This window comes from Vicia villosa, linkage group LG2 (genome assembly GCF_029867415.1).
Source record: "Vicia villosa cultivar HV-30 ecotype Madison, WI linkage group LG2, Vvil1.0, whole genome shotgun sequence".
Lineage (NCBI taxonomy): Eukaryota > Viridiplantae > Streptophyta > Magnoliopsida > Fabales > Fabaceae > Vicia > Vicia villosa.
The window spans coordinates 229,791,444-229,935,622 of record NC_081181.1 but is presented as its reverse complement, the minus strand read 5'-3'; the positions used below and the strand labels follow the sequence as shown (position 1 = coordinate 229,935,622).

General features: G+C 33.5%; 11 protein-coding genes, 2 non-coding genes and 1 pseudogene across 14 annotated transcripts; 7 read left to right on the top strand and 7 right to left on the bottom strand.

Annotated features, from left to right (window-relative positions):
* Window positions 1-6: 6 nt before the first annotated feature.
* Window positions 7-1,930, bottom strand: LOC131651558 (protein CHUP1, chloroplastic-like). Its single transcript, XM_058921215.1, has 3 exons — window positions 1,825-1,930; window positions 1,698-1,735; window positions 7-1,436 (listed from the first exon to the last, which is right to left on the bottom strand). Exons 1-3 carry the CDS (start codon window positions 1,928-1,930, stop codon window positions 108-110), a joined length of 1,473 nt encoding a protein of 490 aa, XP_058777198.1. The 3' UTR covers window positions 7-107.
* Window positions 1,931-16,465: 14,535 nt separating this feature from the next.
* Window positions 16,466-17,757, bottom strand: LOC131651557 (uncharacterized). The gene is made up of 3 exons (XM_058921214.1): window positions 17,425-17,757; window positions 16,713-17,346; window positions 16,466-16,470 (listed from the first exon to the last, which is right to left on the bottom strand). The coding sequence occupies exons 1-3, from the start codon at window positions 17,755-17,757 to the stop codon at window positions 16,466-16,468; spliced, it is 972 nt and encodes a 323-aa protein (XP_058777197.1).
* Window positions 17,758-22,717: 4,960 nt separating this feature from the next.
* On the bottom strand, window positions 22,718-23,407 carry LOC131651556 (uncharacterized). The gene is made up of 2 exons (XM_058921213.1): window positions 23,075-23,407; window positions 22,718-22,996 (listed from the first exon to the last, which is right to left on the bottom strand). The coding sequence occupies exons 1-2, from the start codon at window positions 23,405-23,407 to the stop codon at window positions 22,718-22,720; spliced, it is 612 nt and encodes a 203-aa protein (XP_058777196.1).
* Window positions 23,408-36,234: 12,827 nt separating this feature from the next.
* LOC131648443 (protein CHUP1, chloroplastic-like) lies at window positions 36,235-38,283 on the bottom strand. The gene is made up of 3 exons (XM_058918200.1): window positions 38,161-38,283; window positions 37,849-38,019; window positions 36,235-37,769 (listed from the first exon to the last, which is right to left on the bottom strand). The coding sequence occupies exons 2-3, from the start codon at window positions 37,955-37,957 to the stop codon at window positions 36,343-36,345; spliced, it is 1,536 nt and encodes a 511-aa protein (XP_058774183.1). The 5' UTR covers window positions 37,958-38,019; window positions 38,161-38,283; the 3' UTR covers window positions 36,235-36,342.
* A 10,308-nt stretch (window positions 38,284-48,591) lies between these two features.
* LOC131654176 (uncharacterized) lies at window positions 48,592-61,647 on the top strand. 2 transcript variants are annotated; one of them, XM_058924599.1, is made up of 15 exons: window positions 48,592-49,334; window positions 49,571-49,626; window positions 50,317-50,375; window positions 50,475-50,549; window positions 50,712-50,792; window positions 51,007-51,114; window positions 51,208-51,270; window positions 51,619-51,699; window positions 52,236-52,301; window positions 52,754-52,909; window positions 58,799-58,888; window positions 59,088-59,120; window positions 60,394-60,476; window positions 60,663-60,735; window positions 61,365-61,647. In XM_058924599.1, the coding sequence occupies exons 1-15, from the start codon at window positions 48,724-48,726 to the stop codon at window positions 61,530-61,532; spliced, it is 1,803 nt and encodes a 600-aa protein (XP_058780582.1). In that variant the 5' UTR covers window positions 48,592-48,723; the 3' UTR covers window positions 61,533-61,647. The 2 variants fall into 2 exon arrangements, with proteins under 2 accessions (XP_058780582.1, XP_058780581.1); XM_058924598.1 differs by having other exon boundaries at window positions 59,088-59,126.
* LOC131654177 (ATP-dependent 6-phosphofructokinase 7-like) lies at window positions 61,521-64,659 on the bottom strand. The gene is made up of 12 exons (XM_058924600.1): window positions 64,524-64,659; window positions 64,342-64,388; window positions 64,134-64,173; window positions 63,965-64,027; window positions 63,747-63,884; window positions 63,445-63,657; window positions 63,192-63,260; window positions 62,976-63,105; window positions 62,573-62,841; window positions 62,444-62,492; window positions 62,200-62,354; window positions 61,521-61,906 (listed from the first exon to the last, which is right to left on the bottom strand). Exons 1-12 carry the CDS (start codon window positions 64,605-64,607, stop codon window positions 61,781-61,783), a joined length of 1,383 nt encoding a protein of 460 aa, XP_058780583.1. The 5' UTR covers window positions 64,608-64,659; the 3' UTR covers window positions 61,521-61,780.
* Window positions 64,660-76,182: 11,523 nt separating this feature from the next.
* On the top strand, window positions 76,183-76,686 carry LOC131651555 (uncharacterized). The gene has a single exon (XM_058921212.1). It carries the CDS (start codon window positions 76,183-76,185, stop codon window positions 76,684-76,686), a length of 504 nt encoding a protein of 167 aa, XP_058777195.1.
* A 148-nt stretch (window positions 76,687-76,834) lies between these two features.
* LOC131651554 (E3 ubiquitin protein ligase RIE1-like) lies at window positions 76,835-81,183 on the top strand (annotated as a pseudogene).
* A 2,725-nt stretch (window positions 81,184-83,908) lies between these two features.
* On the top strand, window positions 83,909-84,050 carry LOC131654511 (small nucleolar RNA snoR135). Its single transcript, XR_009299536.1, has one exon. It is a non-coding gene; the product is annotated as a small nucleolar RNA snoR135 (small nucleolar RNA).
* A 293-nt stretch (window positions 84,051-84,343) lies between these two features.
* LOC131654483 (small nucleolar RNA snoR77) lies at window positions 84,344-84,468 on the top strand. Its single transcript, XR_009299512.1, has one exon. It is a non-coding gene; the product is annotated as a small nucleolar RNA snoR77 (small nucleolar RNA).
* A 13,784-nt stretch (window positions 84,469-98,252) lies between these two features.
* On the bottom strand, window positions 98,253-99,825 carry LOC131648442 (protein IQ-domain 26-like). The gene is made up of 3 exons (XM_058918199.1): window positions 99,364-99,825; window positions 98,988-99,194; window positions 98,253-98,889 (listed from the first exon to the last, which is right to left on the bottom strand). Exons 1-3 carry the CDS (start codon window positions 99,730-99,732, stop codon window positions 98,344-98,346), a joined length of 1,122 nt encoding a protein of 373 aa, XP_058774182.1. The 5' UTR covers window positions 99,733-99,825; the 3' UTR covers window positions 98,253-98,343.
* Window positions 99,826-103,163: 3,338 nt separating this feature from the next.
* On the bottom strand, window positions 103,164-105,419 carry LOC131648441 (protein FAR1-RELATED SEQUENCE 5-like). The gene has a single exon (XM_058918198.1). The coding sequence runs from the start codon at window positions 105,417-105,419 to the stop codon at window positions 103,164-103,166; it is 2,256 nt and encodes a 751-aa protein (XP_058774181.1).
* Window positions 105,420-106,603: 1,184 nt separating this feature from the next.
* LOC131654175 (uncharacterized) lies at window positions 106,604-115,199 on the top strand. Its single transcript, XM_058924597.1, has 7 exons — window positions 106,604-106,789; window positions 113,937-114,073; window positions 114,177-114,368; window positions 114,455-114,565; window positions 114,665-114,746; window positions 114,839-114,934; window positions 115,020-115,199. The coding sequence occupies exons 2-7, from the start codon at window positions 113,961-113,963 to the stop codon at window positions 115,122-115,124; spliced, it is 699 nt and encodes a 232-aa protein (XP_058780580.1). The 5' UTR covers window positions 106,604-106,789; window positions 113,937-113,960; the 3' UTR covers window positions 115,125-115,199.
* Window positions 115,200-118,977: 3,778 nt separating this feature from the next.
* Window positions 118,978-119,433, top strand: LOC131651553 (uncharacterized mitochondrial protein AtMg00810-like). The gene has a single exon (XM_058921211.1). The coding sequence runs from the start codon at window positions 118,978-118,980 to the stop codon at window positions 119,431-119,433; it is 456 nt and encodes a 151-aa protein (XP_058777194.1).
* The last annotated feature ends 24,746 nt before the right edge of the window (window positions 119,434-144,179 follow it).

Sequence of the window (144,179 nt, the reverse complement as noted above, 5' to 3'; positions counted from 1 at the left end):
TATAAATAATTGATGAACGCTTGCGAATGATAGAAAACACATTCTGTAATCCAACATAAGTTTAGAAAAGGTAAAATCCTTGCATATTGACCATAAGCTAAAACAAACTAACTATATGATGTTGATCTTCCTCGTCTTTGATGTTTATCATTCGCACTAAAATCTTTTAGAGCTTCTGCATATTTCTCCAAATCAGATTTCTTTATGCCTAAAAAATCGGATAAGGAACCTTCTCCGTCAAAACTCGAATATCTCCTTGATGTAATCAGCTTTTGAGAATCGCTATCTTCTTGATATCTGGATGAAACTTGACTATGATGATGATGTCTATCCTTTCCCAATATCAATCTTCTAAGCTTGCAGAAAAACTTGTTCTGCCTTGAGGCGATAGTTCTAGAAGCCGGTGAATTATCAACCGAAGAAAAATGATCATAGTCTCCAGAGTCGGTAATAGAAGAAGATTGCGAGGAGGACCATTGCTTTAAATCAAAGTCCACAGTACTCCCTAGTCCATTAGTATCAGCATATTCAGGTTTTAGTTGCTTGGATTTCTTCTCAGATGTAGGGCTCAAGCTTTTACTCGGGTCCTTCGCAATTGTTTTAATGTGTGGAGGCTGTTGATTCTGCAGCTCCTGTCGCATACAAACATTTATCCACCGTGTGTACACTAATTCTTCAATATTTGAATGTCGATCAGATTGTAGTTGCTCAATTTGCTTCATCAAGTCGTCATTTTCTTTTCTAAGACGCTCGTTTTCTTGAATCGCATCATTAGCAAGGATCTGTGTAGAATCGAATCTTCTAGTTAAGTCAGAATTCTCTATCTGCAATCTTGAATTAGATTTCCTCAACTCTTCTACTTCAGACTCAAGCACCTCTAACTTGGCTACTCTTTGTTGAAGACTAACAATCTGCTCTTTACTCTGCTCAGCTTCGCGCCTAATTTCCTTATTGAGCAGCTCGGTTTTTTCTTTTGCTGCGTCAAGCTCGGCCAGCACGTTTGCATAATCAGCAACATGTTCCCTTAATCCCCGATTCTCAGACTGTAAATTTTTAGCCATCTGATTGAACATCTCTACCTGCATATTACTTATCTTCAATCTATTTTCGAGCTCCATCAAAACCGTTTCTTGCTCTTTAAGACCATAGTACTCAAGCAGCTGAACCTCGAGATTTTGTTCCTTGTCTTGAAGCAATCTAACCATGTTCTTGAGTTGATGTATCTCTTGCTCATACTCATCCTTATCAGGACATGCATATGCTCTAGAAGATCCTACTTTTAACCTCGGCAGCGCCTCTTCTTCGAACTCCACCTCCTTAATGATCTCATCAAATTCAGCTAGAAGGAACTCAACTCTATCACCATTTTGTTTAGTGCTAGTCAGAAAATCAATAGGAGAATTTCCATTCCTCGACTCGTTGGTTTGTGTTTCTTCCTGATATATAGAAAATTCAATAGCCCTATTTTAGTTTCATTGTATGAAAAAAATCATCTTAGAAGTACAAATTCAATGGCCCAATTCTAAACTCCTCTCCATCTGATATACTCTCCTTATCACAGAATCTACACGTCTCCTCTCCATGTAAAAACTACCTAAGTCTATTTTGCACCGTCTTTTTTACTATAATTCTTGAATTTTGAAATACAAACCAAACAATTATCATAAAAAATGAAATGTATGGAAATAAAGTACTACCTCCTCATCAACAATGGTGGAAGTAGTGCATTCAGGACCTGAGAAGAGAAATACACCATTACATTAAACAAAACAATAACATGAATAGTTAGAATCACCATGCATGAAATTGAAAAGAAAAAAAGACCTTCATTAATTCTAAGGCGTGAGCAGAGAAATCCAGCAAAAGTAAAACCAAAAGCCAAACCAATGTTCACCAAAATAGGCTTCACATGCTTCTTCCTTTTCATCATGATGATCAAAATTATTTTGTTCATCACTACTATCAAGTTCAAAACAGTATATGTATATGTAATTCATCAAAAAAAGTGAATTCAAATTAATTAGGAAACAAATAAAAATGAGTAAGGAAAATATATAACCGAAATGACAAAAATGTATTTGATTCTCTTATTAAAATGAATTTAGGAAATTAAGAATTAAATATATAAATTAATTACTATTTCTTTTTGTATCATTAATGGAATAATATATGTAATTAATAATTAATTGAAATCAATTTAAAAATTAGGATTTTGATTAAATTATTAAATTTATTTTGAAACTGTTTTAAAAGTATTTAATTGGATATGATAAACAAATTCTATGCGTAGTTTATTGAGTTGTTTAATAGATAGAATCAAATTAAAATACTTATAATTTAAAAAATATTTTTGAAATTATTTATAAAAATATATATTCAGTTGGTGAAATGAATTTATTATAGGTGATTCAACTTTTTTTCTATAAATAATTTATATTTTTAATGGATATGTACCGATAATATAAAATAATTTTATACTATCATCTAATAAGAAACCATCAATTTGTCATGTTATTAATTTTTTTTTTAAATAAAAGAGTGATATAATTAGATACATAGTTGTGATTGGTTGAGAATAGTGCATCATCCCTTTTTTCATAAAAGTTATTATAATAAATAAAACGTCAAATTACCATTTTAATCTTTTTAATATAATTCATTTGAAAAATCAATATCTCATTATATTTTTTAAATATTTTTGTTTTCTTTTTAATTTTTGGTAAAAAGAAAGTGCTAATGTTAAGTTAATAAATTTCACATCATTAAAATTAAAATAAAAAATTATATTATATTTGTACCAAAAACAAAACAAAAAATATAATGCAAAAAGTGAAACAAATCAATATTTAAAATTAAAATTATGGAAATAAATCGGTAGTTACGCAAACAAAATTATGTGAATAGCAAACCCGCATGTTCATTCCGTCTAGGCACACTTCGAAAAGCTCGTAAAATTACAAAATGGAATGGAACAAATTTAATTAAGAGCGTGAGACTAAAACCTTGACTCATCTCGAAAAAATGATGACAGGGTGTAGGACGGGTCTCTGGGCATTTCACTTTTAAAGTTTAAAAATTATAAATTTTATGCTAATATTTGTGTCCGCAAAAGCTTGCGACAAATGGGATGGAGCGGAGCAGATATACTAAAGGGTGCAAGTCTAAAATATTGACACATCCTAAAAAAATATGGGCAAAACATACATGTTCAACCAGAACCGATCTACCATCCCAATGCATTCTAAATCTTCAATATTTGCATCTTTTAAGTTTCTTTTCCACACCCATTATTTAAATCCTAGCTCCCTAACACATGCTTCAACTTCAACTTCTTTCTTTCTTTTTTTTTAAACAGTTTATGCTGTTTCACTTTAAGTTATTATTCTGATTTGTTTGAAAAGACATTTTGTTCTAGGGCATGGATTCTAAAAAAAGCTTGTAATTGTTAGAATAGTAATGCAAATGTGAGTATGTAGAGAAATAATCTCATTTTGAATAGGAATGTGGTGGCTTGAATATTTATAAGTGGGAAAACCCACTCACCTATCACTTTAAGATTTTAGGTGAGTGATGTATCTCTCACAAAAGTGTCTAGTCATACACTATGTATCTGTGCCCCCTAGTGAAAAACCCTCCCCAACAACGAAAAGCCCGGGAAGTGTTGTCCCACTGCAAGGAGTCAACGGTGATACAAGTGTGAGAGGAGCATTGTGGACTCACACTTGAGGGGAAGTGTTAGAATAATAATGGAGAAAGCGGTGTCCCGTTGCAAGGAGTCAATGGCAATACAAATGTGAGAGACAACATTGTGGACTTAGAAAACGGCCCCAACAGGAATAATCCTAAACAAGAGATATGGTGGACTTATGTGTGATGATATGATGGTGAATATTGTACGACACTTTAAATTTGACTTCCTTCATTTTGTTGCTCAAATATAGGTTTCTATGTCAATTCAAAATAGAATTTTACAAATGAACTAGTAGGAAACCCGTGCTATCGCACGGGTCTGGCGGGACTTCACATTACATGTACCTAATTATGACTTAAAAAGTTCCTTTATATATATCAAACATATATATTTAACCAAAATGCAACTCAAACTTAGTCATGTTAATCCCAAAAACTTAATAGTTAACAACAAAAGTGCTAATAATACATCTAAACTTTTAGCTCTTTAAATAAAACAATAAAACATATAGATGGTACAATCTTCAAGTGCTATATTCTTAAATTATCAGAACCAAACAGTAGCAAAGCCTGCATCATATACCTGCATAGTAAAATGCATAAAATAAGATTTATATTTATCAAAACTTTGGAAAATAAATAAATAAAGTGTGTAACATATATAGATACAAAGAATGAGTAACATTAATATATATATTTATAACTTATAATCATTTATCAAATTTTAATTCATGTGTTAGGAATATCAAACATAATATAACTTATTATGTCGTTCATAAATATTCACGTAATTTCAATTATATATTAATAAGATGTACCAACTTCATATTTATAATAAATCGTACAATTATTTTTATAACTTCAATTTTATAAAAAAGTAACAAAAGAAATAGTTAAAAGATAGACATTAAAATGATCAATCAATAACTGGTATCTCATAGATACGTTCACATCTACCCGTCAATTATTTTTATAACTTCAATTTTATAAAACAGTAACAAAAGAAATAGTTAAAATATAGACATTAAAATGATATGTCAATAACTGTATCTCGTAGATACTTTCACATCTACCCGTCAATTCAGATGAGTTAAGAACCCAGTTGAATCCAAATGAGTTAATTCTAAAATAATTTAAACCTATTTAAAATATTAGCCCACTTTCCCAAATATAAAAGATATGACAGCTCCCGTTAAATGCTTAAAAGTTTCTACATTTAATGCATATTATTATAATATAAAAAATATGAGTTATAAGTTTAAAAATATATAATTTTAATTAAGAAATTAAACATAGTTAGAGAATAAAATTTATCAAACATATTTGAGATATTAGCTCATTTTTTCAAACCTACAATATATGACAGCTCCCGTCAAAATGATCTCTCAATAACTGTATCTTATAGATACTTTCATATCTACCCGTCAATTCAGATGAGTTAAGAAACCCCAGTTGAATCCAAATGAGTTAATTCTAAAAAAATTTAAACATGTTTAAGATATTAGCCCATTTTTCCAAATATAAAATGTATGACAGCTCCCGTCAAATGCTTAAAAGTTTCTACATTAACATATTATTATAATATAAAAAATATAATGTATAAGTTTAAAAAAAATATAATTTTAATTAAGAAATTAAACATAGTTAGAGAATAAAATTTATTAAACCTATTTGAGATATTATCTCATTTTTTCAAACCTAAAATGTATGACATCTCCCGTCAAATGCTTAAAAATTTCTATGTTTAATGTATTATTATAATAATTAAAATTAATTATCACAATTAATATATTTTATTTGTACATTTTTATAAAGAGCCAAAACTTATTTTTGATGTGGTGATAAAACTTTATATTATGTGTACTAATTAAATAAAATAATAATATATAATTGTAGAAATGTAAAAAGAATGACAATTTTCTATTTTTCATAATAAATTTATATATGTTTCTATCATAATTATCTCATGTTCTTTTATCATATACAAATATTTATAACACTTTTTAGTATAAATGATAATTCTATCATAGAAAAAACTAACATTTTTTAATAAATTGAAATTTTAATATAATTTATTATATTTTAATAGTAGTTTTAATTATAGTTAATGTATTACTAAATTTTAAAAAGAAAAACTTAAATAAAACTTTAGTAAATGACTAAAATATTTATTTTAGTAATAAAGTCTATATACAAACATCATAAACAGATTGATTTACATAAAAAAAATTAAATTAATCATGATTGGAATTTTGCAATATTTTTTGTTGGATAATATTCTTTCTAATTAAATGTAAATTTACTATCAACATCTTTTACGATTAAACACAATAATTGGAAGATTTTAAAATTAAATTAATGTATTATTTAATTGTAAGATTTTAATTAGTAAACACAATATTTGAAAATATAAAAAATATTAAATACAATAGTTATGAAAGTGGACATATTAGACGTGATATCGTTTCATTCTTTTTTATTTATTTATTTATTTTAGAGATATCTTTCCATTAATTACAATAATTCAAATTTTATAATCAAACTTGATTTTCCATATTTTTAAGGAATCTATTTATTTTTACGCAAACTTTTCGATATACCATTCATCATCATATTCATAAATTCATAACCAAAACTAAAAAAACTTAGTTCAAAATAAAAACAATCCTCAAACAAAAAGAAAAAAAAATAGAATAATAATAATAATAATAATAATAATTTGCTTATGTTTTTATTAGAGTAATAATAATAATAATCTAACACGGTGAAAATGGAATTGAAATATAATAATTACTAATAGAGAGTAATAACTATTACATTATATAAATATAAAGGAAGAATCATTACAAACTTCTCAGTATAGAAATAATAATTTATTAATGACAAACTTAATTGAAACGGTTTTTTTAGAGTATCCTGGGAATTTCAACTTTTCTTCTTAAAAAGAAGAAGCGTGTATCACTCAACTTTCCCAATTCTATTTTAAAAATTTAAAACATGATAAATATCATCCAACTTTTCAAATTCAATTTTAAAATGTATTTTTAATAGAAATATTTTAGGTATATTTACAAAAGAACAAAATAAATTAATCAAAAATTGACTTTATAAGATTATTTTTTAGAAGAGCTTGATTCCCAACCATTTCATGATTTTATGCTTAAATGAAAGTCACCACTTGAAGCAAAATAGTCACTAAAAGTTATGTTATAATCTGGACTGGTAAGGTGTGAGACCCAAATGGTCATAAACGACAATAGTCATAAACAACAAAAAATTCTAGGAACTTATAGAAGAAAACCAAGCCGCCATTTTTGGTCCAAGTAATAATTGAAAATAGATGAAATAAAAAATAAAAAATAAAAAACTTTCTCTCTGCAAACCAAATACGATGCTCAACCTCTCTAAGAAATATTCATCTTTTCACATTCCCTCTCAATTCGGTTCTTCCATGGCTATCGCATGAACAACAAAAGAAAACAACAACCAAATACCCAAACACGCAAACAGATAATACCCAAGCCCCAATCGGAATGCTCAACCCCAATCTCATTACATTTTATGAGGTTACATTAATCAATTACATAATATTAGCAAGAAAAACAAAATTCAATCATACAAAAAAGGCCAGCAAGCATAAACAGAAACAAAGAGTTCTCAAAGCCCAGGTAAAGATTTTATGCTTCGTTCATTCTTCTTCTTCCTTGCCTTCATACTCTATGCATGTTTCTTCTGTTGCAAATTTAGTGTGTGACTGGATCTTGTTTGGTTGTGTCGTTGCTCTGTGTATTGTAGTTTTGCAGTTTGAGGTGCAGTGCGTTGCCGGTTGCTTCCATGTTGGCTTGAGTTTGTTTGTAGGTTCTGTACTGCTGGTTGTTTATAAGGTTATGCGTAACCTTGCTCCTTTCAATTTTCGTCAGATTGCATTTGGTGGTGATGTTGGAACAATTTTTTGCCTGTGAAGTAAATATATAGTCATATATATAGTCATAATAATGGTGTGAATATTAGGGCTTATGGAAAACTGGTGGAATTTAATGGAGATAGGAAGTTGTGTGAATTTGAAAAGTGTTGTTTGGAATAGGGAAGGGCAGGAGTAATTTTGGTTAGTGGAGGGCTTTGTGTTTTCAAAATCGTAAAATTCATCGTTTCAAATTATGGAATAATTCATGCATTTAATAGACCTATTAGGGTTTTGTAATCTGTATAAATAAATAAATAATTAATAACGTGTAGATTTGAATTTGAAGAAAAAAATAACCAATTACGAAAAATTAAAAATCAACAAAAAAAAATTAGAGACTGCCACATCAGCAGCAATAAATGCCAAATCAATATTATTGTGTTATTTTGACAAAAGACTTTTATACCCGTGGAATAAGAAAAGTTTCAGTACATTTATCAAAGGGCTTTTATTGGAATTTCCAAGTACTATTACTTTTATAGATTAATAATAGATTTCCATATTGCTTTAAAACGGTGTTTTAGAATTGGATTTCCATGTCGTAATTAATACTCTTGAACATTATGTATGTTGAATTTATGAGAAGAGAGTTTAAAGTTAAGGATCTTGGGAAAGTTTGATAAATCGGTCTTGTTTTAACATCTAAAATCTTCCAATTAAATGCCAATTTAATTTGATTTGACTTGTAGTTTTTGTAATATATAAATACTCTCTAAGTAATTTGCATGATTGGTATGACATATTTCATTCTTGCATATTGTGTATTGATTGGTTAAGGAAATCAAAAATTGAAAAATAAAATAAAATTGAAAGATGGGAAGTAAAGAAAAACTGCATCTGCTAAGTTGGATAACCCTTATCAAATTATTCAGTTCAACTATGGTTTATTTACAATGCCGAAAAAATGAGAAAAAAGTTAAAAATATGCATACGTGTGTATAATAAATAAAGAATGATTAAGCTAAATAAGTTGGGTACACCCTAAAGAGGTCGTCCTTCTTAATAGTTAATTTTGTCCTGTGTAATGAATAATCTATAATTAATAAAATACCTCATCACTCCAAGCTTACCTCTATGTTACGACATATGTTCTTAAGAAGCCTTAAACAAGTCATTTTAAGTGTTTGAAAGGAGAAGAAAATCATGTATAAAGATTTATAGTCAAATCCATAATGGAATTGGTGTTTTAAGGGAGACTCTAGACATTATTCTCACAAGACCCTTAGGACCTGATGAGGGCCTGACGAATTGATTTTTAGGGAATCAAATTGTAGATTTTCATATGAGTACATGTATTTTTACTTTCATGAACCCTTCCCTGAAAATTTTGGCTTTGTTAAAATTCTTTCAATGCAAGCCAAATTGTTTGAGGACAAGAAATGGTTTAAGTATAGGGGAATTTGATCAACATTGTTTTTATCATTTTTAATTAGATCATTTTTATTGTTTTCTAAAGTTTGTCAGCTCGGTTTGCTCCGAACTTTCTCCATTTTGTCTATGTTTCAGGCACCTTAAGTATAAGGAACCGATTATTGATGACCATGGAAAAAAACCACTAAAGTGGCGAAATACATAGGAAATTAAGGTCAGACCTTAAGAATGTGTTACAACCGCAATTTTCTCCTGAATAGGGTTTCTTATTTGGGACTAGCAAGAATTGTGACATACTCATAATTATGGGTTATAGCGGTAATTTCCCTGGATGCAAGAAAACTTTTGGAGTTCTTCCATTTTCTTTCGCGATAGCTTGGTTTTTCTAGGCGTTTGGCTTCATGTTTAAGTCAATTTAGTGTCAATAGTGCCCTAGAAGCCTATATAAACGTGTTATAGCAATGAATAAATCACCAAGCATTATCTTAATTACTTTAGTTTTACACAAAATCTTGTTTACTGCATTTTATATTTTGTACGAATTTCCCAATTTAGTGTCAATTAGTGCCCTAGAGGCCTATATAAACGTGTTGTAGCAATGAATAAATCACCAAGCATTATCTTACTTTATTTTTACACAAAATCTTGTTTACTGCATTTTATATTCTGTACGAATTTCCCAAGTTTTGTTGTGATGTAAAAGTCTCATTTAAGTGTTTGTAACTCTGAGAATTTACTGTATTACAAGTTTTGATTTCGTTGTTTTACTTTATTGTGTGTATCCTTTTAATCATTGCTATTTGTTCATTCAATTAAATCATGTCCGAATAATATTCTAAGGACTTAGGGTCTCGACGACCGTCTTGTGACAGATCTCATGTAGATTTCCCATTATTTCGTTACAAATATATTTATAAAAACTTGTTTTAGTATCCTTGATTTTTCTGTACAAGTCTTTATGAAAATAAAGGGAAAATAGATATCATTCACATGCTGAAAAGGTGTGACTTGGAATCCGAATGAGAAATATCTGACAACCGAGTTGAGGTGACAAAAGTGTCTTGAACTCAGTTGTGAATGTCTTATTTTCTTAGATGTATTTAAAATTGATTCTAAACAAATATTAAGTGGGTAGAATATTTGGTTAGAATAGAACAACATGCCGACAAAGGTGGATGTCGTCCTCAGTTTTCTATATTTCTCAACTTGAATTCATTTTTGTGATAATGAATTAGAACCTACATGAATATGTTAGAAACACAAATTGTTTGACTATAAATCTTGCTTTTTAAAGTTTATGTTTTTAAAACAAAAACAACATTCCAAAACAAAATCATCGATCATCATAGCTAAACAAAAAATTAACAAAACCCGGTTGTCAACAAGTGTTCTTTAGGAACGATACTCTTATTTTATTATTTGATATAGTCTTACACTTGCGGCGTGTCATTTCCAGGGGTGGCAATCGGGTATACTCGCTCCGTTTAGACCCACCTCGCAAAAACATGCAAAAAAACGGTGTGACGAAGCAGGCATAGTTGAGAGGGGTCGGATTAGGCCTGTGAGCGTTGCACACTTTAAGCCTAAAAAATTGTAAAATTTCATGTTAATGTTCGGGCTTGCAAAAATTCAAAAAATGGGCGGAGTGGACTACTATCCATAGTTTTAAAAACCAGACCGAACCGGCCGGTCGGACCGGTCAAACCGGGAACCGGCCAGGTAACCGGTCTGGTTCAATAGCTGGATCGGGAATGTCATTGAACCGGTGTGAACCGGTCAAAACCGGTGTAAACCGGGAAAACCGGCGGTTTTTGTGAACCGGTGGTCTAAATGCATTTTTCAATTTTTTTATTTTTTTTTATTTTTTTTATTTTATAAAATTAAAACAATGTTATTTTGACTATTATAATTAAAAATATAAATAAATAAATAAAATAAAAAAAATGGTTGTAGATGCGGTTGATTTTGTTACAAATAATTTTGATATTAAAAAAGAGATTCCAACATTGAAATAATTTTTCTCTTATTAAAATTAAATTTAGGAATTATTTTGTTATAAATTATTCAATTAAATTATGTTGCAATTAAATTTTTGTTTATATTTTATAATTACTAGATATATGGCCCGTGCGTTGCACGGATTTAATTAAAATATGTCTTTAATGTAACACCCCACACATATTTGTCTAGAATAATATGCATAAAGTATCATAAATGGTTCATAAGACAACAAATACATAAAGTTTTGCAGCAGAAAGTAGAAGTGTACGAATACAAAAGCCGAATGTATCATGGCCAAAATACAAGTACATCATGTAAGCACATATCCAAAATACATAAACTAGCAAGCACGATAAGAACTAGAAGAAGAATATCCAAGCATCGCCAAGAGATCTAATCCATCTTTCCCTTACCGCGATCTTGCCTCGAACCACCTGAAAAATAAATAATTGGAATGGGATGAGATTACTAAATCTCAGTGAGTCCGCCTATCCTATTAGTCCACTCGGATCTAAAGGGAACATACAAAAAAAATACACGAATCCACCATGGATTCGGGGTTACTCTCACTTCCGGTACAAGCACGGAGTAAACAAGCGACTCGTCCACCATTGGACTTGTCTCAAGCAAATACACATTGTATAGCAACCAAGTATGCAAAACCCGCATCCATAACGGGGAATCCAGAAGTACGTTAATACCACTAGACTAAGTTACTAACACACCCTCGGTGGGTTCACCCACGCCTATATGTCGAGAGACTTACACAAGCACCCTGCAAGAATGGTTAAACGGGTTCGCACAAGCCTACGTGGCTGCGAGGTGACCTTGCCTAAGAGGCGACACCGTCCCATTAACCATATGTACGCACGTGGTGTTAACAGCAAGTGTAACACGCCGTCTCGACGCATGAGCCCATCCGGGTAGGAACCTAATGATGTAGCCTACATGGCATCATTAGAGATGGTTTACCTGTTATGCGTAGGCTTACTTAGCCGCATAACGCCATCATACCGAGCACGCGAGTGTGTATACAGCAAGTGAGTAAAACGCCTCCAGGCCCTCACAAGCACACTGCAACGGTAGTTCAGGTATGTGCCTCTGGATCCAAGATCAGGGCAGTCCCACAGACAACTCAAGGACCCGTGGTCCGAATCGTAACTTAGTACCTGGTCTACTTCGATTCAGCACACGTACATAAACAAGCACTAAAGCATACAAGCACACAAACCCGATTGTTTAACCGAAACAATGGGCATTAATAGAATGATCATAATTCATCATAATATAGCATTCTTATTTCAGCATAACATGGTAGTCAGAAATAATGAACTAATTCAGTCTAATTATACGCAAGTTGCATAGCATCAGTGTCGCACTTTAACTGAAGGTATGTCAGATACACCGGAAAATAATATTCCAACACCGATACTAATTTTCCTAGATAGTACACTCAATTAGCTTTCTAACGGTATATGGTACGCGTCGAACGGACGCACGAAACGGGAGATATGAATTTCCCAAGATTGCTGAATTTTTACCCTGCGCCCAGGGTAATCGGTTACTGGTCCCAGAGTAACCGATTACTGGCTTCAAAAATGCCCATCCACGCCAAATTACACAGGGTAATCGGTTACCCAGGTCCCAGTAACCGATTACTCTGATGCAGAATCAATTTTCTGCGTTTTAGGAACTCTAAACCAGTCCCAAACAACCTGTAGATGATCCCCTACACTTGTATAACAGTCCAAACGAATTTGCATCACATAATTGCAAATAGAAACATTAGCATACAAAGAATAGGGCAAAACAACAGATTTAGCATCATTGATTAACACTTCACTCATAATCCCTAAACCCCAATTGAACCCTTACATGCAAAACTCCCAAGGTCACTAACTATGGACTCACCTTAGGAGTGAAGGAGATGATGAAAACAGAGCTGAAACAAGATGAAGATGATGATGGAAGCAAGGTTTTGGGACAGAATCTGCTGCATGCAAGTGAGCTTGGACCAAGTGTTGGAACTTTCTCCTCTTCCTCCCCCTTTCCACGTTTTGTCTCTTCTTCCTCTACTAAACAAAATTCTGGTTTTTGGAAAGAAGAGAATGATCAACCAAACATGTCCCAAGTTATATTTAAGGGTGAAAATACTATTATGCCCCTCCTATTGCCACTAATAGGTTTAGTTAACACCATAAACCAATTAGTAGAAATATATATCATATTCATCCATCTTATTTCATACTAATCATATTAGCAAATATAAAGATTGAATAAATATAATATCGGGTATTACATTCTCCCCCCCTTAAATAGAATTCGTCCTCGAATTCAAAGGAAACTTACCAAAACAAGTGAGGATAGGATTCCCGCATCTCTGACTCAAGTTCCCAAGTAGCCTCCTCAGGACGCGTCCCATCCCACATCACCTTCACGATAGGTATCTCCTTACTCCGGAGGGACTTGCTAGCACGCTCCAAGATACAGCAAGGTTGAGGATCATAGGAAAGATCTGGTTCTACCTCAACAGAATCCGAAAGGATAGGATGGAAAGTGTCGGGCACGAACTTCCGGAGCTGAGATACGTGGAATACGTCATGCAGCCCGGATAGTGAAGGTGGTAATGCCAACTGATAAGCCACTTCACCTACCCGACTCATAATCTGATACGGTCCCACATATCTCGGACTGAGTTTACGCGTTTTGAACGGTCCTCCCAACCTTAATCTTGGAGTGACCTTCAAATACACATGATCACCCACTTCAAATTCCAAAGGTCTTCTCCGCTTGTCCGCATAATTCTTTTGTCGGTCTTGGGCTTTCTTGAGATTATCTCGGATCATCTTAACTTTCTTGGTGGTTTCTTGTATAATTTCCGGTCCAAGAATACTCTTCTCTCCTACCTCGGCCCAACACAAGGGTGATCGACATTTTCTCCCGTATAGAGCTTCATAGGGAGCCATACCCAAACTAGCATGGTAACTGTTATTGTATGCGAACTCTATCAATGGCAAATGATCTTTCCAACTCCCACCTTCTTCTAGAATGCAAGCTCTCAACATATCCTCTATCGTCTGGATCGTCCTCTCCGTCTGCCCATCGGATTGAGGATGGTTTGACGTACTCATATCCAATCTAGTCCCTAATTCCTTATGAAACATCTTCCAAAATCTTGAAGTGAATTTTGGATCACGATCAGACACTATACTGGACGGAACGCCATGCAACCGTACAATCTCTGCTATGAAAAGCCTTGCGAGATGAATCACCTTGTGAGTGGTCTTTACAGGCAAAAAGTGAGCAGACTTAGTCAACCTGTCCACTATTACCCATATCGAATCATGTCCGCCTCGAGTACGAGGTAATCCCACAATGAAATCCATAGAGATAGAGTCCCATTTCCACGTCGGTACCTCCAGTGGTTGTAACATTCCTCCTGGTTTCTGATGCTCAATCTTAACCTGTTGACAAATGGGACATTGTGCTACATACTCTGCGATCTCCTTCTTCATCCCTGGCCACCAAAAGTCTTTCCTCAAGTCTTGATACATTTTGGTCGACCCAGGATGAATAGAAAATCTACTCTTGTGTGCTTCATCCAGAATCAAACGCTTCAATTCAGAATCATTAGGTACACACATCCGTTGCTTAAACAAGATTACTCCATCAGGTGCTCTCACAAAATTAGGCATGCCTTCGCTCGCTTGCAATTGCTTATCATACCCTTGGAATATCCGAATTCTTTCTCGTAGCTCATTCTGAATGCTCAAATTACTGATCAACACACCATTGGGTGTCCATTCAAACTGAAGATTTAGATTGCGAAACCTTTCCAATAAGTCATGTTCTAACATCATCAACTCTGCAACTCGAAATTCCTTCCTACTTAACGCATCTGCAACTTTGTTAGCTTTTCCTGGATGATACTTCAATTCAAAGTCATAATCCTTGAGGTACTCCATCCATCTCCTTTGTCGCATATTCAACTCCTTCTGGTCGAAAAGATATCTCAAGCTTTTATGATCACTGAACATCTCAAAGTGAACGCCATATAGGTAATGTCGCCACACCTTGAGTGCAAAAACTATTGCGGCAAGCTCGAGATCATGGGTCGGGTAATTCTCTTCATGAGATCTCAACTGTCGAGAGGCATAAGCTACCACCTGGCCATCTTGCATCAATACTCCACCTAAACCCTTCTTAGAAGCGTCACAGAACACCTCATAGGATCGGTTTGGATCCGGAATCACTAACACGGGTGCAGTAGTCAACTTCTTCTTAAGTTTCTGGAAACTCTGCTCACACTCGGAGTCCCATTCAAAAGCAACCTCCTTACGCGTAAGCTTTGTCAAGGGTAGGGCTAACTTAGCAAACCCCATGATAAACCTCCGGTAATAACCAGCCAAGCCTAAAAAGCTTCTGACCTCAGTCACGCTTTTTGGCCTCTCCCAATTTACCACCGCTTCTACTTTAGAAGGATCCACTGCCACGCCTCCTCCAGAGATGACGTGACCAAGAAAACTCACTTCAGATAGCCAGAATTCACACTTACTGAACTTGGCATACAATTGTTTCTCTCGAAGAGTAGATAACACAATCCGCAAATGCTCCTCATGATCCTCGGGAGTACGAGAATACACAAGAATGTCATCAATGAAGATTACTACAAACTGGTCCAGATATGGTTGAAAGATTCGATTCATGTAATCCATGAAAACAGCCGGAGCATTAGTCACACCGAATGGCATAACCAAAAACTCGTAGTGACCATATCGTGTCCTGAATGCAGTCTTAGGCACATCAGAGCTCTTCACTCGGATTTGATGGTACCCTGACCTAAGATCAATCTTCGAGAATACACTGGCTCCTTTCAACTGATCTAGGAGGTCATCAATCCGTGGTAAAGGATATTTGTTCTTTATGGTGACTTTGTTCAGCTGACGATAATCGATGCACAGGCGCATACTTCCGTCTTTCTTTTTCACTAAAAGAACAGGGGCTCCCCATGGAGAAACACTGGGTTGAATAAAATGCTTAGCAAGAAGCTCTTCCAATTGACGTTTCAGTTCTCTGAGTTCAATAGGAGACATCCTATAAGGAGTGATGGAAACTGGGGCTGTCCCAGGAACAAGATCGATTGAGAATTCCGCTTCTCTTTCTGGAGGAAGAGAAGTGATATCCTCAGGGAATACATCAGGAAATTCGCACACCACCGGAATCTCCGACAATTCAATCCTCACAGAAGGCTCCTTGGAAAGAACTAAAAGAAAGGATCTTTCTTGAGAAAAGAGATAATTAACCGTGCTGATTGTACCTTCTATTAACTTGGTAATTGCATCATCGGAAGAAATCTCTTCAGCAGGAATGAATATGGCCTTCTCTTTGCAACCAATGTACACTGAGTTAAGAGACAACCAATCCATCCCTAGGATAACATCAAGCTTCTTGAGGGGTAAACAAATTAAATCAATCGGGAAGTCACGACCATTAAAAGACACCGAACAATCTTTACAAATCAGTCGAGCTTCCACAGTATCATCCGTTGCCGAAGAAATAATCATGGGAGTGGGTAATGGAGTAACTTCCAAACCAAGTCGATAAACACACTCGGTAGAGACAAAAGAATGAGTGGCTCCACAATCAACTAAAACACATAAAGGTTGATTGTTAACATAGCACGTACCCGCAATAAGATTGTTGTTTCCCTTTGCCTTCCTTGAATCCAAAGTGTAAACACGACCTGCAGTCTTTCCTGGAGCTCCCTTCTTTGGGCAATTCCTCATCACGTGACCTTGCTCGCCACACTCAAAACATCTGACAGGATAAACTTCACAATTTCCAGTGTGCTTCCTCCTACACTTATCACAAAAGGGTGGTCGGGGGAAACGGTCACCGTGGCTTTGCTTCATCTTTGGTGGAGGATTACGGGGCCTCAAGTTTTGAGTAGATCTCCCTTGCTCTCTGAAATTAGCCCTGTTCTGGTTCCTCTCTTCCTGAACCCTCTTCAAACTGTTTTCAGCAACATAGCATTGTCTTAGACATTCAGCATAAGTGGTGAACTCTCTTTGGGAAACGCTATGGGCAATGTCGGCCCTCAAACCCATCATGAACTGATCGATCTTCCATAATTCATCTGGAGCATAAACAGCCTGTCTGGAGTAGTCTGCCAAGTCCTCGAACTTCTCTGCATATTCTGAAACAGACATGTCACCTTGTTTGAAGTTCTGAAATTCTCGCTCCTTCTGAGTTCTCACACTATTAGGAAAATACTTCTCCAAGAATGCAACCTTGAAGTGTTGCCAATCCTTAGGAATCTCCTGTGTGGTGAAATAAGTGGATGCAGTGTTCCACCACCTAAGAGCTGGTCCCTTCATTTTCTGAGTAGCAAAGATCACCTTCTCTTCTTCAGTACACTGAATAGCTTGAAACACCCTCTCCATACCAGCTAACCAATCATGAGCCAAGAGTGAGTCAAGTCCACCAACGAACTCCGGAGGATCCATCCTGAAGAAGGCACGAAAATCTGGTCCAGCTGCAGCTTGAGGTACGGGAGCTTGAGTAGGAGGTTGTTGTCCTTGCATGCCTTGCATCATTTGAGCCATCATCTGGTTCTGCTGCATCATCTGCTGCATCATCTGTTGCCAAGGCACGCCTGCACCTCCGGCTGATTGCTCGGGCTCCACATTCCTTGTTCTGGGCCTTCCGGGGCCTCTGCGTTGCTCAGCCATCTCCCTGTCTGTCCTACGCATGGAATCAAGTTGATCAGGCTTAATACCATAAATAAGACATAAGGAATCTTACTGATTATACACATATGAGGCAGAATTGTACTGCATTATGATGTGTCTTAGCAAAGTCGAGGATCGACCTGCTCTGATACCAACTGTAACACCCCACACATATTTGTCTAGAATAATATGCATAAAGTATCATAAATGGTTCATAAGACAACAAATACATAAAGTTTTGCAGCAGAAAGTAGAAGTGTACGAATACAAAAGCCGAATGTATCATGGCCAAAATACAAGTACATCATGTAAGCACATATCCAAAATACATAAACTAGCAAGCACGATAAGAACTAGAAGAATATCCAAGCATCGCCAAGAGATCTAATCCATCTTTCCCTTACCGCGATCTTGCCTCGAACCACCTGAAAAATAAATAATTGGAATGGGATGAGATTACTAAATCTCAGTGAGTCCGCCTATCCTATTAGTCCACTCGGATCTAAAGGGAACATACAAAAAAAATACACGAATCCACCATGGATTCGGGGTTACTCTCACTTCCGGTACAAGCACGGAGTAAACAAGCGACTCGTCCACCATTGGACTTGTCTCAAGCAAATACACATTGTATAGCAACCAAGTATGCAAAACCCGCATCCATAACGGGGAATCCAGAAGTACGTTAATACCACTAGACTAAGTTACTAACACACCCTCGGTGGGTTCACCCACGCCTATATGTCGAGAGACTTACACAAGCACCCTGCAAGAATGGTTAAACGGGTTCGCACAAGCCTACGTGGCTGCGAGGTGACCTTGCCTAAGAGGCGACACCGTCCCATTAACCATATGTACGCACGTGGTGTTAACAGCAAGTGTAACACGCCGTCTCGACGCATGAGCCCATCCGGGTAGGAACCTAATGATGTAGCCTACATGGCATCATTAGAGATGGTTTACCTGTTATGCGTAGGCTTACTTAGCCGCATAACGCCATCATACCGAGCACGCGAGTGTGTATACAGCAAGTGAGTAAAACGCCTCCAGGCCCTCACAAGCACACTGCAACGGTAGTTCAGGTATGTGCCTCTGGATCCAAGATCAGGGCAGTCCCACAGACAACTCAAGGACCCGTGGTCCGAATCGTAACTTAGTACCTGGTCTACTTCGATTCAGCACACGTACATAAACAAGCACTAAAGCATACAAGCACACAAACCCGATTGTTTAACCGAAACAATGGGCATTAATAGAATGATCATAATTCATCATAATATAGCATTCTTATTTCAGCATAACATGGTAGTCAGAAATAATGAACTAATTCAGTCTAATTATACGCAAGTTGCATAGCATCAGTGTCGCACTTTAACTGAAGGTATGTCAGATACACCGGAAAATAATATTCCAACACCGATACTAATTTTCCTAGATAGTACACTCAATTAGCTTTCTAACGGTATATGGTACGCGTCGAACGGACGCACGAAACGGGAGATATGAATTTCCCAAGATTGCTGAATTTTTACCCTGCGCCCAGGGTAATCGGTTACTGGTCCCAGAGTAACCGATTACTGGCTTCAAAAATGCCCATCCACGCCAAATTACACAGGGTAATCGGTTACCCAGGTCCCATTTGTCAACAGGTTAAGATTGAGCATCAGAAACCAGGAGGAATGTTACAACCACTGGAGGTACCGACGTGGAAATGGGACTCTATCTCTATGGATTTCATTGTGGGATTACCTCGTACTCGAGGCGGACATGATTCGATATGGGTAATAGTGGACAGGTTGACTAAGTCTGCTCACTTTTTGCCTGTAAAGACCACTCACAAGGTGATTCATCTCGCAAGGCTTTTCATAGCAGAGATTGTACGGTTGCATGGCGTTCCGTCCAGTATAGTGTCTGATCGTGATCCAAAATTCACTTCAAGATTTTGGAAGATGTTTCATAAGGAATTAGGGACTAGATTGGATATGAGTACGTCAAACCATCCTCAATCCGATGGGCAGACGGAGAGGACGATCCAGACGATAGAGGATATGTTGAGAGCTTGCATTCTAGAAGAAGGTGGGAGTTGGAAAGATCATTTGCCATTGATAGAGTTCGCATACAATAACAGTTACCATGCTAGTTTGGGTATGGCTCCCTATGAAGCTCTATACGGGAGAAAATGTCGATCACCCTTGTGTTGGGCCGAGGTAGGAGAGAAGAGTATTCTTGGACCGGAAATTATACAAGAAACCACCAAGAAAGTTAAGATGATCCGAGATAATCTCAAGAAAGCCCAAGACCGACAAAAGAATTATGCGGACAAGCGGAGAAGACCTTTGGAATTTGAAGTGGGTGATCATGTGTATTTGAAGGTCACTCCAAGATTAAGGTTGGGAGGACCGTTCAAAACGCGTAAACTCAGTCCGAGATATGTGGGACCGTATCAGATTATGAGTCGGGTAGGTGAAGTGGCTTATCAGTTGGCATTACCACCTTCACTATCCGGGCTGCATGACGTATTCCACGTATCTCAGCTCCGGAAGTTCGTGCCCGACACTTTCCATCCTATCCTTTCGGATTCTGTTGAGGTAGAACCAGATCTTTCCTATGATCCTCAACCTTGCTGTATCTTGGAGCGTGCTAGCAAGTCCCTCCGGAGTAAGGAGATACCTATCGTGAAGGTGATGTGGGATGGGACGCGTCCTGAGGAGGCTACTTGGGAACTTGAGTCAGAGATGCGGGAATCCTATCCTCACTTGTTTTGGTAAGTTTCCTTTGAATTCGAGGACGAATTCTATTTAAGGGGGGGAGAATGTAATACCCGATATTATATTTATTCAATCTTTATATTTGCTAATATGATTAGTATGAAATAAGATGGATGAATATGATATATATTTCTACTAATTGGTTTATGGTGTTAACTAAACCTATTAGTGGCAATAGGAGGGGCATAATAGTATTTTCACCCTTAAATATAACTTGGGACATGTTTGGTTGATCATTCTCTTCTTTCCAAAAACCAGAATTTTGTTTAGTAGAGGAAGAAGAGACAAAACGTGGAAAGGGGGAGGAAGAGGAGAAAGTTCCAACACTTGGTCCAAGCTCACTTGCATGCAGCAGATTCTGTCCCAAAACCTTGCTTCCATCATCATCTTCATCTTGTTTCAGCTCTGTTTTCATCATCTCCTTCACTCCTAAGGTGAGTCCATAGTTAGTGACCTTGGGAGTTTTGCATGTAAGGGTTCAATTGGGGTTTAGGGATTATGAGTGAAGTGTTAATCAATGATGCTAAATCTGTTTGTTTTGCCCTATTCTTTGTATGCTAATGTTTCTATTTGCAATTATGTGATGCAAATTCGTTTGGACTGTTATACAAGTGTAGGGGATCATCTACAGGTTGTTTGGGACTGGTTTAGAGTTCCTAAAACGCAGAAAATTGATTCTGCATCAGAGTAATCGGTTACTGGGACCTGGGTAACCGATTACCCTGTGTAATTTGGCGTGGATGGGCATTTTTGAAGCCAGTAATCGGTTACTCTGGGACCAGTAACCGATTACCCTGGGCGCAGGGTAAAAATTCAGCAATCTTGGGAAATTCATATCTCCCGTTTCGTGCGTCCGTTCGACGCGTACCATATACCGTTAGAAAGCTAATTGAGTGTACTATCTAGGAAAATTAGTATCGGTGTTGGAATATTATTTTCCGGTGTATCTGACATACCTTCAGTTAAAGTGCGACACTGATGCTATGCAACTTGCGTATAATTAGACTGAATTAGTTCATTATTTCTGACTACCATGTTATGCTGAAATAAGAATGCTATATTATGATGAATTATGATCATTCTATTAATGCCCATTGTTTCGGTTAAACAATCGGGTTTGTGTGCTTGTATGCTTTAGTGCTTGTTTATGTACGTGTGCTGAATCGAAGTAGACCAGGTACTAAGTTACGATTCGGACCACGGGTCCTTGAGTTGTCTGTGGGACTGCCCTGATCTTGGATCCAGAGGCACATACCTGAACTACCGTTGCAGTGTGCTTGTGAGGGCCTGGAGGCGTTTTACTCACTTGCTGTATACACACTCGCGTGCTCGGTATGATGGCGTTATGCGGCTAAGTAAGCCTACGCATAACAGGTAAACCATCTCTAATGATGCCATGTAGGCTACATCATTAGGTTCCTACCCGGATGGGCTCATGCGTCGAGACGGCGTGTTACACTTGCTGTTAACACCACGTGCGTACATATGGTTAATGGGACGGTGTCGCCTCTTAGGCAAGGTCACCTCGCAGCCACGTAGGCTTGTGCGAACCCGTTTAACCATTCTTGCAGGGTGCTTGTGTAAGTCTCTCGACATATAGGCGTGGGTGAACCCACCGAGGGTGTGTTAGTAACTTAGTCTAGTGGTATTAACGTACTTCTGGATTCCCCGTTATGGATGCGGGTTTTGCATACTTGGTTGCTATACAATGTGTATTTGCTTGAGACAAGTCCAATGGTGGACGAGTCGCTTGTTTACTCCGTGCTTGTACCGGAAGTGAGAGTAACCCCGAATCCATGGTGGATTCGTGTATTTTTTTTGTATGTTCCCTTTAGATCCGAGTGGACTAATAGGATAGGCGGACTCACTGAGATTTAGTAATCTCATCCCATTCCAATTATTTATTTTTCAGGTGGTTCGAGGCAAGATCGCGGTAAGGGAAAGATGGATTAGATCTCTTGGCGATGCTTGGATATTCTTCTAGTTCTTATCGTGCTTGCTAGTTTATGTATTTTGGATATGTGCTTACATGATGTACTTGTATTTTGGCCATGATACATTCGGCTTTTGTATTCGTACACTTCTACTTTCTGCTGCAAAACTTTATGTATTTGTTGTCGTATGAACCATTTATGATACTTTATGCATATTATTCTAGACAAATATGTGTGGGGTGTTACAGTTGGTATTAGTCATTCAGCATAAGTGGTGAACTCTCTTTGGGAAACGCTATGGGCAATGTCGGCCCTCAAACCCATCATGAACTGATCGATCTTCCATAATTCATCTGGAGCATAAACAGCCTGTCTGGAGTAGTCTGCCAAGTCCTCGAACTTCTCTGCATATTCTGAAACAGACATGTCACCTTGTTTGAAGTTCTGAAATTCTCGCTCCTTCTGAGTTCTCACACTATTAGGAAAATACTTCTCCAAGAATGCAACCTTGAAGTGTTGCCAATCCTTAGGAATCTCCTGTGTGGTGAAATAAGTGGATGCAGTGTTCCACCACCTAAGAGCTGGTCCCTTCATTTTCTGAGTAGCAAAGATCACCTTCTCTTCTTCAGTACACTGAATAGCTTGAAACACCCTCTCCATACCAGCTAACCAATCATGAGCCAAGAGTGAGTCAAGTCCACCAACGAACTCCGGAGGATCCATCCTGAAGAAGGCACGAAAATCTGGTCCAGCTGCAGCTTGAGGTACGGGAGCTTGAGTAGGAGGTTGTTGTCCTTGCATGCCTTGCATCATTTGAGCCATCATCTGGTTCTGCTGCATCATCTGCTGCATCATCTGTTGCCAAGGCACGCCTGCACCTCCGGCTGATTGCTCGGGCTCCACATTCCTTGTTCTGGGCCTTCCGGGGCCTCTGCGTTGCTCAGCCATCTCCCTGTCTGTCCTACGCATGGAATCAAGTTGATCAGGCTTAATACCATAAATAAGACATAAGGAATCTTACTGATTATACACATATGAGGCAGAATTGTACTGCATTATGATGTGTCTTAGCAAAGTCGAGGATCGACCTGCTCTGATACCAACTGTAACACCCCACACATATTTGTCTAGAATAATATGCATAAAGTATCATAAATGGTTCATAAGACAACAAATACATAAAGTTTTGCAGCAGAAAGTAGAAGTGTACGAATACAAAAGCCGAATGTATCATGGCCAAAATACAAGTACATCATGTAAGCACATATCCAAAATACATAAACTAGCAAGCACGATAAGAACTAGAAGAATATCCAAGCATCGCCAAGAGATCTAATCCATCTTTCCCTTACCGCGATCTTGCCTCGAACCACCTGAAAAATAAATAATTGGAATGGGATGAGATTACTAAATCTCAGTGAGTCCGCCTATCCTATTAGTCCACTCGGATCTAAAGGGAACATACAAAAAAAATACACGAATCCACCATGGATTCGGGGTTACTCTCACTTCCGGTACAAGCACGGAGTAAACAAGCGACTCGTCCACCATTGGACTTGTCTCAAGCAAATACACATTGTATAGCAACCAAGTATGCAAAACCCGCATCCATAACGGGGAATCCAGAAGTACGTTAATACCACTAGACTAAGTTACTAACACACCCTCGGTGGGTTCACCCACGCCTATATGTCGAGAGACTTACACAAGCACCCTGCAAGAATGGTTAAACGGGTTCGCACAAGCCTACGTGGCTGCGAGGTGACCTTGCCTAAGAGGCGACACCGTCCCATTAACCATATGTACGCACGTGGTGTTAACAGCAAGTGTAACACGCCGTCTCGACGCATGAGCCCATCCGGGTAGGAACCTAATGATGTAGCCTACATGGCATCATTAGAGATGGTTTACCTGTTATGCGTAGGCTTACTTAGCCGCATAACGCCATCATACCGAGCACGCGAGTGTGTATACAGCAAGTGAGTAAAACGCCTCCAGGCCCTCACAAGCACACTGCAACGGTAGTTCAGGTATGTGCCTCTGGATCCAAGATCAGGGCAGTCCCACAGACAACTCAAGGACCCGTGGTCCGAATCGTAACTTAGTACCTGGTCTACTTCGATTCAGCACACGTACATAAACAAGCACTAAAGCATACAAGCACACAAACCCGATTGTTTAACCGAAACAATGGGCATTAATAGAATGATCATAATTCATCATAATATAGCATTCTTATTTCAGCATAACATGGTAGTCAGAAATAATGAACTAATTCAGTCTAATTATACGCAAGTTGCATAGCATCAGTGTCGCACTTTAACTGAAGGTATGTCAGATACACCGGAAAATAATATTCCAACACCGATACTAATTTTCCTAGATAGTACACTCAATTAGCTTTCTAACGGTATATGGTACGCGTCGAACGGACGCACGAAACGGGAGATATGAATTTCCCAAGATTGCTGAATTTTTACCCTGCGCCCAGGGTAATCGGTTACTGGTCCCAGAGTAACCGATTACTGGCTTCAAAAATGCCCATCCACGCCAAATTACACAGGGTAATCGGTTACCCAGGTCCCAGTAACCGATTACTCTGATGCAGAATCAATTTTCTGCGTTTTAGGAACTCTAAACCAGTCCCAAACAACCTGTAGATGATCCCCTACACTTGTATAACAGTCCAAACGAATTTGCATCACATAATTGCAAATAGAAACATTAGCATACAAAGAATAGGGCAAAACAACAGATTTAGCATCATTGATTAACACTTCACTCATAATCCCTAAACCCCAATTGAACCCTTACATGCAAAACTCCCAAGGTCACTAACTATGGACTCACCTTAGGAGTGAAGGAGATGATGAAAACAGAGCTGAAACAAGATGAAGATGATGATGGAAGCAAGGTTTTGGGACAGAATCTGCTGCATGCAAGTGAGCTTGGACCAAGTGTTGGAACTTTCTCCTCTTCCTCCCCCTTTCCACGTTTTGTCTCTTCTTCCTCTACTAAACAAAATTCTGGTTTTTGGAAAGAAGAGAATGATCAACCAAACATGTCCCAAGTTATATTTAAGGGTGAAAATACTATTATGCCCCTCCTATTGCCACTAATAGGTTTAGTTAACACCATAAACCAATTAGTAGAAATATATATCATATTCATCCATCTTATTTCATACTAATCATATTAGCAAATATAAAGATTGAATAAATATAATATCGGGTATTACATTTAAAATATTTTATAAATTTTAAAACATCAATTTAAGTAAATATGAACTTACATAAATAATTTTTTAAATATAAAACTGTGTTCATATTTAATATTAATTTATTATAGAAAATAAAAATTTTATATCATTTATTGGTATTAAAATTATACAATTTTTTTGAATATAGTGGTTTAGTGATAAACGTTAAAATTATAATGTTAAAGATATTGAGTTTAAATTTTTTTTGTTCAATTAATAAAAGAGACATTTTTCAATTTTTTAAAATAAATAAAAGTAAAATAATTTAAGATGGTTTTATATTATATAATCAATTTTAAATATGAGTGCTATCTGATGATATTTTATTCACATATGATTGGATATTTTTATATCATTTATATTTATTTTTTGTTATATGTGATTTATAGATAACAATTCATTTATATTTATAATATTTTTTATTACACACTCATCCCATAATACATAGGTTTTTAAGTTTAAAAATATACTCATTCAATTATATTTTCACTAATATTCTTTTTATCAAATTTTAAGTTTATTAAATATAGTTTAAGTGTCACTCTCGGGACTATTGTAAGTAAATAAATTATTGTGAATTTTTAATGCTCTCTATTCAAATGCACCATCAACTGACTTGAGAATTAGTTAAAAATTTTAATCTTGATATAATTTAGAAGTTACAAATTTACAAAATATTAATTTATTAATTACTCAAGTGTACAAAAAAATCAATCATAAATAAAAAATTGAGAGAAACTTCAAGGTTAAGATTTTTTTTATATATTAGTAGAATGTTTATTTTAAAATAAGATAAATTTTTCATTTAAGTTTATTTTATTTAGTATGATTTTATTTATGATCGATAAAAAAAATAAAAAACTATCCAACTTATTTAATTCGTTAATAGATAATATTATTTAGTAATATTTAAATGTTATAATTCATTTTTAAATATTCTAATTTTTCAAATCACTTGTAAGATGTAATTAAAATGATGAATGAAAAGAAAGACAATAAATGTAATTGTTCAAATCACATATATGATATAATAAGAATTGAGAATGGAAAAGATAGGAAAAGGAAAAATCTTCAAAATTCCGAAATAAACTCAAACAATATATTAGCAGTTTCCAAATATATTTCTTTGATGAAAAAAAATCTCATATATAATTTTTTAATAAAACGAATGAATATATTAAAGATGTTGAAAATAAAATGATAAAAATAAATATATTAAACATATATATATATATATATATATATATATATATATATATATATAATTATTATCAAGATATTAGTATAATTTAATTTTACATTTTATAATTTCAAATTTAGTTGATGCAATTAAAATGGTTAGAGACTAACTTACCTCTAAGAGGTCATTTATCATCGATTTCTTGAACACTAAAGATGCAATTAAAATAACAATATGAACATAAGATCAAGTTACTTGAGTTAGTATCATACAACATTAACTAATGAATAGTCAAGATAATATAAAGATTAAGAAAGATAAAAAAATTATAATACAAAATTAAAATTCTGCTACAAAACTACTGCTAAAAAGTGATTACAAATCAAAATCAAACATTAACTGGTAAAAAGTGAACTGGTAAAAAGTGATTACAAATCAAAATCAAACATTAACTAAAGAATAGTCAAGATAATATAAAGATAAAAAAAATAACAATACAAAATTAAAAAGCTGCTAAAAATTGCAGCTTTTATAAAGTGATTACAAATCAAAATCAAAATCAACTTCTATATTCAACATTTAGTATATATACATGATTGGATGTATATTTCTTGAAAGAGACAGTCTAGAGAACAAATTTAAAAAGAAAAGTGAAAAAAATTGAAGTTGAAGGCCATTTTTTGAGGTATCTACTTAATATAAATCTAAGGTTGTCATGATGGCAACCCTAGCCACATGTCACCTTGGTAGCAAAACTAAACATAAACCCTAATTCTATTTTTACTATTTTGTCCCTACATTAAAAATAAATAATAATAATAACAATAATATTAAACAAAATAATAATAAACTAATAATAAAATAATAATAATAATTCAAATAATAATAATAATTCAAATAATAATAATGATAATAATAATAAACATAATATTTATATTTTTAATTATAATAATAATATAATATAATATCAGCCATCACAATTGTTAATATAAATAATAATAATAACAATAATAATATAAATAATAAATTATAATATAATATTCATCAAATATTAAAAAATAATTTATTATTTATATTATTATTATTATTAATAGTGATGGCCGAATATTATAATATTATTATTATTAATATTATTTTATTTACAATCATAATTATTCAAAAAGTGTATAAATAAATATTTTATATAAATAATTTATAATAAAAAATAAATAAAAAAATCTAAATACAATTTTAATATATATTTATCGTTTCTAAAATATAAGTTAAAAAAATTATAATAAAATATATGTTTAGTTATTAATTTAATATTGTAATAAAATTGTAAATCTCTCTATTTTTTATCCCTCTCTCTAACTCTCTATCTAATATACACTAAAATATTAATGTGATGAAAAAATTAATTGGTTTAAGTCACCAAATTATAACTCTTTCAGTTACTATTCGAACAATTAAAAATAATATAATTATAATTATAATAATAATGAAAAATATAATTCTTTTTAATGTATATTTTGAAAATATTTTAAAAATATAATGACTTTTAATGTTTATTTTGAAAATATTTTGACAAATTTTCCATGATAACAACTCTTTGGCAAAACCCTAATTCTTTTTTAATTTTAATTATTGTTATATGCATAACCCCATGTACATATTGTCTCTTTTCAAGAATCGATATTTTTTTCTGTATAAATATGACTTCTTGATTTCTAAATAAATAATAATTACATATTGATATTTTCTCAAAATATAAATATTTTGTATTTTTTATAATTGTTAGTTATTTTGAAAATGTAATCATTTTTAATGTATATTTGACTCATTTTCATGATAACAATTCTTGGCAAAACCCTATTTCTTTTAATTTTTTTATTATTTGAAGTTTGTATAACAAATAAAATGAATAGAGTTTATTGCAATTTTAATGCCTCAATCCACCATTAATATCATCCATTAAAATTAATTTAGTGTAACAGTTTCATTTTACTTACCTCACTTAAAAACTCATTCAATATAGTTTAAATTTCATAATTTCAATAGCTCATTTTTTATAACTAATTAATTCTAAAAATTGATATTATTTTTTTAAAATAAATATGACCTTTTGATTTTTAAATAAATAAAAGATTAATAATAATTACATAGTGATATTTTCTCAAATTACAAAATATAAATATTTTTATTTTTTATTATTGTTAGTTATTTTGAAAATATATTTATTTTTAATGTATATTTTGATTAATTTTTCATGATAACAGCTCTAGGGAAAATCCTAATTCTTTTAATTTTTTGATTACTTGAAGATGGTATATCAAATAAAATGAAAAGAGTTTATTGCAATTTTAATTCTCCACACCTATTCTATAGTAGTATAACGTAAACTCATTATATTCTCCAATCCACCATTAATATTAATTTAGTGTAGCAATTTCAGTTTACTCACCTCACTTAAACACTCATCAATATATATTTAATTCCATAATTTCAATAAATAATATATAAAGGCCATCTCAGTCCCTCTATAGCATAACATACAAACTAAACCAAAGACAAACATTAAAATTTATCATCCATTATTTCCAACCTTTCCTAATTGCACTCCATTTCTCACGTACAAGATGTTGAATTTGTATTATAATTATAAATGACATTTGGATATATACCATAGATTCAACCAACATTTGTTCAAGGATGTAGCTGTCTTATACGTTAAGATCATTTCTTCATTTTCATCTATATATGTGTGTGGAAGATGAAAGAGAAAAAACAGTTTTATGGGGAGGTTTCATGGAGGCGATGAATAGCAAATAGATATATTCATATAAGAACTTTTACTTTTTTTCTCTTATTTCCTCTATCTTATGTTATTTATTTTTGAAATAATGTCTTCCTATTTCTCTTATTATTTTATTTAATATTAACTTCATACTTAATGTTGTAGGGGTAACAGGGATAGTTTCACAATTTGGAGTTATGTTAAAAGAGTGTTGAATAATGAAATTGTATTGGAAGCTTGCAAGTAAGAGGTAGTTACTATTGAGTATTGACTCTAGCATGACTGAAACTTTGAGAATCAAATGATGTCTTCCGTTGTCAATGAAAAATAACATTCAAAGCATAAAAGTCCAAAATGACGCGTTGAAGATATTATTCATGAGTGCAGAGCTCTTATGTGAAATTTTGAGTTTTAGTTTTATTAGTAGGCATTGTAATATGAAAGCTCATAATTTAGGATAAAAAAAAAAGAATAAGAGTTTCGATGGGATATGTTCCATAACTCTATTGTTTCCAAATGTATTTATCCGGTCCTAATCTAAGTAGATGGTTGATGCTTTGAAATAAATAAATAAATAAATAAATAACAACAACTAAGTAATGGAACGCTATTAAAATTCTAACTAATACTACTTAAGAAACTTTCTTATTGGTGTATTAATATCACTTTGTATAAAATGCCAAAAGTAGTTGAAACCTTAAAAAATTATTATTATTGAAAAAAAAAGAGGCAATTATCAATTATATAAAGTTGATTGTTATGTGCATATTAGATGGTTTGTGTGTTAATTCTAAAGTATGATATAAAATACAATTAATTCTTTATTTGATTATTAACCATTTTTCTTCTCTACAACTTTATTCTATTATAGATTCCGAAACTTTGTGATGGTGATAATGTTTCTTGCTTGATATAGTATATTTTTGGCATTGCAGGTTTAATTTTGATGAAGACAATTATAATATCATTTTCATTAAAATAGCTGATTTAAATACTAAAGACTATTATCTCATTTTAAATATTCTTATATTTAAACAATGATGAGATACAATGTAACTAATATGAATAATAAATATATTAAATTTTATTAACAACACTTATAGCTCACATTCTTATTTTATTCAATTCTTTTAAATATTAACACTGTAAGAAATTACATTATTAATTATTATAAGGGTATTATTATATATATTTAATATCTATAAAATTTTGTAGTTCATTATTTATTGTTACACTTCTCATATTCTAAGTAATCAGTGTTGTTATACATTTGAGTAGTTATACATTTGCTAATATTAATTGTTACTTATTTGCTATTAATAATTAAGTTACAATACTAAGAATCATTATTAGAGTTGTTATATATTTACTATTAATATTAGAGTTGTTACTTATTTGCTATTAATAATTAAGTTACAATATTCATATCTATAAAAAATTGAATTAGAATGAAAATGTCATATCATTAAATTTAATATATATAATATATATATATATATATATATATATATATATATATATATATATATATATATATATATATATATATATATATATATATATATATATATAAAATTTATCTTAACTATCTATTATATATCAGAAGATTAAATAATATTCATATTTTTGTAAATTTAAATCCCAAAATATTTTTATTTTTATGCGTTTTTATTTATTAATTTTTAAAAAAATTCATATTACTTTTATGAATTTTAAATTATAAATATCTTAATTGAAGTTTATTATATTTTTATTAATATAATAATAATTATTTTTAATAGTGTTAGCTGAATATATTATTATTAATTATTATTAATTCTTATTGCTGCTCTTGAGATTTATGAGACCGTTGTTGACATAAATACATCTATTTCTATTATATTCATTTGTACTAAAATTAATTTAAATTGTAAGTTAAATGCTAAAATTAATATAGTTCAAATAGTTTTATGCTCATAATGTTAAAAATAACTTACTTATTTTAATATATAAATTGAAACATAATAGATTTTCTGATAACCTTAAAAAAACAATATTATAAAACATTTTTTACATTATTGTTTCTCATTAAAAAATTATTAGTATAATTATAAACATAATTTAAATATATGTAAATAAAAAATTAAATATTAACTATTATTAAATAATGCAATTTTATTTCCAATATACCCGTGCGGAGCACGGGTCCACAATCTAGTTTATAATGAATGCATAGAATTCAAAGAGATGGTAATTGAAAAGTAAAAAATCGTAACGTATATTCTATAAAAAAGATAATATTTTTTTTTTTGGAATAAGTTAAAATATGGAAGATGGAAATTTTTTATTCTCTCTTTAGAATTCTTTAATTCATTATTATTGCACTTAATAAAATTAAAAAAAAGTCAAAAAAAATGTTTAATAGTTACACTTAAATTCCTTATTAAACGTTTTTGTACGATTCATTTTTTTTAAACTTTTATGTGAGTGTTAAATGATATATATTAAACTATTAAATGCTAAATTTATTCTTAAAAAAGAGATGTAACTGTTGCATTAATTTTTTTATACTCTGCAAACAAATTCTTCACTTTTATAATCTTTATTGCAATCAGAATAAATTAAAAGAAAGTTTGGGTGCGTGTGTGTGGTCTAGCGGTAAAACGCTTGGGTCTTGAGAGTGTGCTTCTCTCAAGGTCTCAGGTTCGAAACCCGCTAGATACAAATTGCTTATTAAAAAAAAAAAAAAATAAAAGAAAGTTTAATAAAATATATAAAAATAAAAATTACATTTTTATAATCTTTATAATCTTCTAAGTGCAATAAGAATGAATTATAAAAATGGATAATTTTTTTTTAGAATATAGAACATACAGAAATAAAAGCATTTTTAATTCAACTTTATTAGATGTAAATATTGTAATTTAATAATTCTTAATAGCGAATGTGTAACAACTTTGTTAATAATAACATCTCTGATAATAATTATTGTTTTTATTTATCTTTAATTAAATTTATTACATAAATCTTTAAAATACTATTTTTTATGTTATTATTTGTATGTATAATAATCCTAATTTTTTGCTGAAACTCACTCTCTAAAAATTGACCATATTGGTTTAATAATCATTATAAAATAATATCCAATAAATAATTTATTTAAAAAATTATAATTATTTATCTATTATCCCTATCATGATAATAACTCTAATGTTTTTGTTGACATTGCATCATATAGAAATAAAAATGAATAATTTTTTTTTAGAGTATAGAACATATAGAAATAAAAGTTTAATATATTATTATTATTTATTTTATTTCTTCTTGATTATAAATAATTTAGAAAAAATATTTATTTATATACATAAATATTTATTTTGTTTAATATTTATTTATTTCTTAATTAATATGTATTAAAATTGTATTCAGATTTTATTATATTTTCTACTATTGCAAAATAGATAAGTAATTATAACTTTTATAAATAATAAAAATTTTAATCATAGTAGCTGAATATTATATTATATTTATTTTTATTATTATAATTATAATTATAATTATTTTATTATTTATTACTAGATGAATATTATTTCATAATTTATTATTAATATTATTATTACTTTGTTTATTTTTATTTTTATTATTATTATTATTTTAATTATTTTAATTATAATTATTAAGTTTATTATTATTAATATCATTATCCTTATTATTATTATTATTATTTTGTTTATTATTATTGTTATTATTATTGTTTATTTTATTTCTTCTTGATTATAAATTATTTAAACAAAATATTTATTAATTATAATTGATTATTAGTTGACTATATATTTTTTAGAAATAAGATATTTTTTAATGTAGAGATATCAAAATGCAACAATCGTTTAATTATCTTAAAATTGAAGATCTAGTGTATAATATTACTAAGAATGTTTATAAATAATGACAATTTTAATTAATTTTAAAAATTCTATGAGGTTGACACATCAGCATTAGTATTGTATTAGAATGACACGTCATATTAGCTTTAGGGTTGTTACCAAAGGTTGTCATCATGACAACCTTGGATTTATAGTAAGTAGATGTACTATTTGATTGTGTGATACCCATGTTTAAAATTTGAATTTAAATTATGAACTTGTGACTTTTTTTATAATATGATGTTTTCAAAAAAAAATTAAGTACTAGTTATATTTTTTAGGGACTGAATCATCCGGTTCGATAGATTTCATACCTATATAATTTTGATATAACGACCGGTTTATTCAACCGGTTTAATCCGGTTTAGTCATGCGGTTCGACCAGTGACCCAGTGGTTCGACCAATAAACCAGTGACTCAGTACCCTCACCGGTTTGATGTCCGGTCCGGTTTTTAAAACACTGCTACTATCAAATTCAAAACAGTATATTATGTATATGTATTCATCAAAAAAAGTGAATTCAAATTAATTAGGAAACAAATAAAAATGAGTAAGGAAAATATAGAACCGAAAAGACAAAAATGTATTTGATTCTCTTATTAAAATGAATTTAGGAAATTAAGAATTCAATATATAAATTAATTACTATTTATTTTTGTATCATTAATGGAATAATATATATAATTAATTGAAATCAACTTAAAAATTAGGATTTAGATTAAATTATTAAATTTATTCAGAAACTGTTTTAAAACTATTTAATTGGATATAATAAACAAATTCTATGTGTAGTTTATTGAGTTGTTTAATAGATAGAATCAAATTAAAATACTTATAATTTAAAAAATATTTTTGAAATTTTTTATAAGAAAATATATATTCAGTTGGTGAAATGAAAATATTATAGATGATTCAACTTTTTTTTTGTAAGTAATTTATATTTAGCAGGAGCAATTCGCATCTATAATTGATAGTTGATGTGTTTTATATAATAAAATTATTATAATAAATAAAACGTCAAATTACAGTTTTAATCTTCTTAATATAATTCATTTACAAAATCAATATCTCATTATATTTTTAAATATTTTTGTTCTCGTTTTAATTTCTGGTAAAAAGAAAGTGCTAATGTTAAGTTAATAAATTTCACATCATTAAATTAAAAAGTTATATTATATTTGTACCAAAAACAAAAAATATAATGCAAAAAGTGAAACAAATCAATATTTAAAATTAAAATTATGGAAATAAATTAGTAGTTACGGAAACAAAATCACGAGTAGATATCAAACGAGCATGTTCATTCCGTTTAGGCACACTTCGAAAAGCTTGGAAAATAATGGGATGAAACAAACTTAGTAAAGAGTTTATGACTAAAACTTTGATCCATCTCGCAAAAAATTATCATAAGGCGCGAGACGGGTCTGCGGGCTTACACTTTTTAAGTTTAAAAAATAAATTTTAGGTTAATATTTGGGTCTACAAAAGCTTGCGACTAATGGGATGGAGCGGAGTAGATATATTACAAGGTGCGAGCCTAAAATATTGACACGTCCTAAAAAAATACGTGCAAAATACGTGCAAAACAGAATGTTCAACCAGAACCGTTTTACCATCCCGGTGTATTCTAAATCCTAAATATTTACATCTTTTAAGTTTCTTCTCCACACCCGTTATTTAAATCCTAACTCCTTAATACATGCTTCAACTTCAACTTCTTTTTTTTTAAACAGTTTATGTTGTTTCACTCTAAGTTATTATTCTGATTTGTTTGAAAAGACATTTTGTTCTAGGGCATGGATTTAAAAAATTTGTTATGGTTAGAATAGTAGTGAAAATGTGAGTAAGTGGAAAAATAGTCTCATATTAAATAAGAATGTGGTGAGTTGAATATTTATAAGTGAGAGAACTCATTCGTCACCTTTAAGTTTTAGGTGGACAAGTGGTATATCTCTCACAAAGGTGTCTAATCTTATATTATGTATCAATACTCCTTAGTGAAAAACTCCTCCCATAATAATAATCTTAATCAAGAGATATTGTGGACTTATATGTGATCGATCATAAGGATTGGAGAAAAATATGAACCAAGACATACGGTGAATATTGTACGACACTTTAAATTTGACCCACCTCGCAAAAGTCTGCAAAAAAGGGTGTGACGGAGCAGGCATAGTAGATGCATTGATTTAACAAGCCTGCTAATCAAGTTCTAGCTGATGCATTGATTTAACAAGCCATAAGCCTTATCTGTTAAGGATTCATGGAGGTGCAAGTGATACAACAGTTTTGTATTTCTCTATTGTAGAGAAACTTCATCATATTAAATAAGATTTTAGAAATTTCTATGCAACATGTTCAGGTACACCGGTTATTTTGGAAGGGCAATTAATCAAGATCCACATTGTGCTATCTTATCTCGTAGAAACACAGCATTATTGGCTACCATCTGATCTTTTTTTGTTAAAAAGATGCTAATGTAATCTAATGACATAACTAATTACTAACAAAATTCAATAGCAAGTTTGATATTGGTGCTTTGCTAAATCAGAAAGTAAAAGATTAAAATATCCATCCAACATGGGCTGAAATTTGAACCTTAAACCTCTTCCACACTATCCACAGCTATGTGTAAACCAAATGTAGATTTGTAAGTATTGACAAGATTCATTTTCTAAGCTAATGATAGAAAACACATTCTTCTGTAATACAAAATAAGTCAGAAAAGGTTAAATCCATGCATATTGACCATAAACTAAAACAAACTAACTAAATGATGTTGATCTTCCTCGTTTTTTATGTTTATCATTCGCAGTAGAATCTTCTAGCGCTTCTGCATATTTCTCCAAATCAGACTTCTCTAAGCCTAAAAAGTCGGAGAAGGAACCTTCTCCGTCAAAACTTGAATATCTCCTATCAAAGGAAGTTCTACCGTCAGTGTCGGTTGATGTACTCCGCCGTTGAGCATTGCCGTTTTCTTGATATCCAGATGAAACCTGAATATGACGATGATGCCTATCCTTTCCTAATATCAATCTTTTAAGCTTGCCAAAAAACTTGTTCTGACTTTTAGCGTTAGTTCCGGAAGAAAAATGATCATACTCTCCAGAGTCAGTAATAGAAGAAGATTGTGAGGAGGACCGGTGATTTAAATCAATATCCACATTAATCCCTAGTCCATTAGTATCAGCACATTCAAGTATTAGTTTCTTGGCTTCAATCAAAGGGGTAGGCTTTAAGCTTTTACTCAAGTCATTTGCAACCGTTTTATTGTGTAGAGGCTGATGATTCTGCAGCTCTTGTCGTAAACGAGCATTTACCCACCGCACGTATAATAATTCTTCAATATCTGAACGTCGATCAGATTGTATTTGCTCAATTTGCTTCAACAAGTCCTCATTTTCTTTTCTAAGACGCTCACTTTCTTGATTCGCATCATTAGCAAGGATCTGCGTGGAATCGAATCTTCTAGTTAAGTCAGAATTCTCTATCTGCGATCTTGAATTAGATTCCCTCAACTCTTCTACTTCAGACTCAAACGCCTCTAACTTTTGCAGCTTACTTTTGATGTCCTGATCACAAGCAGCATCTTTGCAATCTTGGTCTTGCAGCATGGCTACTCTTTGTTGCAGACTAACGATCCGCTCTTTATTCTGTTCAGCTTCACGCCTAATTTCCTTATTGAGCAGCTCGATTTTTGCTTTTGCTGCGTCAAGCTCAGCCAGCACATTTGCATGATCAGCAACCTGTTCCCTTAGTTTCCGATTCTCAGACTGTAAGCTTTTAGCCTTGAGATTGAACATCTCTACCTGCATATTAGTTATCTTCAATCTATTTTCGAACTCCATCACAACCGTTTCTTGCTCTTTAAGACCATAGTACTCAAGTAGCTGAACCTCGAGATTTTGTTCCTTGTCTTGAAGCAATCTAACCATGTTCTTGAGTCGATGTATCTCTTGTTCATACTCATCTTTATCAAGACCTTCATATGCTATAGAAGATTTTACTTCTAACTTCCGCGCCTCTACTTCAAACTCTACCTCCTTAACGAGCTCGTCAAATTCAGGTAGGAGGAACTCATCTCTATCACCATTTTGTTTACTGCTATTCGTAAGAGCGTTAGAAGAATTCTCACTACTCAATCCGTCGGAGCATGTTGCATCAACGTCTCGTCCTAAATTAACTTCATGACCTGAGAAAAACACCATTACATTTAACAAAACAATAACTTGAATAGTTCGATTCATGATGAAATTGAAAGGACACAAAACCTTGATTGGTTCTGAGGCGTGAGCATAGAAATCCAGCAAAAGAAAAGCCAAAAGCCAAACCAATATTCAATAAAATAGGCTTCACACCCTTCTCCTTCTTGATCATCATCAAAATTCAATCTAATCTTTCATCACTATCATTAAACTCTTAACTGATTCATACCTAGAAACCTAATAACAATTCATACAGCTTATACAAAATCAGAAAGCATCCAAATAACAAAAGCTACTTTCGAATGATTTTCAATACAAAGAATTGAATTCAAAAAACTAGTTACGAAAGAAACAAAAGTGAGTAAAGAAGAAAAGTACCTGAGGTTCGTGTCCATGAAAACCGAAAAGACAAAAAGGGTATTTGTCTCTTTCTTTTTGATGAGACCAAAACAAGAACAAACGAATCTTTAAAATGTAGTTGTTGTGTTGACTAAATTATTTGAAATCAGAAGAAACTCAATTTGCCAAGGATTCCTTTTTAATCTCTTTAATTCTTTCACTAATTATAGACATTATATTTTTAAAATTTTAAAGTTAAGTATTTTATTTATACATTTTATATAAAAAAACAATTTTATTAACAAAGTTCAAAGGACATCATATATTTTAAACAATTTTGACACTATATTTAAGGTAACATGAAACTAGCTATATGCGGTATAAGTAAGTGACTAGTCCACCCTCTATAAACTATCATCTCAATAATCATCTTATTTATGTTTCTATTATGTACCTTATGTCCAAAGCACTTGTCGTTTCTCCATTTTTAAATCTCATAAAGTGTCTCAGTTATGGCCAAGTTCATCAATTCTGCCATCCACCTCTTGCCACGAAGTACGCTGCATAATCCACTTGAATTCGACATTCAAGTCTTGTGGATAATGTTGGATCCTAGACCAATTCAGAATTTTGATCCAGATTTGCCTAAGTTCCCAGCACTTAAAGAACATATGAGTTATTGTTTCTTCTTTCGTGCAGAAGACACATTTAGTGTCAGCCACCATTCCAAACCTGTGAAGCCTAGCTTTTGTAGCAAGCTTACCATGACAGACCATCCACATGACTATAACAACCTGTGGCCTGGCAGTGTTGCATATAATCAGGTTGCTCCAAGGCATCTTCGGGGGGTATCAAGTATCGAACTAAGGTACACTTTCCTACCATTGAGCTTCACCTGTTGTAGCATAATGTCCCAAAGGGTCTACAAGTTCACAACGATTTCCCTTTGCTTTAAGACCAAGTTGAATAACCATGAATCACTAGGTCTGGCTTTGACAGTCATCACACCTTCTTTTCGCAAGTAGTAGGTGTGAATCTACCTCACCCACATGCTATTAGTTTTAGCACAGATGTTCCAAAGTAACTTGAGGAGGTAAACTTGATTCCAAATCTCTATGGTCCTGATGTTGAGCCCCCTTTACTTATTGGTTTACAGACTTTCTCCCAAGAGATTGGGCTCTTCCTGCTAAGAATTTCATATATTTATTTATTACACTAAATATTTATTTTTGTAAATTTTTATATTTAATTTTTTAATTATTTATTTAATTAATATTATATGTACTACTAACTAACATCTTCTTTCTAATTTTTCATACTACCAAAGTTATTATTTTAGTTTTTGGTTTTTGGTTTTTGTTTTTCATTGTTGTTATTTTTATTTTTTTATTTTTATATTCTTAAGATTTTCGAAGCAAAAATATCACGATAATGACTAAGGTAATTTTCTAAATGTTTACTAATTTAGTGATATTATTGATTCGTTCATGCCCCTATAAACTTAAATACTCTTTTCAATCTCATAAATACACTTAATTCTAATTTTAATCAAAATTTATCATAATAATTTTAATTAGTAAAACTATTCTAATTAATTATAATTAAAAATGAAATTCTTTTTTATATATAAATTAATAATTAAATTAAAAACGTGGGTGTTAGAACTCCACTGCATCAATTTAAGTGGCGACCATGTTTAGTAAAAACTTGTTATAATTTGTGTTAAACTCAAATATATAGTTAACTTAAAATCAAGTGGGTCAAATTGAGTCACTCAAAATAGAGTAGTGCTACGAAAGAAATGCAAGAATGTACCCATGTCATTATTTTATAGTAGAATTTTTAATTATTTTAAATTTATTCTCCTGTTTAATTGGGATCATGGGATAGTGGTGATAATGAAAGGTTAAGATTATTCTTGTCTTTCTTGTTTTCACAATTTTTTTAACAATAAGCATTTTCCTCAAAATATATAGAAACAAAATAGGAGAACAAAAAGAGGGTGAGAGGGAACCAAACCCTTGAAACCTGACATTCCAAACTTATCTTTTATAATGTGGAATCGGACAAAATTTGGAGTAATAGATCGATAATGAAGGCAATGAAGACTAAGACCATAGTTTGCTAAGGCATCTATTGCAAAATTTCCTTCCCTGAAGATATGTGTAATAATGAGGTGCATAAATATAGCACGAGGTGCACATTTTGTCCATCGGTTTCTTAAGCTCCAAGGGATGATGTTTTTTTTTCTTATCACCACCGGTATAGTCCAGTTCGGGGGATCAGCTCTGGCATTAAGTAGGTCAAGCCCCCTCCTGATCGGAGTTGCGGGGGATCGAACTGTGGTCCTCCCTACCAAGTATAGCGCCAATCACCATTAGACCAACTAACGATTGGTAAGGGATGATGGTTTTGTTCTTAAAGGTCACTGCATAAAGCATTAAATTTGCCTCGGGTCATAAATTGTGCATCTACAAATGATGAGCAGACTCAATGGCGCGAAAGACCCCAAAAATCTCTACAAAGAAAACTGACTCATGGCCTGTCGATTCCGCGGAAGCACTAATAAACTCAACTCTTTCATTGTTGTTTGAATATGGCACCGCAACTTACCATGGTGTTGGTGGAAGCTCCATCAACATTGCACTTGATTCAGTTCAAAGGGAAAAGGGGAGACCAAAAGACCTCTTTAATAGACGGTACTTTAGGAGGGTTTGTTAAAAACAACGCTCTAATGTATCTCTAAGCGTTAAACATATCAAATGTCGATTTCAATTTTTTAAATTTCTAAATTTTAAATTTAAAGAATAAGAGTTGCTATTCTAAATCATGTAATTATTAATTTAAACTTTATTCTTATAAGATCTATTGATTTATAAAAATTTAATTTATGATTTTGTTTTGTCTATATTGCTATACAATATATAAAAACACTAACATTTACATTTGACAAATTTTATTTATTATTATTTTATTTTTTAATTATGTTAAAAATATATTACTTTTCATAAGATTTAAACAATTAATCTTTTTAATAAAATTAATATTTATCGTTATTAATTCGATAAAATTTATCCGTAGGTAGATGTCTAATTCAATAAAATTTATCGTTTTCTAGTATATGATATTTTATATACACTTTTAAAAATCTTTATGAATGGATGCGTAAGTTTTACATGGTTCCGTGAAGTTTTACAATGATTTACATACATTCTGTTTTATGAAAAAGTGCACTAGTATTCAAAACAAGAAGGTGGTATTGGAATACCGCTTTCATGGCGGCACTAAATTTATCTTTTTACACTTGAAAACAACTTTTTAACGTGTTAACTATGAAAATATTTTACCTTAAGTTTGAATAATATTTTCGGAGCTTTTATGTGATATATAAGATGATTTGTGATATATCAAAGATAAAGAATTAAGGACAATCTTAACAATGTTAATCTTTGCCACTTTATCATGATTGATTGTTGTCTTCATTTTTTCTTCTTTATTCATCGTTGACTTTCTCTTTTTCTTCTTTTGTTGATGTATTTGTATTCATCAAAATTCAAGAGAGACTCTTTTTCACATATATCAAGAATATTAGAGGTCCGAGATCATTTTTGCCATTGCAAGCAGCCTTGACAACCCAATTTGCATTAACTCAACTTCCAACAAGCCTTTGTTTGATAGATCATTTGGTCACTATGTCAGAGTTTTGGTGGACATTGACTTGACTAAGGAATTAAGACATAAAATCATGGTTGAAAAAAATATGATTTGTTTTTTCGTGGAAATTGAATACGAGAGGATATTGTTCTATGAATTTCGCAAATGTATTGGCACATTAAAACCAAATGATAGAGGAAAAACTTTTCCTTTATAATTGAGGTATTCAGGTCTGTCACCCGATCTCTCACGCAAAACATTTCGCTCTTACAAGCCTCAAATCGGGAGAATAAAAATTGAAGCATTATATAAAATATGACGAAATGAATTCCATCATATTTCATTTTGCTCAATCCATCATTTATAAATTTGAACAATAAAATCTAATTATATATCACTCCATTTCATTTCTTCAATTCAAACACTACGAAAGTATTATTTCACATGCATCGCAGATATGAAATCAAAACATATTTATTGAGAAACAAATCGTTGTGTAATTACCTTGCAAATTTCAGTTAAATTGATACTCCCTCTGACCTAAATTATAAGCAAATATTCTCTTTTTAGATTCATTGAGTAATGAATATATCTGTTCTACATAAAAGATCAGATACATTTATTATTCAATAAATCTAAAAAGAAAATATTTGTTTATAATAATGGCGAGAAGGAGTATGGTTTTTTAACTCATTATTCTGCTTTAATTTTTTTTTTTTTTGAGAAAAAGGAGGGCCAAAGGCCCGAAAAGAAAAACAACCACATCAGAACAAGTCGGGGATTAGAGACCCCGGTGTGATCTCTGGCTAACTCATCTACCAACTCAGCTGGACAAGTCATATAACATAATTTTCCTATATTATGAGACAAACTTAGATTAGCTAAAATATCGGCACACTTGTTGGCTTCTCGGTATATATGAGACAGGGTGATATCTTCCATCTCATCAAGGAATTTTCTGATTTGCTTGTAGATTCCATTCCCGGCTTTGATCTTTACAGCCTTTTCCGCTATAGCATCCACTATGTACTTATTATCTGTCTGTATACTTGTCCTTGTGTATCCTTTTGAAAGAGCAAATTTGATTCCTTCAAAGATTCCCCATAGCTCCGCAGTAAGTACATTACAAACACCAATATGCTTGGAAAAACCCCCAAGCCATATGCCACAGTAGTCTCTGAGTAATCCTCCACATCCTGCTTTGCCCGAAGCCTTTGCTACCCCGTCTACGTTAAGAGTAATGAAACCTTCTTGGGCCGGAGCCCACTTGACAAAAATCAGATTTCTAGTATTAGCTTCCTGTAATCTCTGAGTAGACAAGCTCCACCTATACTCGTGATGTCTTCTCCTAATGTCTTCAATCAGATCTGTTGGCATAATGAAATTTTCATCATGAATTCTTTTATTCCGCCAGTACCAAAGAGAGTGGCATGTCGTTGCCCACAAAGCGCTCCAATCATCTGTGGCTCTTCTACTAAAGTTGTCCTTTAGATTCATGTGTATCCATTCCGTCAGACCTGCAAGGAAAAAGTTAGTATAAAAGGTCTCACCCAAAAGTGAGAGCCAAACAGATTTTGCAAGAGGGCAATCTCGCAGAGCATGGAGGACAGTTTCCATGATATCAGCACAAACATTGCAAAACGGATCCCGCAGATTCATACAACTGAGCCTCGAATTGGTAGGGAGACTGTTGTGTTTAGCTTTCCATATAAAGGCTTTAATTCTCTCAGTGGTTTGCAACTTCCAGATTTTGTTCCAATCATTCCCAGTAACAGCAACGGCTCCAGCATTGCTTAAAAGATGATACGCTGCGCTAACAGTAAAATCGCCATCCTCTTTGCTATTCCACATACACATATCCGGGCCATTCTCAGCATGGGGAGGGTGAATGGCTATAATTTCTTCAACAATATCCAAGGGGAGAAAGGTCCTCAACCAATCGCAATTCCATTCTCCATTGTCATTAATAAGATCAATGATTTTGGTTTGGAGGTCCATATTCAGATTCAGAACTCTCTCATCATCAATTATGATGCCTGATGGCAACCATCTATCAGCCCAAGCCTTTGTATTTTCTCAATTACCAATATCCCATCGAATCCGGTCCTGCAAACTAAAACAATCATTGCTAATCTGCTTCCATATGCTAGAGTCAGTCGGTTTAGCATCCACAGAAAAAAGACCATTCTCTCGTCTATCATATTTGCCCTTGAGGACTTCACTCCAAAGATTATTATCACCACTAAGAAATTTCCACCCAAGTTTCATCAGACATGCTTTGTTTGCCATACTAAGATCTCTGACACCTAGGCCTCCTTCAGATTTTGGTGTAGTGATAGTACTCCAATTTAGAGCATGAATGTGTTTCTTAGAATCAGAATCGCCCCATATGAAATTACGTTGAATAGCTTGAATCTCTTTCAATGTTTCTTTTGGCATTACAGTGGACATCATGGTATACGTAGGCATAGCTTCTAACACAGTTTTAGCTAGCGTGATTCTCCCTGCAAAGGACAAATTTTTTGCATTCCAATTGTTCAGCTTTGTCTTTACCTTTTCCAACAGATAGTGGAAATTTCTATGTCTTGGTGTTTTTCCGGTTAGGGGAACACCTAAGTACTTACCAAGATTCTCTGTTTCTTTTAACCCTGACAAGTTCAGCATCTCTTTTCTCACTATTATTGGGGTATTCTTGGAGAATAATATCCGAGTTTTCTCAACACTAACCTTTTGCCCAGACTGAAGGCAAAAGTTTCTCAAAACCTCTTCCACACACTTCATTTGATTTGTAGTGGCTGTACCAAAAAGGAGAAGATCATCTGCAAACATGAGGTGGGAGATGGTTGGCCCTTTTCTCCCTACTTTGATGCCTCTCCAATCTTTATTTTCAACTTTCTCGCAAATCATATGTGAGAGTTTATCCATGCATAGCACAAAAATATAGGGAGAGATCGGGTCACCTTGTCGAATTCCTTTCTTGGGGGAGAAATAATTTGACTCTGTGCCATTCCATCTAATAGACATACTTACAGAAGAAATGGCAGCCATAATGACTTGAATGAGTTTTTCAGGAAAGCCAACTTCACAGAGAACATTATGAATGAAATTCCAATTAAGATTGTCATAGGCTGCTGCTAAGTCCACTTTCACCACGAACTGCCCTTGTTTTCCTTTCCTCTTATTCATGCTATGCAGCATTTCCTGCGCCACAACTATGTTTTCTTGGATGTTCCTGCGGGGTATAAAACCGGTTTGATAAGGTCCGATAATATGACCAATATGCTCCTTCAGCCTGTTGACAATTACTTTACTCAAGATTTTGTACATGGTGTTACACAGAGATATGGGGCGAAATTGTTGAACCATTGTGGGGCTTGGAATTTTTGGTATCAAGCACAACTCAGTTTGGTTGAGCTCTATAATACTTTCAGGATTGTTCCATCTATTCTGAATGTCTTTAACAGTGGTGTCCCTAGTGGTGGCCCAAGATTTTTGGAAGAAACCCGCTGGGAAGCCATCAGGGCCTGGTGCCTTCCAGGGTGCCATGCTGAAAAGAGCCTTTCTGATTTCCTCCCTTTTCAAATCCTGCCCTAAATTTGCAGAAGCTTGTTCCTTTAGGTTTGGATAAGTAAAGTGAGTTACTTGCCAAGGACTTGTCACATAATCGCTAGTATAACGCTGCTGGAAATGGTCTTTGAAAAGATTACTGATTTGCTCTTGATCCTCGATCCACACATTCTGGTCATTTTTTATCATAAGAATTCTATTTTTCCGTCGCCTCTGAATAGCTTTGATGTGGTAGTAATGCGTATTTCTATCACCATCCACCGACCATTTAGCCCTCGACCTTTGGAACCAGAGCAATTCTTCCTGATGCAAAAGCTTTGCCAACTCCATTTGAAGGTTCTTCTCTATCTTCTTGAGCCCATAGTGACCTCTTCCTTCATGGAAGCTAGTTTGGATGCCTTTGAGCTTATTCATAATGCTTATTTTCTTACCATTGATGCTGTAGAGCGTGAGGTTTGACCACGATTGAATCTTGCTCTTAAATCTCATCAGATTTTCAACTACAGGTTGATCCTTCTGCCAATATTGTTGCAGGAAATCTTCATAAGAATCTTCCAACAACCAAGCACTTTCGAAGCGAAATCTGTAAACATTTCTATTCATTGTATCATCTTTGAAGGAGATAAGTATTGGGTGGTGGTCCGAGAAGTCCATACGGGTAAGCACCTTAACATAAGCATTAGGAAACTTCACCCTCCAATCATCGTTACACATTGCCCGATCGAGTCTTTCATAGATTCTGGTTCCTCCTTGATAGACTGGACCTCTCCACGTATATTTATGCCCCATAGATTCCATATCCATCAGGTTACAATCATCCATACGCTCTCTAAATAAATCACACCGTTTCATGGAAACTCTAGCTCCTCCTCTTTTCTCAGTGTTGTTCAGAATGTCGTTAAAATCGCCTCCTAAAATCCACTCTTCCTTCATATTGCTGGCAATTCTCTTGAGCTCCTTCCACAAATCTTTTCTCCCTTCCTCTCTAGGACTAGCGTAAACGGCGGTAAAATAACTCTGCCCCCTGTTTTGAACTTAAGATGAACATGTAGGTATTGAAAGTGTTTTTCAATAAGTCCTACATCTACCTTATCAGAATTCCAAGCTAAAGCAACTCCTCCAGAGAAACCAATGGCTTCCGAGACAAATAAACTATCAAACCCCAGTTTCTTAAAAGAATTTGCAAGTTTACCTGAATCAACTCTAGTTTCCACTATAACAAGCATATCAGGTCGATTCATAGTGAGGTATTGTTTACATACTCTAACAAAAGCTTTGTTAGCCGCTCCTCTACAATTCCATATCATAAAAATTATTGAGATGAATTGGCCAAAAGAGCCTGGCCTGGAGTTTCTTCCACCAAATCCATTTCCGATTCTGCATCTTGAGTGTCTTCAATCGCCACCTGAGGACTTGACTCATAGTTCTCTTTGAAAATTCCACCTTCTCTAACATCTGAAGCTATCCGCATAGGAGTGGTGTCAACATTGCTTAAGTCCACAATCTGATTTTCTTCTCCATTTGCTCGTAATTCTTTTGGGCCAAGTTGGAGAAGAAGGTGAATGGAACCCGTATCAAGCCCATTTGAATTGTTGGATTGAAGGGGGCCATTTGGGTTGGGCTTCTCATTCAGATTTAAGCCTGAAATGATGTCACTAATAGTTTCTCTCTCCAGCATCTTCTCGTATATTTCCTTCTTTTTTTTTCCAAATGGTCCCACCGCTCTTTTATCTTTTTCTATGCCACCTGTTGCTTTCTCTATGACATTATGGAATCCCTTAGCCTTTTTATTATTGGTTTCCTCAGATTTCTTTTTATCTTTTCTAGATTTTCTTTGGTGAGCGACCGTTGGAGATTTTGGTTCTTCTCCAATATTTCCAATTGACATCTTCTCATTACTCTGCATATTTTCCTCCTCAATAATCTGCTTATTATTCTCCTCATTATTCTGCCTACTATTTTCCTCCTTTGAATTTGTAGTTTCCAAATCCATACTCTCATCGTGTTCACTGATTTGAATCGGATCAGCCTGTTTTCCTTTGTCTGTTGGATTTCCAGATTCTGTAGCAGGAGCTTTTCCATTTGAAAGAAGCTGAAAATTACAACCTTCCTTAAAATGCCCAAATCTGCCGCACTTTAAACATAGAAGGTGTAAACCTTCATACTCAATCTTATAATGTCTACCTTTGATTGCAAACATATCCAGTAACGGTTTTGAGAGGTCGACTTGAACACACAGCCGAGCGTACTTACCCCCTTTCTTTATTTAGCGTATTTCTATCCATCTTGACAGCATTTCCAATTTGATTGCCAATGAAAGTAAGGATTCTCGCGTCGTAGTATTCAATCGGCAGGCCTGACACGCGCACCCACACAGCAACTTGTTCAATAGCGTCGCTTGTCGGACAAAAGTTTGGTTTCCATTCCCTCACAGAGAGGTAATGATCATAGATAAGCCAAGGACCTTCCATTAGAGCAGTATACTGATCCTGTTCATTGGTGAAAGAAACAAGAAAATACTCTTGCCCTAGATCCACTATACTCAGACATCCATTTCTAGCCCACAATTGATTCAACCCGTTTTCAAGTGCTTTATAACCGATTCTCTTCCCCAGCATTTTGACAATCACGCCTTTTTCCAAGGGATAGAAATTCGCCTTTCCTCTTCTTCAGATAAAATGATTTCAGGACACTCATAGTCGCCAAACTTGTGTTCTTCGATTTGCAGATCTCCCCACAAGTCCATTTTCTCTGTTTCGTTGACTTGTGTTTCCAAGCCTTCTCGCCCCTTTGAAGTTTCTCCGGTAACCATTTCTTTGTACGAAATCGCAGTTTTTCCATTATCTTTCACCTTCTTTGTGCTGCGATCCAATTGATCTTCCTCCTCTGAATCGTTGACTTTTTTCGTGCTTCTTTCTTGCAGATCTAACTCTGCCGTACTTTTGCCCAAATCAGCTTGGTTGCTTACGAACCCTAGCAGAGGGTTCAGATCACTCATTTTTTCTGTTGTCGTTTTATTTTTTATTCTGCTTTAATTTTGCCGGGATGGATTGATGATAGAAAGATATGCTTTTCTTTTATGTCCTTAACTCTTGTTTTTTAAAAAAATTTATTTAAATAAAAAAACTTATTGAGTTATTTTTAATTTAAAAAATAAAATAAAATAGACAAACATTTTATTTTTTTGGAGAATAATAATATTTTAAAATTGTAACAAGTAACAACTACAAAAATTTGAACTATACCGGCTCCATCCATGTTCTTTGACATGAGTCCCATAAACCCTAGAAATTCGGAGCAAAGGGTTTATGCAAAACTGACATACATTAACAGTTTCAAATTCTGTTTCTTCCATCACAAGCATCAAACACCACCATCACCATGAAACTTCTCAGAACAATCTTCATCCAGCATATCCACAAACGCCACCGTTTCCTCAACCCCAAATGCCTATTTTCATCTCCATTTTCAAACTCTTCTTTAACACCACCACCACCAGAGGAGACAGAAACCCTACATTCCAATAGTAGAAACCAATCCACCAACAGTTGGAGCATATACGGCAATGTAGTCGCGAAGCAGAGAATCAGCGATCACAGCGATGAAGATGAAGAAACCGAGGATGAAAAACCAAGTGAGAGTGGAAATGGGACCATGATGAATTTGAAGAATAGAAGCATAGTTAGGACGAGGACGACGGCGGCGAAGAGAGGTACTGGGAAGGTGAAAACTCAGTGGGTTTGTTATGATTGTGGGTATACTGCAGGACAATGGTGGGGGACTTGTCCTTCTTGTAGCATGGTTGGGACAATGAAGGAGTTTCATGAAGCGAAAGTTAGTGATGCTGTTGATAGTAGTAAGCTTAGAAGTGGTTTATCGGTTTCTGAAGATGCTATGAGAACTTGGCTACCGCAGAGGGCTGATCAGTTGCAACCGGTTAAATTGAGTGAAGTTAACAGTGGATTCAATGAGAAGGGTTGGCGATTTCCTTTGTAAGTTTCTGTTCTTTATAATGGTGTTGTGTTTTATATTTGGAATTTTGTGGTTTTTGATCATTTAGTGATTAATTGCTATTTGGAGCTTTTAGGGTTGATTGAAATTTTGATGGACTAATCTTGAGGATTTTGAGAGTATTTACTAATCGACTAGGGAATCTTTGGAAAATAGTAGAGTACATGAGTTGGACTTGATTATAATACTATGCCTCGGTTGTTCTCTTTGTTATCAGGTCTGGCCCTTTTGGAGATGAAGTTTCTATTGTGCTCGGTGGTGGTCTTGTACCAGGTTAGGTCCAATTTTCTTGTTTTCCGTTTTTCCTTAACTATGTTTGTTTGTTTTTTGGGTACGACTAATACAAAAAGAGTTAATGCATTTGGTGACTGATCTTACTGAATGGATCGTTATTGAGCACTGTTTCTGTTCCTTTTCTTCTCCTTCTCAATCAGCATGATATTTGAGTGTTCATAAAAATGCCTTCAGATGTAAAACTCGCTATATTGTACGGGACAAAGTATTGGACGGTAAAAAAAAAACAACCTGAGAATAAAATAAGCTTAGCATATATGAGAATGATGCGTTGAATGTGTGGAAAGATTAGACAAGACATGACTAAGAATGGCAACATTAGAGTGAGAGCAAGGATAGCTCCTATTGTAGAAAAGATAGTGGTAGCCAGACTTAGGTGGGGTTTGGGCTCGTGGAGCAAAAACTTGTAGATTAAAAGAAATTATTAAGAAAGACATAAAGATTAATGAGTTTGATAGATATATGATATATGGCAAAATATTATGACGCCGTTTGATCCATGAAGCTGATCCTATTTAGTGGGGTAACACTTGATTGTTGTTGTATAAAAATGCTTCCAGCTGCCTGTTTGAGAAGTTGTAATATCTTCCTTAATTCAAGTTTATTTGATGTTTTGGCACATAATAATTTTTTTTCATGGGTAATTAATATACTATCGTGGTTTTGAAGGCTCTTTGAATTTAGTTAGTGGTGATCCCGGTGTTGGGAAGAGTACACTGTTGTTGCAGGTATGCATTATTTTTTCAGAATTCTGATGATCAATCTTCTTCGAATGGATTTGCAAACTGTCTTTAATGCTTGGTTTATTCGCAATGTTGAATCGGAAGATGGCAGCATTGATAGCAGGAGGCAATGGCAGTGACGGCGAGGCCTGTCCAGTTGTATATGTCTCTGGTGAAGAGGTTTGCTTTTAATAACCCTCATGTATTTTGCATTGCGAATAGCAATAGTCATTCAATTCATGGATCTTAAAGGTGGATAATGTAGTTTAGATTTTGATCTCCAACATTCTTTTAGGACTATGGCCATCTGACTTAGTGTGTTTTCTGTTTCATCATTTTCAGAGTCTTCAGCAAATTGGTCATAGAGCAAATCGCCTTGGAATTAAATCTGATATTTATTTGTATTCAAGTACTGATATTGAGGTATTCTCATGGATTCTCTTTAATTGGTTTGATGTGCCACTTTCTTGCTTTTTTACTTATTTTAACTCATATTTTTATCATAAAGTTATTATCTTGCAGTATATAGGAGTTTGCTCCCACATAATGTTGTTCTGTAATTGACCGGCATGGAGCATTATGTAAAGAAGTCTCAATAATTGTCTTCTTTTTTATTGCTCATTTTACATGGTGTCAGGACATATTAAGGATAGCTCAGTCTCTCCCCATTCGAGCTCTAGTTGTTGATTCAATACAAACTGTTTATTTGAAAGGAATAGTAGGAAGTGCTGGAGGGATTATGCAGGTTCTGAATCTACCTTATTTAATTTACCTTTTAGTTTCTCAGTGAAATCAAATGCTGGTTATTGGTGCATGACTTTGTATGCGTGTGTGGCAGGTGAAAGAATGTACTTCAGCTTTGATGCGATTTGCTAAAACGACTAACATCCCAGTACTTTTGGTGAGCAATAGCCTCTATCAATCTTATGATTGTATCTATTTACATAGTGTCTTGTTTTGCGTCATATCTACTTTTTTTAAAGACAATAGTGGACATTTCCATCTTGACCTACCAAAGATTTAATCCCCTAAATCATCAACATCAATTCAAATGTGCTAGTATGGTAAAAGTTGAAATGTTTTTCTGTGAGTCTAAAAGAGCCAGGTCATGTGATTGGAGTTGCTTGTCTGTACTTCATTTATAATTTTTTCGTGGGCATGTATCTCAATATAATATGGCCTTTATATTTGTTAGTAGCATTCTTGATAATCTTTTGATTTTTTTTTACTTTTTCATTCCATGTTTCAGATTGGGCATGTAACGAAATCTGGAGAGATAGCCGGGCCTCGTGTTCTGGAGCATATTGTTGATGTTGTCTTGTACTTGGAAGTTGGTACCTTGTTACATTCATCTTTCTTTGGGTAGTCAGTGCAGATGATTTGTGCCTATGAGGCTATTATTATAGTTTTATCATGACACATTCAGATTCAGATAATGAAAAATTAATAAGGGTCACTTATTTTCAGTTTAGATGAGTTTCAACAAATATTTGCTAAATCGCGTTATAATATGGGAGAAATATCCCTGGTGATGTTCAAAGAAGACTATTGTTATCTTTTTTAAAGATCCCTTTTTAAATTCTTTCTTTGCAATTTTGATGCCAACTTCCTCAAACAGTGATGAAATAATATTAGAAGACATAACAAAAAAGTCACAATCATAATGAGTTGAAAGATGGTGATATATAGTGGAACTTCTCCAATGGTTTTTTTAAAAATAATTGATATTTGTTTTTATGATATTTAAACTAAAATCTGACAGCTTTGCTTATAAGGCATTGCATTTTACGTGTATGTTTCTTATAGTTTGATTCTTGGATGTCATTACCATTTTCTCCTTTCTAATTGCTTATAATTAATGCATAGGGTGAGAGGTTCACTTCATATCGAATGCTCCGCGCTGTGAAAAACCGGTTTGGATCCACTGATGAGGTATATGCCAGGACTAGTTTCCATTCAATTAAGGAACAATTACTGATAATTACTACTCTGTTTATATTAAGATTTATAAAAAACTATCTATTCGTAATACTCTTGATATCTGTACAGCGTGTAATAGCATGGATTTGTTGCTCTATTCTTATAGTATATGTGTATTAATATTTTTTATGATGCCTAATAATTTTGAGAATGTGGATATATCAACTTGTGTACGGGACTGAAACTTAAAATAACATTTATTTTAAAGGATTTTACATGTCAAACTTTTCCAAGTTGCTCTCAAAAAAAAAAAGGAAAAGAAACCGCATAAACAATTACTCTTTATGTAATATTATGACAATTTGTTAACAGCATTTATGCTTCGATTTCTTTTCTTTTCTTTAATCAGGATTATATGAGAAAATTGATGTTTGATCTGTCTTGTCTTTGATTTTTGTGAACAGCTTGGAGTTTTTGAGATGTCAGAATCAGGATTTCAGGCTGTTTCCAATGCCACTGAAATGTTTCTCACTGAACAAGACCCTGATTCAGATGTTTTAGTTGGGTTAGCTTTTACCGTAATCATGGATGGTTCAAGAACTTTCATAATTGAAGTTCAGGTAATTTTTTAATTATCATTGTATAAAAGATAATGGTGATGATTTTTGGCATAATGGTTTGATAGAATTAGGTAGAAGAGAAAGAATTGAAAGAAACTCTCATTGTATTATCTGATTGAACAATGATACAAGGGGCTACTATATATAGCCATGTGATCCTAACAGAATAGCTGTGAGGAATGTAACAAACTAACAGCTCATCATAACAAGCTGACAGCTCAACATAACAGAATAGAAAGATAAAGGAAATAGCATATATTGTAAACTACTCTATTAGTCCCCCTTAGAAGCTGCTGGCAGGTTTCCCAAGGTAGTTTTATCCCACACACGCAGCTTGGAACGAAGAGGTACATACTTGGCAGCAGACAGGGGCTTGGTGAGAATATCAGCCCATTGGTCTTGAGCTGGTACATGAACACCAGTCAGATTTTTATTGAGTACTTTCTCTCGCAGAAAGAAGATGTCAAGCTCCATATGCTTAGTCCTGTTGTGGAGAATAGGATTGTGAGCCAAAGTAACAGTGCTCAAGTTATCACACAAAATCTTAGGAACTTGAGGGGAATAATGGAGTTCCTTAAGCAAGGACTGAATCCAAATGAGTTCAGCAGCTAGCTGAGCCATACTGCGATATTTTGCTTCAGCACTGGACCTTGCAACAAGTTGTTGCTTCTTGGACCACTAAGAAACAGCATTAGGACCAAGGTATATACAGGCCCCTGAAGTGGATCTCCTATCATCAGGGTCTGATGCCCAGTCTGCATCACAGAACCCTAGCAACTGCATTGGTTGCTGAATGGCTGAATAAGAAGACCATGGTGTAGAGTACCACTTAGGTACCTTAAGATTCTTTTAACAGCCTTCCAATGATCCTCTAAAGGATTGGACAAAAACTGACAGACTTTGTTGACTGAAAAAGAAATCTCTGGCCTAGTCAAGGTAGCATATTGAAGGGCACCAACCACAGACCTAAACTGAGTAGGATCATCAACTGTAGTAGACCCAACCTTGGACAATTTACTACTAGAGACCATAGGGGTAGGCATGCCATTGGCATTCAACATATTAAGCCTTGAAAGCAAATTTGTGATGTACTTAGTTTGAGATAGGAGAAGAGAACCATTGGAGAAGTGAGTCACTTGAATCCCTAGAAAATAATCAAGTTGTCCCAGCTGTTTGAGAGAGAATCTGTCATTGAGATGCTTGATCAAGGAAGCTATAAAAGGAGCAGAACTACCCGTGATGATGATATCATCAACATAAACCAGAATTAGAATCTGAAGTTTACCTTGATGCAGCAAAAACAAGCTAGGATCACATCTACTAGCCTTAAAACCAAGTTGAACCAAGGCACTCTTGAGCTTATCAAACCAGGCCCTAGGAGCCTGTTTTAAGCCATAAATAGCCTTATTTAACTTGCAAACAAGAGTTCTGTCAGCAACTTCAAAACCAGGGGGGCTGTTGCATAAAGACTTCCTCTTCAAGAATGCCATTGAGGAAGGCATTGTTAACATCAATCTGCTGCAATGGCCACCTGTTTGTAACAGCAATAGAAAGGACAATTCTCACAGTGACAGGTTTAATGACAGGAGAAAAGGTCTCTTGAAAATCACTACCAGCCTTTTGATGAAACCCTTTAGCCACTAATCTGGCTTTATACCTGTTTATGGAACCATCAGGGTTCTCCTTAGTCCTGAACACCCATTTACAGCCGATAGGCTTCCTTCCAGCAGGAGCTTTCACCAAAGTCCAGGTCTGATTTCTCAGCAGTGCCTGATGTTCTTCCTTCATGGCCTGAAACCAGTTAGGAGCAGCCAAGGCTTGCTTAACTGATGTAGGTTCAAGGTGGGCTAATAATAGAGTAGGGTGAAGTCTAGGGAGAGTGATTCCTCTTTTGGCTCTAGTTTGCATAGGGTGGATGTTTTGAGGATGAATGGAAGGTAAAGCTGTGGCAGCAGGATTGGAGATAGGGCTAGGGCTAGGGGAAGGTCCAACTGAAGGAGAGAAATATGAAGAAGAGGGAGAAAGAGTACTAGCTTCAGCTGGATCAGAGAGAATGAGGGCAGGAGAGGAAGAAGGAGAAGAGGTTATGGGAATGGCTGTTAGAGGTTGAGGGATAGGCTGCTGACCAGAAGAAGAAGAGTTGTTAGAGGGAGCAGCAGAGGAAGATGAAGAAGGCATGGGAGAAACATGAGGAACATTGGGACTGCCAGGCTGAGTAAAAGCAGAATTTGAGGAAGAAGAAGTAAGACTAGGAGTAGAGGGAGCAGAGGGAACAGGTGGAAAACTGAGAGAGGGAGAGGAGGAGGATGCTGAATTAGGAAGAGAGAAAGATTTAGAAGGAGAAAATAATGTGGAATAAGGAAAATTTGCTTCATGGAAAACAACATCCTTGGAAATAAAAATACGGCCATCTGAAGCAAGACATTTATAACCTTTATGAGAGGTAGAGTATCCAAGGAAAATACACAATTGAGATCTAAAATCAAGCTTATGAGAGTTATAGGGACGAAGAAAGGGATAGCAAGCACATCCAAAGACTTTAAGAGTAGTATAGTTAGGGGTTTTATGAAGCAGTTTGAAATAAGGTGAGACATTATCAAGGGTAGGAGTAGGTATTCTGTTGATGAGATATGCAGCTGTGACAAAGGCATGATCCCAGAATTTTATGGGAAGAGTAGACTGGGCAAGGAGTGTGAGACCAGTCTCAACAATGTGCCTGTGCTTACGTTCAACAAGACCATTTTGGTGATGTGTATGGGGACAAGTAAATCTATGAACAATCCCCAAATCTGTGAGATATTTGGTAAGAGGCCTAAACTCACCTCCCCCATCAGTTTGGACACATTTAATGGGACAGTTGAACTGAAGTTCGACCATTTTCTTAAACTGAAGAAACTGAACCATGGTGTCAGACTTAAGTTTGAGAGGAAAAACCCAAACAAACCTAGAGAAGGCATCAACACATGTTAGGAAGTAGGTATAACCACTGGAAGACTGCATAGGGGCAGGACCCCAGAGATCACACACAACCAGCTCAAAAGGATGAGAGTAAACTGTGGTAGATAAGGAAGAAGGAAGTCTATGAGACTTGCCAATGCAGCAAGCATGACATAACTCTGCAGGGGGTTTAGATGGAATGGACAGATTACACAGTTTAAAAATTTCAGTAAGAGCATGATGGTTGGGGTGTCCCAGCCTAGTATGCCAAAGCACATATTTATTGGATGCAATAGATGTTGCTTTATTAGAGTGTGAGGAAGATAAAACAGTACTGGCAGTAGCAGAGTTTAGAGAAGGATTGAAAAAGGAACTTGTAACATTATAATTGCAAGATTCATTACAAGGAGACAAATGATTTGTAGTATGATTGTCAACTGATTCAGTACAATGAGATATAGAATCTATAGAATCTGTCCTATATGGAGTATTACAATTGTATGTTGCAGGATAACTATAGCTAGAACTATAAGAGGAAAGAGACTTGGACAAAGGAGGAGCAGCAGGATTGGAGAATTTATAGAGGCCATCAGCACCAACAAGACCACTGAGTAAGACTTCAGAAGTAGCCTGAGATTTGACAACACAAAACTTAGGATGAAATTCAAAAAATACAGCATTATCTTGAGCAAATTTGCTCACACTCATAAGATTTTTGGTGATGTGAGGGACATGTAAGAGATTTCTAAGGGTGAGAGATAGGTGAGGTTTGTGAGGTAAGGGAAAAGACATAGATCCTACATAGTTGATGGACAAACCTTGGCCGTTACCTATGAAGACTTGTTCAGTTCCAGGCACAGAGGCAAAATCAGACACATTAGAGGCATCAGGAGTAACATGATGAGAAGCTCCTGAGTCAGGATACCACCACTGGTTTGCACTGCTAGCTTCAGTACCTGCATAAAAGGCCTGTGGTGCAGAAGATCTGGGAGGTGCAGCTCTGGGAGAAGCATAAGCAAGCTGCACAGGATAAACTGCACGAGGAGCCACAAGGAACGGATTGAAGGAAGCTCGCTGATGTGGATAACTGGCACCACTGGAATTTGCATAACGATAGTAGCATACTGAAGCATCATGACCAGGTTTGTGACAGATCTGACACGTGGATTTCCCAAAACGACCTCCACCACGGCCAAAACGACCACCACCGCGACCAGAACGACCACCACGTGCGCCATAGGAGTGATTTTCAGCATTAGCGGTAACATGACTCGTTCCTTGAGGAAACGCCTTCGAGACGACTTGATCAGAAGCGACCGGAGCCGGAGAAGGTGTTGCCTGAGTGAGATTGACCGTCGCCGTTGCCGGTTCTGCAATCGCAGCTTTGCGATGCTTCTCCAATCGCGACTCATGAGCAAGCAAGGAAGACTCCAATTCTTCCAAGGAACTAATGTCATCTTTGCTATTGACGGCGGCGACGATAGAATCATAATCCTCAGGTAGCGAATCAAGAACAATCTCAATTAGGTTACGAAGAGGAACAGGATCACCGATGGAGGTTAGCGACTCACTGATCTCTCGTGAACGCGTCATAAGCTCAGTAATCGTTAGTGAACCCTTCGTAAGGCGTCGGAGTTCTGAACGGAGTTGACGAGCCTTGGTGGAGAGAAGAACATCAAAGTAGCGATGAACTTTTGTCCAAACCTGCCACGCGTGCTTGCATTCAACGAGCTTAGGTAGAAGAGCATCGGAGATGGTAGAGAGAAGCCAGATGCAGATGAGAGCATCCTGTTGCTCCCACTCAAGAAACGCACTGTGAGATGCAGGATCTGAGGGAGACGGTGGCGGAATCACCGGAACAGTAACAAAGCGTTGAAGACGATGGCCACGGACGACGCCATCAATCTGCTGCTTCCACTGTTTGAAATTCTTGTCGTCAAGCTTAACAGAAATTAGGTGAGAAAGCTTCACCTAAGAGGAAGGGAATAAAGGTTCCATGGATCGAAAAAAAAACTTAAGCTCTCGATACCATGATAGAATTAGGTAGAAGAGAAAGAATTGAAAGAAACTCTCATTGTATTATCTGATTGAACAATGATACAAGGGGCTACTATATATAGCCATGTGATCCTAACAGAATAGCTGTGAGGAATGTAACAAACTAACAGCTCATCATAACAAGCTGACAGCTCAGCATAACAGAATAGAAAGATAGAGGAAATAGGATATATTGTAAACTACTCTATTATGGTTTGAGTTGTTGTCATGTGACAATGTCAAGGGTGCGAGTCATAAATTCAGCCTCTTGCAAACTCAATGCAAGACTACTTATACTAGACCCACTATGGGTTTGACTCTTCCATGAAGCTTTCCATGGTGGGAGTTTTATAGCATTAAGTGGCCTACTATTTATGTTACAATAAAACCTTGTCTTATTTTAAATAATTTATAGGCAAAATCTTTAGAATTTTGTTGTTCTATGCTGTAATATTTTAAAATCATCTGTTAAGAAAGCTTAAGTTTTTATCATCTCAAGCATCTTTGTGATTTACGGGGTTGATGTATAGTTATACAAAAAGCAATAAGAGGTCAAGTTCTCTAGGGATTTTGTTTTTTATTGGACAATTTTCTCACGAGACGTGACCAAGGTAGACGTCCAGTTCTCTAGGGATTTTGTTTTTTATTGGACAATTTTCTCATGAGACGTGACTATCATCGTATCACTACCACCCTTGCCATTAGTTGTGGATACATCACAGGCCTGTGTCAGAACTTATCTGTACTCAAGCTTGGCTTCCGTATATGGTAGCAAGGCCTTTGTAGAAACCTTACTTTGAATTTGCGATTATGTAACTATCTCTGCATATAATATTAATTCTTCTCTGAGGTTCTCCTTTAAAGAAATTACTTAGACTAATTTTCAATTTTTTTTTTTTCAAATTTACTTTGCAGGCACTCTGCCTTTCTCAGTCCCCGGTGGCAGGGTCAACTTCAAAAGTGGTTAATGGAGTTGACTCAAATAGAGCTAACATGATCAAATGTGTAAGTTATTGTTTTTTATTTTTAATCTTTTATTGCCTGGACAACTGTACTCTATGGTTAATATTTTTTCATTTATCAATGAAAAAATTTACGAAAGGAATAATTGAGGGGATACTGATTTTCTTGTTTAAAATATAAGCTGCTGCATTGGAACTTGTTCAGTTCTGCATTAATTATTTCCCTGTTCCTTAATCTGCAGGTTCTTATAAAGCAAGCAGGTCTTCATATCCCTGTAAGTGTAAGTTAATTAGTAAATTTGATTTATTGTGTTGGAAATTTTGCCCTCGTTGTGATCCACCTCTAGCCGCCTTATTGCAGCCTTTAGATTGCCATTGCAACCCCCAATACCTTCATTGTGTTGTGTGAAGGCGTGAATTTGGTCCCATAATGCCTAAAGATATGACTTGTGTAGTGTTTATAAAACTTTGGCAGCCTTCATTTTACAAGCTGGTTTTGTAAAGGTTGAGTTAGGTTCAACTCAAATTCTAAGATATCCTTACAAGTCATTATTCCTCTCGATGTATTTCTTGAAAGTGGTTTCACATGTTTCTGTTTCACTGCAATATATTCATAGAAGAGTGCTAGAAACACTCTTTTCAAAACTCACTCTTTTCAAAACTCACTCTTTTATTATGTAAAATCCATGTGGATCCCACTATTTTAAGATATCCTTCAAGTTCATTGTTCCCCTCTCAAATGTATTTCTTGAGAGTGAGTTTCACATGTTTCAGTTTCACTCCAATATATTCATAGAAGTTTGCTAGGAAAACTCTATTTAAAATTCAATCTTATCAGGAAAAGTTCATGTGAATCCCATTGATGTAGGATATCCTGACAAGTTTGTTGTTCCTCTCTCAATGTATTTCTTGAGAGTGGGTTTCACATGTTTCTGTTTTACTCTAATATATCCATATAGGTGCTAGGAAGTAGTAACACTCTCTTTTTAAAAGTTTCTCTTATTAAGTGAAACCTATTTGGGTCCTACTATTTCTGTTAGGGGGACTTGGGTGAGCAATTGATTGTGACCGTTCCGCAGTATAGGGAATGGAGGTGAGGTTGAGAGGGTATCTTGAGGAAAGAATTAGCAGTTAGATATGAATAGAGAGCAGTAGCTTCTCTATAGGAGCCGAGCTCCGGTCAGAATCAGGGTCGTACTCCCTTTCTGTAGTTTTTCATTGACATCTTAATAAACGATCAGTTCCCCTCTTTCATATTATTCCATTTGTTGTTGATTTTCTACTGTTCCGTTTCTGGGTTCTTAACATAAATTTGCACTAAAACATACAATAATACAAATTCTGCACCCGCAACATTCAATTCAAAATTCTAATTAACCATTCAATCCAAAAAAAGGCATTCTCCAAACTTTTTATTTTCTAAAGTAGTTATCTGCCATGTTCATGTCTCTTTTATGCTTAAAATATAACTGGTGGGAATATATTTTCTTTTTATATTTGTATTCTTGTTCTTACATTGTATTTCCTTGTGTTTTCTTTGTACAACAGTCTGTGCATTTGAATGTTGTTAGTGGATTGACATTGACTGAGACTGCTGGAGATCTTGCAATAGCAGCTGCAATTTGCAGCAGGTCGGTATTCTAATTTGTTTGAAATGGTACTGTAGTATGTAGATTGAGGGGGTTATGGTTTATCTTTCAAACTCCTTATCTGGAAAATAAGTTTACTAGGACTATTACATGCACGCCTTCTTTTCCAATATAATATTCTATATCTACTGTTTCATTTAGTTATGGTGTTTTTTTTTTTTGTTCCAGTTTCTTGGAGTACCCTATTCCAAAGGGCATTGCATTCATTGGTGAAATTGGTCTTAGCGGAGAGCTTCGCACGGTGAGCTTGTTCTTGCTGTTATTAGATGTTCGGTCGCTACTATAATATTTAATTATAAAGACAAGTTTCATGTCCTCAATATTATATCTGATATTTATACTATAGGGTTTAATGATGTGAAAGTGTGTTACGGCTAAGTCAAGTATTTTACTGCATCACCTTCACTGTGCATCAGAGGTTGTGATATAACTGTGGACCAAATTATTGCTAAAGGCTAAACCTGGGTCCGAAAAATACATTACAAATTACTGCTAAAGGCTAAACCTGGTTCCGAAAAATGCATTACAAATTACTGCTAAAGGCTAAACCTGGTTCCGAAAAATATTTTACAAATTACTGCTAAAGGCTAAACCTGGTTCCGAAAAATACTTTACAAATTACTGCTAAAGGCTAAACCTGGTTCCAAAAAATACTTTACAAATCTTTTTTCGCATACGAAAAACTAATAAGAGGAAATAACTACTGGGAAGCATACATTGGATCTGTTTAAACAGAGGAATTTTAGATGTGGCGAGTTTTCGTGCTTTTAGAACCATTTTTTGTTTCAAGCCAAATTGTAACACTTTCTTTTGTTTATATATTTATTTTATTGAGCCTTAGTCTGGTTATTTGATTATTTAATGATGCAGGTTCCTAGAATCGACAAAAGAGTACACGCATTGGCAAAGTTGGGTTACAAAACCTGTGTAGTACCAAAGCAAGCAGTAAAAGCTTTAGGAACTGAAGGTCTAGAAAATATTAAAATAGTAGGTTGCAAGAATCTGAAGGAGTTTATCAATGTCGTATTCAGCAGATAAAGAAAATTAAATTAAAACAAGTTGCTAATGTTGTGCAGATCTCTCTTTGTTTTGTAAGATGTACAATTTGACACTTTCCGAAGTTTGTAAATATAGATATACCTATAGTTTTGGTTGTCTTGTGTCAATTATGTAATTTGATGTTACAAGCATTAAATTTGCTAAAGTAACTTGCCATTTTAATGGCATTATTATAATTTATAACTATGACTTAACACACTTTCATCTACTTTTGATATGTGTTCTGTTCATCCTGCTTTTGCTTCTTCAGAGTGTTGTTGAGGATTCACAAAACTGGGCTGATGGGTGGAGGAAAGCAACCTCGCCCACATCCGGTCTGTTATCACAACTCTCTTCTGGCCCTCATTTATAAGCTACACAAACAAAATAACATTTTCATTTATGGTAAACTAATGATATAACACCGATACAATGGCGCTCCTATACAAAGCAAAAACAAAGCATAATGCAGAAAAAAGATGTCAAATATGTTGTTCAGTTGAAATAAAGGAGTATCTGCTATTTCGTCAAACTCACTGTTAGTCTTAGCAGACACAATGTGGTGGCATGTGAAAATCTACAATCTGTAGCTTAAGCTTAACCATGTGTTCCACTGTGATACTAAACACTATGTTAATGTCATTATCAAAGAGTCACAGTAACTTACATGAAATGGAATGTAACAATTTCTGCCATTAACTGGACCAACTGTGAAGCCTGTGTATCCCGCCATTGCACCATGAACGGCACTTTGAGCAAGTAAGGTGCAAAACACATTATCAGATGCATTACTTGGAATAGCACGGATCATGTAAGTAGGATCTGCAACACAATATTTTTTTTTCATTTTAGTTCACTGCATTTTGTTCTTCAATTAATAATACAAATACAGCTCCAAATAAAGAACTCACCAATATACTTCAGATTTATAGTCATTTTCTTATTTCTTGCAAAGTGATCCTACAGTAGAAACAAACATTTTAATGTAAAACAAACACTAAGAAACTTCTACTGTAAGGGAAAACTTTGAGATTTCTTACCTTAATTTTCAGAGATAACCAAAGACCAACATCATGAAACAAGTCATCTGAAGCAGCATCTGGCCTATTCTTATTAGATTTGTCACTAGGAAGAATTAGCTCCTGACCTGCACCTTCAGCTATTACTATAACCATGTGTCCTTGTTCTCTCAATCTTTTCTCAATGAACTCCAATACTCCTCCTGGTCCCTCAAGGTAAAACGGTGATTCTGGAATCAAACAACAGTCCACATCTCGGCTCGCAAGAGTCGCATACATGGCTATAAATCCTGCATCAATATGCCACCATAACAACTAACAATATGAGTACTGAACAGTGTTCAAAAACCAAGCTGAACAGTTCCGTTCAACTGGTTGAACCGGAATTGAACTGTGATCCTTCATAAGAATGAATGAAGCTTACCACTGCAACGCCCCATTAACTTCACAACACCGATACCATTCTCAGCACTCTCTGCTTCAACATGAGCAGAATTAATGGCTCTTTGTGCCTCTTCAACAGCAGTGTCAAAACCAATTGACTTGTCAATAACCTGATTCAGATACAGAACAACATTTTTCAGTATAATTGCATAACAGGAATATAGAACTTTTACATATAACGGAAAAGCATCCTTACAGGGATATCATTATCAATAGTTTTCGGAATTCCAACCACCGCAACTTTCAATCCTCGTCTTCTAATTTCCTGAGTACATAACCAAATTTTGTGATGTAAGTAAAGTTTGACAGATAATTGTTTCAGTTAGAGATCGAACTCAAATGTTTCTATCGATTCGACCATAATAAAACTCGTTAACCACTTGAGTCTAACCAATCCATTCCCATAATATATTATAAAAATCAATCAAACTACATCAATTAATCACTACCTCAAAAATCAAAGCTGCTTCATTTTGAGTTCCAAATCCTCCGAGTATATAAACCTGATTAATGCCTCGATCCTGAATGCTGTCAACAATCTTTGACGTATCATGTCCTCCATACGATGTCTTCAAAATGGTTCCACCGCGTTTGTGGATATCATTGACAATCTTTGGTGTTAAAGGAATTGTATTTCTCGAGTAGAAACCTCTATATCCTCCCTACATTTAACCAAACCGCTACAATCTAGATCAACTTTTCATGAAACAAAATCTAGAAAATTGAGCACTGTCGTATAAATTACACATACCTCAATTCCCAAAACTTTGTGCACTCCATACATATGGTATAATCCACAAACTAATTCTCTTATCACTGTATTTAAACCAGGACAAAGACCACCACATGTAACAATACAAGCATACACTTCCCTTGAATCAAAATACACCTGTAATACATTCACTTCATATTATATATATGTGCAAGGCGATGTTTTAATTTCGATCAAACGAAAAAAGACAAATTAACCTTTTGAGCAGGTCCAGCGCGTCGAAAAAGGGTCCCTCTTGGACTATTTTTATGAACTACTATCTATAAAAAAAGGAAACAATTTCGAATTATTAACTCAAAACACCGAAAGAATAGTAGAATTGCATAGAGGATTAGAAACAGAAACAAATGTTACAAAACGACTTACCTGCTGCGCAACGGTATCATCCGTATTCACATAATATTGTCTGCAAACATGAATTAAAACAGGTTAATCACTGAATCAAACTTTCCAATTAAGGTAGGAAATTGATTGAAAACAGCTTATGGACATGTGTTACTATAAAATCATCACTGAAATGGTAATCACACAAAATAAGGCTAAGCAAATGATTTGAATGAAATTGATCACATACTTGACAACTGCATAAGAAGGATTATCTTGTAATGGGTCAGGATATGTCTGCATGATCAACCAGAAGCAGAAAAAATCAAGAAGAACATATATATCCATTCAAACAACAAAGATTTATGAGAGAATTAAACCAAACATGATTAGAATCAGTGATGAAAAAGAGAAAGAGTTAGAACAACATACAGGAAGATCAGGGATGTAATCAGACAAGTGAGGAACATCCTCAAGTGTGGAGTCAGAGACATAGGAAGTTGCAGAATCTAGCATGGTGTTCTTTTTCCGTAGTTTTCACCCAGTTCTTCAACTATCTTTACTTTTCCTACCAAAAACACACTCACATGTAACTATATATATATATATATATATATATATATATATGTATACATATATATATATATATGTATACATATATATATATACATATATATATATATATATACATATATATATATATATATACATATATATATATATATATATACATATATATATATATATACATATATATATATATACATATATATATATATATATATACATATATATATATATATACATATATATATATATACATATATATATATATATATATATACATATATATATATACATATATATATATATATACATATATATATATATATATATATATATATATATATATATATATATATATATATATATATATATATATATATATATATATATATATATATATATATATATATATATATATATATATATATATATATATATATATATATATATATATATATATATATATATATATAAAAGAGGCATAGTTATTGCCGTATGAAATAAAACAATACTTAATTAACTGAATCATGTGGCGGGTTTTACATTGGGACCAACTGAATTTCCATAGCTAAAATTGTTGACTCTGAATGATAATTAAATTATTATTATTATTTATTTAAAAATGTCAACTATTTTTTTTATATTAATACATTAATATAAATAATTTTTGCCTACATAGATAACTCTGAACCAACAATTTACATTCATTTTACTCGATTAACATTTATCATGCATGATTTTTTCTTAAACTTTTTCACAAAAGTATTTGTTCATAAAGTTATTCCTTTGATTTATTACTAACATCATAAGGAGGTTTAACCTTTAATTAAGTTGAAAAGCCAACAAATTATCAATGGTTTATAGGGACAACTTATTTTAAAAACTAATCACAGATCAAAACTTTATGTTTGTTATTGCTTTTTTTTATAAAAAAAAATATTGCAAGAAAAAATGTCTTTGTTTCTTTGTTCCATTTTGAGAATATTGCGTTATCACTTTCACTTTTTCTTTGTATGCTCAATTTTCAATAGTTTATACTTTATAGGTGCCATAAGGTTCATTGGCCTAAACCATCACCCTAACCAAATGTGTTATATGCAAAAGAAAGCAACCATTTAGTTATTTTTAAGTGTATTACCAATTTTCCTTTTTCATGGTCATTGTTTCTTTCTTCATTTTTGCATCAAGCATTGTTCAGCCATCACACTCAAAGAAAGTGTTGCGCCACACCACTCACATGCTTTCATTTTTTTTTTCTTCTTTCTATTCTTGTTGAATATATTAATAATTTTTTATTTTATTTTAAACATAATTTAATCAGCATTTAATAATAATAATAGTAATGAAAAAATAACAGTTTAAAGTTAATAAAAATATGTACAGTTAATTAGAGACAACAATTTTAAATAATTTTGTAGAGTGATAATGGATCCCTTTATTTTGTCTTTTTTTCAAAAAAGAATTTATAGTGTTACATAATTTTATTTTAAAAAAATTATAAATTTTTTCCATAAAATTTCAAATAAAAATTTGAGTTGAGTAATTATTTTTAAAATGTTGTTTTAGATATTTTATTATTTTATTGAAAAAAAAATTAGATATCAAAATTTTAAAAAATCTCTTAATTTTGAAATTATTTTAAACAATTTTTCATAAAAATTATTTTTGAGATATAATTTTTTGAAAAAATTGCGATCTCGCCTAATATTTTAATCTTCAATAATGTATGTTTACGTTATAAGATGTCAAAATTAATCTTTCAGTTTTAAAAATAAAACGAATATTAAAAATTTTGTAATATTTTTAAAACGGTTTATTAAAATCCATTTTTAAAAATGAAAAGAAAAAATTTATTTTTTTAAAGCTCAATACCTTTACTATATAATTAACTATCAAACACAAAATTTGATTTTAAAAACTTTTAATTTTGTTTTAATTTAATTTTCTTATTTTAATAAACATTAGAGATGGTTTTGTTATTTTTGAGCAATCCTCGTATGTTACGGGGCGACATTAATGTTGAAGATGAAGATTCATCTGCCTTAACTATTTTACAAGCACAAGTATTGTTTTCTAATGGTCAATAATATCATTCCTATGTACTAACTAAAATTCAATAGAGGGTGAGAGGGACATAAGATATTACGACATTAAAACAGTCTGGAAGCTTAAAGTTCCTAAATAGATCAGATCTTTCATTTAGATGTTGAAGCATAATAGCCTGGTCATAAATAAGTGGCTTCATCAAAGGAATTTTAAGGATCCTTACTACTCTGAATGCCAAGGCCTCATTGAAACCATTTTCCCTGCAATTCGAGACTGCGAGGCTACCAAGAGTGCGTGGATTCCTTAAGTGGCTCCTGGGCATAAGATTCTTTTCCAATCTTAACTTTTGCTTGATTGATATTAATTTGCAGGAAAATTTTGGGCGATGAGGATAATACAATTGGCAAGCTATACGGGCTACCATATGTTAGGTGATAATATGGATTATGATTGTCTAAAAAAGTGCATGTGTGTGCATATTCCCTGTGCAAGGGCATGGAAACTTAGAGGCCCTAATAGAGGTATATTACACATTTAATGGCGATGGCTAGCTCATGACGGTGAATAGCCATGTACGGTGGTTTTTGAGGCTGTTTAAGGAGCCAACTCAGGTGAGGTGAGAGGCATTGTTGTTAGCCGACGCTGCTAGGTTGCATGTGAGAGGTTATAGTGATGTTTCTAGGGCTACTCAAAGCGGAGTGTTCTCCGAGAAGTGTTTGAATGTGTGTAAGTAAGTGTTACTTCAGAGTCGTCCCCTTTTCCTTTGAAGGATGGGGTATTTATAGGAATTCCTTATTCATAGGATTTTCTTGGAAAAAGTCGCAACCTACCTAGTCAAAAGGTGGACTATAGAATTCATGTTCCCAAGGGATACGTGAGTCAGTAACTGTCTTGACTTTTCCATCATCCAAGACACATCTTATCTCACGTTTCTTCTCCTTAAGGGCGAGGAAAACGCAAGGGCGAGGCAGTACCTCCCTTTAAGCGTCCTCGCATCATCGCCTTTTCCTAGGGCGGTCCCAAATTGTCGTCCTTGGCAAGGTTATTTCCAAATATTACATTATATAGTCCCTTAGACACAAGTCCTTCGGAAGAGGGCGAAGTATTTTTTTACCTTTGGTTAACGAGAGTATTCCGAGGACTGGCATTTTCCCTTATGAGACTTTTGTCGGTCTTCAAGAATTCAGGCTTTCACGACAACTATGTGTCTTGTCTAACGCGCCATTCAAACATTATATCGAGTAGTTCGATCGGGAACGCTGAGTCCCTCTAGCAAATTGTTAATCTTTTAGGAGGGACTTCCATCAAGTCCTATAGCAAGACTTAACACTAAGTCTCCAGGATTGATATAGGTCGCACCCATTTAAGCATGATTTGTATGACTCGGTCCCGCCCGAGGAAACTCTAAGTCCCTCGGGAAGATTGTTAATCTTTTAAGCAAGACTTCCATCGAGACCTCTAGCAAGACTTGACACTAAGTCAATGGGGCTTGATATATGTTGTGCCCAATTAGCAATTAGGCATGGCTTCTATGCCTTGGTTCCACCCGAGGAAACTCTAAGTCCTTCGGGAGGGTTGTTAATCTCTTAGGTTGGACTTCCATCGAGCCCTCTAGTAAGATTTTGCACTAAGTCTCAAGGGCTTGATATAGGTTGCGCCCATCCAAGCATGATTTGTATGCCTTGGTCTTACCCAAGGAAACTCTACGTCCCTTTGGAGGGTTGTTAATCTCTTAGGCAGGGCTTCCATTAGCTCTATAGCAAGACTTGACACTAAGTATCTGGGGCTTGATCAGGTCGCGTCCATTTAGGCATGATTTGTATGCCTCGTTATCGCCTAAGGAATTATAAGTCCCTCGATTGTGTTGTTAATATTTTAGGCGGGACTTCCATCGGGCCCTCTAGCAAGACTTGACACTAAGTCTTCGGAGCTTGATATAGGTCACACCTATTTTGGCATGAATTGTAAGCCTCGGTCCCGCCCGAGGAAACTCTAAGTCCCTTTGGCGGGTTATTTGAAATGAACTGTATTCATATCGCCCTTGGGTGCGGAAAGAATCCTTTGATGGGAGTCCATTGTTCATGTATTGCCTTAGTGGCCGACAAAAATCCTTCTATGAAGGTCTATCACAGTATTGTAGCGAGGGGCAGCAAGGGCTTTCTAGTGAAAATCCAACATATGTGATTGCCTCGAGGGGCGGCAAAGATTTTCCTATGGTGGGTGATAGTGAAAAAATATTTTAAAATAATAAATAGTGAGCAAAGATTTTAAATATTTAAATAAAGATTTAAAATACATATGTTATTAATTTAAAATATTTATTATTTAAAATCTTTGCCTCTAGTGAAAATTCATACATTTATTAGTTAAAATATTTTAAATGTATGTATGAATTTTTTTTTAGATTGTTTTATTTTATCATTTGTAATATAATTTGATAAAAAATAAACATTTCTATTAAAAAATTGATTTCACTAAATTGATGGTGACGGGGCGGAGATTGTAACACCCCAATTTTTATTTATTAATTATTTTATTTATTGTTTATTTTAATTAATTATTATATGATATAATAATTATTATTTATTTTTGGTTTTGTGGACATATGTGATATATATATGTGCTAGGTTATTGGATGTGAGAATGATAAAATGAGTAACTGAGCATAATAATAATAATTGGATGAGTAAAAGGTGGGGGTAAAAGTAAGTAAGCCCATTAGAAGAATTAAGTTGGTAAGAGTTTAACTAAAACAAGAAAATAGAAAGTTAGAGAGAGAAGTGAAGAAAAGAGGAAAAGAGGAGAAAGAAGAGAAAAGGAGAAGAGAAAAGAAGATAAGAGAATAGAAGAGGCAACCATAGAGGAAGATTTAATCTAAGGTAAGAGTGGTTTTTCATATAACTATGGGTTATATAATGTATGTGATCGGTAGTAATATGTGAAGGATTTGAGGATTTTCAATTTCTAGGTTTTGACTTGTTAGGCTTTGAATTGAATTCATAAAATTAATTATTTAATCATGTCTTATTGTTAGTAATTGATCCTATATGATGAACACATGTTATTATGCTTATATTTCCCGAACTATGGATGTTTGGGTGGGTTTATGGTGAAAAATTGTGTGAAATAGAATTTGTCTGAAACATAACTTTTCTGGTTTTTCGTGAGGCCGCTTAGCGCGGTCTGCTATGTGAAATTTTATATTTTTGTAAGCTGAACTGGATCTTGTATGCTATTAATTTATCATGAATTTTCTGAAATTTTATGAATATGTTTGGATGGCTTTTGAGGCAATTCTTTATATGAACATAATACTTGAATTTTGTGTATATGTATGTTGTGAATTGCAATTGGTTGAAATTAACATTGTTGAGCTTTGTTTGCTACATGTTAATTGTGATGTGTTGATTTGGTGAGTGCTATGAAAGTGTTTTTCATATGTGATTGATAACATGATATATGTATGTTTGTGCAAATGGTGAAGTGATGAAAGGTGTGATATATGCTTGTATAATTAAGATTTAGAGATGGTCTTAATTGCACAGAATTGTTAGTATTTACACATTTATCATTTGGTGGGAAATAGGCGATGTCCGTTAGTTTCTTGGAAACTAGTGACTTGTCCCAAACCTTGAAGATGAGTTTAGAGCTTATTTTGGTGGTTATTTGTCTTAGGGATGAACACGGTGATACCACTAATGATAACAATTGGTACCACATGCATATTACATTGAGCCGCATTGGAGCCACATATATCGATGTGAAATGTTATTTTGATGTGTTTGTGTGATAATTATGTGAATGGTACTTTAATGATAATTGTGATTTGATTACTTTGTTAACTTGAATTGTTGAGCTATGTTGTATATGTAAACATGTAAATTATGTGAAAAAGTGTTGAATACTTGAATGTATGAAGTGTGATGAATTCTATAAATGTATGTTGTTATGCATTGCTTATTATTATATATTTCTATAATGATATTAATTCCCATCCTTCTGATGGAATGATGTTTTGTACGACATCACTCAGGTACCGAGGAGTAGAGGTGCTTTGAATGCAAGGATTTAGTTGTGGAGCTATTCCGTTGTTTATCGTATTTTTAAGTAGTGAGTCATGCTCTGGTTATGTAACACGAGGAAACATTTGAACTCATGTTTGTTTGAGAGATATTTGTTGTACTATCTTTTATGTTATGGTGTATTGAGATTATGTGATGATTGGCCCTTAGAGCCTATGCTTTTATGCATGACTATCTATTATGAGACATTATTATTGGTATCATTTTTAAATAATTAATTATTCCGCTATGATGTGCATATGAAACATGAATTTAAATGAATGTTATTGTAGCAACCTGCCCTAAAAATTAAAGATTAGAGTCGCCACCTATTCTACCAAGGCGAATAGGAAACCTCGCGCAGTTGAGAGATCAGGGTAAGATACTATATTCAGGTCGAGGGAAGGTGTTACGCACCCTCAACCCTTTCCTATGGTTTGCATTATAAAGTCAAGGTTTATGGCTAAACATAAAGAAAAGTGACAGACAGTTAATAGGGTTAAAGCAAATATTATCACAATCAAAGGTTTATAATTGAGGAAACATAATCGGGACAAAATGAGATTTATGGGGGAGGGGACTCGCCTTGTTGCCAAGTGCCTACGTACCTCCTTATGGAGGATCAGAGTCTACGTAGTTCAGGAGAGGGTTGTACGCCTTAGGATTAGAATTCGATCTGAGATGGTTGAAAGTTTGCTTCAAGGCTTTTGAAATAGCCTATGATAAGTTAGGAATTTGAAAAGGTTTGTTTTGGAAGTGTTTTAGGCTTAGGGCGTACAACCTTGATTTTAGTTTGTACTATTAACCGCAATAATCGATTGATTCAATTACCATAGTTAAAAGATTAATAGTTGCATCATTACCAATTTTAATCTATTGATTCAATTATCACTAATAATGAATTATAGTATTTTTTTTAATAATTTTTATGGATTAATTTGTATCGTTACCCCTCGTAATCGATTGATTCGATTAAAAAGAACAACGAATTGGAATGAGAGAAATAAAAGGGTTAATCATCGCAACTAATAGAATAGTTGAAACCATTTAACCAAATAGAAATTAATTACATTTTAATTAAATAATATTTTAATTAAAATTATTATTGACCATAGCGATTAATCGATTTAATCGGAATGAACAACAAATTATGATTTTTAATATTAATATCATATATTAATTTTATTTATAAAAAATAATTATTATATATATAAATAAATATTTTAAAAAAGATTTAATTAAAATAAATATATTAATTAAAATAATTTTTAGTTTATTGAGATTATGATTCTGTGTGGCTAGGTTGAGGTTCATGGTATAGGGATTAGGTCTGAGTACGTTAGATCTAAAGAGTTGAAGATTCAGTGGCCAGATCCGAAGGATTATGGTGGAACTTAGGGTTACCAGCACATGGGATCACTAACAGACTTTGTTGTAAAAATAATATGGGAGTGAGGGATCGAACCCTCGTCCCTTCGTTACTCAATTTCGCCCCAAGCCAGTTCAACCAAACACGCTTCTTGTTTAATATACACATCCAAGTTATTAAATAAAAACAATAAAGCTAAAGGGAAATCACGCGCGCGAAATTTAAACTGCCCAGTGACACGAGGACACATCATCATCGTCCCCAACATACATGGGAATCTCTGCAACTTTTTGCTACGAATTGGCTAGGGTTGTATTCGTAGCAACCGCACCTGGAAAATAACGAACAGTACATAGGCACACATAAATACTTCGCACCTACTCTAAACGCTTCGTTTAGACCATGCAAAATCACCTGAACATTCGATTTCACCTAATTTTAACTCTTACGAAAAGCCCTAATCAAAACCCTAAAAACCTAACTCGGCCTCCAATGGCCGAATACGTTTCAGGCCCTTAAACTTTAATCCAATCATACAGAAACGATCACAACATCCATATCAATCATAATATGCAAGTAAATTATCATGAGCATGCGTGAATTATTGCAATCGAGCCAAATTTCAGAACCACGTACCTGGGCTTATATGGAGAAATTCTGGGGGTGTTGAAGCAGAGCAAGTATCCAGGTAGCTTCAGAATGATCCCACGAACCTTTTGCAATCCTTAGATCCTCTTGAAAGTCACGAATTCTACCAAACCGAATTCCAATTTCTTGGTGAAATTTTTCAGTTCTTGAACGTATGCCTCTTGCAGAATTCTCCACCCCTAATGCGTTGGCCTCTCCTCTCTACTTATAGAGGAATGATTTTAGGTTAATAAAATTGTCCAAAACCTTTTTGAATCTAATCTTGCAACTTTGGGAAATTTGATTTAAAACTTGATTGGAAGCTTTCTAATTTTGTCAAATATTATACAAATCCTTTCCTAATCAATTGTGCACGAAAATATTTTATAATTTTGACATAATTGTGAATTGGAATTAGTCAATATGAATCTTTTTCACATAATACTTGATTTTTAATTAATTATATTATTTTAAATCATTTGAATGAAATAAAAATCATATAAAAAATCAAATAAAAAGATAAAATTCGTGGCACTTGGTTTGGGTAACATAAGTGACTTGTGGACCAAGGTTGGATCATTAAAATATAGGCCCATTTGCAAAAAACTCCTATTTAAACCTCTTTTATTTCCCATTTTACCTCAAAAATCACCCAACTTTGACCAAGCATATCTCACTCAATTTTTAAGCTATGAGGGAGTTCTAGGACTTTTTGGAAACCTCAAGAGTTCTTCTATAAGCCACTTTGGAACATATTTTTTATTTGGAGCTTTTATCTTGATCATATCCTCTCTGACAAAAAAACTGCTTTTGAAGGATGCTTGAAAAGGACCTGTAATCTTTTGCATTGTACCTCTCAAATGAAGCATTTCTAGCCTTGGCTTGTGAGAGACAAAGTTGTAGAGAATCCAATTTCCTTCCAAAAAGGCTTTGAGTGGGGCATTTTTGATGTTCCATGTGAAAGTTATGGTCAGTCAAAGTTGAGTTGACTTTCTCCTATAAAAACCCTAATTTGAACCTTTTTGTATTTGTTCATCTCTGAGTTTCTACTGATAAATCATGATCAAATTTTGATCAAATGATGGATATATACCTCTATAATTGATGTTTGATCAATGATCAGAGGTTTGGACCATGCTTGGATTGTGATTGACTTTTAGGTTTAATCAGTTGACTGTGAATCTTGGAGTTTATTTGAGCAGGTAACTTTTGGTGTTGAGCCTTGACTTTTGTTATAGAGTTATCTTAGGTCATTATGAACCATAGAATCTTTGATTGAGAACCTTATTGATCTTTTCAAGAGAACCTCAAACCCTAGCCTCAGGAGACCCTTGACTTATGGAATATTGTTTGGATAGAACCCTAATTGTAGATGGGGTGAAGAAGGCAAATTTTGGGGTATGACAGTTATGAACATGACTAGATGCTTATATGTGTTGTATTTGTGTTATTTTTAATACACGTGATTCCCTTTTTGGTATGCATGCTAATTTACTCTGATTATGCAATATATTTGCCGTGGGGTTTAGAGGGTGTTACATTAGTGGTATCAGAGCATGGTCGACCAGTTGGCCAAGTTATTAATATGTTTATTTTCCTTTTGTATTCGATTTATTTTTGTGACACAATCGGTATTGTGTGTCTGATGTAGCTTGTTGGTTGTTAGACGATGGTTGCAAAGGTTGTCAAACTCGCGAGTTTACTCAAACTCGAAAAGAGTCCGTAGACTCGACTCACAGACTCAACCTACAAACTCGCACGAGTCTATGGAAAATCAAAATGACTTTCAAAAACCTTTAAGTGACACATACATGACACACGCATATATTTTTGAACTTGTAAATGTCTCATATATGACACACACATATATAATAGAACACCAATTAACATAAAAATTTAAGTTTCATACTCCATAATAAATTTCTTGATAAAAAACACGATAATAAAACAAAAAAAAAATAGAAAAGTATGTGGGTAAAGACTTAACGTACTAATTTCTTCTTAATTGGTTACTACATAAAGCAAAAAAATCATAAAACAAATATGCTAATGGCTTTAGACATCCAAAGCTCTAGTGGAATCATCACTATTATCTTTATTGGTATCTTGATTATCATCTTTAAGTTTTGCCCCAGATGAAACATCTTTTTCATCATTAACCAAAGTTGAATTGCTTAAAGTTCCATTTCCACCTAATTCAACATTGCCAACACCACCACTTTGCACAACATTAGTAACAACAATACTAGCTTCCCCAATATTGTTAACAATAACATCATCGTGCTCTACGTTAACTTTGGTTTGCATATTTTCTTTATTAGGATTATCAATTATCCATTCATCATCTGAATTAATATCTTCAAATGAAAGAACACCATTTTTTGTTTTCCTTTTCTACTTTTCAACTTAAAATTGTACATGGCGTGAATTAAGTTATTCATCTTTTTTATTCAACCTATTTCTGCTCTTTGTATGAACCTACAAATAAATTTACAACCAATTCAAAATTGTACGCAAGTTTCGCAATTTACAACACTTTTATGTCTGTAGCAAATTTTTATTATTTTAAAACTATGAGCAATGCATTTTGTCATAACTCGTAAATCACAATTTTTTCAAAACTGTAGCAATATATTATTTCAAAACAAACAAAAACATTTTTTTTCCATAAATCATAAATTTTCTAAACCATTTTTCATGTCAAATTGATATATGGAGATTAGGATCAGTTGACATGATAAAACAATGGGGCATCACGTATACACAATAGAATATACAAGAGAAACATTTAAGTGAGACATACTTACACAACGAATAATTGATTTACGATAACGAACATGAACAAAGAAAGAGACAGAATAAATGCACACCTTCGAGGAAAGGAGGAAGATACTTTAATGAAACAAGAGATTGGTATAGAGACTTTCTAATTCTTGTACAAGTAAAAAAAATAAGGGTTTTTTAATAAAGTAAAATAAAATCTTTTGAGGAATTTGGGCCTTTTTTGGATTTAAACAATTCATAAAAAAACTTATAGACTCGTAAACTCTCCATACACTCGCGAGTCTATACGAGTTTGTGCGAGTCTATCCGGGTCTACTCGAGTCTATGAAAAAATGATTCTATACGTGAGCCTACTCGTTTTTGCTTCCTAGACTCGTTAACTTGTACGAGTTTACAAGTCTACCCGCGAGTTTGACAACCATTTGCAGGAAGGAATGATGATGCTATTGTTGAGATGTTGACGATGTTGGCTGGTGCTATTGGGCGGCTCCGAATGTGAATGCTGGTAAATAGAGAGGAGGATGAGTTTTGTGATTTAGGGAATTTCTGGAGGAATAATCCAACTATCTTTAAGGGAGAGCATGAACCTGACAAGGCATAAGCATGGCTGAAGGCGATTGAGAAGAACTTACGGGTTATGAATTATACGAATGCCCAAAAGGTGCAGTTTGGTTTTCATATGCTTGAGAAGGAAGTTGAGGATTGGTGGGGTAACATTATTCAAAGGTTTGATGAAGAAGGAATTGAGGTTACTTGGGCTCTTTTTAGTGATGCATTTTTGGAGAATTATTTTCCAAAAGATGTGAGTGGGAAGAAAGAGGTTGAGTTTCTTAAGCTGAAGCAGGATAATGGAACTGTGGGAGAGTATATTGCAAGATTTCAAGAGTTGATTAAGTATTATCCTCATTACAACACTACTAATGCTGAGAAATCTAAGTGTCTCAAGTTTGTGAATGGTTTGAGACCTAAGATTAAGAAGGCTATTGGTTATCAAAAAATTTCCCATTTTGCTGAGTTGGTTAACAAGAGTATGATCTATTATGAGGGTTGTAGGGAGAGTGCTGTTCACTACAAGTCTATGAATGATACGAAAAGGAAAGGCCAATTCACAGGAAAGTCTTATGCTGATAAAGGGAAGTAGAAAGCTGGTTTTGACAAGAATTCGAATGGGGGAGGAGCTCCTACTTCGATTAGGTGTTATAGGTGTGGTGTCGAGGGTCATCGTGCTTCTGAGTGCATAAGTGCTGAAGTGAAATGCTTCAAGTGTGACAAGACAAGTCACAAGGCTAATGAGTGTAGACGAGGTTTGAATGTGACTTGTTACAACTATGGTTTGAATGTGACTTTTTGAAGCTCTAATCCGGTGTCTGGGGGTCACTACGCCAAAAATGACTTTTGGCAGCACCCCTAAGACAACGCTTTTTCTGAAAAGCGCTTCCATAAATAAGAATTTAAAAACACGGAAATTGGCTACAGGAAAAGCGTTGTGTAAAGTTGACCTACGAAAGCGCTTTTTAAAAAAACGCTGGTAAAGGCCCCCCTTTAGAGAACGCTTTTTGAAAAGCGTTGGTAAAGGCCCCCCTTTAGAAAACGCTTTTTAAAAAGCGCTTTCTAAAGGGGGGCCTTTACCAGTGCTTTTCAAAAAGCGCTCTCGTAGGCCATTTAAGTTTTAAAAAATAAAACAGAAAACCCCCAAGTTGAAGATGTATTTAAAGCCTATAGGCTATAAATTTCTTTGTCGCTCTTGTTTTCTCATAGAACCCTAGCCGTATTCGTCCTCCTCTTCTTCAATCGCCGTCCCTTTCGCCTACGACAACCATCTCACGTCCATCCCTTTTGCTTACTGGGGTTTCATTCATTTGGTGGATGGTGGGCTTTTTGCTGGGTTGTCTCTGGTGGTGATATCCTTCTGGAAAATGCTCCAAGCTTGTACTGGTAAGCTTTTAATTTTTTACATTTTAAGAAAGTAACAACAAGCCTCCATTGTTTTATGGTGAATAATTTAACTTTTGGCAAATCCGTGAGATTCAAAGAACTCAAAGACGTATCTTGGCATACTATGAAGAAGAGGAAACAAGTGAAGAAGAGGAAGACCAAGATGATGGGAGTGGAAGAGGGAATGGAAGTGAAGATGATGAAGAAAACATGAATGAAAGTGACTAATGTTGTTTCTATTTCTATGTTATGTTTTTATTGTTCTTTATGTTTTTTATGTTTATCTAGACAATGTTTCTTTATGCCTCGTGATGTTTAGGTTACGTATTTGTTTCTTTGTTGTAATCGTTCAAACTCCGTATCATTTCGTACTTTTTGTCGTGTTTAATCTATATTTGTTGTGATAATTTGTATGTGTTATCTTTTAGTTTCATATTTATTTCTCTTTTTCCCCATCCTTTTTGATAATAACAAAGGGGGAGAATAATATGCATGTTTGTTGTTGTTTTGTTTTTCAAAGAAAATGCAGGTCATAACTAAAAGCATCAAATGAACTCACTCCATTTACCAAAGAGAAATCATGGATTTAGGGGGAGTCACTAACATAGGGGGAGCCTTGCATTGTTCAACAAATTTCAAGCACAAAACAACTTTTCAAAGACATTTCAAAACTTGGTTGTCATCATCAAAAAGGGGGAGAATGTAATTACAAGCTTCTCAATCATACTTGGTTTTGATGAAGACAAATTGGATACCAACTTTCATAAAGGATGTGCAAAAAGAATGTCAAGTCTTAGGCAAATTCACACCATTTCAAGTCTTGGAGAATTATGAAGATTTAAATCAAGCTAAAGCATCAAAGGTATAAATAGTTCTCACTTTGATATATAAATGTTCACAATATATTCTACATGCATTCCATAACATACTATAAGTCTCATACCATAGTAAACCTTTGTTGAAATCTTTTCAAAATCAAAACTCTATGGAAAGCATTCAGGAACCGGTTCCTCCCAGCTGGGAACCGGGTTCCAACATTCAGCAAAACAAAGGCTATGGCTTTTAGTACTAGGAACCGGGTTCTACCCCTCTGGGAACTGGTTCCCCTGTGTTAAAATTCAAATTTTTTGTTGTAATGTTAAGCAGGAGCCGGGTTCTCCTAGTTAGGAACCGGTTCCTACTGAACCAGTGTGTCTCATTTTTGCATGTTTGAACCCAAACGAAATTATATTCTTTTCACATAACCATTGCATTGTTTCATGAAAATATAACCTTTCCAAAGGGTGTTTTACACACTATATATTCTGCAACTTTCATATTCAAAAACACTTTCTTGATTAACAATTCCATACTCATAAATTTCATCATTTTCAAGTGTTTACAAACCAGAATTTTATATGAAACTTTCTACATTCATTTTCATTGAAAATTCATTCTAAGTTTCATACATACATTGTGAACACTTATATACTCATTGAGAATTGTTTTACTTGAAGAAGATTAATCTAAGATTGATATTGCTCTCCATCTTTCATCATAAACTTTTGTATAATTCAAAAGATTATTTCTCCTTACTATCCAGGATTATTGGAAGTAAGTGTTGTGTTTGAAGAGGATTGTTCTTCATTCACATTAGTGTTGTTTGATCTTAAAGGTTTTAAGAACCTTTGATCACCCTATAGGTTAGATAGTAAGCATAGGCTTGTACAATAATTCTAACTATAGTGAAATCTCTTTCGTGTTTGAAAGGGGACTGAAGTACTCTCGGATTGTGAGGGGAACCAGTATATATCCTTGCGTTCTTTACCTTTCCGCATTTTATCGCTTCCATCACTATTACCGAGAAAAGAAAAGAACCATTCAAAAACCTTCATACACTTAACCAAAAAATTATTAGAAGTATTCTCATAAAACTGATTGATTTTTTGAAAACCTAATTCACCCCCATCATAGGCATATCTGATACTTACAAAGAATAGTGTTATATATCAATTTTAATAGTATGACATCTAATCTGCATATATAGATTCACTCGCATACACATAATATTTTCTATTTGTTAAGGTGCTTCAGGTGCCTGAAAATGCGTGTGTGTGTGTGTGTGTGTATGTGTTTGTATATGTTTATTGATTTGGGGGTGGATATATCATGTACGAAAGACATGCTCCTTTTCATTATTGTTTTTGGATAAAAGAAGACTTGTTCAATATCCTTTGGCTATAAATTATAAGAGGATACCAACACTGTTAGCTACTACTCTTGGCAATTAGTGGCTAGATCCACTTAATTGAATCACGTGTATAAAAATGATTTCTTATATTCCTTTATTTAAAGTTGAACATATGATTAAATATTAGTGAACCTAGAAAATTTTTCAAATTCGTAGCTTTCAAAAGTACTAGGGATAATTTTTTCATTAAAGAATATTTCTTGATCCAAGGCCAATTTTGGCCGTCCATTATAACTGCATTAGTATGGTCATTAGAGGGACAACCCAACCAGTCCTTAAAAGAACAAAATCAATTTCATTAATTGCTATTTGAGGAACCAATTTGATATCTCAAATAAATGGAGAACTGTGATACTGAGGGTATTTATAGATGACCAAAATGGGCAGTTACTCTTTTTTTCTTTCTATTTGATAGATTTGTGAAGTTTGCTGATATAATGAAAACAATGATATTTTTTTTCAATCCTTATAGGTTGGTTGTTATCTTTCTGGCATTTGATGTCTTTTTTTCCATCTTCTGTGTTGTTTTGGCATGCTTGATCGGCATTGCTCTCTGTTGTTGTCTGCCCTGCATCATTGCTATTCTCTATGCTGTTGCAGGACATGTATGAATAAAAAGATATTTTGAACTGACTGAACAATAACATGGGAACCTCCTAATTGCTCTATTTGTTTCATTTTGAATGAATATAGGAAGGTGCATCAGAAGCAGACCTTAGTATACTTTTTAAATACAAATTTTGATTATTAAACAATGAGGAGAAGGCTAACGGTGGAGCCGGATCGATGGTTCCCATAGAAACCTCCAGTGGATACTTGGCTAATGAACGGATACTTTTACCTGAGGATGCAGTATGGCTTCCTGAAACACAATTTATTTTAATCTTGGATATTTATATTTTATCATTTATGAGAAATGGAAATCAACGGTTCCCTGATTTTCTATTTGAGTCACTGCTCATGAAGATTGTTACTTTAGCTCTATGTGTTTGCATGCATATGAATTTGGTCATTTAAAGAGGAAAAACTAATGAATCAAACTTAGAAACAACTTATGAAGTTCTTTATATTTTAGAAATTTATGATTTAATTGATAGAAGTTGAAATTTGAATTCAACAAATAGCAAGTAGAGGTACTTTGTTTAGAATGTAGGCTCGATCTCTTAAAAACAAAATTACGATTTTAAGTAAATTATATTTTTTATTGTTTGATGTTTTGCTTTTCAGGAATGTTGTATATGCCTCTGTCCATACGAGGATGGAGTGGAGCTTCACACTTTTCCCTGCAACCATCATTTCCATTCTTCATGCATAGTAAAATGGCTAAAGATGAATGCAACTTGTCCTCTTTGTAAGTACAATATCCTCAAGGGAAACAAAAAAGTATAAGTATAACACTTTACTGAGTATTTTCAATGCTGTTGTGTATATGTAGATATTCAAAACAAGGAACATCCACTTTCTCGGTTTTGATAGTTGTTTTTCTTATCTATTTATGTAGAGAAGATTTAGGTTATATATTAATGAATAAGTTAGTGATGTTACTAAATTGAGTAATATGTTGTTATTTGTTAGAGTTATTTGAAAGTTGTGCCAAATTTATGGATTTTATTGTTATTTTAAAATGCCATATAAAAATTTGGATTAAATATGTTTTCCGTTCTAATTAAATTATTAATATAATTTTCATTATGTATATAGTTTGCATTAACAAATTTAATCCTTGCTGTTTATCTTAGCTGATTTGGTAAACAAAATCATTGTAGCACTTGTTACATATGTCTACAAACTAGATCTTACATTTGTTTATGGAGTATTAGTAGTAGTATTAGTTGAATTTAATTTATATATACACCAAAATTGATGCAGTTCCTTCTTGGACTATTGATGGGATACTTGAGTCTTGAGTATATGCAATCAGAAAGTAAAATCCAACAGATGCTAAATTCCTAATTTGTTCTTTCCTGGGATTTGGGGGCAATTCAATGCTGCCAAGGTAACCATTTTCCATTTCCATCATTCATTTCCTTCAGTCTTTAAAGGACATCCTAGTGCTATTGATTTGGTTTTTGATATCCATGATTTTATTTATTTATTTTCCAACTTATTATATGATACATTTGTTTGTGTGTCTGAATGTTCAAGCACGACTTATCTGATTTATAACTTATTAGTTTCACAAGTAGGAAGATTAGTTTCACATTTCTAGTGTAGTGACAATTTACTTATGTGACTTATCTATAAGTCATTTAGTCAATATGTATTATACTCCTTTAATAACTTTATTTTTTTCTTCTTCTTATTCTTATATGTATACATGCGATGGACAATTGAAGATAAATTAGAAGTTGATTTGTGCATTGTTGGAAAGTCAATTATGGCCATCGAGGAGTCACGTTCGGCTGGAGAGAACTAGTTTTCTTAGAGAGCAAATCAATATATATATATATATATATATATATATATATATATATATATATATATATATATATATATATATATATATATATATATATATATATATATATATATATATATATATATATATATATATATATATATGTGTGTGTGTGTGTGTGTGTGTGTGTGTGTGTGTGTGTATTTTGTATTGTATTTTGTGTTTTGAGAATTTGATTGTAAACTTAACTTCTAGAGCACTTATAAAATTAGTGATGTTTTATTTGTATTTTGATAATAAATATATGCAATACTTATAGATTCAATTCATAAAATGTTTCATATTAAATGTATTTTTTTAAATTTTTATTTGTTTAATATAATAAATGCATTTCTCAAAATATTAGTGAGAATTTGAGATATGTCAAAATATTAGAAATTATAAAACGTTTATTAAAAACACCAACGAAATCGCTTTTTCAAAAAAAGCCCTGCCTTAGGCCTATATATGAAAGCGTTTTTTAAGAAAAAGCGCTGCCTTATGCCAATATATGAAAGCGCTTTTTAAGAAAAAGTGCTGCCTTAGGCCAATATATGAAAGCGCTTTTTAAGAAAAAGTGCTGCCTTAGGCCTACCTACGCCAGCGCTTTTGCCTAAACCAAAAGCGTTGCTAAAACCTATAGCAGCGCCACCTACAGTAGCGCTTTTAAAGCCCCAAAAAAGCGCTGTCGTAGGTCTTTTATGGCATAGTGGCCTAGTGGGTGTACATATAAACACTTCGACGTCTAAGTTAGTGACTATCATTAGTGAGATGTATTTTAGGTTTAGAAAATTGTGTACCTCAATCATCGAGCTTGCGTTTAGACTTAATTATCAAATTGCAGAGTTTCAATTCCTTAGAACCTTCTATTCCAAGACATGTCTTCAGGTGGTAATGTATGTTGATATGTAGTCTTTATCCAACATCTCTTGACTTTCAGAGGTTGTTTTGAACCTTATTCATTATGAGTCAATGTTATCATAGAACCATTAGAAATATTCGTCGACCCATACAATAACCCCAAAAAACAACACTACTATATACAAAAATCTATATCTTCGACTTTAAAGATTTGATTTAGTGATAAAAATGCATATTTTATATTAAGAGGTTAAAAGCTTGTTTTAAAATCTTCTCTATGTTAGATATAAACATATTTTCTCACTCTAAAATTATGTTTTGAATAACTAATAGAATTAAATGAAGTGATAAATAATTAGATTATGCTATTTGAATTTGTAAATAAAAATAGATTGAAATGAAATATAATAAAATTTACTACATTCTATCTCACCAAATTTAAATAGGATTTCAGAATTAAAATGTCCACATAATAATTTGTTTCATTCCACTTATTCCATTTTATTTTGATTCATAAATTCAAATATAATCCAAAAGTTTTATTAAATAAAAATATAAAAAAATATGAAAATTCACTCATAGAGGGTGTAATCATAAAGTATGGGTGTGATTGTAGTAACTAATCCTTTTTTCTAGAGTTAAGTCCATTATATACTTTTATTTACCCGAGCCCAATTCATTACCAATTCTCACACATTTTTAGGGTTTAGCCGCTACCATCTCCATCCCTATATATACACAGTACTGCATCTCTTCTCTTTCATCAATCACTCAATACCATTACCAGTGAATTCATTTTTTCTTCTTCTCCTTGTAGTTATTTCTTTTATGTTAGATCTTAGTTATTTTGTGTTTATAAATTATAATTATAATTTCTTTTTGCAAATTCAATTTTATTATTAAGCAGGGATAGTGTGTATCGGTGTTGTGCTATTATTACTGCATTCTTCCGAAAGTATTCCCATGCGATATCAATTTGAGAGAATGGGCAGTTGTCTTTCATTTCATGTTGAAAATCACAACAATCATTTTCTCTACATCTTTCATTTTCTTAATTTATTTGAACTCTAATGATTTTTTTCCATTATTTATGAAAATTCAATAAAATTTAAGGGACTGGAGTTTGGCTCTTTGGCTTATAAATCATGTGCCTTTGAGATGAATGCAGATCCCAATATCAAAATTAATCAATTTTATCAATTTTCGCAATTTTCGCTATGAAGTTTATATTTTAAATCTGGCGAATATAATTGGTATAGTTGATATATTTTTATACTATTTTGTTTTTTAATTAATTTATTTGTTTAAACTTTAATTATTATTGAGTGGTGATTCAGGCAGCCTACTTGCTTAAATATAATAGCATGAGAGGTGTTTAACTGCTCATAAATTAAATCCTTTAGCTCTTCAGATTTGCTGAGAATTTTCTCTGAAGCTGGTCTAGTAAGCTTAAGTACATTGTTTTTTCATGAATATATCTGAGTGTGTTTTGTAAAATTTTAACTCTTTGTATATTTATCAAATTTTAATTATGTTAAATTTTTCATTAAATAAATTTTTTTGAGTTCATAATACTAATTTTAGATAAATGTGTATTTTAGAATAATTTAAAAAATCTTATTTAATTTTTTTTATTTTAATTGTTTAAAATAAATAATTAATTTTAATACATTATGACCTTATTTTTTTTAATACACTACATTATGTCAATGTTTATTTAATGCTAAATTAAAATTTTATTTTAATATTGAATTATAAATTTTAATTAAATATGTATTAATTAATAATACAATGTATGTTAATTTCAATGTTTATTTAATACCATATTAAAATTTTATTTTAATATTGTATTATAAATTTTAATTAAATATTGGCTAATTAATAATATACTGTATATTATTTCAAATTTTATTTAATTCTAAATTAAAATTTTATTTTAATATTGAATAATAAGTTTTAATTTAATATTGATTAATAAATAAAAATTTGATAAACTAACGATTCTTTCATAATATTCAATAGTCACTATTCCTCATGTCATTCATAAAAAAAATGTAAATGATGCACAATAATTAGTTAATCAAATTTTTGTTAATGAATCCAGATAAGTCTCTGTTAATCAATCCAGATAAGTCTCAAGAATATCTTTGTTAATGAACCTAGATAACCCAGATAAGCCTTCAGAATTTTGTTGTTAAAATATTAAATTAAAGGAAATAAAAATTAATACTTTATTAAATTTTTTATAACTTAATTAATTTGAACATTTAAATTATTATCATTTATAAAATGAATGTTATAAATGAATGTGAAAAGTAAATACGAAGTAGAGAATGAAAACCCATAACCCCATAAATGAATGTGAAAAGTAAATAGTAAATACGAAGTAGAGCAAATGAATCTGAAAAGTAAATATGAAATAGAGAATGAAAACCACATAAATGAATCTGAAAAGTAAATACGAGAGAATGAAAACCACATAAATGAATCTGAAAAGTAAATACGAAATAGAGAATGAAAACCACATAAATGAATCTGAAAAGTAAATACGAAATAGAGAATGAAAACCACATGTCTTAATTTATTATCATAGCTATCTTAATTGAAGAAATAAAGCTATCTTAATGGAATAAATAACGAATCTTATTTCTACGTTTTTAAAACTTGCTTTGTTATAAAAAATTTGTACCAAAAATGTATCCATTTTACCTCTCTGTTATAAAACTTGTGTTGTGTTTCACAAGTTACAAAATCCTTTGTTTCAAGGTATCCTTTATTCTGTCTATGTCTGCTTTCTCTTTATCTTTTTATATTCAATCTCATCGTTTATTTTGGTCTTGATTTGTGAGTGCAATGAGTGAGGGAGAAAGATTTCTCCTAAAAATGTCTAGATGCGTAGAAGCTTTTAGATGCACCACAAGAAAAGTGGATTAGGTCTTTGTGGAAAAAGAGAATAATGACATCCTATTTGTTAGCGTTTTTATTGATAGTGACATAGACTTAGTGTCTTCTTCATCAGATTTGGTTCATATTATCGTGGAGCTTCTCGCTAGCTCTTTTAGTGTCGAGGTTCTAAGTTACGACACAGTTTGTCTCAACGATTCTTGGGTAAAAGATTTTGAGATGGACTAGATTTGTTTAACACCAATGATGAGGCTTGCATTATTTTAGATCCATAAGATTCGAGCGACGCGACGATCGCCTGGAGTGCATGACGAGTATTTCGACTTCTACCTTGGCGTTATTGAAGATTTTAGCTTGGGATTCCCTTCACCATCTTCTAATCCGAGCATTTCATAACCTTAAATGTTGCCATTTCCTAATTTCACCTTAATAGTTGGGCATTTTCTTGGGCATTTGAGGTAATCTATTTGGGCCTCAATATCACGCATACCTTTGACATTTTCTTTTCCTTTCATGAGACTAGGAGACGTATAAAGGAGGTTGGGGTTTAGTGAATGCTATGCTCGGTCAGACCCCCTCCGCCTACACATTGAAATTCATATATAAGGAAGATGAGACATATTTATTTCATATTTACTAGACCAATAACTCCACCTTAATCATGGAGATATGACCCACACAAATTCAACACCACTGAAAGAGTGACAATTGAGCTTTTATAGCAATTCTAGACTATTTGGGTGTGTGATTTGCTCAAGTATGAAATTGATATGGATAAACTAGTCGATTTTCTTGGTATAATTACTTTTATGCGACCCTATTCCTTGAGCCACATGTTGTTGCAAATTATAAGAAGCCATCTAGTGTGCATGAAGTCATTAAAACCATAGCTCTTGCTACTCAGCTGACCCAAATTCACCAAATGATGAAGAATCTGATGACAACTTTTGACATACCAGTAGCTGAGCCAGTCAAAGTTATGACTGTTTCCACTGAAGTTGCATGTGTTTATTGTAAAGGAGCTCATATATTTCAGGAAAGTTTAACAAATCCACTTTCATTGAAGTATGTGGGAAACCAGAGGTATAACAACCCCTACAACAACACATATACCATGGATAACGTAACCACGCAAATTTCTCATGGAGCAACTACCAAAATCAATTAAATTCTCAATCACCACAAACTTCACCTGGCTTTTCTACACCAATTCATACAGTGGCTCCACAAAGAAATAAGCAGTTAGTAGTTGTTCTTAAATCATTTATTCAGGAGACAATGACTCAATTTCAATCTCAAGGTGTTAGCATAAAAAATCTGTGAAAAAAATATTCATCATCAATCATTATCTTTCTTTTTATGAAGATAAAAGCATATCTTAGAAGAAAGATCAAAGTATCAGGTTTGCATAATGTTTTGGATTTCAATGAAAATGGATCATAGATCAAGGTACAATATGCAATTTAGTTGTTATAAGCCTTTGATGCTCAAGAATTAATCATAAACTTTAAGCATGCATACGTTTAAAGTTGCATATTTAACTTAGCAAAAATTGCATTTTTTTTCATTGAAGCAATCAATTGTCATATTGAAGCAATTGATTGTTCAAAATCACTGCCAAGCAAAATTTGGAATTTGAACTTGTGACAAACGATTATCATCCTGAAGCAAGCGATTGCCACTATGTAATTTTGCATATGTTTGAACATTGGGGTATAGGCAATTGATTGTTATCTATAATTTTTGGAAAATTCCGAATCAACATGATACCTTTTCATTGCACATGTTCATGAAACCTTTTCACATATCATTGCAATTAATTAAGAATATTTTTCCAGCACTGCTACTTATTTCAAGAGGTGTCTTGTGATGTATTAATAGTAGAATTTTTTATGTTTAAAATCATGTTTTTCATGAATAATTTTCATATGTTTCAAGTGTTAGTAATATATTATTAGAGAAACTATTTTCTGTATAATTTTTATTCATATGTGAAATTTTTTAGTGAAAATACTTGAGCACTTAACTGTTTATATCATCTTGATTTGTTTATTGAAGGAGAAGATAGAATTCTAAATATATGAGAAAAGTAGCAAAGCTCTCAATTTTATCAAGTCTGCTGCAAAGTCTGTTTGTACTAAATTTTATCTATTTATTGTATTTTTCACCAAGTGTGTGGTGCTTTTTAACTATAAGAAAGTGATTGTTCTGTCTAGAGGTTTTCGCAAATTAGAAGGAGTCTTTCAATTTGTTGGAAAAAGTCCTTTGAATTGGGACGATTCAAAGTCCACCATAGTTGTTGGTGTTGTTGGAAATCAAGGAAGTGGTTTTCTTCTTTGTTGTTGTTGTTAGAATATTGTAGGAGAAGTCTTGATGTGAGGCTTGTACAAAGATATAACAATAGTGAAAATATCTCACTTAAGAGTGAGGGGACTAGATGTAACATTGGTTGATAAGGAGAACTAGTATGCATCTTTGTGTTCCTTATTTTTCAGCATTTAAATTATGCACTTTACTTCATAGGTTCGTCAAAATATTTTCGGAAAAATAAGAACTTAAGAATCATCACTTTAAAACTCTAAAAATCCAGAAAACCCAATTCACCCCCTCTTAGGCGCACTCTCATACTAATAAAACCTAGATAATCAGGTTGGACATATTGCATCCACACTGAGTGGAAGAACTATGTGATCACTCCTAAGCTCTACTAAAAGGCATGCGTTAACTTATGGTACCAAGAGTATTGAAACATGTAAAATCTTTTCATTGAGAAGTTGCAAGGAATATGAAGGAACAAGTCTACAAAGTCAAGAAATGCAAGGGAAATACGTAAAGCTTTCTGAAGCCTCGAGAGAAGAAGAGGTACACACCCCATATTAACCAAACCTTGAGATGACTTAATGGAAAGCAACCCACTAAGAAGACCTCTAACACGCACCTGCTGAAGCAGCGATGACATCTGAAGTGCCAGAGTCCAGTTTAATAAGAAGATTTACACAATAGAGGCCATCACCACCTTTTCCATAAAGAATCATGAAGGCTTAGGAAGTTTATGGAAATATTCAAATAACTTCATATCAAGATACCATTGATTAAAGTTATTCAGAAAATGTCAATTATGCAAAGTTCATGAAAGATGTCTTGACAAAAAGGAAAAGAGTAGGGGAATTTGCAATTGTGGCACTATCTCAGGAATGTAGTCAGTTAGTGCAAGGAAAATCACCACCTAAGTTGAAAGACCTCAGAAGTTTTACCATTCCTTGCAACATAGAAAATTCATTTTTTGGTAGAGAATTATGTGACCTTGGATTAAGCATTAATTTAAGGGTTAAATATGTTTTTGGTCCCTATAAATATATCAAAATTGACTTTTAGTCCCTATATTTTTTTTCATGTTTTAGTCCTTATAAAATTATTTTTGCATGACATTTTAGTCCTTCTACAAGGACTAAAACAACATGCATAAATAATTTTGTAGGGATTAAAACATGACTTTTTTTTATAAGGACCAAAAGTCAATTTTGGTAATTTTGTAGGGATCAAAAACTTATTTAACCCTTAATTTAATGCCACTATCTATATTCAAGAAGATAGGAATTTATGCTGAAGACCAACAACCATCACACTTCAGCTAGCTGACAGAAGCATTTGATACCCTCTAGGAAAGATTGAAGATGTATTAGAAAAAGTTAACAAGTTCGTCTTTCTAGCTCATTTCATCATTATGGACTTCAATGCTGACTAAGACAGACCCATCCTCTAAGGAAGACCATTGCTCGCAACTGGAAGAACTTTAATAAATATAGAAAAGGGAGAACTTACCATGAGATTAAATGGGTACCAAGTGGTTTTTAATGTATTAAATGCGTTAAAATACTCTGATGAAGATATAGGTAATTTTTCATTGATCTCTAGTCGGAATTAAGAGAATATGAATTAAAAGTAGAGCTAGGTGAGCAAGAAAAGAAATAATTAATGAAATAGGGTATTGTAAGTGGACCTTTACTCCAATTTGAAAGAAGGAAAGAATGTTTTGAAACCTTTGAGAATACTAATGAATTGGTAAAAATCAATGTCCAATCAATGGAGGATCCACCTGAATTAGAATTGAAAGAACTACCTTCACACTTGTAAGGCAGGACATAAGTTGTTGGTGATCATTGCAACTGAACTGTTTGAAGGGCAGAGTTACCAAGTGGTTTTTAATATATTAAATGTGTTAGAGTACTTTGATGAAGACATAGGTGATTTTTCATAGGTCTCTAGCCGAAATTAAGAGAATATGAATTAAATGTAGAGCTAGGTGAGCAAGAAAAGAAAGAATTAATGAAAGAGGGTATTGTAAGTGGACCTTTACTCCAATTTGAAAGAAGGAAAGAACCTTTTGAAACCTTTGACAATATTAATGAAATGGTGAAAATCAATGTTCCATTAATGGAGAATCCACCTGAATTGGAATTGAGTGAACTACCTTCACACTTGCAATAAGTTGCCAGTGATCATTGCAACTGAACTGCCTCAAGGGCAGAGGTATCAACTTCTAGCGCTTTTGAAAAGACACAAGAAAGAAATATCTTGGAAAATAATTGATATCAAGTGGATTAGTCTTACTGAGTGTAGGCATAGAATACTATTGGAGGAGAATGAAAAGGAAATCTAAAGGAGATTGAACCCTATCATGAAAGAGGTTGTGAAGAAAGAAATCATCAAATAGTTGGACGCTAGAATCAGCTACCCTATTTTTAACAGTATGTGGGTGATCCCCATTCGATGTGTTCCTACGAAGGGTGGTATGACAATAATTTAAAATGAAACGAATGAATTGATCCTTGCAAGAGTTGTCAATGGTTGAAGAATTGGCATGGACTATAGGAAATTAAACAAGGCCACAAGGAAATATCATTTCTCTCTTCCACTAATTGATCGAATACTAGATAGATAGGTTGGAAAAGAGTTTTATTCTTTTCTGGATGTGGCTACAATCAGATTGCAATAGCTCCCTAAGACCAAGATTTTTTTTTTCATTTGTCCTTATGGAACCTTTTCCACAGAAGGATGCCATTTTGACTATGCAATGCTACAAAAAAATATCTATAGATGTATGGTTTCCATATTTTTTGATCTTATTGAATGTTCCATGGAGGTATTTATGGATGTTTCATCCTTTTTTGGAGAATTATTTCAGAGTTGCTTGGACAATTTGGAGCTGGTACTCACTAGATGTGAGAAAAGTAACTTGTTGTTAAATTGGGAAAAATTGTCATTTCATGGTAAAGGAAGAAATTGTCTTGGGTCATAGGATTTCCAAGGAAGGATTGGAGGTGGATCAAGTAAAGATTGAAGTAATTTGGAAACTATCGCCACCATACAACATTAAAGGCATACAAAGTTTTCATGGACATGTTGGATTTTATAGAAGGTTTATCAATGATTTTTCCAAGATCACAAAACCCTTGTGCCAACTACTGCAACATAATACTCCATATGTCTTCAGTGAGGAATGTGAGCATGCTTTCAAATATTTTAAGAAGGCATTGTTCTCTGCACCTATTGTGGAAGCACTTGATTGAACAAAACCATTTAAACTAATGTGTGATGCAGTTGCTTTTGCATAGGGTATTTTTCCACCACATAGGGCAGGGTTAGCAATCCCTTAATACCATCATAAAATTATCTTATTCTAAAATATCTCATAGAATATTCCTTTTCTATTTGAAGTTGAAGAATAAAATTAAAAGTATTCCCTATTCTCTAATAATATTAAATATAAATAATATATTTTAGATAATTATAAAACTATTTTTTTTTGACATTTTAATCATTTTAAAAAGGATAACTAGTAGAAGACCCGTGCGTCCGCACGGGTAATTTATATCTTAAGGTGAATAATAAAAGAGAAACAAAATTTAAAACCTTAAACATTTAGAATGAACACGTATACCTTAAAATATGTATTGTGCTGGTAGTGACCCATAAATTAAAAATTTAGTTGGTTATACAATTGTCGAGTATTATCTAATTTAATAATATAAAATTTTAATTGTATTAAAATAAAAAATACATTAATTAAAATTAATATTTTTATTGATAAAAAATAAATAGAATTGATTAAAAAAATTAGAACAAATTTTTTCATTCATATTAAAATAAATAGTGTGACTTTTCTTAATTTGTATACACTGAAAATTTAATAAACAAACTCAAACATCATTTTAAAAATTCAACAATGCTTAAAAATAATCTTAATTTGTTATCTTTCATCCTAACATGAACAATATCTTTCATCTCATGAATAATATACATTGTTGAAAAGACCTTTCACAGATTTGACCTAAGTTTGCAAAATTTCTTAAAAACCATTAAGCAATTTAATATTGATTATTAATCAGCACAACGAAAAGCTCGCATCCTCACGGTGCTATTTTGTAGTCCACATGAGACAATTTAATGTGTAATAGATAGAAATAAAAAGATTTCTCTTGTAGAGTAGTTTTGACAATATTACATAGCCTTTAAAATATGCAGCATCAACAATTAGACTACATAATATTTTATTATTTTGGTCAATATTAAGCTTGAGAAGATTCATTTATCATGTAATGGTGCTTGATGTTGCGCATGTTGTCAGCCCAGAGTGTTATACACTTCTCACAATACAAGTTAACCATGTTACTTCTCCAGCAACTTGAAAATATAGGCTTCCAAACTTGTGTATCTAAAAGATCAGAAGGAAATAAACAGTCTTGTGAAAAGAAAATATTATAAGGCACTTTATACCTATGTAACACTAATATATCTTGTACCTAAGATACCAAATATAGAACAATATCATTAACTAATTACTATAGTGATATGTAGAAAGATCACCCACAGCCTCAGGGTCACCTTCCCTTAAACAATCAATTGGAGGTATATTAATGTCTCTTGAACACCATAAGCATTCCAACAAAAAGGATCATCCAATAACTCACCTTTAAATGGTAAAAGCTCAACCTCGGAAAGTGTTATGTTTTTGCAAGCAGCAATGTCACTACAAGCAAAATGAATAGAAGCAGTTCTAACATCATAAGTGCCCTTAATGTTTTTATTGGAAACATCATTCACATGAACAGCTGAAGTTTGGTTTAGACATTCCTTTGTCAAACAACTGTTGATAGGAAACTTGAATAGCACTGCACAATGCTGACAATTCATGCACTCCCTCTTATTTGTTTTTTTTTTGCCCTTCACATTCAATCATGGCTTTGTTTTGAAAAGAGGAAATAGCTAACACTATACCTTAGTGTTACTTGCATTTATATATTCCAACTGAACCTTTAGACCTTACAATCAGTAATGATTTATCTCCATTCTAGTAAATACTTTGAAACCTCTATTTCAATGAACATATAGCTCATTAATTTGGTTCCTTCATCCATTTTAGTCAGCTAACTAAGGTGATACTACTAACCTCATGTAGCAGTAAGTTAGACATAGTTTCTGCAAGACAATGATTAAATGAGTTATCTTGATGAACATACATAGTTCCTTTAAGGCCTAGTTGGTTTATAGGTAATTGGAACTTATCGATTGACACAATTACATGTAAAATTGTTCAAGAGAGCTTAAGACATGTATATAAACTCTCTTTAACTTCTGCCTATAAGCTCTCTAATATTGCTGTTTCTTCTACCAGTTTCACTAAGCTGTTTCTTCTGACATATTGAAATGAATCATCAAATGAATATTTATAACCACTTGACATAGACATTTATTAGTCATATAAAAAGAAACACTAAATTAACAATCAAAATCTGTACCTTCTTGGGGGTTAAGAAAGTAATCATACAATGTTATGTCATCCCAACAACAATACAAAGCAATTTACTGGTGAAGAATATTTGGGTATGTACCTCCTGTCAAATCATATGCCAAGTGATCAAAACTCCCAACAGCAATACAAAGCAATGCATCAGTAGAGTAAGATAATTAAGGAATACCAACAATAGTAGACCAGTAGTAAATAACACACACACACACACACACACACACACACATATATATATATATATATATATATATATATATATATATATATATATATATATATTGTAATACCCCGTATTAAATTAAATGCTCTAATGTTATTAGCTGACACTGAGGTTTTATAAATTGGTGCATTAGAGATACTTTTGGACATTTAGTTAGTAGTGTAACTAAAGATATTTCTTATATCCTTTCCTTTTTGCTTTTCTTCTTCATTCTACAACAAAAGAGAAAGATAGAGAGAAGAAGTAGAGAGAAGGAAGAGCAAGAGGAGAAAGGAGGAAAAAGCTTGGATCTTCATCATTTCTCCGCCGAATCAACTCATCTTCGACATCAACGACTCATAATCGAGGTGGGTTCTAGTTAGAAACTTATAGTTTGTTTATGGATGAAAATCTCAGTTTGGATTGGGGTTTTTATGGAAATCTAGGTTTTGGACCAAATTCATCAATGTTCATGAATAAGTGCCTATAATCCATAAATATATCATCTATAGGTTGTATCTATGCTTTAATATGATCTGAAACAGGTTAGGATGGTTTTGGATGGTTTTGAACCATGGGTTTTGTGTGTGAAGCAGAGCTGAGAACTCAGTTCTCGCGCGCTTCGCGGCGCGAACGAGGCTGCGCGGCGCGAACCATGCAGGTTTTTAGAGGTTTTGTTTCTGCCATCAGTACGCGACGCGTACAAGGGTTCGCGGCGCGAACACCAGGAGATTTTGGTGAGGTTTGCTACTGCCAGAGGGTTCGCGGCGCGACCTAGGTGTTGCGCGGCGCGAACTGAAGCCTTCTTAACTAATTTTAGTTTATTGAGGTAAATTGTTCCGATCGTAACCTTTGAACCGTAACTCTGTTTTAATCGCCGTTCGAAGCAGTAGTAGGCTAGAAGCGTGTACTTTCTAGTAGTGTAGGTTTTGGGAACAAAAGGAGAATTTATTTAATCGAGAGTCGGGAATTTCTTGATTTCTTGGGTTGGTTTCGTTCGGAATCATGAGAACGTTATGCTTTTGGTACGATGCTTGTGTACTCTATAATTGTTATTGAGTTCTATTGCAGGTGGATTAGTATTACCTTGTTATATATGTTTATATCAAGAGGGTTGAATAACTTCATTGTTATGTGAATAAAGGATAAGTGAGGAAAACTAGAGTTTGTTAGGTATGTGTATCTTAACAAAGAAAACCTAGGATGAGACATTATATGGAACATACGTGTTTAGAATCTTATGAGGAAAGGCTAACAGGCCTAGTGATCTGCGTGAGCGATCACCAATGTATGAAGGGCTAACAGGCCTAGTGGTTTGCGGGAGCGATCACCATTGTATGATGTATTAATCGGAACCGTTGTATTTCCTTATTTCTTTATTTTTCTTTTGAATGCTAACAGGCATTCTTCGTGCAGAGAGGCACTGTGCAGAGAGGCACAAATAATCTTGGCAGGTTTGATTCCCGCTTTTGTGTACGAATGGAACCTACGGGTAGAGTCCGAATCCATTTCGTATGTCAAGATTTTCCAAAGGATCCATGACTCGTGCCACCTCCTAGACGTAGAAGGGGACGGGAATATGGGGATGCCTTGGTATTGGTTTCCGATTAATAATCTTGTGTTGAGTTTTTGAACTCTAAGTATGATTCCATATAATGTTAGTATGAGAACTCAAGGTCTAGTTCCTTTTATGACTTGAGACTTATAGGTTAGAACCTTGTAAAGCCGAGAGGATCCATAGGATAGGGAACTCACTGAGATTTTGCATCTCACCCCATTATATATTGATTTCAGGTGCTACAGGTTCCGCGAAGGGTAAGGAGAAAGCAATTTGATTCCTTATTCCTTATGTTCTTTTGGTATGGCGAAGCTTCCGTTGTGGAGTTCTTTTGAGATCATTGTTTGATCTAGTTCTTAGTATTTTATTTTGAACATCTTGTATGTATTATGCCATCGTGTAGAACTTTTGTATTAAGGCATTAATATGTATAATGTGTTGACTAGGAACTTATTGGTATTTCAGTACCAAATACTTGGATTCATGTATATTTATATGATTTGATGCATGTATTTATATGAAGTAATTTGGAAACTATCGCCACCATACAACATTAAAGGCATACAAAATTTTCATGGACATGTTGGATTTTATAGAAGGTCTATCAATGATTTTTCCAAGATCACAAAACCCTTGTGCCAACTACTGCAGCATAATACTTCATATGTCTTCAGTGAGGAATGTGAGCATGCTTTCAAATATTTTAAGAAGGCACTGTTCTATGCACCTATTGTGGAAGCACTTGATTGAACAAAACCATTTAAACTAATGTGTGATGCAGTTGCTTTTGCATAGGGTATTTTTCCACCACATAGGGTAGGGTTAGCAATCCCTTAATACCATCCTAAAATTATCTTATTCTAAAATATCTCATAGAATATTCCTTTTCTATTTGAAGTTGAAGAATAAAATATAAAACTATTCCCTATTCTCTAATAATATTAAATAGAAATAATATATTTTAGATAATTATAATTTTTTTTGACATTTTAATCATTTTAAAAAGGATAATGTTAACATTTGCCCTTATGATATATGTAAAGAACTAAATGTAAAAATATTTTTTTTTGGAAATTGTGCATTGCTTTTATTAAATATTTAGATTTAATTAATTAATTTATTTTTTCAATACAAACTTTTTATTTGTAGATTTCTTAACATATACCCTTATGACACATGTTAGCATTACCCTTTTAAAACATGACATTAGTTTAGTTGTGAAATTGATATAGTTGTTAAAAATATTTTGAAAAATTATTCGGAAGTCAATCACATTAAAATTTTTAATATGTGAGAACAAATAACAATGACAAATAAAGTACATGCTCTTCAACAAAAATACCTCTTTACACAATTAGACATCAATTCAACTTGGTAAAAGAAGATAAAAGACAAGAAATATAATAACTTGTTTGTCTAGTTCAATCAAACGATCTATTATGGAAAAGATAGCAACTCTCTGATTCACTATATTTTTAAAAGTTGTTACAAAAGATTGCAAATAAGTTACAAAGAAATAGTTACCCAATTTTCCATGAACAAATTCTATTTTCTACCCAATTATTTTTCAGTCTCTCAAACTCTCAATATATGAATCACAATTTATTTGTCAATCCCTTTAAATACCTCTAAAGGTTTCCCTCAACCATTGTCTCTCTAAACTTTTTTCCTTACTATGATTGTCACCTCTGTCCTATGTCCTTAGTCATAAAATTCTAAAGGTCATGATAACAAAAATTCAAGTGAGACATATTTATACTGTGAAAACTCAATAGATCCATAACAAACTCAAATCACAAACCATTAAAGAATGGATCAACAGACTGAAACAGATAAGTTTAAAATACATTAATTGAGAAAACCAAATAGGATGAATGAAAATCCGAACCGTCCACGGGCCGACTTAAACCGCCGCCGTAGATTTATGATTTCTAGCCGCTGTCTCACACCGCCGCCAGCCACCTCTGCCGAACCGCCTATCTGAGATTCAGACAACTTCTATCGATCTCCTAATTTCTTTTTAGAACTTTTTGATTTTTACAATTTCAAATTATGTTTTCTTTGGAACTTAATGTTTTAAGACTTATTTAACAAGTTTCTTTTACGCTAACATAACTTATTGGTTTATAAAAATTTGAAGTATAATGATTTTTTGAATATTTGAGTTAAGATTATAAAATTGTCTTTTCTGAAAAAAAAAATTTTAATATTCGGTGAATTCTTATCTACCCAACTCAAAAAGTTGGGTAAGGTTACCTCCTTTGTAAAATGTTTTGAAAACAACAAATATTTATAGTATTTTAATAAATAATTAAATGTATTAAATGAGATGGAATCATGATTGGTTGGAGATACACTACCAAACTTTTTCTGATGGGTAGAGAAGTTCTCCCCATTATGTTTTTTTAGATAACAAAATGTGAGGAATTAATGAAGAATCTCTTAAATTAAGTAAGAGTAACTTCATAGAGGAGAGATTATTTTTCTTTAATTTAATTTTCGAAGCATTAAAAAAGATGATTGTATTTAAAGAGTTTCCCTAATTGAAAATTTCTAATCATATGAAGTAAAAGAAACAAGCATAAAAAATAGAGAATATTTCTTCTAAAAAATTATATAAAAAAGAGTAAAACAAAGCAAATTCATTATATGAGATAATCATTTGAAAAAAAGAAAATAGAGCACAAGAAAGAAATATTCTAGTAGTTATGCCAATAGATATTCAAATATCTATTGAACAGAAATCACAAAGTAAAATACTATTTAACAAAAACATCTCTACATCATTATGTTATCAAAATTTTCCTTTTGATTCCCCAATAGATCCAAATAAACCATGTTAAAACAACTGTATATTGATTGAATTACCAATGCATTCTAACAGAACTTAAGCTATTTCTTGTGGCCATTATTTCCTCAAGTGGAACCCTTTTCTTGACCTCAGATCTTTGTTTCGGAGCACTGCGAGACCTTACCACTCTTGCCTTGGATGACTGAGTATTAGCCATGTAGTTAGGACAATTAGAGTAAGGCAAGAACATGCTGGTCTCTTCAGAAACGCTCTTCGCCAATGGAGTATTAGCTTGGGAAGAGTTTGATAACCGAGGAGTGCTATGAGCCGTAAAGACTTTATGCTCGTCGTTAACATTATTGAAGCACGAATCAAAATCATGAGAATGTTGGCATTCGTGAAGTGAAATTCTACGCGAAAGGTGACTTGGAAGAGAGGATGATGTTGTTTCGTAGTAGTGATGATGCATAACGTCTCTATATTCGGACATTGAAGATCTTGAACTAGACCTGTGAGGATCAATCGCGAGGATTACCCGGTTTGGATCAAATCTACTTGAGCCAGAATTGTGCAGCCATTTATGATCATGTTGTACATTTCGAGTTTCATCAAACATTTGCTACATAAGAAAAATAACAAACTAGAGTAAATAAAGACTAAAGTTTTGAAGAAAATATATCAGAATTAGAATGAAGGAATCAAGAATTGATAAATTACCAAATGTTTTCGTCTATGGATATGTTTCGGACGCGCATTCTCCTTATCAAAGGATCTACGCGCTCTTCGTGACCGGACAACGGCTTGAGCTCTCATAAGAGCTTGAATACTATGAAGAGTTGCAACAACTCTTTTCCTAACAAGGAAGCCTCTAACAAGAGCTTGTATCTTAACCAATCCTCTTAGTGCTCGAAGAGCTTTTCGCGCCTGAATGCAACAAATGACACAAAATTTGAATTGAAATCCAACAGACAAACCACATTAGTTTTGGAAACAGTAAAAACAGACAACACATGATTAAAAAAACATCCTTAATAGTTAAAACAAATTTAACATGAACTTTTCTAGAATACAAAAGTTGGTCAAGTTCACATACCAAAAAGCCTCTGAAAAAAGATTGAATCTTTACAGCAGCCCTCCACTCCCTGCTACCAAAAAACAATGAACCTCTACTACTGCCATGGCTTAAAGACCTTGAAAAAATTGCTTTTTTATTGTACTCATTCTGTTTTTCAGCAAGACTGTACCTAGCACTATCAAAACCTTGAACACTTGTTTGACTAATGTGATTTTGATGATCCTTACATGATTGTTTCTTCTCCTTCCTATCTAGAAACAATGGACCTGATTTGTTAATGTGTTTTTTCTCCTTCTTGCCTAAAAACAATGGACCTGATTTGTTACTGTGTTCTTTCTCCTTCTTCATTCCAAACAAACCCTTCAACCATCTTGTAGCTTTTCCCATAATTACACTATTTTGTGTCACAATCTGAAGTAAGAAACAATTTCAAAGTTAAATTCAAATGTGAAAATAGACAAGTGTGTGAGTTTCTCTCAAACATACATACATAATCATAAACAAGTGTAATAGCCCTATGAATACAAGTGGTACATAACGCAATATAATATATAGAAAATTGACACATTTTTTTAATATATAAAAGCATGGAAAAAGTGGAATTTAGTGCCAGAATATAATAAAAAATAATCCGAATCATCAAATTTTAAAATAATACTACTGTGAACGCAAATCCTAATTCAACACGTAAAAATCGATATTGTTAGGTCTAATGTCATCACTAACCAGTTTCGAGGTATAGTATTCATAGTTGTGTACGTGATTTTTTTAGTACTCGATCGATATTATTATTATAGAATAAATTAAATATTAACGGACCAAAATTCTGAGGCAGACGATGAGCATATGAGACAAAAGTTACAAATTAAAACAAAAGTGAAATTGAAAAAGTAGTAATAATCATAAGGAAAAGCCTAAGATCTTCTTAAATTCAAAACAATAGAAACACCAAAAACTACAATGATAATCACAATTACCCTACAAAAAAAAACACAATCAATTCCTAGTTTCCCATGCTTAAAATTTCACTATTTCTATTCGATCATAAAAAAAATAAAAAATAACCTCTTTGTTGCTCTTGTGTCAAAGTTCAAAGATACTAGTATTTGAGAAGTGATGGCAGAAAATTTTCGATGATGACAATGACACTTTCTGTGATAAAGATGATTCAGTTGTTCTGAAACAACATTTGATGAAAATGACCTTTCCTAATAGGGTTAGAAAGATACAACAGATGAATGGAATTTTGATGCCAAAAAAATGCAATTTCCAATGATATAATTGACTCCTTGGGGTACTAAAAAGTTTATAATAATACTCCTCGTGATTTTTTGGTTATTAATCTTGTTATTATGTTTTATTCAAATTTTGAATATGATTTGTTTGTTATATTTTGAAACTAACCGAGTAGTAATTGACGCATTTTTTTTAGGATCATAGTGAATTTTAATTTGAAACGGATGATTATTGATGCATGCACAAAGTGTTATTAAAAGGATATGAACGGACTTGAAAATCATTTAAAGATGTGGGTGTGAAAAAAGTAAATAAAGTGAGTGGGTTATTTAAAAAAACGATTATTTAAATAATTGTTTTGGCAAATTAAGGACAATATTGTAGTTATATATATATATATATATATATATATATATATATATATATATATATATATATATATATATTTATTATATCAAATTAACTTTTATTTATTTATTATTATGCACTCCAATAACTTTTATTATTTATTTATTTTAAGAGTTTAATTGATATACACTGTCATTAAATTCTTGTTTTAATAATATTATATATCACATTTTTAATTATTTAAGAAATAAGAACCTTTCTTCTAATTTCTACCTTTTATTCCACTAATTATATAAACTTTTTAATTATTTAAAAAATAAGAACCTTTCTTCTAATTTTTACCTTTTATTCCACTAATTATATAAACTAGGAGTGACAAACAGACATGTCTGTCCCGTTTAGCCCCGTTCCATAAGGGTCTGTTTAATGCGCAGGATAAGAGACAAAATAAGATATCTGTATCATATCCTATCTCAATCTACTGTTTGCTGACACAAAATGATATGATAAATTAATCCTGAAACTTATTCTATCACGCCTCATTAGTTCAAATTGTTATCCTGAATATGAACTGGGTAAGAATCCGGCAGGATAAGATAAGAAAATGATTACTAATTCACCCCTATAAAATATAATTTAAAATTAAAAATTAAATATGACAAAATATAAATAAAAGTTAATTTGATATTAAATTAAAAATATTAATAAATAATTTTTAAAAAATTTAGGACTGTCCTAAGGAAATTATTAAAATATTAAAAATATAAATACTAATTTTATTTTTTATCAAATTAAATATATATTCTTGCAAGGGTAATTTTGTCATTTACACACACACACACATATATATATATATATATATATATATATATATAGGGGCCATATCTAATGAGAAAGTTTTTTTTATGTGAGAGTGAGAGGATCTCTTTTTAACCTTTGGATTATAATGGATGGTGGAGATTATAATATAAAAATAAGTGAGTCACGTGCTGTTTCAAGGAGCCCCGTCCAAGGACGTACTCGGGGAATACCGAGTTCGATTCCCAGGCGGAACAATCTTGCTTGGCCAGTGCGCATGCCTCTCCGCACGAGCCGGATTAGTGGCCCACCTGTGGTGGGTCGACACCGGTGCGAATAGCAAAAAAAAAAAAAAAGTTTATTAAAGGAGCTATTATTATTTTTCATCTTTCTTCTCTCTCCTTTTTCTCTCACCAAGTTGTTATTTGTTTTGTTGAATCTTTCTTCTCTCTCCTCTTCTCTCTCTTGTAACTTTTCATCTCCATTAATGATATTACTTTGCCATGACATACCAAGAAAACTCACCAAAACAGTATATTAAAATATAACAAGTTTCTTCCTTCATGGTTCGTCAAGTAACACCGATGTTCTATTCTTGCTTACTAAATTTATTTTTTCATTCATAATTGATAATTATTTTTTAGAATCTTTAAATTATACATTTTCCCATCGCCATCATTTTCTTGTGTTTCTGTAAGAGACAATGCAACCATACTATCTTAAACAAAATTCCTTAGTGATTTAATGGAAAACTCACCTTAAAAGATTAATAAAAATACTTGAAATTAAAGATTGCGATTAATGTCGTTGATGTCCGATGTCGGTGTTATGATTGTCCATAAAGCATATTCTTTTGTTACAGGTAGTAGTGCAAATTTATATTCTTTTCAAAAAATGCATGGTTAAGGAAAGAATCTTAAAAAATAATTGGCAATAAATTGTGCAGCTTATAGGAGAAAAGTGCCATGAACGTGCATAAAATGTGAAACTGGAAGAGTTTACAATTATATTTGAATTTTCACTATACTAGATAAAAGTTATGCAATAGCTTTTGATGCTTGAAAATTTCACTGTAACAATAAATTACTATGCTTGACAAATATCCTATTTTAAAGACCTTGAATAACCATTATATTCTTACTTTCAAGCTACAAACTTCAAATGAATTGACAAAGTTACGTTAAGAAACTATAAAGTTCCAACAATAAAAAACTAATTAAACTCCTTCATCCAATAGAGCAAGTTACTTCAACAAACAAAAAGTTCCTTCATATCCAACACAGCAAGCTGCTCCATCCATGATAGAAATTAAAATTCTTCATTATGATTCCAAAATTTCAATCAGATCCTGAGTAAAAGTAATATGAAAAGTTAAGCATTTGAATAAAATAAATCTTCAAAGATAAACATCAAATATAAATGTTTCTTACCAAAAATTATGAAGATTTTGTGGGACAATTACGACTATCATGATACACGTATTGCTTACAAGCTTTACAAAATCTTGTTCGCTTTTTTTGCTGTTCCATTGCTTTCTCTTTTCCCCCTTTAATTCGTTTTCCACATCCTTTGGTATTTGAATGCTCGGGTGGAAAAATATCAATTTCTTTTGGTACATTGGAACCGATGAAAACCTCTAATTCATCTAAGGTTGTTGGTGCAATATCATTCTTCATCTTACCCAATTTTGATTCAGTACTAGCACCATCATTTATAATGAGGAGCAGCTTCTCCTTACTTGTACCAGCCATATGCATGCATTTAAAAAATTGTGCCCATGCATTTGAGATTAACTTACTTTCACTTTCAAATTTAGAAGACTCCTCGAACACATTTTCATCGGAATCAAAAATGGATCTACTTGTTGCTAACTTTGTCCATCTATTAACAACATAATGACTTGGTATTTTATTCAACCCTTTTCCCTTCAATATAAAAAGAATATGTCGACAGGGCATACCTTCAGACTCAAACAATTTACATGAACAATGTGCAATATGATTTGAAAGTTGATACACAACCTCTCTACATTTGCTCAATTTGTTTCCATTTACCACAATGTTATCTATTATAAAAAATAATGAATTCTCACCTTTCTCTTTCTTTTCTTCTATTCCACAATCTACGCATGCACTCCACAATTCTCTTTGAAATATGTAAAAGTTTTCATGAGTATATACCTCTCTACCATGCTTCTCTAAATCCATTTGCAACTTCAATTCTGGAAAAGAATGAAGTGTGTCATTATCTGCAAGAAGTTCCTTATGCCTTTGTGCTTCTATTGCAGAATCAAATCGCATCCAAAATTCCACCAAACTAAGATTTTTGTTCAAGTAATTTCCAAAGAATGAATTTTCACTCTCTGATCTTGAGGTTGTTCTCAAAATTCCCGCCATAAATATATCTTTAAAATAAGCTGGTATCCACATACTTCTAATATCAAACATTTGAGAAAGCCAACCATTCTCCTCTAATTTAAAATCACTAATAATACTCTTCCATTTTGATTCAAATTCTTCAGGAGTCTCTGAATTCCAAACACATGACTTAAGACGATTATTAAAATCAATGTTGACATTTAAGGAAACGCCTACCTTTTCTGAAACTTTTTTTAAAATATGCCACATGCAAAATCTATGTGAAGAGCCATTGAATACCTTCTCTATTGCAATCTTCATAGCTGGATCTTGATCTGTTATGATCATAGTAGGTTTGTGCCCTCCCATTGCTTTCAAAAATGACTCAAACAACCACACAAATGAATCGACTTTTTCATCGGCTAAGAATGCAGCTCCAAAGGTTACACTTTGACGATGATGATTTACACCTGTAAATGGTGCAAAAATCATACAATACTTGTTTGTACTGTATGTTGTGTCAAATGAAATCACATCTCCAAATAAAGAGTAATTTTTTCGACAAATACCATCAGCCCAAAATACATATTTCAGCCTACCTTCATCATCAACCGCATAGTCATAGAAAAATGAATGGTTCATCTCGTGTTTTCTTCTAAAATTATCAATAAACATATGTGCATCTGAGTCTTTGATCAGTTCTTTCAAATCTCTTGAATTGTTTTGAAAATCTCTTTGTGTACATCCTATATTTTCATAACCCCCAACTTGCTCTTTCAATAATTGATAAACTTTGGAAGTTCCCACATTAGCTTTGTTACAAGAAAATAATAGTTTCTTGTGAGCATTGTTAACACTCCTTGCTGATCTTAGGAGCTGTTTCTTTCTAGGTGTGACTAATGCATGTGTATGACCTTCATAAAATTTTGCAACTTCATATCTACCATCTATTGTCCTCCTAAAAGCAATTTTTGCATTGCATCCTTCCCTTGTCAATTTTCTTTTTCTCACTCTAGGCAAACTATCTTCACTAATAACCAATCCATGCAAGGTTACCGGTTTTTCTACTTTAAAACCTTCTTTTGAGCATAAAAAGTACTTCCATTTCAGCCCATTTTTATACTTTGTTTGAGATGAATTACGCACACTAAATCCAACAGAATGTGCATACATTTTATAAAATTTCTCTCCTTCTTCTAAAGAATCAAATATCTTACCGATTATAGGTTTGGATTCATCTTCACATATAGGAATCCACTCTTCTGACATGTTCTCTACAACATCTAAACTTTTTGATGCCGATGCTAAATCAACTCTATCATCACTCATTTCCATACGAATATTCCTATAATAAGTAAAAAAATACATGTAAATAAAATCAATAAACAAATAAATAAATAACAATAAAAAAATAACAAAAAAAAGTTCAAATTAATTTGAATATATTCATCTCTACATATCAAATAAAAATAAATTGTATTTCAAAATAGTAGATACTAAATATTTTTTAAATATTAAATTTAACACATAGCAAACTATTTATATTTCAAAAGTAGTATATACTGCATTTTTTTTTTAATAATAAGTGTTGTTTCATTTTATTTGTATAAACAGCATATATGACCATATAAGTAGCAGAATATCACTATCGTAGAAATAGTTACGCAAATAGTAGAAAACAACTAATTTTGAAATATTAAAGCAAACAGTAGATGGAGAGAAAGGAAATAAACTTACCAAATTGTTGAAGATTGGAACAAAACGAAAGTAGTGTAGCAGGTAGTAGGTAAAGAGCTTTAGCAGATAGTAGGCGAAGAGGTTCAAGACTTTAGTAAAGAAGAGTAAAAGTTGAAGTTATCAGTAAAATATTGCAAAATTTGAGTAGGGAAGAGAAAGAGTTTTATTAAAAGAAAACCCAATTAAATAGATAGAAACAAACTCACGTGATAACTTAAAACACTATTTAATTTTAGTCATAAATTTTGATCCAATGGTCTATAATTACTCCTCTCACTCTCATATAAAGACCTCTTTCCTACTTGATATGGCCCATATATATATATATATATATATATATATATATATATATATATATATATATATATATATATATATATATATATCACTACGCCAAATTTGGCTTTTAGCAGCACCCCTACGAAAGCGCTTTTAGGAAAAGCGCTGGCATAGGCTTCGCTAAAGACAAAATTAAAAAACACGCTAAAAAAGCGCTCTAATAGTGGGGGGTATGAAAGCGCTTTTAAGAAGCGCTCTGGTAGGGGGGGGGTTATGAGAGCGCTTTTCAAAAGCGCTCTGGTAGGGGGGGGTACGAAAGCGCTTTACAAAAGCGCTCTGGTAGGTGGGGGGAACGTGGGGGGAACGAAAGCGCTTTTCAAAAGCGCTCTGGTAGGGGTGTTTAATGAGAGCGCTTTTTGTCAAAAGCGCTGGTATAGCCCAGGCTATGAGAGCGCTTTCCAGAAGCGCTTTAGTAGCCTTATTACTAAAATTAAAACCAAAAACACGCTTCTACTGTTTCTCACTTTCTCTCTTTCTTTTTCTCTCTGCACGCGAACCAGAAACCCCACCCCTCACCGTCGTCGGTCCTCCGTCCACCACCATCGCGCGAACTTCTTCTCCTCCGTCCACCACCATCGTTTCGTCTCCGTCTCTTCTCCTCTGGTAGCAACTTGCTTTGCGCCACCCAGGTATCACACTTCTCATAGCTTTCATATCTGGAAGGCTTCATGTTTGTGAGTATTTGTGAATATCAGTTGTTGTTCTTTGTTGTTTTCTTTTCCTCTTAGATTCATTATGAGATTGTTGTGTTTAATAATATATTCTAAGAGAGAAAATTGCAAGATAGATATAAAACAAGTGTATGTGTTTCTCAATCTGTTAGATTACACTCAAAAACACAGCATTTTGTTAATTGAATTACCTCTTTTCTTAACAAATACAATTGTTGGGCACTGTCATGGAGAAACATGAAGCCTTGCAGCAGCTACAAGAGTTTTTTACTTGAGTATTTCTTGAATTAGAGGAAAATGTTAGGTTATTTCCATTGAGGGAACTATTTGATGAATACATATCTGGAAGTTTGAGATGGATAGTACATACATAGCTATATAGATTTTGGAATTTGATAAAATATATATTATATACTTTTATTTATATATAATAACTCTATGATATATATGTTGTGTGTGTATGAGATTGAGAGTGATGGTATATATTATACAATAAATTGGCTTGTTCAAGGATGCCAAGTACTGTAAAGTATGAGAATGACAGCACATAGAGAAATTAAATAATAAATAATATATAATAATAGTAATAATATATACCTTATGAGAGTTGAATTAATGAGGAAGAGAGAAGGTAAAGAATGAAACAAGAGTGAGTTAATGTATATAGACAAGGATGATTCATAAGGTTTGCTTTTGAGCAAAAAGTTTTATAGCTTCGTGTTAGTAGTGGTGTATTTAATTAACTGCATCGTGTGTCTTGTGTTAGTAGTGTTAGTAGTGGTGTATTTAATTAACTGCATCATGAGCTATTCACCCATTCTTATTATAATCATACATTGAATTGAATTTCTTGTATAGGTCTGACTGGATTGATAACTTTGGATCTCTTTGGAGCTCGTATCATTGACTCTGGTACTACATATTTAGGAGTATGTACACACATCAAACTATTGTTGATTTCCTTTGTTCAATCGATTTTGTCTTGGTGGTTACTAACTTTGTGAATTTGCTATAGGGGTAACTTGTGTATAGTGAAAGTTTGATCGTTTCCCAGCCTAGTTCGACGTTTGGCGTTTTCTTGAGTTCGGTAACATCCGAGGTAAATTTCTTTCTCAAATTACTGGTATTATGATGAATTTGTCTGAAATTGTGTGATTATATATGTTACGTTTTATTGCTTCGGATTCATTCCGTTTATACTTTGCGTTTTGACAGAAACACATTAGTTTTATGTGTTTAGAGAGTTAATATAGGAGGTACTTACTAACTTTGTGAATTGAATTCGCCATAGGGGTTACTTGTGAAGAGTGGAAGTTTGACCGTTGTTGTTTAGCTTAATTAAGACATGGATAAGACATGGATGAATTCAAACCGATTGTCGAAAGAGTACGAGAAAGGGGTATGGGAATTTGTTGAGTTTGCGGTTGCGAACTCCAAAGACCCGCTTCGAATGCCGTGTCCTTGCTTGGGTTGCTGTTATGCCGGGGGTAAGGTTAACGGGAATCAGTTGGGATCTCATTTACTACGGTTTGGAATTGATAGAAGTTATACATGTTGGACAATGCATGGTGAGAAAAGTACCGGGAATGCTGGGTCGAGGTGTAATAGGAAGTATGCTTCAAACGACGATTGCACAGACACATACGATTGTGATCGTGTCGAAGAGATTGCAGAAGCGCTGGAAGAAGATCTAGCGGATTGTCCCAAAATGTTTGAGAGGTTGGTAAGCGATGCAGAGAAACCGTTGTATGATGGTTGTTCAAAATTCACAAGATTGTCTGCGGTGTTAAAGTTGTACAACTTAAAGGCGGACAATGGATGGTCGGATAAAAGTTTCACAGAGTTATTAGCCCTTATGAAAGATATGCTACCAGAGGATAATGTTCTTCCCAATCGAACGTATGAAGCCAAAAAGATGTTGTCTTCTATTGGAATGAGCTATGATAAGATACACGCATGTCCAAACGATTGCGTTTTGTTTCGAAACGAGTATGCAGCGTTGAATGAGTGTCCTAAATGTGGTGCCCCTCGATATAAGAAAAAGTTGTCTCCTGCTAAAGTCTTATGGTATTTTCCTATAATTCCGAGATTTAGACGCATGTATCGTAGTGAGACCGATTCAAGACACTTGACTTGGCATGCAGATGAAAGAATTATTGATGGAAAGTTGCGACATCCGGCAGACTCACCACAATGGAGTAAAGTTGATACTGAATATCCTGAATTTGGAAAAGAAGCAAGAAACCTTCGGTTGTCATTGTCTACTGATGGAATGAACCCGCATGGTATTCAAAGTATCTCGCATAGCACATGGCCTGTGATTCTTATGATTTATAACTTACCTCCGTGGCTATGTATGAAGCGTAAGTACATGATGTTATCTATGCTAATTTCTGGGCCTAAACAACCAGGGAATGACATAGACGTATACTTGGCACCCTTAATCGAAGATTTAAAGTTTTTGTGGGAGAGAGGTGTGGAGGTTTACGATGGGTATAGGAAAGAAAGTTTCAACTTGAGGGCGATGTTGTTTGGAACAATTAATGATTTTCCAGCATACGGAAATCTATCCGGGTACAGCAACAAGGGTCAAAAGGCGTGTCCTGTTTGTGAAGATGAAACCGATACGACACGATTTGCGCTTTGTCAGAAGAATGTCTTTCTCGGCCATCGTAGATTCTTAAATTCTAATCATCACTACCGTGGGTGGAGAAAAGCATTCAATGGAGAGGCCGAACATCGTACAGCCCCGCCTTTTTTGTCAGGTGATCAAATTTTTGAAAAGGTGAAAGATGTGAGCACTCAGTTTGGCAAGCCTTTTGCACATTCAATTGTCAAGGGTGGGTGGAAGAAGAAGTCAATTTTCTTTGAACTTCCATATTGGAAGTCGTTGTACGTAAGACATTTCCTGGATGTTATGCATATTGAAAAAAATGTATTTGACAGCGTTATAGGTACGCTACTCAATATACAAGGAAAGTCTAAGGATGGCGTTAACATAAGGAATGACATGGTAAACATGGGGATGAGAACTGAATTGGGGCCCGTGACGAAAGGAAGACGAACATATCTGCCACCTGCTGTTTACACTCTATCTAGAAAGGAGAAGAAAACATTGTGTAAGTTCCTCAGTGAAGTAAAAGTTCCAGAAGGCTACTCTTCAGATATTAGAAGACTTGTGTCCATGAAAGACCTCAAGTTAAAGAGTTTGAAGACGCATGATTGCCATGTTATAATGGAACATTTTTTACCAATAGGTATACGTTCTATTCTGCCAGAAAAAGTAAGAAGCGCAATAACTAAGCTGTGTTTCTTCTTCAGGTCTATTTGCAGTAAGGTGGTCGATCCCGCGATCTTACCAACATTGCAAAATGAGATAGTTGTTACTTTATGTGATCTTGAAATGTATTTTCCTCCCTCGTTTTTTGACATAATGGTTCATCTAGTCGTTCATCTTGTGAAAGAGACACAACTGTGCGGACCAGCTTATATGAGATGGATGTACCCTGCTGAACGTTATATGAAAATATTAAAAGGGTACGTGAAAAACAGAAGTCGACCGGAGGGTTGTATTGCCGAGCGATACGTTGCTGAAGAAGCGGTTGAGTTTTGTACTGAATATCTGTCAAATGTTCAATCAATTGGACTCCCCAAATCTCATATTGTCGAAAAAAAAGAAGGAAAAAGGCTAATTGGAAATAAAGTTGTGACAGTATCAATGGTCGAACGGGATCAAGTGCACTTGTATGTTCTGCACAATGAGATTGAGGTTGAGCCGTTTGTTGAAATGCACAAAGTTGTTCTCCGAGATTTAAATCCAAATAGAAATGAGAACTGGATAGTACGAGAGCACAATCGAAGTTTCATATCGTGGTTTAGAGATCATATTTATTCAAAGTATCGTTCAGATCCTGCTTCAGTAACAGAAAGGTTGAGATGTTTAGCCTATGGTCCATCTGTAATTGTACTTTCTTATAGCGCATACGCAATTAATGGATACACATTTTATACCAAAGAACAGGATGATAAAAGTACTATGCAAAATAGTGGTGTTACCTTGGTAGCTGAAGCTATGCACATATCAAGTGCGAATGACTTAAATCCGAAATTTGCAAATTTGTCATATTTTGGGGTTATCGAGCGCATTTTGGTGTTTGATTACGCGAAGTTTCAGATTCCTGTATTTGGTTGCAAGTGGGTTGAAAATAATAGTGGCGTACGAATGGATAAGTCAGGATTTTTGCAAGTGGATCTCAATAGGGTAGGGTACAAAGATGAGCCTTTCATTCTAGCCTCTCAAGCTAAACAAGTGTTCTATGTCAATGATCCGACAAGTACGAAATGGTCTATAGTGCTTTTATCTAACAAAATAGTTGATGAAAAAATTGAAGATCAAGGTGATATTGGTGTTGGCATTGAATCTTGTACAAGAAACGATCAAAATGAGAATGAATCTTGTATTAGAAATGATCATAATGAGGGTATTTGGATCAATCCAACCGTCCGCATTGTTAAGAGACGCGTAGTACACAAACCTACCAAGAAAAGAAAGAGACGTTAGTGATAAAGGTAATAGTATACATAGTCCGACTAATTTGTTTTATTCAATTTGGTGCATATTCTCGTTTTGTACATAACTTTTGAACCATGTATCCGCTTGTTGACTTCTTTACATGTAACTATACTATTTTGACGATTCCGGAGCTGCTCATGCACTTATCTTTACATTTCGGGACTATTTTTTTATCGGTTTTGCTTCTGCCCGTAATCAAAAGTCGGGCTTAGGGTCTGAATTTCGGAAAACCGACTTTGTTTTTGAGTCCGTGGCGACGTTTTACCATAGCCATGTAAATTTCGTTCAATTCCGATAACTTTCTTTTTTTACGCTTATTTTGATTTGTACCGATTTCGTTTCCGATTTACTTGTACATGCATGGTTTGACTTCCATTTGACTTGTATAGATTGTTAGCTTATTAATAGTGTACTAATGTGCTTTAGTTTGTTTGATACAGGTTCAATGGCTTCAGATAGAGATGCTCCACCTGAAAACCCACCTGAAAACTTACAAGAAAACTCACAAGAAAGAGTTGCTTCGGATACAAATGCTCCACCTGATACTGAAGCAAAAGAGGTTGCACGAGGCATCACTATTATGAGGGATATCATACGACATAGAGACCAAGGATTAGTATACCGATTGGAATGGAATTCTGATAAACAACCAATTGGTCCTAATTCTGCAAAGTTGACAAGTTATATTGGTACACTTGTCCGTATGCATATTCCAGTCTCCATAGCTACCTGGAAATCGAAGACGAAAAATTTAGAATTGGAGGAGAAAAAACAAGCGATTTGGGAAGAGCTTCAGGTATATATCATATATGGTTAATTGTTGTTATTATCTTGACGATAAATTGTTTAAATTATTTATACTAACACACTATGCGTACTCTTTTTGCAGAGGACTTTTGAGATACCAGATGAACGTAAAAGCTACATACTTAGTTTGGCCGGCAAGAGATATAGAGGGTGGAAAAGTTTTTTGACAAACACCTATCTTAAGGATAAAGATGGAAAATTTCTTGAAGTTGCACCGGGACGGCCAACAAAGTATGCGACCTTCATTGATGAAGCAGATTGGGCTGAGTTTGTAAAGCAAAGAGATGAAGCTTTTCAGAAAAAGAGTGCCACGAATAGGGAGAGAGCATCCAAACCCGCGTATCCATACAAAAAAGGGCGTTTGGGATATGCACGCTTAGAGGATAAAATTGTAAGTAAATAGAAATTCGATTTAATTAATTGTCTACATGTGCATGTTTTAATTGACGATTTTATCGTTTGTGTCAATGCATAGTTGGAGGAGACTAAAAGTGAGGAAGCTTCACTTCCTGTACATGTGTTGTGGAAGGAAGCTCGTGTGGGCAAGAATCACGCTGTCGATCCCGATGTTCAGAGAGTTTATACTGAATGTGTAAGTATAATACTGTGTCTTTAATTAAATCAAATGTTTTTTAATATATAAATGACTTTTTATCTCCACTAATAATTATTTAAATGTAAATGAATTACAGGAGACCTTGTCGCAATCGGCATCCACCGGTGAGGAGAGCGTACTTAGTAGAGTACTAGATGCTCCCGAGTATCCCGGTCGGGTGAGGGGTAAGGGTCATGGTGTGACTCCAACCTCTTTTTATAAGAGTTCTAGGAGAAGATCAAATCTTACCAATGAAGAAGTGTTGCAAAAGTTGCAGGAATTGCAAGCACAGGTCTCTGAATTGCAAAGAGATAAAGATATGTATATGAGAGAAAAGTGCAACACTTCATCGGTGAGAGAAACTAGTGATAAGGCTAGTATCAACTATCAAAAGAAATTTCCCGAGGTAATTATAAGTTTTTTTCCTTACAAACTGTTCTATTTTATTAATGATAATGACTTTATATTTACTTTTGGTTTAGGGCATTTCATCTTGCCAACTATACTTATCGGAACCGAATTATCGACTAGTTGGCAAGGGAAAAGTGCACAACACTTCGGGAGATTTACTTCACCACAGACCGCTCCCGGATGGACACCTGAAAGTATCGGTGGATGTTGTATTAGATCGTGATGCGATTCTACCGGTACCTGACATGGTCTCAGAGACGACATTGCTGCGAGATGCAATAGGATCGTTTGTTGCATGGCCCTCGGAGCTCATTACCATTAGTGATGAGGTAAATTGAAAACGATTATGAATCATTTAGTTTTCGAATGTCAATTCTAAACCGTTTATTAATTATGTTTTACATTTTATTTTTAGACTGCTCCTATAAAACCCGCAATTAAGGGTAAAGGGATTTTACAGGAGGAGGAGTCTGTTGCATCGCTAAAAGAGGTACATTTAAAGTGTTAATATATAATCTGAATCAAAATATGCATGATTTTATATTTTACCTAACTTATATGATTTTTAGGCATCCGCTCGGGAGTCACAACAAGTGACGCAGCAGGTTCGTAGCGTACCACCCAGTGGTCCTCCGAAGCAAGCGGCAAGAAAAGGCGGTGCTTTTGTGCCTCGATACCGGGCGACACTCGCAACAATGGTTGATATGTCCGATATGAAGGATGGTGCTTTACGGGAAATCGATATGGATGAAAGTGTCTTCGGTATTGAGTTCAAGTCACATATTACAATTGACGACTTGCAAGAGATTTTTGACCAGGATCAACTAGGCGTCAGTAATATGCAATCATACATCCGGTAATATTCACTCATCCGATATATTATTTAATTAGTCCCACAATATAATTTATTTACACTTTTCAATAAAAAGAATCTAATGTTTATTATGTTTTTATTTAAGGTTGTTGTATGACAGAGTGTTGCGCGGGACTGCATTGTCTAACAGATTCCGGTTCGTGTCTTCCGCCCATTGCAGCGGAATGGAAATTGTTTCGGATCCGGAATCTGTTAGACAGCGCTTAGTCGATAGATTCATGTCCACCGGCAATACAGAATGTCTGCATCTTTGGGCGTATAATACCCGACCAGTAGGGTTAGTTTCTCATTCTTTATTCATCTAATCTCTGTTTCTTTAGTGTATAGCAATATTTTCATATAACCTATTGTTTTAATTTATAGAGCACACTGGTTGCTGCTTGCTATCAACCCGATAAGGGAAGTCGTGTATTATCTGAATTCGGTAAAGGGTGAATGGACCAATTATCCGGCCATGAAGGAAATCGTTGATTTGTAAGTGGGATCGTTCTAAATATATATTCGTGTATATTTATATATTTACTTATTTGTGGGATTGATCTAAACATATGCTTTTATATATTTGTTAATTAGATCAATACAAGTATTCCGTAGTCAACGGGACGCACAGGTATCCCGGACTAAATCAAACAACATCACCTGGATCGAAGTGCAGGTACATTACTTTTCACAAATTTGCTTATAATATTTATGCTACTTGGTAAAACAAGACAACTTATATAGAATCTTATTTGTTTTTCTATGTAGTGTCCGATACAGCGTAACAGTTCAGACTGCGGATACTTTGTATTGAGGTTTATGAAAGAAATCATTCAGGCGAATCAATTAGAGATTCCTCCCACGGTATAAAGTTATAACTTAAGATAATTTCATATAATTTATTACATTTACCTAAATATATTATTCATATTATGTTTTTGTTTTATAGTACCTTGACGAATTCCGTGCTGCTGGGTACTCGAAGCTAAAGTTAGAAGAAATCAAAGAGGAATTGTGTCAATTTTATATTAAGCAATTTTTCATGCAGATTTGAACTATAATATTGTTGATTTTGTAATGATGTATATATATAATTTTGTAATGATGTATATATATAATTTTGGATATTATAATGGTATATATTAGTATATATATTGTCTTACTGATGGCTGAAATAATATAGTCGAAAATATATTACAGGTCGAAAATATATTACAGGTCGAAAATATTACAGGTCGAAAACATTACAGGTCGACTGGGAGGATTAAATTATAGGCTGCACATAAAAATACCTCATTTAGCAACTACAGCGCTTCTAAAAAGCGCTCTTAAAGGTCCACATACTAGAGCGCTTCTTAGTAAAAGCGCTGGCAAAGACCAATAAAAAAGCAAAAAAAACTAAAAAATTACGCAGCATACAAAAGCGCTTTGGGAAAAGCGCTCTGGTAGGCCCCCCTATGAGAGCGCTTTGTCTGAAAAAAGCGCTCTCATAGGGGGGCCTACCAGAGCGCTTTTCCAAAAGCGCTTTTGTATGCTGCGTAATTTTTTAATTTTTTTTGCTTTTTTACTGGTCTTTGCCAGCGCTTTTACTAAGAAGCGCTCTTAAAGGGGGGTCTACCAGAGCGCTTTTTCCAGGAAAGCGCTCTTATAGGGGGCCCTACCAGAGCGCTTTTTCCAGGAAAGCGCTCTTAAAGGGGGGGTCTACCAGAGCGCTTTTAAAAGCGCTTTCGTAGCCTACGCCAGCGCTGGCTTTGGCAGCGCTTTAAAGCGCTGTTAAAGGCCAAAAAAAGCGCTGTGAAAGCCCTTCCGTGTTGTAGTGTATATATATATATATATATATGAGGGCATATCATATGAGAATGACATATTTAATGAGAATGTGAGAATGAATCTGAACCATTGGATTTTAAAATAAATGGTGGAGATTATGAGGTGAATCTTTTTTTCTCTCTCCTACATCATTTATTTCAAAATGTAGGTGAGAGAAAAAAAGATTCACCCATAATCTCCACCATTTATTTTAAAATTCAATGGTTCAGATTCATTCTCACATTCTCATATAAATATGGCATTCATTGGCAGTCTAGTCACGGTTCAAAAGTAAGAAAAAAACCGGTTTGAAAAAATATTAGTAGAGTGACTAACATGGCTCGGTTAAATTTTGTAAGAAATTTAATAGAGTTTATTTTTGAGGGACTAATCGGACCTCTGCAGTTTTTGTGAGGGACCAAAATGGACCTTCACTCAAAATTCAAATATTATAATTTACGCTTACCACCAAACCATGCATGTTTTGCTGTTTATAATTGCAAAGAAGTTCTATATATTATAAAATATAATTATAAAATACATTGCTGAATACAATAATTAAACTATATGGTTAATTGCTGAATACAATAATTAAATACATTTCTGAATTATATAAATGTATTATTTAATAATTATATAATTATAAAATGTTTAAAAAACCTGTACATATTTAAAAAACAATAATTAAAAAACCTGTACATATAAAATATTTAAATAATTATATAAATGTATTATTTAATAATTATATAATTATAAAATATTTAAATATATTTTAATTAACGTTTTTTTTATAATTATATTTAAAAAATCTGTACATATAAAATATTTAAATAATTATATAAATGTAATTATATAAATGTATAAAAAATATATAATTACGTTTTTAATATAAATGTAAATGTATAAAATTTTAAAATATTATTAACATAATTATATAATTAACGTAATTATATAAATGTAAATATTTTTAAAATGTAATAATGTAATTATATAAATGTATTTAATAAATGTAATCATATAAAATTTTAATTAACGTTTTTAATATAATTAACGTTTAATATAATTATATTAAAAAATATAATTAAAATTTTATAAAAATATTATTTGAAAAATGTTTATTATTAAAATAGCTGTACATATAATATATTTTAAAAACGTTTATATAAAATAGCTGTACATGTAATATATTTTATATAATTATATTTTTTAATAATTTTAATTAACGTTTTTTTATATAATTATATAAAATTATTAAAAAAACGTTTTAATTAACATTTATATATTAAATTATAAAAAAAATGTTAAAATATTTAATTTACGTTTTTTATAATTATAAAAAAAACGTTAAAATATTTAAAATACATTTATATAATTATATAAAAAAACATTAAAATATTTAAAATACATTTTTTAAATATAATTATAAAAAAACGTTAATTAAAATACATATAAACATTTTATAATTATATAATTATTAAATAATACATTTATATAATTATTTAAATATTTTATATGTACAGCTTTTTTAAATATAAGTATAAAAAAAAACGTTAATTAAAATAATTTTAGAATACAACTAAAATATTATTACAGTTTTTTTAATTTATATATTATTGAAAAAGAATGGAGTATTAATATATAGAACTCCTTTGCAATTATTAACAACAAAACATGCATGGTTTGGTCGTAAATTTATAGCAATGTATCTTTAGTGACCTGGGTTCGAATGGGGTGTCTGAAAACAGAATCTTATTTTCTAAGGGGCGAAGACTAAATTTTTTTTAATAGAGACCAGTTCATTATCTTTTGTTTATTTTGTAAGGGGCGAAGACTAATTTTTTTTTTAATAGAGACCAGTTCATTATCTTTTGTTTTATGCACCACAATAAGGGGTTTAAGATTCCACCATTTCATGGTAAAATTATTTTCACATTTTATGGATGTGGCTGTATGGTTTTCATATTTTTAAATGGTTTTATTGAACATTGTGGGTAAGCATAAGTCAATTGCTCACAAGTACAAGTATACTCTCATCGGGATCACTATATTATATAAAATGTCGTCTAACAAAATTTAAACAAATCATTTCAACCTCACAAAATTATCAACCAAAAAAAAATCATTTCTATTGTGATTAATGAAAATTCTACCTGGATTTGGAATTCTAATTCAGTTAGCAAACCATTGATGAGCTCTGATTTCAACGAATAAATTATTGAAGTCGAAGAAATTGCTGAGAATCCAGTTGAAGATGAAGTCGAGGTCGAAGTAGTTGCTAACATTCCCGACACAGTCAGAGGGGAAGTAGCTGGCACAAGTCAAAGACCTCAAAGAACTAGATTTCGCCCAACAAGACTTCATGATTATGAAGTGATGGGTGATGATGAAGTCACACCAGATGGAGAATTAGTTCATTTTGCTTTACTTGTAGGTTCTGAACCAATCAACTATAGCGAAGCTTTGAAGATTAATCAGTGGAAGTTAGCCATGGTCGAAGAGTTACATGCAATCGAAAGAAACAACACATGAGAGTTAGTCGAATTTCCATTACATACAAAGGCTATCGATGTTAAGTGGGTGTTCAAATTGAAACACAATGTTGATGGGTAAATATCAAGATATAAAGCTAGGCTAGTAGCTCGAGGGTTTCTTCAAAGAGAAGGACTCGACTACTCTAAAGTATTTTCGGCAATAGCAAGACTGGAGACTGTTCGACTAATGGTAGCATTGGTATGCAACCAAGGCTGGTCGACATTTCATTTAGATGTAAAATCATCATTTCTGAATAGTCCCTTAGACGAAGAGGTCTATGTCACACAACCTCCAGGGTTTGTAATTCAGAAGGAAGCGGGTAAAATATATAAGTTGCACAAAGCGCTCTATGGCCTTAAGCAGACACCTAAGGCATGGAACAAGAAGATCGCTCATACTTAGTTGAATTGGGATTTATAAAATGCAAATATGAGTATGGTGTCTATGATCAGGTGGTAGCACAAGATATAACAATCATCTTCTTGTATGTTGATGACTTGTTAGTAACTGGAAATAGCTTGGAGAATTTGTAGAATTTCAAAGAGCTAATGATGAAAGAATTTGAAATGTCGGATTTGGGAAAACTGTCTTATTTCCTAGGCATGGAATTTCAAGTGTCGAAGCAAGGTATGGTGTTACATCAAAGAAAGTATGTCAAAGAGATTCTCAAGAGATTCAAAATGGAAGATTTGAATCCCGCCTCTTCACACGTCGAACCAAATGTGAAGTTGGAGAAGAATGGAGAGGAAGACAAAGTTGATGCAATTTTGTTCAAACAAATTATTGGATCTCTGAGGTATGTGTGCAACAATCGACCTGATATAGGTTTTGGTGTCGGATTAGTAAGCAGATATATGAGTGAACCAAGGGTGTCACATATGAATGCTGCAAGAAGAATCCTGAGATATTTGAAAGGATCAATAAACTGTGGAATACTATTTCGACAAGATTCTGAAGGAAAGGAAGCAATAGTAAATTGTTTTCCAAATGCTGATTGGTGTGGAGATAAGGAAGATCAATGAAGCACAACTAGATATTTCTTTCAAGTATTTGGTGCCCCAATCTCATGGTTCGAAGAAGCAACATGTGGTGGCATTGTCTTCATGTGAAGCTGAATATATAGCAGGATCCTATGCGGCATGTCAAGCAATTTGGATCAGAACTTTACTTGAAGAAATGGAAGTCGAAGTGAAGAAACTGTTTGTGTTGCAAATCGACAACAAGTCAGCCATAAATCTGACGAAGAATTCAGTTCTGCATGGAAGGAGTAAGCATATCGAAGCTAGCTAGATTTCACTTCTTGAGGGAGAAGGTGAATCGGGGTGAACTTGAAGTTAGACATTGCTCAAGTGAAGCACAGTTGGCCGACATTTTCACTAAAGGATTGAAGATTGACATATTCCTAAATTTGAGAAAGAAATTAGGAATAATTTGGTTCGACTATGACTAGCGTAGGTTTGACAACTTGGATTATGAGGGGTGTGTTGAAATATTAGGTTTAATATTAAATATAACCAAGTTGAGTAAGCCAAAACCCAATTAAGATTGTATATAAATAGTCATAGGTTGTACCCTTATTTATACAATTCAAGTGAATAATATAATCCTTATTTACTTTATTATTCTCTCTTTCTCTTCTCACTAAAAGTGCCTCACAAACTAACATTATAGAATCCATAATTAAAGGAAATTTCTTTACCCACCTCCCTATGGGGTTCACTCCCAGCGAAAACCCCAGTTTACCCCTACTTCGGAAATGCATTTTCGAAGTTTTTTTTTTAAAAATTTTTCCCAGACTTCGGAAATGCATCTCCGAAAACACCAAAAGGGGGGTGTTTTCGGAGATGCACTTCCGAAAACACCTTTTTTTCAGATTTTAGTCCCGTACGAAATATATACAAAACGTATAATATATACAAAACAGAAAAGTCGAACAAAACAAACGACATATCAACGTAATATACTAATATAATAAATAAAATTCAAATAATATATACAGACCGAGTCATAGTGTGCAAAATATATAATCCGGATACAAAAAAATAAACCCGGACCCCTACTGGTTATGCCTAACCCTCTCTCACTGGGACCTCCTCTGCCTCCTGTATGCCGCCGCACGGCCCGCATCAGTGATGATCCTCTCCATCACGGCGACTGCCTCTGGACCGCCCTGATCAACGATACCTCGATCCAACGCGTCTCACCCAAGCATCTCTATTCGCTGGCAGATCGGCAGGAGATCAATGGCGTGGACATCCTTGGCCTGCCGGTTCTCCAGGATCTCCTCGTGTGCTGGCTGATAACACGAAAATGTATCACATATTTGGCATGATTTACATATATTATTTCCCTATTTTATCTTAATTATGTTGCTTTATGTCGGTATTATGCTGGTATTTTCATTGTTTTAGGTTTTATGTTCGTTTTGGAGACTATTTGTGAAAAGGAAAGAAATTGAGCTAAATTCATTGCTATGTATGCCAAAAAGATGAAAAAAGGGTGCTGAAGTAAGAAAGGGGTGCAAAGAAGACCCAATTGTGCAAAGTGCAAGCCCAGCCCACGAAGGAGCTGAAGCTCCCACTATGAAGAAGCTGAGACGCCCGTCTAAGGGCCCAATTGCATGGAGACGCCCGTCTCCAAAGTCCAAAGGCCACGTCATCAAAGGAGACGTCCGTATCACCCTCCACAAATCAAGGAGCGCACGTCCCCATCAGTCCACTGCCACGTCTCCAAGTGGGAGACGCCCGTCTCCAGTTCACAGGCACGTCTCCAAGCTCCAAGCCCACTAAGAGACGCCCGTCTCCAAAAGCACGTGGACCCCGCCACTTTCTCCATTAATTTCGTGGACAATTCCAAGTCCACTCACCCCATGATTTTCTCAACTTCCCACTATCTCCACTACTTCTCACGTGATGCTGAAAATAACTTCCATTTCCATTCACTATAAATAGAGTCTTAGCATTCATTTGAAGGCATCCAAGTTTTAGGCGCGGAAGCGCTGTTCATAGTTTTAGGCATAAATTATCACTTTGTAAAAGTGGTAGTTTTTCACATTGAGGAACTACCACACCATTAGTTTTAGGCCTACAATTTATGTACTCTTGGATCACAATCTTGCCGACATTATTTCAAAGCTTCATTCAAGTTTCAAGATTTGTTTTGTTCGCAATTTAATTCAAGTTTATTTCGTCTGCTTTACTTCCAGGTTTATTTATTTGCAATTATTTTAGTTTCTTGTTCTTATAATATTGTTTTATCATTACAAATCTAGTTACGCACATGTTCATGGTTAGTAATTATAATTTTATGTTTAATAATTATAATTTCATGTTTAATAATTATAATTTCATGTTTGTTTCTTTAAGTATGTCTGGCTAATTTATTTAGATGTCTGTATGTAAAGTAATTTAACCGTAGGGATCCGAAATAAATTGGTTTAATTATGTTTTATTAAATATCACTTGTTTTTGGTTTGTATGTCTAATTTAATTAGTAAGTCTTAAAACCAATAGAGCGAAAGTTTGAGGTCTTAAGACGGTCAAAGGTTAAAATCAATAGAGCGAAAGTTTGAGATCTTTAACTGGATAGTAGACATAGGACATTAGTTTTAAGGATGGCGAAAGCGTATTAGAACTAATTAGAACTTATTTATTTTCAAAAAGTGTTTTTAAACCCGCGCGGGATGGCGAAAGCGTACGTTAGGGATATTAGCATGTTCCGAGTCAACAGAGCGAGAGTTTGAGATTAGGAGATTTAAGTAGATAACGACTTCATAAAACAGGCATTTTATTAATTACGTTGTTTTCAAAAAGCGTTTCTAAAGCTGGTGGGATGGCGAAAGCGTACATTAAGAGTTAGGATCGTAGTCTGAATCAATAGAGCGAGAGTTTGAGAGGAGGACTTTTAAATAACATAGTTAGTAAAGATCTTTGATTTAATTAGAATCTGGCCAATGGAACTTCGGATCACCTAAGTTAGATGAAATACATACTGATATCCGTTTGTTATTATATTTTACCTAGATTTAAGATTTTAGTTTCCCCATTTATAAAAATCCAAATATCATTAGCCTTAGCTTTACATAGTAACTTTAGATAACGGTAGGTCGATTTATAGTCCCCGTGGATTGGATATCTTTTAAAACTACACAACACGACTGTGCACTTGCAGTTATCCCGACTAATAGACACGCAAAGTCGCGATCAAGTTTTTGGCGCCGTTGCCGGGGACTATTCAAGTCGATATCGTAACTCGTTGTTACACCGTAGAGACTAAGGCATTTTTTTTCTTTTGATTTACTACTATGTATCACCCAAAATTTTTCTATAACCCCCACTCCCAGTATTTCGAGGAATCACCTGGATCCTATAAATCCGATCTCGAAATACTATTGGAGAATTTCAATGCTGCGCCACCAATTCATTCTCACCCAAATTACCTCTGCAACTCCCAATCTCAACATTTCGAGGAACCACAAGAAACCTATAATCCAAACCTCGAAACATTAATTGGGGATTACAGTTCGACACTAGCTTATCCTTAACCGAATTCCCTCTCCAACTATCAATCTCAACATTTTGAGGAGTCGCAAGAACTTTATAATTCCAACCAAACTTATCCTCAACTGAATTTCCTCTACGATCACCACGCCCAATATTTCGAGGAACCACAAGAATCCTATAATTCTAACCCCGAAGCATTAATAGAGGATTTCAATGCAACGCAAACTTATCATCAACCGAATTCTCTCTACAATCACCACGCCCAACATTTCGAGGAGTCGCAAGATTATCATAAATCCAACCTTGAAATCTTAATGGAGGATTTCATTGAAGCACAATCTCTCTCTAGGCTAGAATCTATGATGACGAAGCACTTTGAGGAAACGAAAAATGAAACGCTAGCTCCCTTTGAAGAACCTCAAGAATCCCATAATTTTAACTTCGAAACATCAATGGAGGATTCCGACGAGACGCTAACTCACTCTAGATTAGAAGCCATGATGGAGCACTTTGTAGAGACACAAACCGTCCAAAACCAAGAGTTTATCAAACAAAATCTTCAAAACAATGAAACCCTTAGGCAACTGACCACTATGGTTGAGTCCCTCACGACTCACAACATGGCATTAGAAACTCAAATCTCCCAACTTGAACAAAAGTCGCTAGGACACTTACTTGAGGAGTATATGGAAACAACCATTAGTGAAGAACAAATTGAAATTCCTGAGGAGAGTGATAATGAGATTGAGGAGAGTGATTATGATATTGAGAAGAGTGATAATGTGGTAGAAGATATTTCTAGTGAGAAAAGAGTGAAGATTGAGAAAAATCCACCAACACCATCTGAAAGGGAGGTTGTAGAAGAGGTAGAGAGGGAAACACCTATTGTTATTCCTCTTCCCTATACCCCACCGATTTCTTTCCCGCAAAGTTTTGTGGAAGCTAAGGTAGACTCCAAATCCATAATGTATGTGAAGATATTGGAAAATATCCACACTAATGCACCCTTATTTGAAGTCTTGCATAAAAAGAGAAATTTAGACGACCATGAAACTAAGGATATCATTAGTGATAAGAGGGTAAGGTTAACCTTTGAGGTGGTGGATAATATCACTAAGCCCGAACTTGAAAAGCTGATACTTAGGATCGACCCAGAACCGCCACCACGATTTCAAAAGAATAAACCACCCCACAGAAGAAGGAAAAGAAAAGGTGAGGGATATGTGAGATGGCTTGATAAGTGGCCATGGAAAACGAGGTTTGCTAAAAGTTTAACCGAGGAGTCATTCTCGAGAGAACCACCTTGAGTGCTTGCACTCTTAAGCCGTCGAGCTATCGACGTTAAACAAAGCGCTGCGTGGGAGGCAACCCACGAGTTTTCAGTTTAATATTTTCCTTTTATCGTTTGAACTTGCAGATAATAAATATATGGATCGCTTGTCACGTCTCGACCATATCTAGGCGAAAAATCTATAGACGATCATCTCAAAGATGAATGGGTCTCCACGCACATTCCTACGAGTGTTGCTGCTGGTGGTGACACCGTTGATGAGCATGATAGGAAAAGATATTTCCTCCGGACGCGGAGCAGATTTGGTTGTGATAGCCCGCCTGTAGCATCCATATAGGTTCTGTCTTTTCTTCTCCACCTTGGATCGAAACATTGAGGACAATGTTTGGTTTAAGTGTGGGGGAGAAGCTTTACCGCTTTCATTTGTTGCTTTATTGTTTTCTAGTTATGTTGTCAAGTCTTTATATATGATTTTCTGTTGTTATCAAATTTCCCCAAAAAATTGAAAATTTTAACCTCTAACAAAAATTTGAATTTTGACGCATGGCATACACACTCTGAAAGTATAGAGGTTGTCACACTTTAGGCATTGTTAGAAAGACTTGGAGATGTTTCAACAACATCGATACCGTCCTGACACCCAAAACCCCCTCATTATGTGATATCAATTTGGATGCCCATTATGTCGATACCTTAGGCTCAAGTTTTCAAAGTAGCTCTTAAGTAGTTTATATTAGCAGTCGGCACCATCTTAAGCACAAACTACGTAGGGAGTCGATGAATATAAGTGAATGATCCTGTTTTTTTAAATGATTTAATTGAAGAATAACCTTCTAAGTTAGGTGACCCTCACCCGGTCATTTAGCCCAATGGTTGTTAAGCCAATAAGGATTTAATAATTAGAACCCACTGTTGGTTGGCCTAGAGGTCACTGGTACTGGGCTTGGTAGGGTGGACTACGGTCCGATCCCCCGCAACCGCAGTTGGGAAAATGGGGTTGCACCACTTAAAAACCAGAACCCCGTGCTAAAGAAAAGAAAAGGATCATAGTCGCTAACCGATTTCCCTACTATGTGCGTGTACGGATAACGGGCTTAATGTGATTGCGCTTGAATGAAAAGAGTGAAACGAAAAACAAGAGATATAGGTTGAGTTATAATGGCATAATTTGAATTGGTTTATATAAGGAGGGAGTTTTTTACATTGTGTCGTTACGGTATCCTTGGTGTTGGCATTTAGTACCTATCGATCTAACCTTAGCCTAGTAACCACGTATGACTAGGAGTCGTGTCGTGCCTTTGTTTCAAAGACTTTGCTTAATCATTTTCTTTTACCGTGTGGTTGATTGCTTGAGGACAAGCAATGGTTTAAGTGTGGGGGTATTTGATAACACGAAAATGTATCACATATTTGGCATGATTTACATATATTATTTCCCTATTTTATCTTAATTATGTTGCTTTATGTCGGTATTATGCTGGTATTTTCATTGTTTTAGGTTTTATGTTCGTTTTGGAGACTATTTGTGAAAAGGAAAGAAATTGAGCTAAATTCATTGCTATTTATGCCAAAAAGATGAAAAAAGGGTGCTGAAGTAAGAAAGGGGTGCAAAGAAGACCCAATTGTGCAAAGTGCAAGCCCAGCCCACGAAGGAGCTGAAGCTCCCACTATGAAGAAGCTGAGACGCCCGTCTAAGGGCCCAATTGCATGGAGACGCCCGTCTCCAAAGTCCAAAGGCCACGTCATCAAAGGAGACGTCCGTATCACCCTCCACAAATCAAGGAGCGCACGTCCCCATCAGTCCACTGCCACGTCTCCAAGTGGGAGACGCCCGTCTCCAGTTCACAGGCACGTCTCCAAGCTCCAAGCCCACTAAGAGACGCCCGTCTCCAAAAGCACGTGGACCCCGCCACTTTCTCCATTAATTTCGTGGACAATTCCAAGTCCACTCACCCCATGATTTTCTCAACTTCCCACTATCTCCACTACTTCTCACGTGATGCTGAAAATAACTTCCATTTCCATTCACTATAAATAGAGTCTTAGCATTCATTTGAAGGCATCCAAGTTTTAGGCGCGGAAGCGCTGTTCATAGTTTTAGGCATAAATTATCACTTTGTAAAAGTGGTAGTTTTTCACATTGAGGAACTACCACACCATTAGTTTTAGGCCTACAATTTATGTACTCTTGGATCACAATCTTGCCGACATTATTTCAAAGCTTCATTCAAGTTTCAAGATTTGTTTTGTTCGCAATTTAATTCAAGTTTATTTCGTCTGCTTTACTTCCAGGTTTATTTATTTGCAATTATTTTAGTTTCTTGTTCTTATAATATTGTTTTATCATTACAAATCTAGTTATGCACATGTTCATGGTTAGTAATTATAATTTTATGTATAATAATTATAATTTCATGTTTAATAATTATAATTTCATGTTTGTTTCTTTAAGTATGTCTGGCTAATTTATTTAGATGTCTGTATGTAAAGTAATTTAACCGTAGGGATCCGAAATAAATTGGCTTAATTATGTTTTATTAAATATCACTTGTTTTTGGTTTGTATGTCTAATTTAATTAGTAAGTCTTAAAACCAATAGAGCGAAAGTTTGAGGTCTTAAGACGGTCAAAGGTTAAAATCAATAGAGCGAAAGTTTGAGATCTTTAACTGGATAGTAGACATAGGACATTAGTTTTAAGGATGGCGAAAGCGTATTAGAACTAATTAGAACTTATTTATTTTCAAAAAGTGTTTTTAAACCCGCGCGGGATGGCGAAAGCGTACGTTAGGGATATTAGCATGTTCCGAGTCAACAGAGCGAGAGTTTGAGATTAGGAGATTTAAGTAGATAACGACTTCATAAAACAGGCATTTTATTAATTACGTTGTTTTCAAAAAGCGTTTCTAAAGCTGGTGGGATGGCGAAAGCGTACATTAAGAGTTAGGATCGTAGTCTGAATCAATAGAGCGAGAGTTTGAGAGGAGGACTTTTAAATAACATAGTTAGTAAAGATCTTTGATTTAATTATAATCTGGCCAATGGAACTTCGGATCACCGAAGTTAGATGAAATACATACTGATATCCGTTTGTTATTATATTTTACCTAGATTTAAGATTTTAGTTTCCCCATTTATAAAAATCCAAATATCATTAGCCTTAGCTTTACATAGTAACTTTAGATAACGGTAGGTCGATTTATAGTCCCTGTGGATTCGATATCTTTTAAAACTACACGACACGACTGTGCACTTGCAGTTATCCCGACTAATAGACACACAAAGTCGCGATCACTGGCCTAGGAGCGCCGAGAGCGTCGGGTCTCATCAGAGGATGTGACACCCGATAGAACCATGTGACATACCCCTCCACACTGTGCCAGTCCTGGGTGACCCGAATGCGACGATACTCCTCTAGGACCACATGACGCTCCCAATCCTCAAATATGCCAGTGAGCTGCACTCGGGTCACTGTGTCGGGAGCAACCTCAAAAGGTGACCTGGGTATTAGCTGCACAAATCCAAACTGTCGCATGCACCGCTCAGGGAGATACCGCACCATGGTGTTGGTTGTTGAATGCAGTATAGGGCAAGCAACAAAAAAGATTTGGAAATATTGATCCGGGAATTATCGTCCACAGAGATGGAGAGATGCCATTCAATAGTTTCTATGGTTTCGAGCTCGGGATTGAATGAGCAAAAAGTAAACAAAGATATAGACAGGAAAAGAATAAACACATTCTTAGAAGAGAAATAACTTATCAGGAATGTAAATATATTCACTCTTCACAAACATACACTTACCAACACGTTATACTCAACCTACAATACTCATCTATGTTATCACGTATCTCTCACATAAGCGTCCATCTCTGGAGCACAAACGAGATAATCTCACAACTAAGGTTATCTCTAACGCGAAGTCACGAGAACATCCGCATTCTCGCGTCGGCGATCTCTCGCGCGCCGCTCAAACACGAAAGCATTAAGAACAGATACAAACAGTGAATGCTAGCTCTAAATCTATCTCTAGAGTTCAGAACCAACAGATAATCATCCTAGATAAGGATTCAAGAAGTTTATCTCTAAAGCACCCCAAATCCCCAGCATAGAGCAAAAATCCAGGATAACATCAACACAGATTCGTAAAGCAAGTTAAATATAACATTGATAATCGGTAAATATACATAAGATTCAAGTAAATATACAAACAAACCCAACACAAAGAAATACACAAAGAAGAGAAAAGATAAACCAAACATCTCGCGGGTTGTCAGCTCCGGTTGATGAGAAATCCACCTCCGATCTTCCAAGTGCATGACCCGGTGTTGTTTTCTAAGCCAATCCTACTCTAAGAATGAAAATGATGGAGTTGGAACCAAAAACTCTCCAAAACCATACCCTAGAAATGTCACAAATGAAGAAATATAAACACAATTTCTGCTACGGCCGCTTAGCGGCCAAATCTCGCTTAGCGGACTACACGTATTACAAAAATATCAAGAACAGTAAACAGGCCTCCGCTTAGCGGCCAGAGCTGCCGCTTAGCGGCCAGGAAAATTTGGTTCGCCCCTGGAAAGCGCACTTACACGCCGCTCAACGGCGCTCTCTGCACAAAACTTGCTTATTTGATCCAAAATCGCGCAATCGGAGCCGTGCCTTCGACACTTTATTCCTCGAGGCTCCAATAAGCATGAATACCTATAAAAACAAAGGAAAAACTATTAAACGGTATATAAAACATATGAAAACTAAATAATGTGAATATATACACAAAAGTGGGGATTTTATTACAAAATCAGAATGAATAGAATCGATAAGTGCCACAATTATATACTCAAAATAACAACATTTTGGCACTTATCAAACTCTCCCCAACTTAAAACTTTGTTTGTCCTCAAACAATGTCAAATAAATCAAAGAATCAAAAGCAATAAACCAAATAATCGTGAATCAACAAGTTTTGAAAACCAAAAACAAATGTATGGCTCAATACAAAAACGTATAAACAAATTAAATACTTACCACTATCCTACAACGACAACATGTAAATGAAACTAATCCTAAGCACAAAAAGCATACAAAACATTCTAACACAATACATGCTCACTTCATGAATCACACCTAGCAAAAATCCATCAATGGATGAAGAACACACAAAGGTGAGGGACTTTAAACACTCATCCAACAATCTTGCAAACAAAAGATTAAATTATGCATTCATCCAAAAATCACATTGAAGATATAAAAGCAAGAATCACAAGGACTTTTCAAGGTTGTAATGTGGCTTGGTAAACAAACAAGGGATAAGTCCTAAGGCTAATCGAAACAAAAACTTGCCTAAACCTAAGGGAGTGATCAATCCACCAAAGTCCTAAGCAACAAAATCTCGATTAAACTTCTTCCTTAACCACAAGTTTCTCAAACCAATCACAATACTTATTAGCACAATTATTCACTTCTCTTTTCTTTTTCAAAACTTTTTCATTTTTTTTTCTTCTTTTCTTTTCTTTTCACATTCTTTTTTCTTTTTTTTTTCTTTTCAACCTCATAGCAACAACCAAATAAGTAGCAACCATTTCTCTCCCCAACTTGAATTCAACCACACCATCATATGAATACTCCCTACTTTCTAAGGCAAGGTAAAAATTCATACCAAAAATCATGGTTGAGGGTTCAAGAAAACAAAAAATCAATCATCCATGCAAAAATGAGAACTAAACACTCAAAGATAAGCATTTAGCAAAAACAACATGGACATTGACAAAAAGGCTCAAAAGAGTTAACAAATGATCACACACTCACAAGGTGAATTGACTATTTGGTTATGGTGGTTGTGCTCAAAATGAAACAAAATGCCTTGATCATTTTCATGCTTTCATAAAATCAACATAAACAAAAGATTAATCATAATAAAATCCAGTTAAAACAAAGATTGTGGCCTCCAGCATATGTAAACAATGGAAAGCTTCCTCACATTTATGGTTTGGGAACTAAAGTGATTCAATCAACAAGCAAGTAATGCAAAAGAATGAATTGTATGGTAATTGTACAAATGAAAAGTTTCGTAAACATGTTATGCTATAGAAAGCGATAAATGAGTACCTTGAATGATACAACTTCAAAAACAATGTCCTACCATACATCCGCAAGTTGAAACACTCAAGCTTTGGAAAATCACCTCAAAAATCTTCGAATTACCGAACAAAATTTGAGTACGAACAACCACAAAAGAATTAGAAAAACAAAACTACTATACACTACTAACTAGCCTTGGTGAGAGTGGGAAAAAGGAGTGAACCAAGTGGAATAGGAACCCCACTGGTACAAAGCAGAAAAACAAAATTCTGCTATGCTCGCTTAGCGAGCTCTGCTCCGCTTAACGAACATAGCAGAAACCAGAAAAATCAGAACAGGATCTGTTGTTCCAATCACTCACCACTTCACCTAAATACCTCATAAATAGAAATATAAACAATATTTACAACCGTTGGGGTGCCTCCCAACAAGCGCTTGTTTTACGTCGTTAGCTCGACGCCTTTATTGTTTCGGTGTTTGGAAAGTAGCTTCCTCTCGTCATGCCATGGTGACGTCTCACCGCGCAAGCCTAAAGAAAGTGTCCTAACCAAAGCACTCAACAAACGTTACAGGTACAAATATATACAATGATTAAACGAACTTAAAAATGAAAGTATACAACTATATACACAAACAAACACATATGTACAAGTATGAACACATACATGTATTATTATACAAAAAGAGAAAAGCTGGTGAATGTTGGATTCACAAGTTGAAAAGTGAAGATTTTGAATAACGAACTGGTCCGATCTCAACGTGTTTCACCAACATTCACCAACAAAGTATACTTGGATGCAAACATATACAAGTAACTATATAGTAAACATAAACAAGTAAACATGTACAAGTAAATATATATACAAGTGAAACTATATAATATATACGTTATATACAAAGCTCAAAACCACGAAAACTATTGCGATGCAATTCAACAACCATCCCCGGCAACAGCGCCATTTTGTTGAATGCAGTATAGGGCAAGCAACAAAAAAGATTTGGAAATATTGATCCGGGAATTATCGTCCACAGAGATGGAGAGATGCCATTCAATAGTTTCTATGGTTTCGAGCTCGGGATTGAATGAGCAAAAAGTAAACAAAGATATAGACAGGAAAAGAATAAACACATTCTTAGAAGAGAAATAACTTATCAGGAATGTAAATATATTCACTCTTCACAAACATACACTTACCAACACGTTATACTCAACCTACAATACTCATCTATGTTATCACGTATCTCTCACATAAGCGTCCATCTCTGGAGCACAAACGAGATAATCTCACAACTAAGGTTATCTCTAACGCGAAGTCACGAGAACATCCGCATTCTCGCGTCGGCGATCTCTCGCGCGCCGCTCAAACACGAAAGCATTAAGAACAGATACAAACAGTGAATGCTAGCTCTAAATCTATCTCTAGAGTTCAGAACCAACAGATAACCATCCTAGATAAGGATTCAAGAAGTTTATCTCTAAAGCACCCCAAATCCCCAGCATAGAGCAAAAATCCAGGATAACATCAACACAGATTCGTAAAGCAAGTTAAATATAACATTGATAATCGGTAAATATACATAAGATTCAAGTAAATATACAAACAAACCCAACACAAAGAAATACACAAAGAAGAGAAAAGATAAACCAAACATCTCGCGGGTTGTCAGCTCCGGTTGATGAGAAATCCACCTCCGATCTTCCAAGTGCATGACCCGGTGTTGTTTTCTAAGCCAATCCTACTCTAAGAATGAAAATGATGGAGTTGGAACCAAAAACTCTCCAAAACCATACCCTAGAAATGTCACAAATGAAGAAATATAAACACAATTTCTGCTACGGCCGCTTAGCGGCCAAATCTCGCTTAGCGGACTACACGTATTACAAAAATATCAAGAACAGTAAACAGGCCTCCGCTTAGCGGCCAGAGCTGCCGCTTAGCGGCCAGGAAAATTTGGTTCGCCCCTGGAAAGCGCACTTACACGCCGCTCAACGGCGCTCTCTGCACAAAACTTGCTTATTTGATCCAAAATCGCGCAATCGGAGCCGTGCCTTCGACACTTTATTCCTCGAGGCTCCAATAAGCATGAATACCTATAAAAACAAAGGAAAAACTATTAAACGGTATATAAAACATATGAAAACTAAATAATGTGAATATATACACAAAAGTGGGGATTTTATTACAAAATCAGAATGAATAGAATCGATAAGTGCCACAATTATATACTCAAAATAACAACATTTTGGCACTTATCATTGGTCCCGCATGCCAACCAGCCAGAATATAACGATATGTTGTCAAAGGGGAGCTAAATGGCCTCCAACAGATGTCATCGTGCATCGTGCGGTCGAGGTACCCACGGTATGGTCCCACTGCATTGTTCCCCCTCTAGAGAACGTATCAGGCGGCCCTGGGCATCTCGTCCTCGTACTCAGGATCAACGCGGAAGTCGTGGATGCGGGGGAAGTAGGAGATGATCCAGCTCTGAAACACAAACACGATAATGTATTAAAAATAAATACGAAACATAAATAAATGTGAAACAATTAAAATGAAACGTACCGTAAGTAGTGTGCATGATCCTATCAACTGCCTGGTCCTCGAGTTGAAGGCCTCATTCAGCTTCTGGTATAGGTATGCCAGAACAGCTGACCCCTAGTTCCACTGGTGAACGGTAGTCAAGTCCATGAAATAGCAGAGGTAGGTCACGTCGACGTACCTTGCACTCTTGTCCACAAAGAGTGCAGCGCCTACCACAAACATGTACCAGCACCAGAGAGCGCAGCCACGGGGATACTGCACAAATAGAGCGTTATCCGTCTCCTCGTATTCGGCCTCCGCCACCAGGTGGTTCTCGAAATAAGCGCTCAGTGTGGAGAACCGGATATGAGGCCCATTTGTCGTCTGGCACTCAAAGTCAGCAACTTCTGGCTCCATAGCCAAATAGAGTGCCATCCACTCACTGGCTTCGATCCTCTGGATCTGAGAGTGGTCCAACAGCAACCCCCTGATCGGAAAGTGGAGAAGACACTGCACATCGTGCAAGGTGATCGTCATCTCCCCTACTGGTAAGTGGAAAGAAAACGTCTCCCTATGCCACCTCTCCACAAAGGCACCCTGCATGCCGTGGCTGATGGTGGTATACCTCGTCATGCACAGCCCACTAAGCCCTGAAGCTCTCACCGCGTCATTAAACTACTCAGCATTCGGTTTAAACAGACTGAAAACCTTCCGGGAGTGGTTCACCATTTTCAAAGTCTCTCTCCTGTTACAACAAAAACAAATAAAAAAGTATGTTAATTAGACCGTTAAAAAAATGTTGAATAAATGGCTAAATTAAAAACGGTTAAATAATAAAGTCGGGCAAATTATAAAAAATACCTCTCCCCCCAGATACGCCGAGCGACGTGCTCGTGGTAGGTAATCAGCAAGGTAGTGTCACTGGACCCTCCCGGGTAGCCATCCTCCTCCTCCTCTCCGTGTGGAGCAGTGGCGGTTCTTGTTGGGAGGTGAAAGGGGCCACTGCACCCCTCAATAAAAAGCAATTTTTCTAATATAATACTAGTTGATCATTATTAATTATTAGATTTTTAGTATCTGCAACTTTATCATTTCCATTTAGCATATATGTTATTATAGTACTATCACTAGTAATAAATCTTAAAAATAGCAGGTTAAATTGAACATTATGTCATAGTATTTGCATAAAATATTAATTATAATTTATAGTTAATTTCAATAATATTATACATATTTCTTTTCAAGAATATTATACATAATTTATATGGTATAAAAGATTAATGAGCTTTTACTTTTCTATTTTTTAGTTTACGGTGAACTAATAACCTATAATTATAATTGTTCAAATAATATTAAAGTATTATGTATTAATTTAAATCAATTTAGTATTTCAAAAATCGAATAACTCGATTTAATAAACCGGTCTATATAACAAGTTATTAAACTAATTGAACCAAATGACTCAATTTCTGAAAAAATCACCATATCTAAAAAATTTCAAAATTTCAAAATATCATAATTTCACAAGTTTATTCCTAAATTAAAATTCTTAACATAGTCATCACATACAACAAAATAGTACAAAATATAAATTTAAATAAATTTTGAACAAAATATAATTACATCTTAAATTGAATAACAAAATATTAGGGTGTCTAATAAATTGAATTCTAAGGAGGAAAAGTTGTTCTAAATAAATTTCAAATAAATTTTATTTATATTTTAAATTAATTTTTTTAATTATCAAAACAATGTTGTTTTGTCGGAAAAAAACAAACTTTTATGATAAAATTACAAAATTTTAAGATTGTATAAAATTGTTATCTTTCTTTTATATATATATATATATATATATATATATATATATATATATATATATATATATATATATATATATATATATATATATATATATATATATATATATATATATATATATATATATATATATATATATATATATAAAAGATTCACTTTGTTAAATTATATATTATTTAAAAATATTTTAATTAACACTTGCGGCTCCCCCTAACATTTTAGCCAAGATCCGCCACTGGTGTGGAGGGTCAACATCCAGTACCTCTTCCGCCTCGTGGTATGTCACTGCCTCCTCCTCCTCCTCTCGCTGGCAGGAAGAAGATACCCGAGCCAGACGACTCCTCGATCTAGATGCAGAGGTACCCTCGTCCATCTGCACGGGAACTCGCACACGTTCCCGACCCTGCCCCCGTCCCTGCGTCGACGCCAGCTGCGCCGCCCGCTCGCGTCTAGCCGACGCAGTCTAGGTCTCTCTACCCTGTCTGATGCGTGCTTGATTGTCTGCCATGTTCCTGAAAACAATTGAAATCAATAAGAATGCGAGACAATAGAAAAAACTAAAAAAAAATTCATTTCTGGACCACTTCGGAAGTTCATTTCCGAAACTGGGAATGAAGGTGTTTTCGGAAATGAACTTCCGAAACACCCCTGCGAAGAAGTTTTCTGCAACTTCCATGGCAGACCCCAAAAACCAACATTAAAACAACTTATAATGCTTCTAAACAACCTAAATACTACTAACAACCTACCCCTATATCATTTTTGCAATTTCTAACAATCCTAACATGCATTTGAATTATGGATCTAAGGATTATAAAACTTAAAATTTGAAGTGATTGGAGGGCTTTTGAATGTAGTAGAGCAAGTAGATGGAGCCTTTGATGTAGCCTTGGAAGTGGTTTGCAAAAAATCTCTTTGGGGTTGAGTTTGAAGTTGATTTAGGGTAAATGAATTGGGGGAGGGGGCTGTTTTGCTAAATCTGCAAAACGCGCAGTATTTCGGAAATGCACTTCCGAAATGCTGTTTTCGAAAATGCATTTCCGAAATAAGACAAATTTTGAAAAACAAAAGGCGCTTTCGGAGATACATCTCCGAAAACAGCATTTTCTTGCATTTCGGAAATGCATTTCCAAAGTAAGGGGTATATATGGTTTTTCACCAGAGGTGACCAAGAAAGTAGGGAGGTGAGTAAAGAAATTTCCTAATTAAAATACCATATACTCATACCTGAGTAAAATTCTCATAGTGGCAGAAGAGATATATCTATATGACCTGAGTAAAAATTCTCATATAGTGGCAGAAGAGATATATCTATATGACCTTTATGAAAGGCACTGACATCATGAAATCGCAACCTCTTCCGTTGAGTGTGTACTTCATTCAAATGAATGAGTTTATTTTGCAACAATTTATGAGCAATTATACTTGGAAAAATGTTAAACAATTTAATGAAAACCCGATGGGACCAAATGTAAATGTACACATACTTTTATTTAACCAAGTATTTAATATGATATTCTATTTCTAATTTTGGACCACTAAATTACTTAAAACTGTGATGTGCATTATATTTGATTATAAGCAAACAAGTTTTTTTCTCTACCAATTTTAGACGTAACACATAGTTATGATCTTCGAAGAATTCATTCAACATTCAACTTATGATTATGTTCTCAATGCACAACTTTAAAACTCTATTGATAGTCATTCAAAAAATAACGTTTAAATTTAATTTGACGCTCACATTTCAAAGATGATTTCTCTTGACAAAAATGATTTCTTTTGACGTTTTACCTTCTTATCCAATTTTGTAATAAAAATAGTAAGCTAGAACTTCTCTACTTCACCTCGAAGTCATATCTATAACTCATTTTGTAAAATATATATATATATATATATATATATATATATATATATATATATATATATATATATATATATATATATATATATATATATATATATATATATATATATATATATATATATATATATATATATATATATATATATATATATCAGTTGTGAATTGTAGGTAGATATCAATATAATAGGAAATTGTCTGAGAAATATCAGCTTCAACATCATCGGAAATTTTATGAGGAGCATCAATAAGTGAAATAGCGTAAACAACTTAAGAAAACATAATTGTCATGGTAAAAACAACTTTCCTATCAATCATCAATGCCATGTGTAGTCTTCATCAATAAGAAGAGATACTTCGAGCATTTGAAGTTTTTGAACTTTGGCTTGCATAACACAACTAGTGACAGAGTTTCTAACTCAAATTAAATTAAGATTTTAGTCCTTTACTTTACTCATAACATTTAATGTAACAATGTGATATTGGATAAAACCTATCGTATCTTTAATACAAATCTTTGAAGCTCCACCACTATAAAAATTATAAAATATTCTCTAATTTTTGGAAGATCTCAAGTTATTTCGGACAAGTATTTATTTCCAGAATTCAATCATCATACAATATGGTCATAACGCATAATGGTCATTATCAGTAGGTGGGCACAAACAACATCATTGTTGCGTTTATTTTATCCACTTAAACAAAATGCATCATAAGTAGAACTCAAGCAATACCTAAAAAAAAGAATTGGTATTTTAAGCACTTGAAAGAAAATAGTACAAGTTAATTAGAATAGATTTGATGATATATTTAGTGCAAAAGTGGGGACTAATGGTAAGTTCCTGGATCATGAGAGAATGAGTGTAATAAAAGTGGAGTGGAGTCTCTTCTAGAATTGGAAAGGCATGAGAGCATTGACTACTTAATTTCTAGGTCAACTTGAGTACAATAGACTTCATATATACAAATTAGGTATGACAAAAGTGTTATAGTGGAATAGCTGCTCTCCACTATGTTTTATTTCTTACATGAGCTCAACTTTTGTAATACATTAGTTATTAGCATGTCATCAAGGACTTTACTACCTAATTAGTACCAACAGAAATTTCTAATTGGGTTGGTTTGGTTAGAAATTTTTGGTAATTTTTTTCTTTGAAATGATTCTGACCCAACAAATATATGATAATTTTCAAGAAAATAGGAAAGAATTTGACAACAAAAGAGATGACTAGCAGAGAAAATGGATTCTTCTAATGAGACTAATTATGATTGTAGTATGTCAATGAAGTGGCACTTACCTAGTTTCTTTTTCTTACAAATAAAAAATATCAGATACTTAAATATATAGGCATACTTTCTAACCTAAAACAAAGTCAAGTTTTCTAAAGCTAGAATACTTTCCACAACCTTAAATTTTTTTTTTTTTATATTTTCAACAAATTTATCCTTCAAAGCACTGCCTTTTAAATTTATTTAATTTAACAACACTTTAAATTTCAAGTCATTTAGATTTAAACTCTTTTAATTTTGTATTATTTAAATTCAACTCTCATTTTATCGCACTAGATCTTGTTGTGATCGTATCATAATGTAGACGCTATTTGCATTAAAAAGTAAAAAGAGAATGAATATATTCCACTCCTTAGCTGGATACTTATAAACTCGATCGTCAAATAGAGGAATCAAAGAAAAGATTGAGTTTAATACCTATAAAATCAACCATATGTCTCTAGATTTGACTCATTAGTGAAATGACTAAGGCGAGTCATTCTTTAATGTTAGGGTGGAGTCAATCCCCATAAGCAACAACAAATACTTGTTTTATAATTGAGAGAATCTCGTTTTACTCTCTTGCCACACAATTTTGCATGTTCTCTCACGAGACACGTCATAGAAAAAGTGAGTCATAATTGATTGTGTGCTCGCAACATAAACTCGTCACTCATTACCCAAGTATTCTTCATGTTATTTAAGACTTAGAGAGTTGGTGGGTTGAGATCTTTGGTTTTGAACCAAGATATTCTAGTCCACAGTCCCCAAACACGAGGCATGTAAGGGTGAAATGATTAAGAGAAAACATTATGTTCCATCGTCCCTCAAGCACGAGGCTTGTAAGGGAGAAGTGATTAAGCGAGGATATCAAGGTACACAATCTCTCAAGCAAATGAACTATAAGGGTGAAGTGAATACTGCGCATTTGAAGGTGATACCAATTGGTCAACTCAGGGATGTGCATATCTGGGCTTCATTATGGGTCATGGTGTATCAAGGGAAGTTGATGGGGATTCACTTAGGATTAGCTGTTAAACTATGGAACTAACTATGTATTTAATGCAATATGATGATTAAGCTTTCAAGAGAATGACCAAAGAATTTGGATTGCTCTTCTAAATGCATGTTTCCAATTAGAACCATTGGCGCTCTATATCAACAATAATGTCTCGGACCCTACGGATGCCTACTAGGTCTTTGGAATAAAACTTTCCTTTATAAATGAATGATGTAACACATAAACCACGACTCTTTAATATAAAAAGATAAGGGCGAGTGACTGTTTGTATGTTGGTTACCACAACTGGTGAGTGGCCGTGGTTATTAATTGGATAACGCGCTACTTATAATTACGACAGAAGGAAATAATCGTTGTGAAATAATTGATAGGTCTTGGGTTCGAATCCTACAATGCTATTCTTTGATTTTATTATTCTAGATATCGCTCTATTTATATAACAACGGTTGAATTACTTGTAATTTCAAGAGTGCGCCTAAGAGGGGGTGAATTAGGACTTTGAAAATTTATCGGTTTTTAGAAATAAGTTGTTCTTATTTTTCTAGTTTATGGTGAGAATATGAAAGCAATAAAGTACAGAAAAAAATAAAGGACACAAGGATATATCCTGATTCCCCTCACAATCTGAGAGTACTCCAATCCCCTTTCAACATGAAAGAGATTTTACTATTGTTTGTGACTTGTACAAGACCCACACAAACACCAAGAACAATCCTCTTGGATTTTATATTAAGTTCACTAAGAGCACAATCCTCTCAAAATGACTCTCTTGTCTTCCAAACAAGCAATTTATAATGACAATATAGTGCTCAAGTGTTTATGAGAATGATATGAATTTTCTGGAATGTTATGAACATACATGTAGAAACTTCTTTATGAAATATTAAGAACAAAAATACTTGTTTGAAAATTTGAGTGAAAACTATGATGTTAAATTGCAATGGAAGAGGTGACTTTTAATTTGAAATTTCATGTTTTTATAAGTGCACAACACCTCTATGAAATATGGTTAAGTTTGAGACATTTTCATGAAGGTTTGCAATAGTTTAGAATAGGGTTATTACTACTTTACCCCCCTGCCATATAAGCGAGATTCGGTTTACCCCCTCTAAAAAAAAACTTATTGGACAAACCTTGCAAAATAAAGATTCCATCAATATTGACCCTGATCAGTTTTTTTGGCCAAGATTCTTAGAATCTTGCCTACGTGGCATTTTTGGTAGTGCTTACTGTACAACACATAAGCAATGTGGCACAGTCAGCACTGCCACGTGGAATTTATTATTTTTTTTGAAATTTTTTTTAAAAAAAATTATTTTTTTTTTAAAAAAAAAATAATTTTTTTTTTAAAATTAATATTTTTTTTATAAAAAAATTTAATATTTTTTTTTTAAAAAAAATTAATATTTTTTTTAAAAAAATTAAATATTTTTTTACGTTTTTAAAAAATATTTGACAGTACCTGCGGATTTACGTACGCCTTTAAAAATACCTGCGGATTCACCAACGGATTTGACAATACCTGCGGATTTACCTACGAATTTGACAATACCTGGGGATTTACCTTTAAAAATACCTGCGAATTTACCTGCGGATTTACCTACGGATTTGACAATACCTGCGAATTCACCTGCGAATTTGACAATGGTTCATGAAAAAAACATAATTTTAAATTCAGGACAGTACTTCTTAAGTCAGTTAAAACGGTCACTTGACTTAACAAGTTCGCAACATTTTTCAAATTTCAAATTTAAAAATACTGTTTTAGAATGTTGTAAATTGTGGCGGTTTTAGTGTTGTTACGGCAGGTCAAAATGCCACTGTTTACCAAAAACTGCATGTTTGAAAAAATTAAAAATTTGTCTAATTATTTGAACCAACCTAATGCAATATCTATTGATTTATTCAAGTCAATATATTAAATTTGAAAGTGATTTAACATGGTTCAAACATGATAAAAAATCATATTTAAAAGTGATTTAACATGGTTCAAATATGATTAAAAAAATTATATTTGAAGTGATTTTGAACACAAATGACTAATGCATGCAAGTGATTTTTTGGAGAATAATTTGAGCACTAAAATTATCAATATAATTTCATGCTTGTACCTCTATCAATCAAGATCCATGTTTAATCTTAAACTTTAATCTTGAATAATTTAGTGCTAGCTTTTGCTCATGATAAGACTTGGACACTTGAATTGATACATTGTTCTCGGAGTTTTTTTCATACTTTTTGACATGATTATTTAACTGTCACTTTGTCTTCATCAAAACACATTGGATGGAGAGATCTTGACTTCACATTACTAACCGTTGTGATATTACTATCGATTAAAGTGTTACACACACTCTTCGATTTTATTATTTTTGATATCGCTCTAACCGTTGTGATATCTACTTAATATAAATGCAAAGAAGTCATGATAACCCTAGTCACATGTCGTCTTGGTAACAATCATCGCTACATATCATTTGGTAATAACTAGTATATAACCCGCGCGTTGCGCGGTTGACCTATGATATATTATCGTGATTTTATATAACTATAAAATCTAAAAAAATATATATTAAATGATGATTCAATATCACACATTTATATACACATAATTATGAATATAATAATAAAATATATGATAAAATATATTGTAAGACCATTTTTAAAAAATGAAATAATATATAATATTCTTAAATTTATAGAACAATAGTGCTCAATAACTATTCTTTTCATCTTTAAACAATTTCAAAGGTGAATAATCAAATTAAAAATTTTAATATTTAAATCTATTTATAAAATAATAGTGTTGTAGAATTATATTTTACGAAAAAGTGATACATAATCAATAAATAAGAAAAAAAGACAATTAATCATTAAGTAACGTCAATTAAGTAAAATATTCTATTTTCTAAATTTATTGTTATTTAGAAACAGGTAAATTTTATAATTGAAAGACCGATAAATTTATGTGCATCATTATTACTACAAAAGTAAATAACATATATCAAAATAAATATGAGTATAAAATGTAATTTATATAATAATAAAAATGTATACTATAGAAGAAAATTAGAACTTATATCCTAAAGAAAGCACAAATCGTACCATTGTAGAATTGTGAAGAAAGAGGAAAGAAATTAAACCAAAAAACTAAATAAAAATCAATACAAAAATAAAAAACATTTTTTTATTACAAAATAAAAAAAAATAAAAAAAACATCTTTAACATAAGTATATGTATTAAAATTTATAGAATTTAGATTCTCCAAATGAATGCAATAGATGTATATTTCAATATTCGTTCTAAGATTGTTATTTGTAGGAGCTTGTGCCTATTAGACCCTCTTTCAAATTGCAAAATATGCAGAGTAATAATTAGAAATTATATTAGACAATATGAGTATGAAATGAATTTGAATATGATCATAATAGTATTTATGAAATATAATCAAAATAGTAAGATAAAATTTATTCGAAAAAATATGGATATGAAATAGATTTGAATAGATGTAAAAAAATATGGAACCTTCCAAAAGCTTTTGGATTACACAATGAATCGGTATAGAATAGTTCACTCATTCATTCATACTTTGTCAAGTTATTCATCAAATTCTAAAATATAAATGGAAAGAGAAAGTGAGAGGAAATTGTCTATTTAAGGAAGAAAGGAAACAAATTTATCTTTTAGAATAATAGAATGATAGTATGAATGGCAGTTTCATAAAACTCATCAATTTTCTAAACATATATTAATTTTTGCAATAATTATAAAATTTGTAACTATTTTTTGTTCCAAAAATAAATTGTAATTAAATTAGTAATTATTGTTGAAATACATTTTATAAGATTAGAAAAATTTGTTGTTCATTCTTTATATAATGAGATTAATCACCAATAATGAGATTTTTATAATGGATAATCACAATAATAATGAAATTAAACTCTAATAATGAGATTAGTAAAATTATTGATGATAACATTAAACACTAATAATTATTGTTGAAACACATTTTTCAATAAAATAAATCGAGCAAGAATAAAATTATTTGTTACTTTATATAAAATTTATTTATGAATACATATAATATAATTATATAAAATATACTATTTGATTAATCTATGTAGTGTCCGTGATTCGAAATAAAGAAAAACCAAAAAATATTTTTTTAGAGACATATATAATATATTATATATATAAGATAAATGAGAAGAACATGAAGTTTTAATTATTATATATAATATTTATTATATATTAAAAACTTACAATTTTTTATATATGTCGTAAATGATTTTGTATTCATCTTAATAAGTAGTAAATAATTTATTATATAAGTATTTTTGTTTTCATTTACATTATAAATTTATATTTATTTTATCATCATATCACCTATATTTTAAAAGATAGACGATATTATAATGTGAACATCACTGCATGAAATTTATATTTCTCCACAAAATAAAGGATGCTCTTTCTTTTATAAGTTTTTGTTTATTAAGATTAACAATATATAATTGTAATTTGTTGTAAAATTTATTTGTGAATTTTAATCTATATAAAAAATTTTGGCACATATAATTTTTTTGCCAGATTAATATTTGGGACAATACAAATTTATTTTAAAAATTTAATTTTATCTAAATTATCATAAACTTTATAAAAAATCGTTTTGATAATTATTATTCTAATTATATAGTTATATAATTATTCAGATAAAACATATATAAATTATAGAAACATTTAAATTATAATAACAAAAAATATGTAAATTAATATACTATTAAGATAAAATAAGTACAAAATATACGAAATTAAAATATAATTATCAACATTTAAAGTTATGTAATAATAACATAAAATTCAAATGACTTTAAAATCATTATAATATCATTAATATTCTTCATCAACATATATGATCAACTCTTAGAGAAAAGAAAACTATAAAACTTTTAATTTTATAATTTATAATTTATACACTAAAATTCTTATGAAGGTACAACTAAAAATCATAACAAAAATTACATCAATAAAAGAGAAGAGTTTTATTTGACGCACATATTAGGACTAAACCGTGTACTTATTTGAGCGATCATTTCAAAGTCTTTCCCAGCCGTAATGATCCAACAACATTCATCCTCTTCTTTCTGATTCACATAGAAAAACCATATCAATAGATTCAGATGAAAAAATTATATCAATAAAAAGAAGAGTTTAAATATTTGTAATAGAACAATATGGTCTCTATTATGCCATACAAACCAAGACATATATGTAAAAGAGAAGAAAAAAAAACTATTACAAAAAATTGAAGATTACCAAAAAGATTTGATGTACAGATGATGATAAACCAATATCAGATATTTATATACACGATGATTGTGCATATAGATAGAACATAACAAATAAA

Bases quoted from the DNA above. Each gene is read 5' to 3' on its own strand.
- LOC131654177 (XM_058924600.1), bottom strand. From the start codon at position 64,607: ATGCTAGATTCTGCAACTTCCTATGTCTCTGACTCCACACTTGAGGAT. The intron at 63,658-63,746 runs GTATGTGTAATT...GGTTAAATGTAG, and splicing joins ACAAAGTTTTGGGAATTGAG to GGAGGATATAGAGGTTTCTA. The intron at 61,907-62,199 runs GTAAGTTACTGT...TTGTTTGTGTAG, and splicing joins ATTGTTACATTCCATTTCAT to CTTATAAATGAGGGCCAGAA.
- LOC131648441 (XM_058918198.1), bottom strand. From the start codon at position 105,419: ATGGAAATGAGTGATGATAGAGTTGATTTAGCATCGGCATCAAAAAGT.
- LOC131648443 (XM_058918200.1), bottom strand. From the start codon at position 37,957: ATGATGATCAAGAAGGAGAAGGGTGTGAAGCCTATTTTATTGAATATT. The intron at 37,770-37,848 runs GTTTTGTGTCCT...TGTTTTTCTCAG, and splicing joins ACGCCTCAGAACCAATCAAG to GTCATGAAGTTAATTTAGGA.
- LOC131651556 (XM_058921213.1), bottom strand. From the start codon at position 23,407: ATGGCTGAGCAACGCAGAGGCCCCGGAAGGCCCAGAACAAGGAATGTG. The intron at 22,997-23,074 runs GTGATCTTTGCT...TTCACCACACAG, and splicing joins AGTGTACTGAAGAAGAGAAG to GAGATTCCTAAGGATTGGCA.
- LOC131648442 (XM_058918199.1), bottom strand. From the start codon at position 99,732: ATGGGAAAAGCTACAAGATGGTTGAAGGGTTTGTTTGGAATGAAGAAG. The intron at 99,195-99,363 runs GTATGTGAACTT...TGTTGCATTCAG, and splicing joins CTTTTTTCAGAGGCTTTTTG to GCGCGAAAAGCTCTTCGAGC. The intron at 98,890-98,987 runs GTAATTTATCAA...TTTCTTATGTAG, and splicing joins TCCATAGACGAAAACATTTG to CAAATGTTTGATGAAACTCG.
- LOC131654176 (XM_058924598.1), top strand. From the start codon at position 48,724: ATGAAACTTCTCAGAACAATCTTCATCCAGCATATCCACAAACGCCAC. The intron at 51,700-52,235 runs GTTGGTACCTTG...ATTAATGCATAG, and splicing joins ATGTTGTCTTGTACTTGGAA to GGTGAGAGGTTCACTTCATA. The intron at 52,910-58,798 runs GTAATTTTTTAA...TTTACTTTGCAG, and splicing joins CTTTCATAATTGAAGTTCAG to GCACTCTGCCTTTCTCAGTC.
- LOC131651553 (XM_058921211.1), top strand. From the start codon at position 118,978: ATGTCGGATTTGGGAAAACTGTCTTATTTCCTAGGCATGGAATTTCAA.
- LOC131651558 (XM_058921215.1), bottom strand. From the start codon at position 1,930: ATGATGAAAAGGAAGAAGCATGTGAAGCCTATTTTGGTGAACATTGGT. The intron at 1,736-1,824 runs GTCTTTTTTTCT...TTCTCTTCTCAG, and splicing joins ACGCCTTAGAATTAATGAAG to GTCCTGAATGCACTACTTCC. The intron at 1,437-1,697 runs GTAGTACTTTAT...TCTATATATCAG, and splicing joins CCACCATTGTTGATGAGGAG to GAAGAAACACAAACCAACGA.
- LOC131651557 (XM_058921214.1), bottom strand. From the start codon at position 17,757: ATGGCTGAGCAACGCAGAGGCCCCGGAAGGCCCAGAACAAGGAATGTG. The intron at 17,347-17,424 runs GTGATCTTTGCT...TTCACCACACAG, and splicing joins AGTGTACTGAAGAAGAGAAG to GAGATTCCTAAGGATTGGCA.
- LOC131654175 (XM_058924597.1), top strand. From the start codon at position 113,961: ATGGATGAAAGTGTCTTCGGTATTGAGTTCAAGTCACATATTACAATT. The intron at 114,566-114,664 runs GTAAGTGGGATC...TTTGTTAATTAG, and splicing joins ATGAAGGAAATCGTTGATTT to ATCAATACAAGTATTCCGTA. The intron at 114,935-115,019 runs GTATAAAGTTAT...TTTGTTTTATAG, and splicing joins AATTAGAGATTCCTCCCACG to TACCTTGACGAATTCCGTGC.
- LOC131651555 (XM_058921212.1), top strand. From the start codon at position 76,183: ATGAATTATACGAATGCCCAAAAGGTGCAGTTTGGTTTTCATATGCTT.